Below are 141304 nucleotides of genomic sequence, written 5' to 3'. Positions count from 1 at the left end.
AATGGTGAATGGACTGGCCCACATGGCTTGCAGCTTGTTTTTCCGTACCGGTTCTAGTACTAGGACCTTTTGTCCACAGGCAAATTCTCGGGGTCGTGCAGTGCAGTCGTAACATCGTTTTTGCCTTTCCTGAGCCACTTCTAAATTCCCGTGGGCTAACGCCATGAGGTGCCTCATCCTTTACCTAAGCTTTTGAACATAGTCCAGTATGGGAACCTCTTCTGTGTTGAAGGTGCCCTTCCAACTCTCTCGTACCAGCTCTAGGGGCCCTCATACCTTTCGGCCGTACAGCAATTCGAAGGGGGAGAACCCCTTGCGGCACCTCCCAGTAAGAGCAAAAAGGAGCTGCTGTAGGTTTTTCTCCCAGCCCCCCCCCTCAGACTGCACATAACGGCTAATGAGCTGCTTGAGCATTCCGTTGAAGCGCTCACACAATCTATTTGTTTCAGGATGGTAGGGGGTGGTACGCATGGGGCGGACTCCTTGTTTCTCCCACAGGGTCTGAATCAGTTCACTCTGGAACTGTGCCCCCTGGTCAGTCAATACTTCCTGTGGGAACCCTACCCGGCTAAAGATGTCCAGTAGAGCTTGAGCCATGTGCTCTGCATCTCTGGAGGATAAGGCAACGACTTCTGGGTAGCGGGTGGCAAAGTCTACCAGGGTGAGGATGAATCTTTTTCCACTGCGGCTGGGGATGGCTAAGGGGCCTACTACATCAATGGCAACTCTCTGGAACGATTCTCCTATCAAGGGCATGGGTTGGAGTGGGGCACGACATGGGGCTTCCCCCATACGTTGACACACTGGGCAAGAGGCTCTGTATTTTTGCATTTCTTGAGTGACCTTTGGTCAGAAAAAATTGTGCAACAGGCGGGCCCGGGTCTTTTTGGCCCCCATGTGCCCAGCCGCAGGAACATCATAAGCTAATCACAATAGTTGGGGTCGGTATTGCTGGGGTACCACAAGCTGATGTACACGGGTCCAGGGTTTTTCTGGGCAGGATGCAGGCTTTTCCCGATATAAGAGGTCCTTTTCCCATCTATATACTTCCCCCTTATTTCCTCCCCCAGGTTGTACGGCCGCACTATGGATAAGCTCTAGGGTGGGGTCTGTCAGCTGGGCTTCCCTGAATTCCTTAGTATCTATCTCCCCCCAGTCAATGGCCACAGTTGGGTCTGAGGTACTTACATTCATTGGCTCTGAGGAGGCTGAAGATTGAGGAGGAGGGTTCCCCTTGGATGGGTTGGTAGAAACACCTGCACCAGGATGGTGTTTGGCTTGGCTGCGGGTGATGGCGGTAACAAACTTGCTGGATAGTCCTTGTCCTAGGCCATTTCCCAAAATAACAGGGGTGGAGAGGCCGTCCATAAGCCTCACTTCAACCTCTCCTTGGTCAGTTCCCCAGTCCAACTGCACTCATGCCAGAGGGATGTTCGAGAGCTGGCCCCCAGCAAGGGAGATGGTCACTTGGCGGCCAGGTAAATGATGTTCTGTGGGAACGATATCTAGGCTGACCAGGGTGATGGAAGATCCAGTGTCTCGAAGTCCCTGAGCCTGTATATCACCGACCTTGACCGTCTGGATGTGGCAATAGAGGTTGGCTGTTGTACGGTGTCCGGCTTGCCGTAGGGTGTTGACTGGGTAAACCACTTCCTCAGCTATTGGTGTTTCTCGGGAGTAGCATTCCTAAGGTCTCGTTGGTTCATCTCAGCATATGTTGACTGGTTGGACTGGCAGACGGGCTCCAGGCATGGGGCCCTGACTTTGAAGACACTCTTTGGCCATGTGTCCAAGGCGCCCACACGTATAACAGTGCCGTGGGTTAGACAAGTCACCGGCCCTGTTGGTAAACCTTTGTCTGGTTGAGGCTTCTGTGGTGTAATGAGTTAGCCCAGCACGGGAGTCTGGAGGTCACTGGGATCCATGGTTGACGGACCTCCTGGGATCGGTGGGCCTAGCGAGCCTCCAGCTGGGTCAGTTGGCTGTAAATTCGTCAGCCAATCGCGCTGCTTGCTCTGGGGTATCGGGCTTCCTGTCAGCTACCCATTCTTGAATTTCTGGGTCCATCTTCTCCAGTAGCTGTTCGAGAACCATCACATCCCGGAGGGCAGTAGCGGAGTGGGCAGCCCGACCATCGAGCCAGCGATTACAGCGTCGTCGGAGTTCACTGCCAAATTCAACGTACGAGACACCATGGCAAGACATAGTCCGGAACTTAGTGTGATGTCTCTCGGAGGTTATGGTAAAAAGGGCCAACAAAGTGTCTTTAATAATTCCGTAGTTCAGGCAGTCCTGAGGCCCAAGTGATCGGACAGCCTCCTGGGCCCAGACAGGCAAGCTTGTCCACAGGTATTTGGACCACTCAGCTGTGGGCACCTGGTGCATACGCATTAGCACCTCAAAGTTATGTAAGTGTTCATCTATCTCAGTGCTGGAATCATTAAACACTTGCACGTCCCTGTAATGAAGATGACTTCCTTGGTGGTGGTCTATCTTGGAGGTAGGTGCTGGTGGTAAGGAAATTGGAAATTCCAACACGAATTGCAGAACACTAGCCTTCTCTTCCCTTGAAGCTTCAGGCCCCAATGCAGTCAACAATTCCTTGACTCGGTCTGCTTGGGCTTGGTTTGTTTCCAGACTGTCACTGGATCTAGGATGAGATACAGGGTTTACCTCCTCTGATACCACATCGGCGGTTTCCTCATCATCCTCTGTATCATTCTGGGCATCCCAATGGACCAATTTCCAGATCAAGTCTGACCGAGTGTCAGTGTTCCTGTATTCAATCTTTCACACCTGGCACAGATCCTGTAGCATCCATTTACTGCTGCGGTCATAACTCCTCTCTGGTCCGTGTCTCATGGCTGAGCTAGTGTCCTGAGAATACCAGCCTTCAATCGTATGGCTTTACCCTGGCTGGTATCCAAATTGGGGGGACCGCACGTTCTTTTTTTTCTAATTTTTTTTACTGCATGATATAGACACGCCCACCGGCAGCTGTGATTGGTTGCAGTGAGACAGCTGTCACTAAGCGTGGGGGCGTGTCTGACTGCAACCAATCACAGGTGCTGGTGGGCAGGGGAAGCAGGGATTACGAGATGGAATAATGAGCTGCCGGCATTTTCAAAAGAGAAGCCACCACAGTGTGAATGCCGTGCAGCGCCGCGCCGGTGATCGTGGATCGGTGAGTATGAGAGAGGGGGTGGGAGGGAGAGACCGACATCGACAGAGAGAGAGACCGAAAGACCTGCGCTTGTTATGTCAAAAAAACATGCGGATCGCAACAAAAATGCAGTGCAAACGCACTGCTTAGCATTTTGGTAGCATTTTTCTACAACTCATTGAATTCAATGGGTGTAGAACGCTGCCAAAACGGACAAAACAATTGACATGCTGCTTTTTAAATGCAGAAATTTTGTCAAATTTTTGACAATCAAAATGCTGCGTTTAAAAAAGCATCGTGAGAACGGATTTTGCATGATTCTCATAGACTTTGCTGGGGAAGCACAACGCATGCATTTTGACAATGTGACGCTGCAGCTTAAAACGCTGCAAAAACGCAAAAAAAAAAATGCAACGTGCGCACAAGTCCTTAGGCCTCTTTCAAACGTCAGTGATTCTGGCACGTATGTGACAGTTTTTATATGTACCAGCATCACGGACATACACAGACCCATTAAAATCAATGGGTCTGCTCACACATCAGTGATTTTTCACTGATTGTCTCTCCGTGCAGTCTACACGTGTGTCTGTGTGCTTCACATGGAGACATGTCTGTTTTTTTCTGGCATCACTGATGTCCCACGGACCACGCTATGGTGTGGGCCGTGAAACACCAAAAAAACACCAGAAAAACACGGACATTGAAAATAAAAAGCTTTTTAAACCCGGGCCAATTACTGTTATGCATATTCATTTATGCAGACACAGCCGACCCGGAAGCAACCTCAGAGTGACACAGCTGTGGCAGGATGCTGCATCGCGGGACTCTTCAGCACCACGGACAGCAGGTGCGGGGACAGGTGAGTTTATCTCCATGTGCAATTACGGAGTACGTATCACGGATTTCACATGGGTAACTCACGGCACACGGAGGGACATATGCGTTTTTAACACATCAGTGAAAAACGTCTGTGTTTTTCACTGACGTGTGAAACAGGCCTTAGGCTCTGTGCGCACTAGGCCGTTTTGCCCGCGGATTTACCCGCGGATTTGCTGCAGAAATTTCTTGAGAAATGTCTGCAATCTTTGTGCAGACATTTCCCAGCAAATCCTATGAGAAAAAAAATAGCTGTGCGCACTGTGCGGATTTTTCTCAAGAAATTTCCTTGAGAAAACTTTCTCGAGAAACTTTCTTGAGAAAATGAGCATGTCCATTATTTTCCGCAGGTACCTGCGGTATACCCCCGGAATTTCACTCCATTCACTGTAATGTAATCGCGAAATTCCGGGGGTATACCGCAGGTAGCAAATTATGTGCGGCATACCCCCCGGTATAGCCACGATTTACCTGTGGTAATGCTCATCGCTGCCTGCGGTTTTGCAGGAAGCGATGTCATTATGGCAGGAAGAGGAAGCGGAGCAGAGTAAACACAGAAGTCAAACTCCCTGGACGCCGCACAGAAGCACTTCCGTGTGACCTCCAGGTGCCCGTGCAGTCTGTGTCCTGCTCCGGTCTCGCGGCTGCCTGCACTGCAGGGTGTCAGTGTCTGCCCGCAGTGTCAGCAGCTTGTCACGCTGCAGCGCAGGCAGACACTGACACAGGCAGACACTGACACTGCACTGCAGGGTGTCAGTGTCTGCCCGCAGTGTCAGCAGCCTGTCACGCGGCAGCGCAGGCAGACACTGACACCCTGCAGTGCTGGGAGCCGCGGGGATGCCGAGCGCTGCGGTCAGGAGGTGAGATCATTACCTGCTGTGACGATCTCCTGCCTCCTGACGTCAGCGCTGTCACTGCTGTCTATGCCCATTCTCAACGCTGGCAGGAGACTGCCCTTCCCGTGGTTGTTCCTTCCCGGTGAAAGACCTGGCTAGTTTCCTGCCAGCGTTGAGAAACACGTGATGGTGTCTCCGCGGCTTTCTTATTTGCATACTTCCCAGGGGGCAATGCTCTAGAATCACTGCGTTGAGAAACACGTGATGGTGTCTCCGCAGTGGATATGTTGATCTCCCTAAGGTCAACAATGCTTGCTTAAGTAGTCTTATACTAGGCATTGCCCCCACTAGCCAGATTCCTACTCCACACTGATGAGGGGCAAATACCCCGAAACGGCTGTCTGTGGATGGATACCATGTTTGGTATAGGTGGTCTCCTTGACTGGAGACTGCCCTTCCCGTGGTTGTTCCTTCCCGGTGAAAGACCTGGCTAGTTTCCTGCCAGCGTTGAGAAACACGTGATGGTGTCTCCGCGGCTTTCTTATTTGCATACTTCCCAGGGGGCAATGCTCTAGAATCACTGCGTTGAGAAACACGTGATGGTGTCTCCGCAGTGGATATGTTGATCTCCCTAAGGTCAACAATGCTTGCTTAAGTAGTCTTATACTAGGCATTGCCCCCACTAGCCAGATTCCTACTCCACACTGATGAGGGGCAAATACCCCGAAACGGCTGTCTGTGGATGGATACCATGTTTGGTATAGGTGGTCTCCTTGACTGGAGACTGCCCTTCCCGTGGTTGTTCCTTCCCGGTGAAAGACCTGGCTAGTTTCCTGCCAGCGTTGAGAAACACATGATGGTGTCTCCGCGGCTTTCTTATTTGCATACTTCCCAGGGGGCAATGCTCTAGAATCACTGCGTTGAGAAACACGTGATGGTGTCTCCGCAGTGGATATGTTGATCTCCCTAAGGTCAACAATGCTTGCTTAAGTAGTCTTATACTAGGCATTGCCCCCACTAGCCAGATTCCTACTCCACACTGATGAGGGGCAAATACCCCGAAACGGCTGTCTGTGGATGGATACCATGTTTGGTATAGGTGGTCTCCTTGACTGGAGACTGCCCTTCCCGTGGTTGTTCCTTCCCGGTGAAAGACCTGGCTAGTTTCCTGCCAGCGTTGAGAAACACGTGATGGTGTCTCCGCGGCTTTCTTATTTGCATACTTCCCAGGGGGCAATGCTCTAGAATCACTGCGTTGAGAAACACATGATGGTGTCTCCGCAGTGGATATGTTGATCTCCCTAAGGTCAACAATGCTTGCTTAAGTAGTCTTATACTAGGCATTGCCCCCACTAGCCAGATTCCTACTCCACACTGATGAGGGGCAAATACCCCAAAACGGCTGTCTGTGGATGGATACCATGTTTGGTATAGGTGGTCTCCTTGACTGGAGACTGCCCTTCCCGTGGCTCAGAAGCAGCAGGCTGCACGGGCTGCAGAGAGCGCCGCTGAAGCCGGGTGAGTAAAAATGTTTTTTATTTTAAAAGCACGTTTTTTTCTGGCATGTGTTTCACGGACCACGACATCAGTGATGCCAGAAAAAAATGGACATGTCTCCGTGCGGCAATCACGCACACGCACGTACGCCGCACGGAGACACGTGCAGTGAAAAATCACTGACGTGTGAGCAGACCCATTCATTATAATGGGTCTGCGTATGTCAGGGATTCTGGTACGTTTAAAAAAAAGCACAAACGTACCAGAATCACTGACGTGTGAAACAGGCCTATCTATCTATTCATCTATCCATCTTTCACTCTATCCATTAGGCTGCTTTCACACCTCCGGTTTCTGCAATGCGGCACACTCCGGCACTTTGCAGGAAAATCGCAACCGTTTTTTTTTTGCTGCCGGTTGCGTTTTTTCTCCATAGACTTTAATTAGTGCCGCATTGTGCCGCAAGGCCTTGCGTTCCATCCGTTTTTTGCCGCATGCGGCAGATTTAGCCAATGCGGCGGCCGTATGGAACGTTGCCTAGCACGTTTTTTCGTGCGGCAAAAAACACCGCATCGCGCCGCATTCGGCCGATGCGGCACATTTTTCAATGCATGCCTATGGCGGCCGGATGCGGCGCGATGCGGCAAAAAACGCATCCGGCCGCCGCATGCGGTTTTTGCCAGTGCGCATGCTCAGTAGCATGCCGCAAGCGGCAAAAACCGGACGGGCCGCATGGGAAAAACGTATGCAAAGGATGCGGTGTTTTCACCGCATCCGTTGCATAGCTTGCACAGCCGGATTGAGCCGCAGAGCTCAAGCCAGATGTGTGAAAGCAGCCTTATCTGTCTATCGATTATCTATATTATTTATTGCAAAACCGCAGGGAGCAACCTGCGGTAAATCCGCGGTAAATCCGTGGCAAATCCGCATGCGTTTTTCCCACGGATTTTTCCGCAGGTGCGGAAATCTTCAACTCCCAGAAGTTTCTCAAGAAATTTTCTTGAGAAAAATCACTTTTCTAGTGCGCACATAGACTTAGGCTCAGACCGCACTTTGCGTTCACCTACTTGCATTTCTAAACGCACGTTTTTGGCTTAATTGATTTGACCAAAGTTGCCTTTTTCAGAACTTTAGCGCTGAAAACGGATGCGTATTTACCGCTTTTTTGATGCGTTTTCAGCGCTTTTTGCATGCTTTTTTACCTGCGTTTTGAAAGATGCGTTTTGAACATCAAGACACTACTAAATAAAGTTTAAACAGTCAAACATAATGAAAAAAGAGAAAAAAAAGGATCATATCTATATTAATGGGAAAAATAATGAAAATAGATATATTTCATTAAATTATAGCGGTAATATACATTTTATCGCTAAAATAGCAATAAATGCATATTTTTTTTAAATTTAATTGTCGGATTATGTGTGTGTGTAAAGGGACATATCAAATCATTATTTTGATGTCCAAAAAGCATGTTTTCTGCACTGGAAAAGCAGGTAAAACGCAGGAATTTAAAGGAATCTTGTTTTTTGCCATTTCTCATTGACTGCAATGTTAGCAAAACGCACCCAAAATGGCAAAAACAACTGACCTGCTGCTTCTTTGAACACATGGTTTTTGCCACAAAATATGCAAATTTAACGCAGCGTTTAGAAACGCAAAGTGGGGTCTAGAAATCCCCATTTTCCATAGACTTTGCTGTGAAATCAAAATGCATGCCTTTTGGCATGAAAAAGGCGCTTCTCAAAACGGACCTAAAAAGCACCTAAAACGCAGGTGGAAACGCAAAGTGCGGTCTCAGCCTTAAGCCAGCTTTACACCTTACAATTAGGTATGCGATCTCGTATGCGATGTGACACGCCCAGGTTGCATATGCGATCTAATGAGATTGCACGTAGGTCGTTCATTTGCTGTCACACGTGCGTTAGTAGTCTATGTTAAATTGATCAATTTTGTGTGCGATCCTTTAGATCATGTGTTCTGTGACGTATGCATTGGGCACCCTTTTTTTTTTTATTTATTGACTTGACAAGCGTGTGTAATGTGTAGGGATGCGTTTTTACTATGTCATCTGCCATTCAGCTCTGCTACATGGCCGCTGACAGCAGACACAGACAGCCATGTAGCAGAGCTGAATGGTAGTTCACAGCAGACACAGACAGAGCTGCACTGTCAGAATGAACTCGGGTGAACCTCACCCGACTTCATTGTCATGCTGCGGCTCTGTCTGTGTCGCGTCCTGATTAGCGGTCACCCGTGAAGGATTCACCGGTGACCGCTAAACTCCTGAGTAAATGAATTGAGCAGCCCTCTCTCATACTCACCGATCCCCGGCGCTGCACGGCATTCACACTGCTCCGGCGGCTTTTACTGTTTTGAAAAAGCCGGCCGCCCATTAAACAATCTCGTATTCCCTGCTTATCCCGCCCACCGGCGCCTATGATTGGTTACAGTGAGACACGCCCCCCACGCTGTGTGACAGGTGTCACACTGCACCCAATCACAGCAGCCGGTGGGCGTGTCTATACTGTGTAGTGAAATAAATAAATAATTAAAAAAAACGGCGTGCGGTCCCCCCCAATTTTAAAACCAGCCAGATAAAGCCATACGGCTGAAGGCTGGTATTCTCAGGATGGGGAGCTCCACGTTATGGGGAGCCCCCCAGCCTAACAATATCAGCCAACAGCCGCCCAGAATTGCCACATACATTATATGCGACAATTCTGGGACAGTACCCGGCTCTTCCCGATTTACCCTGGTGCGTTGGCAAATCGGGGTAATAAGGAGTTATTGGCAGCCTATAGCTGCCAATAAGTCCTAGATTAATCATGTCAGGCGTCTATGAGACACCTTCCATGATTAATCTGTAAATAACAGTAAATAAACACACGCCCGAAAAAATCCTTTATTGGAAATAAAAAACACACACACATTCCCTGGTTCACCACTTTAATCACCCCCAAAAAGCCCTCCATGTCCGGCGGAATCCAGGATGGTCCAGCGTCGCATCCAGCGCTGCTGCATGGAGGTGACCGGAGCTGCAGCAGACACAGCAGCTCCGGTCACCTCCACGCAGCTAATGAAGACAGCCGCGCGATCAGCTGATCTGTCACTGAGGTTACCCGCTGTCACTGGTGTGACGGGGGTGTACAAGAGAGCAAAGGATGGACGAGGCCGAGGAACGATCCAACAGGTTTATTAACAGGAATACAGGAACAGCACACGATTAGTCCACAGAAAACAGATTCGGGGGCCCTTCCCGACAATCCTCGGACCGGATAACAAAGCAATCGTCCTTACAGTAGTCCAAAGAGTTCCACACAATCCCACGGGCCGCCACACAGGCCTAGCTCCGTCCGTGTCCACAGCCACCCAGGCTGGGGCTCCTGCTCTCTTCAAGTTTCAGCTCACTCTGAAGTTACAAAAAGGGAAATGCATTGTCTGTGCTGCTTGACCAGCCCACCATGTTTGTTCAGGGGGTAGGGGTCACACATCCTATCATCAATGGTTTGGTCCATCACAGGGCTCCAATATGTCTGCCAGCCACAGTAGATGAAGGGATCCCCTGCTGTAAAGAACAATGACTATTCCTTCACTGGCCAATGCAATTACAGATTAGATACACAACTCTGGAAAGAAGAGGACAGGCTATTTACATAATCACATTAGATGCCAAGACTACAATTGTATGAGAGAGACACATTGAGACCAGTAGCTCCCCCAAGAAAATACATGAATTACAACTAATACAACCAGGGAAATATACATATCATGACATAGTATCACAGCATATACAGTGAGAGGGTAAATTACATCTTCACAATCCCTCCCCCTCCCAACTTGTGTACGTACTAGGGACCTCTACAGGTCACTGGTTAAGTACACACAGGCAGAGCGTTACTTACATGTGGCTTCATGCAGCCACGAATTGGCATCGTAGCTCTCCCACATCATTGCCCAGGAGAACAGCTGCAGGCAGACCACCCATCACCCCAACCACACATCGCCTGACCCCAAAACCAAAGTTCAGATCCACAGTGGCTGTGGGAATAGTCCTCCATTGTCCACCAGCCAGTTCAATAACAATCCCAGGTCCTCTATGGATTGCCTCAGGCCGAACCACTCGGGGATCAGCCAGTGTGAGGAAAGCACCCGAGTCACAAAATCCAACAAGTCTCTGTCCATCCAGCACAACCTCCTGCAAGTGCTTACCTCGATGAGCAGAAGTCGTCATAACTGCGGGTCGCACCCCGTAAACTCCTGGTGGTGCAACATGGGGGGCTGAGTCACTAGGCCAGTCCTCACATACCGGTGCCACATCTTCCTCCATGGCACTGGGCTGTAAATAATTAACAATCCGATTGGGTGCAGGATCAGTCCTCATTTGAACAGCTGGGCAGGAGACTTGCCGATGCCCTGGCTGTCCACATTGATAGCATCTGAGCTGGGTCTCCCTCCATCCAAGGCGTCCTCTTGGGTAAGGGGTAGGGGAACTTGGAGGCCGGCTCCCACCTGAAGGTGCTGTAGGGGTTTGAGGATGATTCCTCCATGGCCTGGCTGGGCATGAGGCCTGCAAATGCCCGGGATGCCTACAAACATAACACCTGCGCTCTGTTACTTCCTCTCCCCGGCGTATTCCAGAAAGTGCAGTAGAAGCAACTGGAGGCACATTAACACGGGTATCAACATGTGGTGGCTTAGAGGAACGGGGAACAATGGGGACAGAATAACTGGGGGCATCCGGTGTTGTGGAGCTGTTAGGCGTCTCTCCATCCTCCAACAGAACCCTCCACTGAGGCTTGATGGTGAGAGCCTCATCAGCGAGAGCAGCAGCTTCCTCCACTGTCGCTGGTTTTCTCTCACGCACCCATTCCCGGATCTCAGCGGGGCACTGGGCAAAGAATTGTTCTTTTAGGATGACCTGCAGGAAGGTCTCCCAAGATAAGGCCTCCTCTGCCTCCAGCCAGCGATTACATATTTGTTTGAGTCTATGAGCATATATCTTAAAAGACACTTCCCCATCACAGGCTAAAGCACGGAACTGAGTCCTGTAAGTGTCTGGGGTCACAGCATAATGTTCTAGAATAGTCTGTTTAATATCCGCATACTCACAGTTCCACCGAGGGTCCATAGCTCTATAGGCTTCAGCAGCTCCCCCCTCTAGGAGCCCAACCAGATGCCGGACACGCTCCCTGTCCGGGACTTCCATTAATCGACACTGATGCTCAAAGTCCTGGAAGAAGCCCTCAATGTTGCCTGCAGCCTCATTAAACGGCTTAAAGTTTTTGCGGGACACCCTGGGAAGTTCCCTCATGATGGGTGCTGGGGTTACAGTCTGTCTGGAACCTCTCGCGGCTTCCACAGCGAGCTCCTTATCCAGCAGTGCCATCTCCTCCATCCTGCGCTCCTTCTCTTTAGCTCCACGCATGGCCTCCCTCTTATCTTCTATGGTGGCCTCATCTCCAAGCAGTGCCGTCTCCTCCTTGTACCACACAACCCATTGACTTTTTTGGGTATTCACCTCCGGCTGCCGTCTTTCTTCCGTTTGCTGTGAGGATCCTTCCTCCACGTCATTTTGCGAACAGACTCCTTCTAGCGCCTCAATCAGCTGCTCCTTGGAGAGTCCTTTGAAACGAACTCCTACTTCACGGGCCTTTGATTGCAGGCTCCCCAAAGTCCAGGTCTTGTACTCTGCAGTGCTGGTTCCTGATGTTGAGCCATTGTCCTCCATTCCTTCTGCTCTGATCCCAGCGCTGCCAACCAGTTTGTGACGGGGGTGTACAAGAGAGCAAAGGATGGACGAGGCCGAGGAACGATCCAACAGGTTTATTAACAGGAATACAGGAACAGCACACGATTAGTCCACATAAAACAGATTCGGGGGCCCTTCCCGACAATCCTCGGACCGGATAACAAAGCAATCGTCCTTACAGTAGTCCAAAGAGTTCCACACAATCCCACGGGCCGCCACACAGGCCTAGCTCCGTCCATGTCCACAGCCACCCAGGCTGGGGCTCCTGCTCTCTTCAAGTTTCAGCTCACTCTGAAGTTACAAAAAGGGAAATGCATTGTCTGTGCTGCTTGACCAGCCCACCATGTTTGTTCAGGGGGTAGGGGTCACACATCCTATCATCAATGGTTTGGTCCATCACAGGGCTCCAATATGTCTGCCAGCCACAGTAGATGAAGGGATCCCCTGCTGTAAAGAACAATGACTATTCCTTCACTGGCCAATGCAATTACAGATTAGATACACAACTCTGGAAAGAAGAGGACAGGCTATTTACATAATCACATTAGATGCCAAGACTACAATTGTATGAGAGAGACACATTGAGACCAGTAGCTCCCCCAAGAAAATACATGAATTACAACTAATACAACCAGGGAAATATACATATCATGACATAGTATCACAGCATATACAGTGAGAGGGTAAATTACATCTTCACAACTGGATCCAGCGGTGGCCGCGGGTAACCTCAGTGACAGATCAGCTGATCGCACGGCTGTCTTCATTAGCTGTGTGGAGGTGACCGGAGCGGCGGTGTCTGCTGCAGCTCCGGTCACCTCCATGCAGCAGCGCTGGATTCGACGCTGGAGCATCCTGGAGTACGCCGGACATGGAGGGCTTTTTGGGGCTGATTAAAGTGGTGAACCAGGGAATGTGTGTGTGTTTTTTATTTCCAATAAAGGATTTTTTCGGGCGTGTGTGTTTATTTACTGTTATTTACAGATTAATCATGGAAGGTATCTTGGGGATACGCCTGACATGATTAATCTAGGACTTATTGGCAGCTATGGGCTGCCAATAACTCCTTATTACCCCGATTTGCCAACGCACCAGGGTAAATCGGGAAGAGCCGGGTACTGTCCCAGAACTGTCGCATATAATGTATGCGGCAATTCTGGGCGGCTGTTGGCTGATATTGTTAGGCTGGGGGGCTCCCCATAACGTGGAGCTCCCCATCCTGAGAATACCAGCCTTCAGCCGTATGGCTTTATCTGGCTGGTTTTAAAATTGGGGGGGACCGCACGCCGTTTTTTTAAATTATTTAATTATTTATTTCACTACACAGTATAGACACGCCCACCGGCTGCTGTGATTGGGTGCAGTGTGACACCTGTCACTCAGCGTGGGGGGCGTGTCTCACTGTAACCAATCATAGGCGCCTGTGGGCGGGGATAGCAGGGAATACGAGATTGTTAAATGGGCGGCCGGCTTTTTCAAAACAGTAAAAGCCGCCGGATCAGTGTGAATGCCGTGCAGCGCCGGGGATCGGGGATCGGTGAGTATATGAGAGAGGGGGATAGACTGACATGGACAGAGAGTGAGGGACAGAGATAGTGACGGACTGACAGAGATTAGTGCATGACAGACATTGTGAGGCGCTTCAGAACGCAGCTTTTCAGCTGCGCTCTGAAGCAGACCTTTTTTAAGCTGCGGTGCAGAGCGCACACCTGCGCACATAGCCTCAGACATCAAAATCGTATGATGGATGTCACACGTTACAATTGACTAGTTTCGTACTACCAAACGTCCAATGTATGAGGAATAAACGACGTGTATGCGATCACCGTATTTTCGTTCAATATCGATCGCATGTAGGTTTCACACGCAAATACATCACGTACGATGCCGGATGTGCGTCACTTACAACTTGACCCCGACGACGGATTGAAAGATCTATTGAAGTGTGTAAAGCAGGCTTTAGGCAAATTTGTGAGCTATACTTGTGAGAAAAAGGCCTTTTGTGTACATAGAAAAAGTCTTAGATCTTTGCGTCCGGCTTATTAAAAATAGGAGCAAAAACAAAACTGTTGCTGTTTTATTTTTGTTCAGTATATCAGTGTTATTGTCCAGCAATAATAATGTAGGCCTGATTTAAAAACAATACTGTACAACTATTAACCACCAGATGGCTCCAAAGTCCATACATACTGTCTGAATAACGTTACTTTCCTCTAACACTATGATACATCCTATAATGTTTCCGTCCTATTTATCTAAAAACTTTTGATAGAATGGTTCACTTAAGCCCTTTGTATTCTTTCTAGAGCTGATCGAACAGCCAATAATCCGGGGCCGGCGGATCACTAACAGATTTAAAAAAGAATCCGATCCGCTCCGGAATCCGGTGCCCATATAAGTCAATGGGGACCGGAATCCGGAGGGTAAAAACGTTTGTGGAGGGGCTAGGGGGCTGGGAGCGAGCGCGGCATACTCACCGAGGCGCTGTCATGGCGGCACACTCCTTCCGGGTCACGCTGTTACCTTCCGGAGCCGACAATTCAATATTCATGGTTTTCCCCGCGCGTGTTGGTTGCAGCTAGACACGCCCCCTCCTGAGTGGCAGCGTGGCAGCTAACTGCAACCAGTCACAGGACGGCCGTTGGGCGGGGAAAGCAGTACAGTCTGTCGGTCAGTTCACAGTAGTAAGCAGTCGGCAGCACAGTTATAGCGCTCGGCTGCAGCCTCAACCATCGCGCAGTATCTGTGCTGTGTATACAGTGCTGGAGTCACACGTGCGAGGCTGCCGGGTGCTGTCATGGCAGACTCGCGTGAGCCCCTCGCACGTGTGACTCCGGTGAAAGTAAAAAAAAAAAAAATGACGTGCGGTTCCCCCTAATCTTCACATCCAGCCATAACGCCGGCACTGGTACATCCTCAGCCCACAGCCGTCCGGTATGTCGCATCTGTTAGATGTGACCGTACCGGTGTGCGCTACTGGCTCTTCCCGCTGGCGTGATGCGGTGCCAGTCGGGGTAATAGCAGGATTAGCAGCGGCGCACGGCTGCTGCTAAACCCTAGGTTTGTGTGATGGCACAGGCGTCTATCAGATACCTGCATCACACAAACCTGTAAATGACAATAAATAAGCACAGACACAGAGAACAATCCTTTATTTGGAATAAAATACAAAATACTCCTCCTTCACCACTTTATTAACCCCCAAATACCCTGCAGCTCTGACGTAATCCACAGGAGAAGTCCCACGCCGCTTCAGCTCTGCTACATCTGAATATCACAGAGAGCAGCACGACCGACCGCTCTCTGTGAGCTCCAGAGAATGAATGAGCTGAGCATTAAGCGGTGACGTCACTCAGGTCATTTGCGATCACAGCTGAAGGTTCCCACGGTCCTTCATCTGCAATCGCAGGTAACCTGACCTCAGGTGGAGGTCACTGAGTTCACAGACCTGCACCTCCTAGCAGAAAAAGCGCAGTTTTTTTGGCTAAGAGATGCAGATTTTGTGCTGAAATTTTTATACCATATTCCTGCACCCAATCTAGACCTCTTGGCAAAAAATCGCGGTGTTTTGACGAAAGTTTTATGCCGCGGTTTTTGCCGCGGTTAATTTTCCGCGATTTTTGCCGCGTTTTTTTGCCAGGAGGTGTACATTTGGTGCTGAAATCACCTGCACCAGCTTACAGCACCAAATTTCCACCTGTGGCAAATTTTATTTATTTTTTTTTATTTTTGGTGGCCAAGGGATGCAAATTTGATGCTGTGATTTTTACACCATATTTCTGCATCGAATCTACACCTCCTGGCAAAAAATTGCGGTGTTTTGACGCCTGTCTGAACATGAGCATGCATGTACCTAGAAACACATGCACGCTCCTGTCAGATGTGTGTGCGGCTGTGCTGCGATGTCACACTTGTGGGAGTCCCACGCTGTGGCTGCTGCCTAAGATAAACCGCATGCGTTTTTTTTTTTGTTTTTTAATTTAAATAATTAAAAAAAAAATGACGTGCGGTCCCCCCAATTTTCATTCCCGGCCATGATAACGTCGGCCAGGGGCTGGTAAATCCTCAGCCCGCAGCCGCTCGGTATAGCCACATCTGTTAGATGTGGCCATTCCGGTGCGATATCGGCTCATCTTGATTGCCCTGGTGCGGTGGCAATCAAGGTAATAGCAGGGGTTAATAACAGCGCATGGCTGTTATTAAACCCCAGGTTTGTGATCGCACGGGCGTCTGTGAGATACTTGCATCACAAACCTGTAAATTACAGGAAATAAACAAGACACACAGAAATCCTTTATTTGGAATAAAGTAGAAACGCAGCCTCCTCCTTCACCACTTTATTATCCCACCACAGCCCTCCGACGTAATCCACACGACATCCAGCGGCGACACATCCAGCTCTGCTACATGTCAGAGTGAGCAGGTATAGAGCACGGCTGCCCACCTAGCAGCCTATTACTGAGCTGCGATGACTGCACGGCAGAGCTGTCACAGGCTGGGGGCGCGTCAGCCAGGAACTAATCACAGCTGAGAGGACAGCCGGTGGGCGGGGAAAGCACGGAAAGCTGTGTGATTGCGTGCACAGCACAGGAAGTGAAAGCGCGACCCGGAAGCAAGTGTGCCGCCATGACAGAGTCTGGTAAGTATGAAACGCTCATTTATTTATTGTTTTTTAACTTTTTTATTAATTGCCGATTCCGGATCGTGCAGCCGGAATCCCGCGCCCGGGTCCGGCCCGGGGATAGCACTGAAACCGCGCGGATCCGGACGTTTACAGTCCAGGTCTGCTCAGCACTAATTCTTTCCCCTTTTCTTTCCCACTTTCAATATTGTGATTCTTGCTTCCTGTGGGCATTTGATCCATAATGTCATCTACCTCCTTGCCCAGCGTCCAATCGGATTACTCAAAGTGCATACACACATGCGCACTCTAATTTCCGGGAAGCCGGGCAATGTGTTGATGAGAGGCCCACATGCGCAAATATAACACGTGAGAAATGGACAAAATTGCTATAAAAGATAGCCACCAGTACCTCCTTACAAAGCTATAGGCAAAACATGTTGGGATACTGGGCAGTGTGGTCTGAATAGAGGCACATATATGATGGCATCTCCTTGTGGGTAAAAGCCCCTGGTTACATTTGGAGGTTTTTTCTCTGATGGGGATCAGGGATTTTTTAATGCGTTAAGTAGAATTGATGTTTCCCCTTGAAAAAACTTTTCAGAAACATTTCTACCTGGCTCTGCTCCATCCATCGGTGCCCCCTGTGCCGTAACAACTGGTTCTGATGAAGCCCCAAAATGACATCTTAAAGATTCAAGAAGGAAGTGATGTGAATGGTGGAAGAGACCATCTTGAATTCCAGCCCAGCTAAGGAAGCCATGCACACATTAAAATTACATTACTATGAAGATGTAAAAAAAAATCCCCTTTATGTTCCTGCTGTTTAGTTTACCATCAGCTTTGGTCGCATCTCTCCAAACAAGAAGGGCTATGAACAGCGACATCCCAAAAACACCAGATGGTAAGTCATCTCTCATTCCCTCCTCTCTCGCCCATGATATATTTATTACATGTAGAATAGAAATAATTGTTTTCTCCATTTTGTACAAGGAAGGTCCAAGTCTGGAGAACATGGAGGAATTGGATCAGAACAACTTGCACTTTGTGTAAGTAGATATTAGAATTTGCTTTCTTTTACTCTCCAGCTCATTTATATTTACTTTCTATTAGGAATCTACTGATGTGATGTAATTGTGACGCCCATGTTTTGGACACTGAGCCTCGGGGAATCCACCCCTACCCACGGAGGGGTTAACATCCAGCTGCCACTCCATTGCCCCTGGGTGCTTTCTAACAGCAGCGGTGGTACTCCAGATTACCACACACCGTGGGTGGCGTCACAAAGTATCCACAGCAATCCCCGTACATATACGCCCATTTTATTTGAGTGTCCGCGCGACCCCCGGGTCCGGAGATCCCTCGAGCCACTGCGGATCCGAATCCGAGCAGCCCGACTGCTGCTGACGTGGGGGCGGCACATAATATCTTGTCGTCTCTTTACAGAAATCAGCAGAAGTTGCAGGTCATTTTCATCATGATCCTCATCTGCTTCATAGAGACACTGACTCCATCATCTGCAGAGATCCTGACATCAGCTGCAGCTCCATACTATGATGATGTCATATATTGCATTAATTGCAAAATATGACTAAAAAATAAATAATTTTTTACCATCTCTATGTCTGGCTGTGACTTTACTGTATAAAATTGTGTTAAATATCTTTAGAAGCACATAATAAGTAATGGAAGGATTTATTATCAGTTGTCAGACAGGTAGCAAAAATAGTTAATGGGGATGTCTCGTATTCTTATATTGATGCCTATCCCTAGGATAGCTCATCAATATCAAACTACCGTAATAGGAGTGAGTGCGACACCCGGCACCCCCTATCCAACTCCCTGATCAGCTGTTCTTGGTGCCATTCAGATGTGATCATTTCCAGAATGGAACAACACAGCTCTGTCAACTGCATAGTGTTACAGGGGGACTGGCAGATCAGGATAAGGTGCTAAATATCCCAATCGCCAGTTGGGGCCCACCGTGCTGCAGATGACAAAGGAGCTGCTGGCAACCCTAAGGTTAGGCGGAGAATACAGAGCTGGGTGGCTCTGAAATAATAGGGGCCTGATCCAAGTTAAGTAACACTTAGATCAGGAGACTGTGAATCCTGATAGTGTCACAGGTTCCACTCACTCAGCCCAGAAATTCCCTGTCGACTGGGAACCGGTCACGTGTGTAGGGACACATCAGACCGGACGACAACCCAGTTAGCGTTTCGGTGTAACTTTGGCGCTACACCGACCACGTGTGTAGGAAACATGTCAGGCCGGGTGGTGACCAGGTAGCGTTGACCAGAAGACCGCCGCGAAAGCGCCGTCGGCCACGTGTGTACGACACATCAGACCGAGCAGTCCCCCGATTAGCGTTTCTGGCCACCAGGGCTCTCAACTGGCCACGTGTGTACAGGACACGTCAGGCCAGGTGGTCACACCGGTTGCTTTGACTGGGAAGCCAATATGAGAACAGGTGGTGCAGCAGCCGCAGCCCAGTTGACTCCACTGGGCTGCACTAGCAGGACTGGATGGAAGGAGGTGGAAGCCCGGTGCCTGACCCTAACGTGCTGGCCATGGTGTCTTGGCGTGACAAGCACCGGACGCCTAACCCTGCCTACCGCTTCCAATCTATGGCTTGTGCTCTGTCTGAGCAAATGTGAAGACTGCACACCTCCATGTAATCTCCAGCCCCTTTTATAACCTGGGTTCACCCCAAACCCAGGGTGGACCACAATGGCACCTCCAGGGTCTAATAACGGAGTGCCACGTCATCAGCGACATCACAAGCGGTCTATCCAAAACCGCCATGTCACTGATGACCTCATGGCTGCCACGCCCCAAACACCTCACCAGTCATCGTCTGACGACCAATGGTGAGGTGCCGTGTCATAGGGGCGGGCCTCCGCGAGCCTGTCCGGAGTGCCCACATCATCAGGACACCTGATGTGTGTCGGCCTATCAGAGCCTGCCACGTCACTGACATGCCCAGTGAGGTCCTTACCGGACCTAGCATCTGATGCACGCTCAGTAGCCTGAACAACAGTCTCAGAAATCAGATTATCTGCCCAAGCATGCTCAGCAGGCACAACACAGGACTTAGACATGACATGATGTCCCAGTACCTGTGCAAAGAGGCTTTTTGCACTAAGTGTAGGAGCATGGTCAGTAGCCTGAAATGAGGACTCAGCCTCAGGAATGGCACAGTCAAGCTGAGCATGCTCACTAGGCGAAATACTGGACTGGTTGGGGTAAATCGGCACGCACATGGGCACTAGCCGCATCTCCACACTTAGATGTGGAGGAGGAAGAAGCCAGCGACCCAAGGCACGGCCAAAAATGGCAGCCGACGCCTGGGCGCAACTAGAACCGCAGCAGGCTGCTTGCGGCTATGACAGCGCCGAGTCATAACACATAGTGGTCACAGCAGGGTACTGCAGATTTGCTCTATTCATTTGAATACCCGGATTCAGCAACTATTTGATAGAGCTGTGCTGTTCCGGAGATGACAACTCGGACTTGGCTTCCTAATTGACCATCGTGTAGCTCCTGAGGAACCAGGGGAGAGGTTGCTAAGCACGATGAAACAGAGCAAGCATGCAGAGAAAGACAAAACCCCAAAAGTAAGGTAACATAAAACACATGCACAGGTGTAGAGGATAAATAATAAATGCTTAGCAAGGGTTACCTCATAAAACCTAACAAATAAACAGAAGATAGGTGTAGAAAAGACAAAAGAAAGCACTGAGTAAATTCAACCCTGATCTCTGTGCAAACAGGTCATTACTCAAGTAGCGAGGCTGGAGCTCCTTAGAAGAAATCTATATAGGAAATTAATATAAACAGCTACAATATGCTGAAAAAGGAGAGCATAAATAGCAATACCCAAAATGTGATTGGACAGTGAGAATGAGCAATAGAAAACAGGTGCTAACCGCAAAGCAATGAAGAAAATAAAGTAAAGGTAAATAGACCATCAGCACATGGACAGGGACAGACCAAGCTGTAGCTCCGCAGTGAGTGAAACAGACCATGGAACAAAATGCTGCCAGATCAAACCCCTTTAAACTCTAATGTCTAAAAAGGTCCAAATATCCCAACATACAGTATAAAACCAAAAAGATAAAAAATAGTATGTGGGGTCTGAATTATTAGGAGAGTACTTTTTTATCTGCTGGGCACCATTTTAGGAGACAAGTCATGTTCCTAGGGCCAGTAAGAAGAAAAATCAGTCCACATGCTTAAAGTGGTTTTCAGGGCTATTAAGAAAACTACTGATTTAGTGAAACATCAGGTATCCTGATAGTGTGTAGTGTAGCCACTGTTCGGATTCTCAATCTTGCAATACATGGGTAGTTTATTGCATGGCCTGGAAAAACCATTTAGAAGGAAACTGTCAGGTGCAATATGCACCGAGAACCACGAGCAGTTCTGGGTGCATATTGCTAATCCCTGCCTAACCATCCCTGTATACACTACCATAGATAAAGAGGTCTTTAGAAAAAGTATTTCTAAAGCTCTTTTATCTTATGCTAATGAGCGTGGGGACTAGTCCCAATGGTGTTATATCCCCCGACTAGCTGCCCACAGGGGTGTACTAACATGCTATTCAATGCAGCATCATGAGCGGTGCTGCGTATACATGTGTTTGCTGTGACCGCGCTTCTGAATGCCGGACACTTTCAGTCATGCGCAGTAGACCTCTCTGAAGCCGGGACTCATACACCTGGCTTCATACTGTGCATGACTGGAAGTGCCCGGCATTCAGAAGCGCGATCACAGCGAACAAAGGTACTCATCGTGACGCTGCATTGAATAGCATGTTAGTACACTTCTGTGAGAGACAGAAATTGTGCATGTTTTTAGATGACTAAATACTTATTTCCACCATAATTTGCAAAAAAAATCTTGCCAACTCAGAAGCGGTGATTTTCCGGATTTGTTTTCTCATTTTGTCTCTCATAGTTGTGGTCTACCTATGATGTCAATTACAGGCCTCTAATCTTTTTAAGTGGGAGAACTTACACAATTGGTAGTTGACTAAATACTTTTTCCCCCACTGTATATACAGTAGGTTAATCTTCATTGATTAATTGCAAACTGTTGAAAATTTGTACATTTAGGTAATAAACATTATTTACAACAGTGGTTGAACAATTTCGATGACAGTTGTGTATCTCCCGCATCTGTCCCTCTGAATTGAAGTCTATGGAAGTTATGACTTTGAAAGTTTCAGTTTATATGCTTTCAATATAGGAGGCTTTGGACAATTCTCAATTTACTCCTAAGGTCGGGTATGTCCTATCTAAATTGGCTAATGGGGAAGGAGGAGCGATAAGAGACCTGCAGTGATCTAGCATATTATGAGATCTCTTTGGTGGATATGCCATTAATGTGCTTAGAATGAGAACAGCCCCTCTCCCTAACCTATGGGGATCTAGTCACTTGGTCTAACAACGTCATTAAATCAATTTCTCCAATTTGGTTATTTAAGGCACATTTGTGAAATGTGTCACCACATGGGTCCAATAACTAGAATTGTTCACAGTATGTCTTAAAAAATGGTAACAGTGATTCATTATTGAACATAATTACTAGCATTTCAATATTCTTATTGAGGCTGTTGGTCTCCAGATTGCATTTTTCATGTGACCGTAATGAGCGGAGCTCAGCAGAGAAGTGCTGGTGAAGGACCTGTGGCGTTATCAATTACAATGAAGGGGGCGTGACTAAGTTAAAAAAAAGAATCATGTCTGAACTTGAGTGACCGTGACTGATCCCAGCAAAGCTCCACCTCTATGACTGAAACCTAAGGAATATATTGCATCCACATAAGCATATAAAACCTTTTTTTAAGATAAATACATGTTTGTTTTTTTGTTGTTTTTTTTTAAACCATGTGAGTGATGCATATTGCATAAGTTAAAACATATTGGGGGTGATTTAGTATCAAAAAACGACATGACAGGTTCCCTTTAAAATGTAGTATTTGCTCATTGAAGGCAAAGATCACAACACTAAAGGTGCAGATTTTAAAGGGGCTTACTTCATGTTGTCAGGTTGGGCTGACAGACTCAATTCAATGTCTCTTTTAGAAACCTTTAAATTTAGATAAAAAGTGTGAAACTTTTTTCAGTTATCTTGAGTTATGCTGATATATAAGGCCAAAACTGAATTAGACTATTGGCAATGACACATCCGATTTTGCCCAAAGAAAACTGCTGATAATCACCGATCAAAAAATAAGTGATCACCGACAAACAAATGAATTATTGATTGCTGATAGATCACTGGACATATACACACTGGGAAATGATCAGGGATAAATGTTCATACTCAATCATTCTGTTCTAAGGACAGTGGTAATATTCTACATACAATTTCCAGAAATAAAAACAGAAGAAACGTGTTTCTAAATAAAGATGTTCCACAATTATTATTTTAAACAGTACTATTCCCTAAAACAATTATTAGGAATGTCATGAAAGCTAAAAGGGAACAGATTTTACAAAGTGAGGAAAAGCAAACTCGACTTCTAAATAATAATTTACAACATATAACAGGATCAAATGTAGTCACTCTGCTAATACTTTGCTTTACCTAAAGTGGTTGTCCGGCCTCAACAAAAGCCTTACAGGTGGCATAAAAGTGTTAAAAATACTGAAATCATAACCAGCATAATGACCTATGAACAAATAAATGCCATTGGTGTAGACTGGTCGGAGCTCTTTCTGAAAATGTGGCAGACCTAGGTGGATTGTATGGCTATCCTGGTCTCCGTACTCGTCTGCTACATGCATCCCTGGGCCTCACCACTTTACCTACCTCCTAATTACTCCCCCTTCTCCCTTGTTTAGTTGTATTTGGTTATATTACACTCTGTTTTGTTAAAAATGCTTTATATATATACTGTATATATACTATTATTTTGTGAAAGAAAGAAAAATCACTGCGGACTGAAGACCCTCTGTGTGGGGAACTTGTTTCTTCTCTATATTTGTTTTGTAAGTATATATATATATATATATATATATATATATATATATATAAAAATTATTATTTTTTTTTTTTTAATCTTTTAGTAAGAAAAAAACCCATTAAAATCATGTAGACTCACCCCCTGTCCATCCAATGATGTGCCACTGCGGTCACTTGACCACTGCAGCCAATCACAGGCCTGGGCAATCTGAAAGTGACATCAATGCTTCCAGTTTTGAGAACCACAAGAGCATCCTGGCATGATCCATGGGGTGACAGGAGGACAGTATGCCTTCATTTATTATTTTTAACAAGATTTTGTTGAGGCAGACAACCTCTTTAGGCTAGGTGCACACACTGCGTCTTTTTGACGCTGCATTTTTGTGCGTTTTTGGCCGCTAAAAACGCACAAAAACGCACCTGCGTCGAAAAAACGCATCAAAAACGCATGCGTTTTTGACGCGATTTGGTGCGTTTTTGGCTGCGTTTTGCTGCGTTTTTGATCTCTGCGTTTTGCTGCGTTTTTCCAATGCATTGCATGGGGGAAAACGCAGAAAAACGCAGGAAAGAACTGACATGTCCATTTTTTTTTTAACTCAAAAACGCAGGTAAAAAAAACAGATGTGTGTGGACAGCAAAAATGAAAACTCATAGACTTTGCTGGGGAAGCAAAGTCCTGCAGTTTTAAGGCCAAAAACGCACCCGAAAAACGCGCAAAAACGCTGCGAAAAACGCACTGTGCGCACATAGCCTTATACTCTGATACAACCCCTTTTGATACAAAGTTATATACCTCATCATCAGAGGGGGGCATCGTGGAGGTTTAGAAACAGTTAGCCTGAATTCAGACTGGAAACATGGTTCCATGTATGGCCCATCATGTACAGACTGGCCACGGGTCTCCCGACACGAAATCATCAGCCTCCCATATGCCTATGAGACAGCTGAGTTTGGGCTTGTAGATCGTCAGCCAGTCTGTTCATGGACCATGTTTAATGACCATCTGAATTTAATCTTACACAAATCTGTAAAGTCACATGCCTGACAACAATGTAAAGATAGTCTACTGTCTTTCTCCAAGTGCAGCCAACAGGATGTCAAAAGAAGCTTTACCTATATATGTGAACAGAGGAGAAGACACAGCATAGCTCAAAGACAATACAAAATAAATAAAACAAACTACTCGTCATTAGATTTACACTATAAAAGCAGAATTACGCTTTACATGATTTTCACTTTGTGCTTCTCTATTTGATACAGTAGAAGTTGCAATCCGTCTATGAAATTACTGTCAGATATAGCATCCACTTATATTTCAGCTTCACAGTAACGGTTAACGAGTAAAGTGAGGCAATATCTTAAAATAAAAACGCGTCCATTATCATATAAAAATATGTTTTGCAAACATCAATTCTCTGCATTACACAATGAATCACCCAGACACATACTGATCAGAAATCCCCACACTTGTCCTTCCACCCTGTAATCGCTCTTGGAACAGTTTTTGGATATTTGGCTTAGACTGTGAATATGCATAATAGTAAGTGTTTTCTTAATGAGTAGCCACAGTTTATAAGTGCACTGAACATTATATATTTGTTATGTCCTCAGAAGGTACAAGGTGTCCAAGCAGAAAGACGTATTATGGCAATTTGTGGCTTTAAAGCCCTTCCAGAACTGCAGGTATGATGGGTATAAGGAGAGTTGGTCTTGTAATGGTCCTGCTTGACTTGGTGTGGTATTACTGGCAATGATGTCTGTATGACTTGGTGTAAAGTTTTTGGCAATGATACAGGTTGTCTTGACGTTCAGACTTCATGGTTCTCAACAGGTTTTTCGCAAATTTTCTCCTTTGGCTGTAGGCAAGGCTCCAACAATAAACAGATAATTCCCAACATATAGAGCAAGCCACACACATAGAAAGAGTAGTCGTATTTCTGTGTGATGTCAAAAATCCATCCTAAAGGAGACAAAGTAGACGGTAAATTTATAAAATAAGTTACTTCATAGCGATTCCAAATTACATCTCAATGAAAAAGATTTAAAATCAATTTTAATAAAAAATTCACGAGTCAGACAATTTTGGAATTTTTATTGTACTGCAGTGGCACAGTGCCATACATTGTGCAGTGGATGTGCATGGTACTGCATCTCCCTCAGGGGTGAAACATCTACAAACTATTTGAGAGGGGTAAAAGTTTCTCCTTGAAGACAGAACAAAGTTGGTTTATGTAGACTTAGGGGTGCTTCACACACAGCGAGCTCGCTGCCGAGATCGCTGCTGAGTCACGCTTTTTGTGACGCAGCAGTGACCTCATTAGCGATCTCGCTGTGTGTGACAATGAGCAGCGATCTGGCCCCTGCTGCGAGATCGCTGCTCGTTACACACAGCCCTGGTTCGTTTTCTTCAAAGCCGCTCTCCTGCTGTGACACACAGATCGCTGTGTGTGACAGCAAGAGAGCGACAAATGAAGCGAGCAGGGAGCAGGAGCCGGCGTCTGACAGCTGAGGTAAGCTGTATCCAAGATAAACATCGGGTAACCAAGGTGGTTACCCGATATTTACCTTAGTTACCAGCCTCCGCAGCTCTCACGCTGCCTGTGCTGCCGGCCCCGGCTCTCTGCACATGTAGCTGCTGTACACATCGGGTTAATTAACCCGATGTGTACAGCAGCTAGGAGAGCAAGGAGCCAGCGCTCAGTGTGCGCGGCTCCCTGCTCTCTGCACATGTAGCTGCATTACACATCGGGTTAATTAACCCGATGTGTAATGCAGCTAGGAGAGCAAGGAGCCAGCGCTCAGTGTGCGCGGCTCCCTGCTCCCTGCTCACACTGGTAACTAATGTAAACATCGGGTAACCATACCCGATGTTTACCTTAGTTACCAGTCTCCGCAGCTTCCAGACGGCGGCTCCGTGCAAGCGCAGCGTCGCTTGCACGTCGCTGCTGGCTGGGGGCTGTTCACTGGTCGCTGGTGAGATCTGCCTGTTTGACAGCTCACCAGCGACCATGTAGCGATGCAGCAGCGATCCTGACCAGGTCAGATCGCTGGTCGGATCGCTGCTGCATCGCTAAAGTGTGAAGGTACCCTTAGAGGAAAGGCAATGCTCCCTGAGAAGAGGGTGTGTACATAGCCTATTCAAACAGTAAGAGAAAAGGGTCTCAATTGCCATCTAATGAAGGTAGCAAAAAACCTTGCACTTGAACTATTATATAAAGCCAAAAAAGAATCTTCTCCAAAATGAGAAGTAGCTACATTTGGAGACAGTGATTTCAGGATTCTTGCAAAGTAGGGGACTAGTTGACTGAGTGAGAGGCCTCTGATGAAGGTAAGGAGATGAATGTTTCTCCTTGAGTAAAGTGGCAAGTCAGTATCGGGAGACTTACTGGTCAGGCAATAGTCCTTTGGAAAAAAGAAGTGCAAACAGTCTCTTCCAACAGGGAAAAAAACCTGGTTTATAGTGCCATCTATTGTAACTCACCCATTCTCAAGGGGTAAGAACTCTTAACAGCTGTCTTAAAATTGAGTACTTTTTCTTTTGGAGAAAATACTGGTTTGGCTTTTATCCTATGTAATGCAGCAAAGGTTTTTAAAGGTCAATACACTGACAAGATTACTACCTCTCATAGGGGGGTTAATAGAAACCCTGTCCTCCTCTTTGAAGAGTCTATTTTCAAATCTTCCCCATCAACCATTGTGTGACCTATAATTCTGCCATCGCTGCCTTACCTTCAATAGATTGCACTAGAGACCGTCTCCTACCTTTAACAGATGGCACTAGAGACCTCCTCCTTCTACTTCAATAGATAGCACTAGAGACTTCCTCTTTCTACCTTCAACAGATGGCACTAGATACCTCCTCCTACCTTCAATAGATGGCACTAGAGACCTCCTCATACCTTCAATAGATCACATTAGAGACCTTCTTATTCAGACTTCAATAGATGGAACTAGAGACCCCTTCCTCTTACCTTCAATAGATAGAGCTGGATACCTCCTTCTCCTCCTACCTTCCATAGATGGAACTAGAGACCTCCGCCTCCTACCTTCAATACATGGACCTGGAGACATCCTCCTACCTTCAATAGATGGCACTGTAGACCTCCCCCTACCTTCAATAGATGTCACTGGAGTTCTCCTCCTCTTCCCATCAATAAATGGAGCTAGAGATCTCCTCCTCCTACCTTCAATAGATGGAGCTAGAGACCTCCTCCTCCTACCTCCAATAGATGGCACTAAAGACCTCCCAGTCCTACCTTCAATAGATCCCATTAGAGACCTCCTCCTACCTTCAATAGCTGGCACTAGAGACCTACTCCTCCTACCTTCAATAGATGGCACTAGAGACCTTCTCCTACTTTCAATAGATGGAGCTAGAGACCTCCTCCTCCTACCTTCAATAGCTTGCACTAGAAACCTCCTCCTCCTACCTTCAATAAATGGAGCTAGAGACTTCCTCCTTTTTGATAATGTTATTTGCATATCTGAAAACCATCATATGACCACCCATATGGTTGATAACTGGTGTAAGCAGTGTGAAAGTGGAAACCTTTATTTACTGCATATTACAGACAGCTAATTTACCCTATTTCTTTGCATGTTGCTTTAAAAACTAAGTTTATTGGAAGAGTCAGGTTTTTACTGTACATTTTTCTGATGTGCATCCATATGTATATATGTCCTGATGTTCTATACAGGCTTGGACTGACCCACTGGGGAACAGGTGAATCCCCCAGGGGGCCCTTGTGTGGGATTTGGCTCCCCATCCATATGTATGAGCAGTAGTTGGCGCGATAGCCTTGATTCCCTGTACAGACAAGGCAGCAACCTAATCAGTCATTGAACAAACTAACCTTTCTATTATTATATAGAAGAAAGATACATTTGTGAATGAGGTAATGTAATATTTTCTTGTAGGTGATTAGTGGGCCCCCAGAGTTAATGTTACTGGTGGGCCCTTGGCACTTCAGTCCGAGACTAGCTCTGTACATATGTTTTATTTTGGAGGAAACGGCTGGAGGTACCATGTAGCACTATTGTGTGCAAGTGTTGCTGTGATTCGACAAAAGAATGAGTCTTTTGGAGAGGTGTAGACCATTACAGCTGCCAAGGCTCAGTTTACATGTGTCGGCGGGTCCATAGGTGTCTGTTGTGTTGCAAATCCATCAATAAATTGTGGTTTCAATTTCTCAACAACAACTATGATGTACAAATGAACAAACCATAAGTTATTTTGGAGTGCTGAACAGTGATTATTTACATCAGCCCGTTTCCGTAATACAGTTCAGAATATCCGAGTCTAAGATACACTCACTAGTAACAAAGAGCGGACCTGAACTTTATACAATTCAGTGTTTGTATCGAAAACGGACATTACAAAAAAAAAAATTAGTGCTCGAGCTCGGAATTCGGGTGCTTTACGTATAAACACCACTCAAGCAAGCATTGCTGTGCTCGGGTACGCTCAGTGCTCAGCCCAGTGCGAGCCGCTTACAGTATCTGAATGGCTCTCATTGGGGATAAAATCAGCATTATCAGATGTAGTGTGTACAAAAAAAGAGAAAAAAGAAAAACCCCGCTCTCCATCCACCAGTAGTACACTGTTTATGGCTATCCATATGAGGGTGGAGAGTCAAACTGCCAATAAGTTACTTCCAATGAGGTTCAGGTGAAATCCGAGTCCAGAACTGAACTTTATCTAAGGTCCGTCTGAACCCACCCAACCCAAACTTCCACGGGTCTGCTCATTTCTACTTACTAGTAAACTTCATTAAGGCCCTGTGCACACACTGCATTTTTTGCCGCGGATTTACCATGGATTTTGCTGCAGAAAAGGCGCCGTTTTTGTTCGTAAGCTTGCTGCAGTCTTTCCCCAGCAAAATCTATGGGAAATCCAAAATGCTGTGCACACACTGCATTTTTTCCCCCCTATAGGTTTTGCTGCAGAATTTCTGCAGATTTTCTGCAGCAAAAAGAAGTAGCATGTCACTTCTTTTCCGCAGGTACCTGCGTTTTTGCCATAGATAATGGTAAAAAACCAAAGGGAACAACCCGCGGAAAAAACACACCAAATCCGCAACAAAACTGCAACAAAAATGCAACAAACTGAGGCAAAACCACATGCGGATTTTGGTGTGTTTTTGGTGCATTTTTTGCCGCAGGTGCAGAATTCTGCCAGAAGGTGCGGAATTTTCTTAAGAAACATGCATTTCCCAGTGCGCACAGACCCTAAAAGTCATATGTTAGACGAAAGCAAAGCAGCCAGATGAAACCCCTGCAAACATAGGGATGATGATCTTGGTTGGATTTATACCCAGGACCAAAGGCCCCATTACACGCAATGATGTATCTAACGATATATCACTGGGGTCACGGATTCCGTGACACACATCCGGCGTCGTTAGCGACGTCGTTGTGTGTAACGCTCTGTTAGCGATCAAAAATACTCACTTTATCATTGATTGTTGACACGTCGTTCATTTTCATAAAGTCGTTGCTGTTGCAGGATGCTGGTTGTTCGTCGTTCCTGCGGCAGCAGACATTGCTACGTTTGACACCGAAGGAATGAGAAACAACCTCGTACCTGCGGCTGCCGGCAATGAGGAAGGAAAGAGGTGGGCGGGATGTTCGGCCCGCTCATCTCCGCTCCTCCGCTTCTATTGGGCGGCCGCTTAGTGGCGTCGCTGTGACGCTGAACGAACCGCCCCCTTAGAAAGGAGGCGGTTCGCCGGCAACAGCAACCTCGCTAGGCAGGTAAGTCCCGTGTGACGGGTCCTAACGATGTGCGCCACGGGTAGCGATTTGCCCGTGATGCACAACCGACGGGGGTGGGTGCTTTCACCAGCGTCATCGATAGCGATGTCACTGTGTGTAAAGCCCCCTTAAGGCAACAGTGTAAAACACTGAGCCACCATTCTGCCACAAGTATTAAATAGGGTTTGTCACCAGGTCAAAAGTGGACAGTTTCTGCTCTCAATTTATTCCCGATGCTCTCCCTGAGTAGTGTTTTTTCTGTTTTGTTTTGTTTTTTAAATCCGCCATACATACTTTTTGTTTTGTGACAAAGAGGTGTGGTTCACAGAAGTCTCAAGGGCATGCTTTTGTCTGCTCTGCATTATTACCCTTTAAGCAATGCACTAGATAAAAAAGGCCCATATCTCTGGAACAGTATGACTATGTGCGCACAGTGCGTTTTTCGCGGCTTTTTTGCGCGTTTTTCGTGTGCGTTTTTGGCCTCAAAACTGCATGACTTTGCTTCCCCAGCAAAGTCTATGAGTTTTCATATTTGCTGTCCACACACAACTGTTTTTTTAAGCTGCGTTTTTGAGCTTGAAAAAAAAAATGGACATGTCAATTCTTTCCTGCGTTTTTCTGCGTTTTCCGCCCATGCAATGCATTGGAAAAACACAGCAAAACGCAGAGATCAAAAACGCAGCAAAACGCAGCCAAAAACGCACCAAATCGCTGTAAAACCACATGCGTTTTTTATGCGTTTTTTCGACGCAGGTGCGTTTTTGTGCGTTTTTAGCGGCCAAAAACGCACAAAAACGCAGCGTCAAAAAAACGCAGCGTGCGCACATAGCCTAAGGGTGCGTTCCGACAATCAATGTTCACAGTGTTTTGGACACATCATGTTTCAGCTGTATCCAAACCACTGCGATGTGCAATACAAGCACAGTGGATGGGATTTTTGGAAATCTCATGCCCACTGGGTGTGTACTGCCCGCAGCATAAACTGACATGAGGTGCGGCTTCCTGAGCCGCAGCATGGCAATTGTTTGTTGCGGACACACAAGCGTCCTCTGCAGGGAGAACAGAAGAGCGAGACCGCAGCGGCCCGAACCCTGATCAAGGGCATGAGCAGCTGCAGTCTCCTGTGTTCACCTGTGGAGGAGACTCGCGGCCCCACAGGTCAGGACCCGCCCCTTCCAGGACACAGCGGGTCCTGATCGTGAGCACGTACCATAAGGAAGGTGGATTTAAGAGAAAACAAAACAAAAAACATACTGTAAAAACCCTGAATACTCAGGAGAGCAGCAGGAACAAAATAAGAGCAAAAACTGGCCATTTTTGATCTAGTGATAAGCTTAAGACAATGGCAAATTTATCAACTCTGTGTGCACTCTTTTGCTAAATTTGAAGCATTTTACACTAGGGCTAAGACTGACATATCACTAGATCTACCATAAAATGTTTATCAGTAAAAACGAAGTAAATGGCATCTTATCTCCGCAGAGTGTAGTTGACCCTGATCTACTATAACACATTCTTTTCTTCTGGCTTCAATTTTCTAAAGCTTCTAATTAAAGGCCGTACCGGAAGCTCTATTGCTGACTGGTTTATAGTTTTACAAAATAATATCTTAATAGGGTTAGTAGCTCAATCCCTTGCAAAATGTCTTTCAACATGTCACACTAATCAGCTGACCTCTCACATACACAGGGAGATTTTACAGCATGTTCAAGTTGTAGGTATTTTCTTGCTAATTTCAATAGGTGGCTTTAAAGGGGACAACCCTAAGACTGCTTGATTCTGGGACAAAATGTCAAACATTTTAAACAAGTTTGTCTAAAAGCAAAAATATTGCATGAATATACAGTACAGACCAAACATTTGGACACACCTTCTCATCTCTAGAACAACTGTTAAGAGGAGACTTTGTGCAGCAGGCCTTCATGGTAAAATAGCTGCTAGGAAACCACTTCTAAGGATAAGCAACAAGCAGAAGAGACTTGTTTGGGATAAAGAACACAAGGAGTGGACATTAGACCAGTGGAAATCTGTGCTTTGGTCTGATGAGTCCAAATTTGAGATCTTTGGATCCAACCACCGTGTCTTTGTAGAAAAGGTGAACGGATGCTTTGCTGGTGACACTGTTGAGGATTTATTCAAAATTGAAGGCATACAGAACCAGCATGGCTACCACAGCATCTTGCAGCGGCGTGCTATTCCATATGGTTTGCGTTTAGTTGGACCATCATTTATTTTTCAACAGGACAATGACCCCAAACACACCTCCAGGCTGTGTAAGGGCTATTTGACTAAGAAGGAGAGTGATGGGGTGCTACGCCAGATGACCTGGTCTCCACAGTCACCAGGCCTGAACCCAATCGAGATGGTTTGGGGTGAGCTGGACCGCAGAGTGAAGGCAAAAGGGCCAACAAGTGCTAAGCATCTCTGGGAACTACTTCAAGACTGTTGGAAAACCATTTCCGGTGACTATCTCTTGAAGCTCATCAAGAGAATGCCAAGAGTGTGCAACGCAGTAATCAAAGCAAAAGGTGGCTACTTTGAAGAACCTAGAATATAAGACATATTTTCAGTTGTTTCACACTTTTTTAAGTATTTCATTCCAACATGTTTTAATTCATAGTTTTGATGCCTTCAATGTGAATCCACAATTTTCCTGAAAATAAAGAAAACTCTTTGAATGAGGTTTGTCCAAACTTTTGGTCTGTACTGTGTGTATATATATACAAAATTAGGCACAAGTCTTGGAGGCCTAAGCCCTGACTGCTTGTGCCTCCCATCCTTAAGATTGGTAGCTTATGATATATGAAAAGGCAGCTGCATCCAGCACATTCCCCATTTACGTTAATTGATTCTGTGATGTTAATTGGGCACTAAATGGCTGTAGAATCACAGCACTATATGAGATGGTGGTGCATAGACGTCACTGTGCGAAACATCAACCTGCTTATAACCAGCCCTCAACAAGTCGCAAATGCTGAAAAACCTTTGGACAGTTATAATTCAGTCATCAGCATCTGTCAATGAGTTTGGAAGAAGTCGAAGGAAATGTGAATATCCCTACAACATAACGTAAATTCCTGGATAACGCTGCTATTTGAAAGACAATTTAAGTTCTCATATTCCACCCTATAAATGCTCATTAATGGAGTATTCCCATCTTTGGAACTTATCCAAAGAACAGGTTATAACTTGTAGTTCAGTTGAAGTCCGACCGATCCTGAAAACGGGGCTCTGACATTCCCCATCTGCATGGAGTGTGCTGGACATGTGCACCAATGCTCCACCCATTCTCTATGGGACTAACAGAGATAACCAGTTACAGGGCTCAGCTGTGATCAGCAAGTTATCACCTGTGCATAAGATAGATGATAACTTCTAATGATTGGAATAACCCTTAACTAGGTTATCCAGTACTTTTACATTGATGGCCTATTCATTGGATAGGCCATCAATGTATGATCGGCCGGGGTCCGACACCCTGCACCCTCAACGATCAACTGTTTTCGGTGCCGGCAGCGGCAGCAGGTAGCTGGAAATTCTCAGTTCCGGAGCTGCCTCATCTTCTGAAAGCAGCGTTGTCTGGGTACTGCACATCTACCTCCTATTGATTTGGGTACTCGGCCGCTATCAGAAGACAAAGCAGCTGCGGAACTGAACATTTCTGGCTGCCTGCTGCCACTCACGACACCGAAAAAAGCTGATCAGTAAGGGTGCCGGGTTTTGGACCCCAGACAGTCAGATACTGATGATCTATTCTAAGGATAGGCCATCAATGTAAAAGTATTGGAAAACCTCTTTAATAATTACTTCTTGTAAAATGAAGTTCTGCACTTTACGAGCTTCCACCCTCACAGACCCAATAAACCATGCTGCACCCTTTGATCAAGGCCAGCAGAATTACAGATCTGCACACATTGCATCCAAGCCTCTCATCTGTATTATACATCAGGAAGATTTCACAATGTTTACCTCTGATGAAATACTCAGATGCATTCCATCGACAATAAGTGCAAAAATCTCCAATACGGTCTAATTAAAATAGTGATAATTTATATGGCACCAACATGTTTATTGGTGGCCATTGCAGACCACCCTGATTATTCTTTTGGACTTGATTGGATGTACTCACAGGGAACTTTTCCTGGTATATTTCCTAAAGTAGAGCCTCAACGCAGTGTGAATCGAGCCCTTGAACATGTACGAAATTTTAGGCCAAATTTAAGCAAAAATATGGATATTTTTAAAGGGTTCACAAACTTTCAAGCCCAACCATACATATAAAAATAAATATCTTCTTATTACCTGCAAATGGAGGTCCCAACAGTGCTGATATCCCATTGGCACAAATGATGATCCCATAGGCATTTGCCAGTTGCTTGATGCCCACTAAATCTTCAGTCACAACAGGCATGAGTGAGAAGTAGCCACTTGAGAATCCTATCAGTGCACAGACCACAGACAGGGCAGCATATGTTTGCATAAGAGGGAGAATAAGGATGCAGATACCAAGGGTAAAATTAGAAGCAATAAAGACATTCCAGGCACTGACACAGGACAGGTCTCCAAGAAAACCTAAGATGATCTTTCCAAATATATGCACAATAGCAATAATTGAGGTCAGAGGAAAGATATTGTTCTGTTCTGACATACCATATAACTCTACAATCTCGGGGAGGTGAATAAAAGGAATGACAAAGCTGCAGTAGGCCAGCAGGGCCCATAAGACAAATGCTACAAACACCTTGTTAGTGAAAAGAGAGGCTGCTCCAAAGTAACTAGAGTACCAGGTCCAGAATCCGGACCTCACAGTCACGGTCATTCGCGTCAAGGATTTCAGGATTCCAAGTCTGCTTTTGTCTTTTATGACAATCTCGTTACTTGTGTCCTCCTTGCTCCATGACCCTGCAGTGTCTGTTCTGACCTCCCCATCCTCTTCAACGTGCAGGGCATTATTGGGTTTCACAGCACTAGCATCTAGCAGCGAGGCTTCTTTCTTATCTTGATTTTTATTCTCCGCGTTGCGTTGCACTCCAGACTCCAATGGCCTCATAAGTGCTCCACATACACACAGATTAAGGGTGACTGCTCCCTGAATTATCATGGCATTTCTCCAGCCAAACTCTGCACACAAGTACTTCAAGAGCACAGTGACAAGAAACGTCCCAAACCCAGTACCCGTGGTACTAAGTCCTTGTGCCAGAGCACGGCGCTTTTGGAAATACTGACCCACCATCACCACTGCAGGTAGATAAACCATTCCACTGCCAATACCTAAAAGGGGGTAAAAATATATATCAACATCTTTTAACTTATGTAGCTAACTGGGGAATATCACAACTTAATTGTAGTACTTTATTATCTTTATCTCTATTATAATCTCCTTCAGCTGAAAAGCCCCCTTTAACACAGGCAGTGCCTCGTACAGCAGCTTGGCCCCATTCACTAGACTACCACACACAATCCTATAATTAAAACACATTGGGGCAAATATTAAGCAAGGATGCCAACTTGACTTTATTTTTTCTAGACAGCTTATCAGAAAATCATGGACAAACACATTGGAAACCCATAATAAATCATTATCATAATAACTGATACTTATCTACAGCCCATGATACTGATATAAAGACATCAGCTGCATTAACTGTAAACTGTAAAATAATGATAATTACAGTCAAAATAATATGTATCAGATTCTTCCACTTCATAAAAATCATGGATGATTGGCAACCCAGATATTAAGACAGATATTTTATATGTAACAGGAGAACAAGAGTATATGTGCAAAACTAGTATTCTTTATTGAGACATACACAACAAGACAAGAGATTAAAAAAGGGGGTTTACTACCATATCAAAATAGGGATAAGTATACAATAAGTTGAGGTTTGGTAAAAATAACAACCCTCATATATAGACTAGAATAATTAAGAAATACGAGAGTAATTACTGTCAGAGGGATGGTTAATAGCACCCAAGACAAATGTATACATAATATAATGGGGACTGTGGTTAGGTTATCAAATCATCATGGTCCCTCCGACCGAAGGTAAGGAGAAGCCATAATGATAATAATCCCAAATTCTAGCATAAATGACCACAAAAATAAGGGGTCATATAGTGATTAAGTATCCACATCAGGCATACATTATTTGTAAGAGAGGAGGAAAATTCATTTTCTTACCTAAAGTGCAAATGCTTAACAGGTAATTCCTAAAGTATGCTCCTGGTGTAAATAACCCAATCCACAGTCCCAGGATCAGTGTGAAGTCCCTAGAGAGCGCCCAGGATCACCGCTGACGCTCGTCTCGCGAGAGGTATTGCTTTATCAAGGTGGAGAGCCTAAGTGATAAAGACAGTACCGGTCGCCTTTTTAAACAACCCTCCATAAAGGAATAATAGAACGCAGGTGCGATCCGACGGCCGCCGAAACCGGAAATTACGTGTAGTGTATGAGGGGTGGGTGGATCTAACCGACTGATACCGTTAGTATGGGTGTCAGGGATGCGCTTCCTTAGTGACCGCTGGACCGGAAGTGGTTACAGATCCATGCGGTCCTGCCTCCCGATTTTATTGGTCAAATTCAGTGGTGGAAGTATGTCCCCCCCAAAAAGACCGCTGACATAATTCCCGTTAGACTCCACCACCCCACTTAACCAGAGGGCTCCACGTGGTTCCGGGGACGCGTCACCCCGGTAACCACGCTCCACCACTCACAGTCAAGCCAAGCGGGAGGCGTGCACCAAGTACACACCCCCAACTCGAGTGACACGTGACGCCGGTGCGCTCACATGCTCCAGGAGACGCGTCACCCTGGAAACAAAGCAAACACACAAGGCGGCACAGTCACCGGCACGGGGGAAGTGATGGAAGTGGAAAATGGAAGCGGAGACAAAAGGAGACACACCGTACCACCTCAGGTTTCCTTACATGAGTGCAGGCGGAGGAATAAGAATTGCATCATTATGGACCAGGTTAGGACAAAGTCAAATAATATTATACATATAAGTTTAAAACTATATCCACCAGACCATTATCCATATGTGTGCATATATTATCAGCAAATTCACAGTAAGGAAATAATCAAATGCCATATATAGAGTACAAATTGGTAAAGAATCCTATAAATGAGCATAAACATTATTTTATATACAATTTCATTATATAAATAAATTCGGGAAAAGGGGAAGAATTCGTCCATTGCTTCTTCTTGGTTCCAAATATAGGGAGGACCACACTCCGTGTAATGTAGGACGGTATTCAAGCGAACCACAAAAAATGCACGAATATGAACTATTTCAAAAAAGGAGAAGGGAGAAATTAGATATACAGCAATATTAAAAACAATCAGTCTGTGATTACCACCAGTGAGTAACTAATTATTCATGGTAGAACCTATGAGGGAGGATGCAATTAAAATAAAAACAAAAATAATAAAAATTATGTAATAAAATATGCCAAGAAAGAAAAGAGAAAATCCAGGAACCCATATGTCGCTCAAAAAAATGACACAAAACTGATGTCCTAATTGAGTCCCTTGGGGACTAAGTATCCAAAGTTGTGATCCAGCGGGCCTCAACCTGGGCCAGCTGTTTTTTAAGGTCACCGCCCCTAGAGCCGCCATGAACAACATCAATCCCTCGCACTTTCAGACCCGACGGATTACTACCGTGGAATTTTTTGAAGTGCCGAGGGAGAGTTTTGAGAAGTGTTATATCAGTGACGTCCCTGGTGGCACTTATGTCCTGTACATGCTCCCTTGTACGCACCCGCAACTCACGCGAAGCGAGGCCGATGTATACAAGGGAGCACGGGCAGGTGGCATAATAGATCACAAATGTTGTAGCACATGTGATATGGCAACGGATATTCATAGTCCTTGTTTCATCGGACGAGGTAAAGGTGGTTGCACGAAGGATATTGGGGCAAGCCAAACATCGGCCGCATGGGAAACATCCCTCCAAGGGACCGCGAGTGCTGAATGGGTTAGAAATAGGAGGTACATAGTGACTTCTTACCAGGATGTCACGGAGATTCTTTGAGCGATGGGCTGTCATGAGAGGACCGGGAGGGAGTATGTCGGCTAGGAAGGAATCTGATCGAAGAACAGGCCAGTGCTTCTTCAGAATATCTCGCATGGTCTGCCAGTGGCCATTATAAGTGCCTATAAAGCGAACAGGAGGGTCAGATTGCCGTGGTTTTGGAATATAGTTAAGCAATTGTTGGCGTGGAGTCCGCTTAGCACGTAAGTATCCTCTCTTGATACATCGATTGCTATAACCATGGTCTCTGAAGCGGCACCTGAGATCAGCCGATTGTTGTTCAAATGAATCGTCAGAGGAGCAAATCCGCCTAGTCCTCAAGAACTGGCCGGTCGGGATGGCGCGTATTGTAGCTGATGTATGGGCTGATGAGGCATGCAGCAGGGCATTGACTGAGGTGGATTTGCGATGAACACTAGTTTGTATAGTTGACAGCCGATCCACTAATCCACTTCGATGTTAATATCTAGAAAGTCAATGCACCTGCTGCTATGCTTATAGGTCAATTTGATATTTAAATTATTGGTGTTTAAATGCCCCATAAATTCGTCAAGCTGCTCCACTGTGCCCTGCCAAAAGAAAAGAACGTCGTCAATATATCTGAGCCACCACTGCACATGGGGGCTAAGCCCGATGCACCCCTCGCCGAAGATCAACCTCTTCCACAAACCAAGGAAGAGGTTGGCATATCAGGGGGCAGAGGCCGCCCCCATGGCAGTGCTGCGTTGCTGCAGATAAAATTGATCCTTAAAAATAAAAAAATTATGAGTAAGGGCAAAGTGGAGCAGCTCAACGATAAATCCATTTAACGCGCCATCACGACCGCCCATCTCGAGGAAGAGGCGGACAGCCTCCAACCCATCAGAATGAGAAATACAATTGTACAGGCTCTCCACATCAGCTGTAACAATCAGCATATCATGATCCATAAAGATGCCATCAATCCGCCGGAGCACATCAGTCGTGTCACGGACATAGGAGGGCAGGGTTTCCACTAGAGGTTTTAAATGATGGTCAATAAATTTATAAATTGCGTCACGCAAGCCCCCTATGTCGGACACGATGGGGCGCCCCAGGGGACTAAGAGCATCTTTATGGATCTTCTGTAGTAAATAAAAGGTAGGTACCTTAGGATATTTTGTGGAGAGCCCTTCCACCATCTTTTTATTGATCAAGCCGTTCTCAGATGCCGCTTCTAAAATTCAAGACAGCTCACGCGAGAAAGACTGTATAGGACTATAAGACAGTTTAGAATAGGTGTTCCTATCATGGAGCTGCCTGAAGGCCTCCTTCTCATAGTTTTCCACTGCCCAGATCACAATATTGCCCCCCATGTCTGCCAGTGTTATTACAATATTTTGGAGATCGCTTAGCTCACTCAAAGCCTGTCTTTGTCTGTGAGTCAATTTGTCTCTTTGTCTTCTGGCTGGAATCTGCTTAAGATCATCAGACACCAGCCGAGTAAAGACTTCAATTGCAGGGCAAATAGACAGGGGGGGGGATCTCGTGGATCTGGGCACTAGTGACTTGGGAAACACACCTGTTGTATCATCGGCCTGTTACAAAAGCAGGTCCTCCAAGGCCTGCAACGCCTCCCTCTCGGCTGGACTGTCCAATCCCCTGGTGTCAAGTCTATAGTGTAGCCGCTTCTAAATTAATTTTCGTGCGAATAAATGGGTATCTTTTAGGGCTGAAAAGAAATCAAAGTTATTGGTTGGGGAGAAAGTTAGGCCTCTTGATAGTACGTCCAACTGGGCGTCAGAAAGTATATGTGTGGAAAGATTGAGTACCTGAAGCCTATTCCTTCCACCCTGTTTGGTAGCCGCTTGTTTACTCCGGGCAGATTTTACACGAGCTTCAACACTTAATTCAGCCTCATTTCCTCCCCCAGATGCCTCAGAGGAGTCCCCGAAGGAGGTCAGAGAGGTCATAGAGGTGGATTGTCCACGAGAAAAGGTCCTTCCACGAGAGCCCATTCTGGATCTGGTTTGCCATCTATAAACTGTAGAATTAGTATAGTCCAATAGATCCCTATTAAACTTTTTTAATTTTTGGCTACAGATCTCTTTCTCTAATTTGGACAGCTCTCTCTCTTTCTCCGCTTCCATCCTAGTAACACTGTCAACTGGACAGTTGTTTTTGATTGTTTTTTCTAATTCCTCCAATTCAGCCTCCATGGTGGTAAGGGATGCCGTGTTGTGGTCCTTTAACAGAGACAAAAATTCCATGGAGCACGTTTGGGCCAGACAGTCCCACCTCTCACGGAAGGAGGTGTCCTCCACCAGAAGGATGGGAATATCTGGACCCGCAGTCCACGAGGGACCATGTCTCTGTCAAGGTATTTTGCGAGCAGCGCGCGGTTCCAACATATTCTCAGTCTCTTTTTCAACAATTCTTTATACTTAAAAATGAGTGTTTCACAGTTAGAAGAATTGACTTCACTGGTGACATTCTTGTTGTGGTCATTCAAAACGTTGTCAAAATGTGCAGACCACGCCCGGTCTCGAGCGCAGAAGTCCATACTCAAATGAGAAAAATCTGTGAGACGCACAGAAAACGATTTGATTATTTCCTTACTGTGAATTTGCTGATAATATATGCACACATATGGATAATGGTCTGGTGGATATAGTGGTGGAAGGGCTCTCCACAAAATATCATAAGGTACCTACCTTTTATTTACTACCGAAGATCCATAAAGATGCTCTTAGTCCCCCAGGGCGCCCCATCATGTCCGGCATAGGGGGCTTGTGTGACCCAATTTGTAAATTTATTGACCATCATTTAAAACCTCTAGTGGAAACCCTGTTCTCCTATGTCCATGACACGACTGATGTGCTCCGGCGAATTGATGGCATCTTTATGGATCATGATATGCTGATTGTTACAGCTGATGTGGAGAGCCTGTACAATTGAATTTCTCATTCTGATGGGTTGGAGGCTGTCCGCCTCTTCCTCGAGATGGGCGGTCATGATGGCGAGTTAAATAGATTTATCCTTGAGCTGCTCCACTTTGCCCTTACTCATCATTTTTTTATTTTTAAGGATCAATTTTATCTGCAGCAACGCGGCTCTGCCATGGGGGTGGCCTGTGCCCCCTCGTATGCCAACCTCTTCCTCGGTATGTGGGAGAGGTTGACCTTCGGCGAGGGGGGCATCGGACTTAGCCCGCATGTGCAGTGCTGGCTCAGATATATTGACAACGTTCTTTTCTTTTGGCAGGGCACAGTGGAGCAGCTTGACGAATTTATGGGGCATTTAAACAGATGTCCTACTCCTGCACATATAATATCTATCTAACATTTCTAGTATATAGACGAGAGTCTAAATTGACTTCTTCCCCAGTCGTTCTAGGACATCTAGAACAGACCTGGGCAAGGGGCGGCCCGCGGGCCACATCCGGCCCGCCTACTCTCTGTGACCGGCCCGCCCGTCTTCAGCCGGTGCAGTGGAGCCGGGCTGCAGCGTGCCGAGCAGGGAGAGATCCTGTGCAGGTCCGCACAGTCAGTGCAGGCAGCGGAACGCAGGAGTCTTTCCTCTGTTCCCTGCCGGCACTAATTGTCAGTGACACACGCGCGCTCTGACGTTGTCAGTACTGCGCTGCGTGTGTCATTTCAAAAGTTCCCGCCGGGCAGGAGAAAGAAGCAGCACAGCAGACGGAATATTTCATCTTGCAGGACCTGCGATGATGTCACGCCCATGTGACTGTGTGGGAGGAGACACAGGATGCCGGGCAGAAAGCAAGACATGCTGAATGCTGAAGGAGATGTGGACACATGATGACTGGTAATGAGAAAAGAGGGGACAGGAGGGGGAGGGGGGCTGCAGGGTGAGTGCATATGAGGGAAGATGGAGTTGCAGGGTGAGTGGCATATGTGGAAAGATGGAGTTGCAGGGTGAGTGGCATATGAGGGCTGCAGACTGACAGAAGGATGTGAAGGGGTGCAGAGTGTTTGAGAGGGGTAAGTTGGGGTACAGGCAGGGTGAGATATGTGGGCATGGTGTGTGACATATGGGGGTGTAGTGTGTGTGATATGGGGGTGCAGGCTGTATGGGGTGTAGTGTGTGTGATGTGGGGGTGCAGGCTAGTGGTGTAGTATATGGGGGTATAGTGGTGTAGTATATTACAGGTGTGCTATATGGAGGTGTAGTATATTACAGGTGTGCTATATGGAGGTGTAGTATATTACAGGTGTGCTATATGGAGGTGTAGTATATTACAGGTGTGCTATATGGAGGTGTAGTATATTACAAGTGTACTATATGGAGGTGTACTATATTACAGGTGTAGTATATGGGGTGTAGTGATGTAGTATATTACAGGTGTACTATATAGAGGTGTAGTATATTACAGGTGTGCTATATGGAGGTGTAGTATATTACAGGTGTGCTATATGGAGGTGTAGTATATTACAGGTGTGCTATATGGAGGTGTAGTATATTACAGGTGTACTATATGGAGGCGTAGTATATTACAGGTGTGCTATATGGAGGCGTAGTATATTACAGGTGTGCTATATGGAGGCGTAGTATATTACAGGTGTGCTATATGGAGGTGTAGTATATTACAGGTGTGCTATATAGGGGTGTAGTGATGTAGTATATTACAGGTGTGCTATATGGAGGTGTAGTATATTACAGGTGTGCTATATAGTGGTGTAGTGATGTAGTATATTACAGGTGTGCTATATGGAGGTGTAGTATATTACAGGTGTAGTATATGGGGTGTAGTGATGTAGTATATTACAGGTGTATATAGGGGTGTAGTGATGTAGTATATTACAGGTGTACTATATGGAGTTGTAGTATATTACAGGTGTGCTATATAGTGGTGTAGTGATGTAGTATATTACAGGTGTGCTATATGGAGGTGTACTATATTACAGGTGTAGTATATAGGGGTGTAATGATGTAGTATATCGGAGGTGTATTATATAGTGGTGTAGTATAATACAGGTGTATATGGGGGTGTAGTATATTACAGGTATATGGAGGGAGTGTAGTATAATACAGGTGTAGTATATAGGGGTGTAGTGGTGTAGTTTATTACAGGTGTAGTATATGGAGGGGGTGTAGTGATGTAGTATATTGGGTAGAACTGAGGTAATTATATTAGTCCGGCCCTCTAAACCAATCCCAATTTCTCATGCGGCCCCATGGGAAAATTAATTGCCCACCCCTGATCTAGAACATCATTATACTAGCCTACAAATATATTTAATAGGCGATAGTGAACTGATAATCTATAGTTTGGGGTGTTTATGGTTCTCCCTATACTAAAGGGACAGGCTTTGAAGTCTTGTGGCCTTATTGAGTTGCAGTAGCATATATGAGTCTGCATGAGCATAATTATTGTTCAGGCCTGGACATATTTTATAGAGTTAATTGTAGCAGCTTTGACTGAGATAACAACTACCAGCCTACCTGCTATTCTTGTATCTGAACCCCGTTATTTTTAACTGTGTGTTTCAGATAGGCTTCAAAATTGTGTGGAATTGTTATAAAAATTTTTTTAATAGTATTTAATAATAAAGGTTATATTTTATTGTACTGTCCACACAGCCAGTGAATTTTTAATATTAGTGGATGATTTGTAGGTCGATACAGTGACTGGCATTTAAACACCAATAATTTAAATATCAAATTGACCTATAGGCATAGCAGCGGGTGCATTGGCTTTCTAGATATTAACATCGAAGTGGATCGGCTGTCAACTATACAAACTAGTGTTCATCGCAAATGCACCTCAGTCAATGCCGTGCTGCATGCCTCATCAGCCCATACATCAGCTACAATACGCGACTGGCCAGTTCTTGAGGACTAGGCGGATTTGCTCCTCTGACGATTCATTTGAACAACAATCAGCTGATCTCAGGTGCCGCTTCAGAGACCGTGGTTATAGCAATCGATGTATCAAGAAAGGATACTTATGTGCTAAGCGGACTCTGCACCAACAATTGCTTAACTACATTCCAAAACCATGGCAATCTGACCCTCCTGTTCGCTTTATAGGCACTTATAATGGCCACTTGCAGACCATGCGAGATATTCTGAAGAAGCACTGGCCTGTTCTTCAATCAGATTCCATCATAGCCGACATACTCCCTCCCGGTCCTCTCATGACAGCCCGTCGCTCAAAGAATCTCCGTGACATCCTGGTAAGAAGTCACTATGTACCTCCTATTTCTAACCCATTCAGCACTTGCGGTCCCTTGGAGGGATGTTTCCCATGTGGCTGATGTTTTGCTTGCCCCAATATCCTTCGTGCAACCACCTTTACCTCGTCCGATGGAACAAGGACTATGAATATCCGTTACCATATCACATGTGCTACAACATTTGTGATCTATTATGCCACCTGCCCGTGCTCCCTTGTATACATTGGCCTCACTTCGCGTGAGTTGCGGGTGCGTACAAGGGAGCATGTACGGGACATAAGTGCCGCCAGGGATGTCACTGATATAACACTTCTCAAAACTCTCCCTCGGCACTTAAAAAAATTCCACCGTAGTAATCCGTCGGGTCTGAAAGTGCGAGGGATTGATGTTGTTCGTGGTGGCTCTAGGGGCGGTGACCTTAAAAAACGGCTGGCCCAGGTTAAGGACCGCTGGATCACAACTTTGGATACCTTAATCCCCAAGGGACTCAATGAGAACATCAGTTTTGTGTCATTTTTGTGAGCGACATACGGGTTCCTGCATTTTCTCTTTTCTTTCTTGGCATATTTTATTACATAATTTTTATTATTTTTGTTTTTATTTTAATTGCATCCTCCCTCGTAGGTTCTACCATGAATAATTAGTTACTCACTGGTGGTAATCACAGACCGGTTGTTTTTAATATTGCTGTATATCTAATTTCTCCCTTCTTTTTTGTAATAGTTTATATTGGTGCATTTTTTGTGGTTGCTTGAATACCGTGCTACATTACACGGAGTGTCGTCCTCCCTATGTTTGGAACCAAGAAGAGGCAATGGACAAATTCTTCCCCTTTTCCCAAATTTATTTATATAATGAAATTGTATATAAAATAATGTTCATGCTCATTTATAGGATTCTTTACCAATTTGTACTCTATATAGGGCATTTGATTATTTCCTTACTGTGAATTTGCTGATAATATATGCACACATATGGATAATGGTCTGGTGGATATAGTTTTAAACTTATATGTATAATATTATTTGACTTTGTCCTAACCTGGTCCATAATGATGCAATTCTTATTCCTCCGCCTGCACTCATGTAAGGAAACCTGAGGTAGTATGGTGTGTCTCCTTTTGTGTACGCTTCCATTTTCCACTTCCATCACTTCCCCCGTGCCGGTGACTGTGCCGCCTTGTGTGTTTGCTTTGTTTATAGGGTGACGCGTCTCCTGGAGCATGTGAGCGCACCGGCGTCACGTGTCACTTGAGTTGGGGGTGTGTACTTGGTGCACGCCTCCCGCTTGGCTTGACTGTGAGTGGTGGAGCGTGGTTACTGGGGTGACGCGTCCCCGGAACCACGTGGAGCCCTCTGGTTAAGTGGGGTGGTGGAGTCTAACGGGAATTATGTCAGCGGTCTTTTTTTGGGGGGGGGGCATACTTCCACCACTGAATTTGACCAATAAAATCGGGAGGCGGGACCGCATGGATCTGTGACCACTTCCGGTCCAGCGGTCACTAAGGAAGCGCATCCCTGACACCCATACTAACGGTATCAGTGGGTTAGAGCCCCCCACCCCTCATACACTACACATAATTTCCAGTTTCGGCGGCCGTCGGATCGCACCTGCGTTCTATTATTCCTTTGTGGAGGGTTGTTTAAAAAGGCGACCGATACTGTCTTTATCACTTAGGCTCTCCACCTTGATAAAGCAATACCTCTCACGAAACGCGCGTCGGCGGTGATCCTGGGCACTCTCTAGGGACTTCACACTGATCCTGGGATTGTGGATTGGGTTATTTACACCAGGAGCATACTTTAGGAATTACCTGTTAAGCATTTGCACTTTAGGTAAGAAAATTAATTTTCCTCCTCTCTTACAAATAATGTATGCCTGATGTGGATACTTAATCACTATATGACCCCTCATTTTTGTGGTCATTTATGCTATAATTTGTGATTATTATTATCATGGCTTCTCCTTACCTTCGGTCGGAGGGACCATGATGATTGGATAACCTAACCACAGTCCCCATTATATTATTACTGTATACATTTGTCTTGGGTGCTATTAACCATCCCTCTGACAGTAATTACTCTCATATTTCTTAATTATTCTAGTCTATATATGAGGGTTGTTATTTTTACCAAACCTCAACTTATTGTATACTTGTCCCTATTTTGATATGGTAGTAAACCCCCTTTTTTTAATCTCTAGTCTTGTGTATGTCTCAATAAAGAATACTAGTTTTGCACATATACTCTTGTTCTCCTGTTATTTATGATTATGAGTAGTGCTGGCACCAATTCCGCCTCACCTTGGTTGATTTGGTGCTTTACTTGATGGCTCTGTTTATGAGAAGTGTGTTGTAGATATTTTATATGGCAATATTGATCAAAAGAATAAGATATGTCATATTCATTGGGAGGCTCACCTAAAAACGGCGCATCTTTTGGGCCACCCATGTGCCATAGTACAGTTGCGTAATATGCCAAAAGACACAATTTATTGTGTGTAACTATGTATATGTTAAACAAAAATGTGCAACTTTAAGCCAATGTTTGATTAATTCAACTCCTTTATTTTCCATTTTCTAGTAAATGTGACAAATTTGTCCACCATTATACCTGCTTCAAAGGCTGCTCAGCCTCCCTGTGATTTTTTGTATTCCCAGTGGACCTGCCCTAGATTCGAGCACCTTTAAATCACAGATCTGTTCACTAAGTACACTATGGTGATTATGACCTTAGAAGAAACCCGTGAGAACCTCTTAGGAAGCGCCTAACTGGCTTTGCTTGCACTGCCTAAAACTTGTCTCAACTTTACTTCTAGACACTACTGGTTATAGCAAAACTGTGGGTAACAACAGTTTCTTAAGCTAACACAAGACGAGTATCAGTGAATAAGCATCTTCCAACTGCTCAGAAAATTCAAGGGAATACTTAAATCAAACATCAGATCTTCATGACTGGAAGATTCAAGATTAGTCTGCGTAGAACAAAATGAAGTAATAATAGTTAATAAAAAAGCTGAAATCCCAGGGGGATTCAATGTGTGTGAAATTCCTAATAGCTCCTCATGTGACTCAATAGTCAGTATGGCCCTCATGTGTCTCTATGAACTCCCAACAATGTCTGGGCATGTTCCTGATGAATCAGAGGATGTTGTTCTTGGGACTCTCCTACTAGACAGTCTGTGGCTCTACTTGGTGGCATTGGATGCGCTAATACACAAATATCCAGAGGTCCTCTATTGAAATTAGGTCTGGGGAACATGAGGGCCAGTCAGTGGCATCAATGTTTTCATTTTGCAAGAACTGCCTACACACTTTCTCCACATGAGGTTGGTCATTGTGCTGCACCAGGAGGAATCCTAGGCAAACTGCACCAGTGTAAAGTTTGACAATGGCTTGAGGATTTCATACCGAAACCTATCTGCAGTCAGGGTAACGATTGCTACATTTGGAAGTTTGTGGGACAAACAGACACACTTTCAAATCAGTGATGCAGGATGATTTTGCAGGCATCATAATGTTTACTTGGTCTTTCCAGATTCTTTCTCACATCTGTCATATGCTCAATGTGAACCTGCCCTAATCTTCTAAGAAAAAGGGGTGCCAATGGAGAAACCTGCCAATTTGGGAATTAGAATGCAAACTGAATTGTATTGTATTGAGCAGTAAGTACTGGTTCCACTACATGACGGCAGACCCTTAGGCCACAGTTATAAGCACTGCTCTGGGTGTCATTTTGTAGGGCTCTGGCAGTGCTCCTCCTCTTCTTCCTAATGGTCCTGCTATAGGTTTGAAACCTTTCTATGATCCTGTCTGACTCTCCTCATGTAACAGTCTATGTACTGCTATCTGCTCTATGCGCTGGAGACTGTGGTTGGAATACAGCAAACCTTCAGCACAAAATGGATTGAGTAGGTGGACTACCTGTGCAAGCTGAATGAGCTACAGGTGGTACCTCGTGATGCCAGAAGTGAAAAGGACACTAGCAAAATGCAAAACTAGAGATAAATCAGTAAGGAAAGATAAGTAGAGAGGGATTGTCCCTTTTTTTGGGAGGTTTATACCCATTGCCTCTCCAGTGCACCTGCTGTCACTTTTATTTCCATCAAATCAGGTAAAATGGATTCACAATCACTTATACTAGAACTGGACTGTTTGATATCCCATTCATTTAACAGACTGGAGCTTATACTATGATGTGCAAGTGTTCCCTTAATTTCTATGAGCAGTGTATAAAATCCCTATAACCAGTGATACCACACAAATCTTTTTCTTACCAGCTGTCACTCCAAATGTAAAGAATAGAAAGTGCACATTGGTGGCAAATGCGCTTAGCACCCAACCAAGAGAAGTGAGGAACCCGCCAATCATTGCAGTTTTCCGACATCCGCATGTGTTGATAAACAAGCCGATGAAGGGACCTTGAATAGGAAATCATAATTAAAAACAGATTTGTAGCTGTAAACTCACAGATTTTGGTGAGATAAACCAACTATTTCATGAGTAAACTGTCACCCAAGGCTGGAAGTCCCGACAAGGAGGGATCGGGTATGTTTGCCTTCGATAAACAATAAGCTGCTGTCAGGAGTCTGGCAGCAATGTATTCCCCTCTCCACATTACAAACAATGTGCACACTGGGCTGGAGGAGCTAAAAGGAAACAGCTGTCAGATGAGCAAGAATTCCCATGAGTGTTACGAGCTTATATGGGTTGTGCAGTACTTTTCTTTTTGTAATAAAAAAAATACCCCAGCATGGCCATAGAAAGAAAAAGAAAAATTCTCACCTGTCGATTACTCTCCATAACACTGCTAAGTTCCCCACTATTCCCCCAGGATTCTGATGGGAGCATCATCTGACAGCTGCAACCAATCAGTGAACGATCTGTGAGCAATGATTGGTTGTAGCTGTCACATGACTGCACAACAGGAATCAGATATATATTTATAGTAGCCAGTGATTGGCTGCAGCAGTCATATGCTTATATGATTGCAAATGAATTAGATCCAATTTTAATTACACCTTTTGTTAACTGATGCAGCCCTGATTGGCCTCAAATGATTCCTCTTATTGAGGACCGATGGGTGGCAGGAATAGAATGAAGGATAGGCAGGTGAGTATAAAAGTAGTTGTCAATCTCTATAAGCCAGTGTATACTAAAATGCATGTAGAACCGGATTGTATAACCATTAAGGGGATGTTCCCAGCTTGTACGTTTCTGGCATATTCACAAGATATAGCTTATATGTATATTGCTGGATTGCACTAATAGGACCTGCATCAATCTTGAGATTAGGGCCCTGTGGAGTACGCTGGTGTGGTGGAGTGGTGGTCGTAATTATCATTCATTTGTATGGAAATTCTGCCCAACTTTCTGCTGAAAACAGCTCCTGATGTTCTCAAGGTAGATGTGCGGGCCATTCGTGCACCCCACATTTACTTAACATTTATCACATAACCTTTTGAGCCCTAAAAATTTGCTGGATATCGCAGGTTTGTAATTTTCACCATCTCAGGGACAGGGAATATCTAGGTCTCACAATCTCAAAGTCCAAACAGCTGAAGGAAAAGAGGAGTGCAGCTCTGTCACTTCTGGTCTTGTGGAAATAGATGTTCTAATCGACTTGGAGTTGTTCTCCTACAAATTCCTACAGACCAGCAAAGCTATCTTTGCACCCATCACAGTGTAAGCAAGTCAAGATTTCAAGCTCATTATTATTTAAGACGGCTCTCCAGTCCACTAGCTCACCACCTGTTAGCTTGGGTTGGACATTAGGAATTCTAGACTTGTTACTGAACGCAATATCTTCTGTAATGATCAGCCTACTAACACAATAAAATAAGTTAGTCTTCTATAGAAATATGTTATGGATATACCATAAATATATGTGCCAGGTATACCTCTATAAAGGGAATCTGTCTTCAGTTTCATGCAACCTAGAACATAGGCAGTATAAAACCCCAGCAGGGGTCATAACATGGCCCTCATTACAGAGCTATATACTTGACTCTCAAACACTGTAATTTATAAAATGAAACAGGTACACAGAGGAGTCCGGACATGGAGAGAAGAGCCTTCTGGACAGCTTCTCACCACCCAACTAGAATTGATTGACAGTTATCCTTATTTGCATATAGGGAAAGACCTACTAAATACACTGACAAGCAATAGGGTTAGAAAGTTTTGAACGATTGACTTTCAGGCTCCATATCTCACCGTCCACTACAGCTTTGAGCGTGAGACGACCTTCATTTTATAGACAATCATCTTAGCTATCTCATACATAAATTTGGCTTACAAGTATTTAGTTTAGTATTTACTATGATTAGTTATGCAGATTCTTGTCATGTCACTGCACTGTTACTGTTTTGCTCCTGAAAATCTAAATTTTAATTTTTATTATCTTATAAGAATTTTGTAAATCTCCTTTGGCTTTCAACACTGCCTGGATCCTTCTGGGCGTGCTCTCGATTCAAGATTCAAGAATGTCTTGACCGAAATTTGATCCCAGGTCTGTCGTACACGGTCCCAATGTTGGTGCATACTGGTTGACTCACTTGGGTATGTATACAATTTTTTCTTCAACTATACTCACAAGCGTTCAATTGGGTTAAGGTCTGGGGACTATGGAGGCCAATCCAGCACCTCTCCTTCATTGTCATTGAACCATTTCTTTGCAATTTTGACGTATGCTTTGGGTCGTTGTCCTGCTGCAACACTATGTTGTACTTTACATACCAATAGTACTTGAGTGTACGAAGTAACTTGTTTTGTGGGATACTCACATATAACTCAGCATTAAGACCACCATCGATTCTGGTCAAAAAAATTATGCCTTTGGCTGTGAAACAACCCATATCATCAGGCTTCCTCCACCAAACTTGACAGTTTTTTCAGCTTCTTGATAAATTAGCCCTTTGTTCCCTTGTTTCTTCCCATTTGCACCCATCAGAGCCGTCTAATGACTTTTGTCTAATCGCTCCAAATAACTTGTTTTCACTCTTCTACTATCTACTTTTCGTACTTATTTGCAAGCTCGAGCAGACGCTTCTTATGACAATATTGAAGTTGAGGCTTCTTTATCTTTTTTTGGCCCACCATTCCAGACTGGTGTAACATGCGTTGCACGGTGCTTGCATGGACATTTGTGATTTCACTATTACAAAGCATACGAGCCACCTCCACTGGCGTGTTTGTCGCGCTAGAACTAATAGACCTTGTGATGGGCCAACTTGGTGACTTCGATATTTTGCCTGGGTTTGAATCTCTTGGCTTGTGAATGAATAAATGAATGGACTTCATTTCGTATTCTTATAACTTTCATGCCCTCACATGATGCAGTTTGGCAATTTCAATGGATGATGTGGTTTCTCTTTTCTTCGAAAATCTTCTTTAGGCTATGTGCGCATGTTGCGTAAATGCATGCAGTTACGCTGCGCTTTGTAGCGCAGCGTAACTGCATGCGTCCTGCGTCCCCTGCACAGTCTATGGAGATTGTGCAGGGGCCGTGCGCACGTGGCGTTTTAGAGCGCAGCGCTTCGGCTTCTGCCGAAGCGCTGCGTTCTAAGAAGTGACATGTCACTTCTTCCGTGCGCTTTGCCGGCAGCTCCTGCTCTGTCTATGGCAGGAGCTGCAGGCAGAGCGCATGGAATCGGCTTTTTTTTTTTCTCTACGGACATTTCTGCAGCGATTTAAAGCACACATGTGCTCTTCAGATCGCTGCAGAAATTTCTGCAGTGATTGTACACAACGTGCGCACATAGCCGTATGCCTGCTCCTTGACTTGAACCAGTGACCTTTCTCTTGGGAATCAACAAAATAAAATATTGAGCTATTAGGAAATGTGAGAACAGGTTGTAATTTGTAGTATACAGGAAGAATTTTATTTTTCACACCAGGAGCAAAACAGTAACAATGTACATCATATTCCTCCATATTATTAGACATATTCCTCTGTCGGAAGTATTATGAAGACTGTACTGGGCACCACATTTTAAAAAAGACATCAACAAACTGGAGCAAGTTCAGAGAAGAGTGACCAGAATGGTGACTGGTCTGCAAACCATGTCCTATGAGGAACGGTTAGAGGATTTAGGATTGTTTCGCTTGCAAAAGAGAAGACTGAGAGGAGACTTAATAGCTCTCTACAAATATCTTAAAGGCTGTCACACTGTAGAGGGATCAGTTTTATTCTCATTTTCACAAGGAAAGACTAGAAGCAATGGGATGAAACTGATGGGGAGGAGACACAGATTAGATATTAGAAAAAACTTTTTGACAGTGAGGGTGATCAATGAGTGGAACAGGCTGCCACGAGAGGTGGTGAGTTTTCCTTCAATGGAAGTCTTTAAAAAGAGGTTGGACGGACATCTGTCTGGGATGATTTAGTGAATCCTGCTTTGAGCAGGGGATTGGACTAGATGACCCAGGAGGTCCATTCCAACTCTAATATTCTATGATTCTATGAAAGTTAGCTATCCGGATCCATGAGCACTTTTACAATAATAAGAAAAGGATTAAGAACCATCCGCTTTCAAAACATTTCTTATTAAAACATAACAAATTGCTGATAGGAACCAGGTTTATACATTTGGAGAGAATTACCACTGACTGGCGTGGGGGGGCAATCTAATAGAGAAGATGTCCCGTGTGGAATCTAGATGGATATTTAGCCTAGATTCCTTAATACCGAATGGCCTGAATCAAGAATTTGAATTACACGCTTTAATTGAATATTTAGGTATCAGTTATCTTACCTATGATATATGTTTTTGATGCATTTTAATGTATTTTTTCATGAAGTATTTATTGTGTTGGCAGGACGTGTCCTATTGATGAAGCTGGCATTTAAAAATGCAATGCTTGAATTTTATGTTTTATAAAAATGTATTACTTAAACTATATTTTTGTGTTTTTAGCATAAGAATTTGCAAGCATCCCTCGTATTATTATTTGTACTTTCATTCTTCATAGATTTTTTCTTTCAATGAACTAGTTTATTACTGACAAGGCTGTTGTACTGTATATACGCATATCTATATTTTAATAATGCGAATATTCTGTCTTGAAAATTCTTATTTTTGAGGTATATGGGGAGATGTGCAATTGACCAGTGATGGTTATGGCACAATCTTGGAATAGTAATACTTAATACAGTATGTTTAAGTGATCGATCTGTTTCCAGCCATGGCAGGTATTTATTGCAGGAGCTGGAGAATCATGAGTGCATTCCTGAGGAGGGAACCCGCATTGTTCCGAAACACATAGGATGGAGGTCCCTGGCAGCCTCCGTACTCTTGAGTGACGTCACACGCACGAAACTCCTGACCCCGTGTTGCTTGGGGCACCATCGGCTGAGGTTTCCTACCTTGTTTCCCCGAAAATAAGACACTGTCTTACATTTCTTTTTGCCCTGAAAAAAGCACTAGGGCTTATTTTCAGGGGATGTCTTATTCTCGAGGAGAGATGGTTGGGGATAAGTTTACCCCCCACAAAAAGGAGACTCCCCCTTCCCAGGAACGTCATACTGACCTGCCCCGAGTTTCTGCGTGGCTCCCAGGTCCTCCTATGATCTCCGCTGTGCACTCCCAGCAACTATACTGCACGCCGTCCTCCCCTGCTTCTCGCCAACACACATACATCAGATTACACGCTCATACACATAAATAATGTATACACACGCTCATATATACTCACATACATCAGATCACACGCTCATACACATACAGTGCCTACAAGTAGCATTCAACCCCCTGCAGATTTAGCAGGTTTGATAAGATGCAAATAAGTTAGAGCCTGCAAACTTCAAACAAGAGCAGGATTTATTAACAGATGCATAAATCTTACAAACCAACAAGTTATGTTGCTCAGTTAAATTTTAATAAATTTTCAACATAAAAGTGTGGGTCAATTATTATTCAACCCCTAGGTTTAATATTTTGTGGAATAACCCTTGTTTGCAATTACAGCTAATAATCGTCTTTTATAAGACCTGATCAGGCCGCCACAGGTCTCTGTAGTTATCTTGGCCCACTCTTCCATGCAGATATTCTCCAAGTTATCTAGGTTCTTTGGGTGTCTCATGTGGACTTTAATCTTGAGCTCCTTCCACAAGTTTTCAATTGGGTTAAGGTCAGGAGACTGACTAGGCCACTGCAACACCTTGATTTTTTCCCTCTTGAACCAAGCCTTGGTTTTCTTGGCTGTGTGCTTTGGGTCGTTGTCTTGTTGGAAGATGAAATGACGACCCATCTTAAGATCTTTGATGGAGTAGCGGAGGTTCTTGGCCAAAATCTCCAGGTAGGCCGTGCTATCCATCTTCCCATGGATGCGGACCAGATGGCCAGGCCCCTTGGCTGAGAAACAGCCCCACAGCATGATGCTACCACCACCATGCTTGACTGTAGAGATGGTATTCTTGGGGTCGTATGCAGTGCCATCCAGTCTCCAAACGTCACGTGTGTGGTTGGCATCAAAGATCTTGATCTTGGTCTCATCAGACCAGAGAACCTTGAACCAGTCTGTCTCAGAGTCCTCCAAGTGATCATGAGCAAACTGTAGACGAGCCTTGACATGACGCTTTGAAAGTAAAGGTACCTTACGGGCTCGTCTGGAACGGAGACCATTGCGGTGGAGTACGTTACTTATGGTATTGACTGAAACCAATGTCCCCACTGCCATGAGATCTTCCCGGAGCTCCTTCCTTGTTGTCCTTGGGTTAGCCTTGACTCTTCGGACAAGCCTGGCCTCGGCACGGGTGGAAACTTTCAAAGGCTGTCCAGGCCGTGGAAGGCTAACAGTAGTTCCATAAGCCTTCCACTTCCGGATGATGCTCCCAACAGTGGAGACAGGTAGGCCCAACTCCTTGGAAAGGGTTTTGTACCCCTTGCCAGCCTTGTGACCCTCCACGATCTTGTCTCTGATGGCCTTGGAATGCTCCTTTGTCTTTCCCATGTTGACCAAGTATGAGTGCTGTTCACAAGTTTGGGGAGGGTTTTAATTAGTCAGAAAAGGCTGGAAAAAGAGATAATTAATCCAAACATGTGAAGCTCATTGTTCTTTGTGCCTGAAATACTTCTTAATACTTTAGGGGAACCAAACAGAATTCTTGTGGTTTGAGGGGTTGAATAATAAATGACCCTCTGAATAAACTTTTCACAATTTAAAAAAAAAATAAAAAAAGAAATAACATTCTTTTTTGCTGCAGTGCATTTCACACTTCCAGGCTGATCTACAGTCCAAATGTCACAATGCCAATTTAATTCCTAATGTGTAAACCTGCTAAATCTGCAGGGGGTTGAATACTACTTGTAGGCACTGTACATATAAACACATCAAAAATAGCAACAAAAAGAGGAGATAAAAACTCCCCAAAAATTTAATATACTCACAGCAGAAAAGAGGGCAACTAGTCCAGTCAGCCCAGGCCAACACATCTAATGCACCAACAGGATATAGACAAACCTCTCAACATGATGGACACTCCACAGGTGCAAGGTAAATTGCACACTAGTGGCGCGCATAGGGCGCTGTTCACACTTGTATGCACATGGTGTCCAGCCAGCAACCTATTCCACGCCCTTACTATTAGATTAGGCGGGTTACCCGGACACTACTCAACTGCAGCACACAAGGGACAGAGACTCCACTATGCACAGCCTGTATTAAGAGGCCTGGCTGTATCCTGTATAACAATGTGCAAAAAAATGTGCAAAACAATGTGCAAAAAAAATATATCAAATATGGCCCTATGCGCGCCACTAGTGTGCAATTTACCTTGCACCTGTGAAGTGTCCATCATGTTGAGAGGTTTGTCTGCATCCTGTTGGTGCATTAGATGTGTTGGCCTGGGCTAACTGGAATAGTTGCCCTCTTTTTTGCTGTGAGTACATATACACACACTCATATATACTGACATACATTAGATCACACGCTCATACATATACACACACTCATATAGACACACACATTAGATTCCACATCATTCCTCCCTGTGATCACCAGCGGGCGCTCCCGGCAGGTATGCTTAACGCGACCTCTCCTGCTTCTCGCCGACACACATACATGAGATCACACGCTCATACACATACATATACACACGCTCATATATACTCATATACATCAGATCACATGCTCATACACATACCTATACAGAATATGTGGCGCCATAGAAATAAAAATTATTATTATTATTATATACACACACTCATATAGACACACACACATTAGATTCCACATCATTCCTCCCTGTGATTGCCAGCGGGCGCTCCCGGCAGGTATGCTGCACGTCGTCCTCCCCTGTGTCTGGCAGAGACTCACATACATCAGAACACACACTCACACATGAGATAGCATACACTTACACACACTCACAAAATCGCACATACCGGTACAATTGTGCGCACACACTCACCACATCCAGTGATAGCACTTGCTTTCAGCCATGTGATGCATTCCTCCTGCAGGTTCTGGAAGCCCTACTGCACAGTGCACAGCATCACAGGTCCTTACGCCACCGATAAGCAAGAGATATCGCTGGATGTGGTGAGTGTGTGTATGCGATCTGTAGTGTCATTGTGTGTGTGTGTGCATTCTCATGTGTGTGTGTGTGTATGTATGTGATTTGATGTGGGTGTGTCCGTTACGCCGCAGGACCTTGATGCATTCCACTGCTCCTGGTCGGCACCTGGTGAGTATGATCGCGGGGTCTTCTCTCGTCTTTCTTTAGTGGGTGTCTGCTGTCTATAATGAAGTGTCCTGCAATATTCCTTCACTGTTTTACTGCTGCATGGACACTTCATTATTAAACTGCAACTAGGTCTTATTATCGGGGATGTCTTATATTTAAGCCTCCCTGAAAACTTCTGCTAGGTCTTATTTTCAGGGAAGGTCTTATTTTCAAGGAAACACGGTAGCTACAGCAATGCACAATATCCATCTAGCAGGGACTTCTCCATTTGTGTAGGGATAGACCTGCACAATACCCTGCTACCACCAATACCGTTTTTCGATCTGGTTGTCCTGAACACTACAGTTGCTATTTGTCTGGTGGAAGTGCTGACTGAGGAGACTTAATTGCCTCCGTGATTTGGAATAGATATGTTTTGAATTCCTATTCTGCTTGACGTCTAATTACGATAAAGATCGTGACTGTGACAGTGCTGCACTTGTTAATTGGCAAGCACTGATCTTTTTGTCTCAGCACTTCTGGCACTTTTTGGTAAAGTTCCAGCACCTATTTTCTAACTGAGAGCTCTTTTGTACTATTAATGGAGCCCATAAAGCATTATATGATCCTTTGGCTCCTTTGTGACCACTTTTACTTGCCTAGCTGTTTTTTGTGGTACATACAGTTTATTGAGGGGGTATCAGCGCAGTAAATTTTGTTTTTATCTTTCTCTATATTTATTTGTACTACCGACAGCAGTGCTGTTATTTTACTAGCGGCTACTACCATACCTCTGGATAAAGGTTATTAAAGGGAACCAACCAGCAGGATTTTTATATATAAAGTAAAGCCAGTGCTATATACTGGCCCTAGGATGCTGAATGTAAGCATAGCTTTTTTTCTGAGGTTTGCTGTTGTATTTCAGAAACATATGAAAATAAAGTTACAGAAATGTACTGCTATTTGATTGAAATCAGCTACAGAATATCTAATAGGTGAGTTGGGTTTTCCTATCTATTATTGTCCCTGTCTGCTGCTTGGCCTTGGTAGATGCTAGACTGTATGAGCTCCTTACAGGTATGAGTCATTTCTGTCACGTGATTGAGGTGTGTTTGAAACAGCCCATATCTACCAAGACCAGACAGCAGACAGGGGCGGGAATAGATAGCAAAACCCAACCCACCTATTAGATGAGATTAGGTTCTCTTTAAGGGCATAGATGTTAATTTATTTTTAATACAAGAATTCGCAAAATTAATCATATGCTATATAGTAAACACTAAATTAAATAGTTGTAAGTCAAATTTATGTATGAAACAGCCAAGATGATTGTCTCTAGAATGAATTTAGTCTTACGTTTGAAGCTGTAGTAGATGGTGAGATAAGGAGCCTGAAAGTCAAAGATTCAAAACATTGTTACCCTTTTGCTTGTCACTGTAAGCTGAGCCAGGTGGCCAGAGAACACTTCATCCTGTGCCCAACGTGGCACCAACTTACTTACATTTGTTAAAGATTTAACACAATGCAAAGCTTATATCGAAATGTAAAAGTACAATAATAACAAATTACCATATATTTTGGGCTATAAAATTACTTGTTTAACAAGAAAAATGATTGATTAAGATTGTGTGCGTCTTATACGGTAGTCTGAAGGCAGCATCCTACAATTGAAGAGAATGCTGACACAGCGTCCTTCCTGATCACTGAGAGAACTGGTCTTTTTCCTCCTGCCCCATCTATCTGATCGGTACAACAAAGGGGAAAAAATTGACAGGGCCAGCATGGATGCTACTGCATGTCCTGTGTAGCTGAAAAACCTTTCACCAGGCTAGCCAAAGAACCTTGCAGGTTATGTGATCAGTCACATGCCTGGAAGAAACTTCAAAATGTGATAGTGTATGTGAGTGTGTGTATGTATGTTAGTTTGTATGTAGGGAAGCTGTGTGTGTGTATGCAGGAGAATTGTGTACGTAGTAGAGCTGTGTGTATGTAGCAAAGCTGTCTGTGTGTATGTAACAGAGCCGTATGTGTGTATGTAAGAGAGCCGTATGTGTGTATGTAAGAGAGCAGTGTGTATTTAGTGTAGCAGTGTGTTTATGTAGAAAAACTGGGTGTATGAGACAGAGCTGTGTGTGTATGTAACAGAGTGTAAGTGTATATGTAATGATGCTGTGTGTGTAAACATAGTGGAGTTTTGTATGTATATGCAGCGATGCTGTGTGTGCATATGCACGGAGCTGTGTGTGTGTGTGTATAGATACACGGTATATATATATATATATATATATATATATATGTAGTGGAGCTGTGTGTGTATATGTAGCGATGCTGTGCGTGTATATGCAGTGGAGCTGTGTGTGTGTATGTAGCAGAGCTGTATGTATATGTAGCAGAGCTGTGTGTATATGTAACACAGCTGTATGTGTGTATATACATATATATATATATATACTAGCTGTAGTACCCGGGCGTTGCCCGGGATAGTAACTGTCTCTCTGTCTCTCTCCCAGTCTCTGTCTGTGTGTCGCTCTCTGTCTGTCTCTTTCCTTGTCTGTCTGTGTCTATGTCTCTGTCTGACTATTTCTATCTATGTCTGTATTTTTATCAGTCTATCGGTCTCCAGCTCGGTCTGTCTGTTTCTCTATATCTCTGTCTCTATGTGTGTGTCTGTCTCTTTCCCCGTCTGCCTTTGTCTGTCTCTTTCCAGGTCTGTCTCTTTCCAGGTCTGTCTCTTTCCCCGGCTGTCTCTTTCCCCGGCTGTCTCTTTCCCCGGCTGTCTCTTTCCTTGGCTGTCTCTTTCACCGGCTGTATCTTTCCAGGTCTGTCTCTTTCCAGGTCTGTCTCTTTCCCCGTCTGTCTCTTTCCCCGTCTGTCTCTTTCCCTGTCTGTCTCTTTCCAGGTCTGTCTCTTTGCCCGGCTGTCTCTTTGCCCGGCTGTCTCTTTCCCCGGGTGTCTCTTTCGCCGGGTGTCTCTTTCCCCGGCTGTCTCTTTGCCCGGCTGTCTCTTTGCCTGTCTGTCACTTTGCCTGTCTGTCTCTTTGCCCGTCTGTCTCTTTCCAGGGCTGTCTCTTTCCCCGTCTGTCTGTCTGTCTCTCTCTTTTCCCATCTGTCACTGTCTGTGTCTCTGTCTGTCTGTCTTTTTCTGTCTCTCTATCCATCTCTCCACTGACATCATATAACCTCACGCATAAGCATCAACTAACAGTTTATTTTGTTCCTATAGCAACCACTGACAGTTGCTATTAATAACCTATAGCTCCCACCTCTATTCAGTTTAATGGCGGCAGGATTTTATAGACTAACTGTAAAGCATGGAATTACATTTTTCTGTCAAAACATAGTCTACGACGCTCCCTGGGTCCATGAGGCGTCTGTGCGACGCTGCAGATTCCTTTAGCTGACATGCATACATACACACACACAAACACATACACTCACTCAGCTTTATATAATCTATATATATAATTGCCTTATTCTGTCTGTCTGTCTGTCTGTCATGCTTCAAAATTGTGTCCTTCCGGTGACATTGTGTCCTTACGGTGACACAAAGCTGATTGGCCGCTGGGCTCGCCATGGCCCCGCCCCCCCACACCGATTGGCCGCTCGCCCAGGCTGCGCCCCCACACGGATTGGCCAGCCGCTCGCCCAGGCTCCGCCCCCCCACAGATTGGCCTCTCGCCCCGGCACCCTGCAGGCATTGGCAACTCGGCCACGCCATGCCCCGCCCCCCTCACGCAATGGACGTTAGCTCTGCCCCCCCCCCGCGCATTCCCCGAACTGACACAGTCACGGCTCCCAGGTGAGTACTGTACAACCCCCCCCCCCCAACGGGAGCCCACATCAGCGTACGCCGCCAACCCAGCCGACACTTACCCTCGCATTGCTGGCCTTGCCGCCGTATGCTGGTGTGGGCTCCCGTGCGAGTGAGGGACGTGATGCGCTGGTAACCATGGTAGCATAGTTACCAGCACATCAAGGTCCTGCAGCGGCGGAAGATCCACACGCACACACATAACAGCACACACACACACATACACACACATCAGATCACACTCACTCTCACAAACACCTCACACACACATCGCATCCACACACTTACAGCATCCGGCGATATCGCTTGCTTCTCGGCCTCGATACTGTGCTGTTGTGACCTTCCAGGACCTGCCGGAGGATCACATGGCCAGAAGCATGTGGTATCGTGGTATCTCCGGATGTTGTGAGTATCAGCGCGTATGTGCAATATAGTCAATGTGTGTGTGTGTGAGTGTATGCGGTCGGTGTGTGTGAGTGTATGCGATCGGGTGTGTGTCGGTGTGTGTGAGTGTATGCGATCGGATCTGTGAGTGTCGGCAGAGGAGCATGGCGTGCTGGAGGAGGCTGGGAGGAGAGAGGCTGATCCTGGGGAAGGCTGGGATGGGGAGGCTGATGCTGGGGACAGAGAGGCTGATGCTGGGATGAGAGAGGCTGATGCTGGGATGAGAGAGGCTGATGCTGGGGACAGAGAGGCTGATGCTGGGGACAGAGAGGCTGATGCTGGGGACAGAGAGGCTGATGCTGGGGACAGAGGGGCTGATGCTGGGGACAGAGAGGCTGATACAGGGGACAGAGAGGCTTATGCTGGGGACAGAGAGGCTGATGCTGGGGACAGAGAGGCTGATGCTGGGGACAGAGAGGCTGATGCTGGGATGAGAGAGGCTGATGCTGGGGACAGAGAGGCTGATGCTGGGGACAGAGAGGCTGATGCTGGGATGAGAGAGGCTGATGCTGGGGACAGAGAGGCTGATGCTGGGATGAGAGAGGCTGATGCTGGGGACAGAGAGGCTGATGCTGGGGACAGAGAGGCTGATGCTGGGGACAGAGAGGCTGATGCTGGGATGAGAGAGGCTGATCCTGGGGAAGGCTGAGATGGAGAGGCTGATGCTGGGGACAGAGAGGCTGATGCTGGGGACAGAGAGGCTGATGCTGGGGACAGAGAGGCTGATGCTGGGGACAGAGAGGCTGATGCTGGGATGAGAGAGGCTGATCCAGGGGAAGGCTGGGATGGAGAGGCTGATGCTGGGGACAGAGAGGCTGATGCTGGGGACAGAGAAGCTGATGCTGGGGACAGAGAGGCTGATGCTGGGGGCAGAGAGGCTGATGCTGGGGACAGAGAGGCTGATGCTGGGGACAGAAAGGCTGATGCTAGGGACAGAGAGGCTGATGCTGGGGACAGAGAGGCTGATGCTGGGGACAGAGAGGCTGATGCTGAGGACAGAGAGGCTGATGCTGGGGACAGAGAGGCTGATGCTGGGGACAGAGAGGCTGATGCTGGGGACAGAGAGGCTGATGCTGGGGACAGAGAGGCTGATGCTCGGGACAGAGAGGCTGATGCGCGGGACAGAGAGGCTGATGCTGGGGACAGAGTGGCTGATGCTGCGGGGAGAGAGGCTGATGCTGGGAGGAGAGTGGCTGATGCTGCGGGTAGAGAGGCTGATGCTGGCGCAGCATGGCGGATGGAGCACGTTTGGGAGTGCGCAGCATGGCGGATGGAGCACGTTTGGGAGTGCGCAGCATGGCGGATGGAGCACGTTTGGGAGTGCGCAGCATGGCGGATGGAGCACGTTTGGGAGTGCGCAGCATGGCGGATGGAGCACGTTTGGGAGTGCGCAGCATGGCGGATGGAGCACGTTTGGGAGTGCGCAGCATGGCGGATGGAGCACGTTTGGGAGTGCGCAGCATAGCGGATGGACCACGTTTGGGAGTGCGCAGGATGGGAGATGGAGCACGATCGGGGGTGCACAGCATAGGGGATGGAGCACGTTTGGGAGTGCGCAGCATGGCGGATGGAGCACGTTTGGGAGTGCGCAGCATGGGGGATGCAGCACGATGGGGAGTGCGGAGTATGGCGGATGTAGCACGTTTGGGAGTGCGCAGCATGGCGGATGGACCACGTTTGGGAGTGCGCAGCATGGCGGATGCAGCACGTTTGGGAGTGCGCAGCATAGGAGATGGAGCACGATGGGGAGTGCGCTGCATGGGGGATGGAGCACGATAGGGAGTGCGGAGTATGGCGGATGGAGCACGTTTGAGAGTGCGCAGCATGGCGGATGGAGCACGTTTGGGAGTGCGCAGCATGGGAGATGGAGCACGATAGGGAGTGCGCAGCATGGCGGATGGAGCACGTTTGGGAGTGCGCAGCATGGGGGATGGAGCACGATGGGGAGTGCGCTGCATGGCGGATGGAGCACGATGGGGAGTGCGGAGTATGGCGGATGGAGCACGTTTGGGAGTGCGCAGCATGGCGGATGGAGCACGTTTGGGAGTGCGCAGCATGGCGGATGGAGCACGTTTGGGAGTGCGCAGCATGGGGGATGGAGCACGATGGGGAGTGCGCAGCATGGCGGATGGAGCACGTTTGGGAGTGCGCAGCATGGGGGATGGAACACGATGGGGAGTGCGCTGCATGGCGGATGGAGCACGTTTACGAGTGCGCAGAATGGGAGATGGAGCACGATGGGGGGTGCGCAGCATAGGGGATGGAGCACGATGGTGAGTGCGTTGCATGGGGGATGGAGCACGATGGGAAGTGCACACCTCCCCCCAACACACACACGCGCGCGCACTGCACAACACACCACACACACACACTGGGAACCACAAACAACTGCCCTACACAGACACCCACACACAGACAACGCTGCACACACAAATATACGCACATACCGCACAACACACACATTGCACAAAACATACCTCCCCCCAAAACACACCACACACACACAAACCGCGCAACACACACACAACGCTACAGACACACAGCGCTCCACAAACAACGCAACACACAAACAACACCGCTCTCACCCCCCGCCACACCCAGACAACACCCAGAACATGTACAGCGCCCTACACAAACACTTGGTAACTACACACAACAACATCTATATATATATATATATATATATATATATATATATACTAGAAGGTGGCCCGATTCTACGCATCGGGTATTCTAGAATTTACGTATTGTGTAGTTCATGTATGATTTTTGTTATATATATATATGTTGTGTGTAGTTACCAAGTGTTTGTGTAGGCGCTGTACATGTTCTGGGTGTTGTCTGGGTGTGACGGGGGTGAGAGCGGTGTTGTATGTGTGTTGCGTTGTTTGTGGAGCGCTGTGTGTCTGTAGCGTTGTGTGTTGCGCGGTTTGTGTGTGTGTGGTGTGTTTTGGGGGGAGGTATGTTTTGTTCAATGTGTGTGTTGTGCGGTATGTGCGTATATTTGTGTGTGCCGCGGTGTTTGTGTGTTGGGTGTTGTGTGTGTGCAGCGTTGTCTGTGTGTGTAGGTGTCTGTGTAGGGCAGTTGTTTGTGGTTCCCAGTGTGTGTGTGTGTGTGTGTGTGTGGTGTGTTGTGCACTTCCCATCGTGCGCCATCCGCCATGCTGCGCACTCCCAAACGTGCACCATCCGCCATGCTGCGCACTCCCAAACGTGCACCATCCGCCATGCTGCGCACTCCCAAACGTGCTCCATCCGCCAGGCTGCGCACTCCCAAACGTGCTCCATCCGCCATGCTTCGCACTCCCAAACGTGCTCCATCCGCCATGCTGCGCACTCCCAAACGTGCTCCATCCGCCATGCTGCGCACTCCCAAACGTGCTCCATCCGCCATGCTGCGCACTCCCAAACGTGCTCCATCCGCCATGCTGCGCACTCCCAAACGTGCTCCATCCGCCATGCTGCGCACTCCCAAACGTGCTCCATCCGCCATGCTGCGCACTCCCAAACGTGCTCCATCCGCCATGCTGCGCACTCCCAAACGTGCTCCATCCGCCATGCTGCGCACTCCCAAACGTGCTCCATCCGCCATGCTGCGCACTCCCAAACGTGCTCCATCCGCCATGCTGCGCACTCCCAAACGTGCTCCATCCGCCATGCTGCGCACTCCCAAACGTGCTCCATCCGCCATGCTGCGCACTCCCAAACGTGCTCCATCCGCCATGCTGCGCACTCCCAAACGTGCTCCATCCGCCATGCTGCGCACTCCCAAACGTGCTCCATCCGCCATGCTGCGCACTCCCAAACGTGCTCCATCCGCCATGCTGCGCACTGCCAAACGTGCTCCATCCGCCATGCTGCGCACTCCCAAACGTGCTCCATTCCCCATGCTGCGCACTCCCAAACGTGCTCCATCCCCCATGCTGCGCACCCCCCATTGTAATCCATCCCCCATGCTGCACCAGCATCAGCCTCTCTACCCGCAGCATCAGCCTTCTGTCCCCAGCATCAGCCCCTCTCTGTCCCCAGCCTCAGCCCCTCTCTGTCCCCAGCCTCAGCCCCTCTCTGTCCCCAGCCTCAGCCCCTCTCTGTCCCCTCCTCTGGCGACACTCACACACACGATCGCATCCACTCACACACACGATCGCATACACTCACACACACCCGATCCCGACACTCACACACACGATCGCATCCACTCACACACACGATCGCATCCACTCACACACACGATCGCATCCACTCACACACACCCGATCCCGACACACACACACCCGATCGCATACACTCACACACACAGACACTGACGATATCGCACATACGCGCTCACAGTCACAACATCCGGAGATACCACATGCTTCTGGCCATGTGATCCTCCGTCAGGTGCTGGAAGGTCACAACAGCACAGTATCGAGGCCGAGAAGCAAGGGATATCGCCGGATGCTGTGAGTGTGTGGATGCGATGTGATGTGTGTGTGAGGTGTGTGTGAGAGTGAGTGTGAGAGTGAGTGTGAGCTGATGTGTGTGTGTGTGTGTGTGTGGATCTTCCGCCGCTACAGGACCTCGATGCGCTTGTAACCATGCCAACGTATCCCGTCCCCCGCTCGCACGGGAGCCCACACCACTCCCGTGCGAGCGGGGGATGGGGGATGGGGGGGGGAGTACAGTACTCACCCCCCTTAACAGCCGTGTCAGTTCGGGGAATGCGCGGGGGGGGAGAGGGGGGGTGGGAGTACAGTACTCACCTCCGTGACAGCCCTGTCAGTTCGGGGAATGCGCGGGGGGAGGTGGGCGGGGCCAGAGCTAACGTGCGTTGCGTGAGGGGGCGGGGCGTGGCGTGGCCGAATTGCCAATGCCTGCAGGGTGCCGGGGCGAGAGGCCAATCTGTGGGGGGGGCGGAGGCTGGGCGAGCGGCTGGCCAATCCGTGTGGGGGCGCAGCCTGGGCGAGCGGCCAATCGGTGTGGGGGGGCGGGGCCATGGCGAGCCCAGCGGCCAATCAGCTTTGTGTCACCGTAAGGACATGTCACGGTGACACTGTCACGGTGACACAATTTTGGAGCATGACAGACAGACAGACAGACAGAATAAGGCAATTATATATATAGATATATATATTTATAACAAAAATCATACATAAACTACACAATACGTAAATTCTAGAATACCCGATGCGTAGAATCGGGCCACCTTCTAGTACATATATATATATATATATAAATGTAGTGGAGCTGTGTGTGTATGTAGCAGAGCTGTATGTGTATATTAAGAAGGGATGTGTATATACGTAGTAGAGCTATATGTTTATGTAGCAGAGCTTTATCTATGTAGGAGAGCTGTATGTGTAAGTCTGTGTAACATAGCTGTCTGTGTATATGTAGGAGAGCAGTCTGTGTTTAGAAGATGTATATATATATATATATATATATATATATATATATGTATATGTATATATATATATATACAGTATATATATGTAGCAGCGCTGTGTGTGTGTGTATGTAGCAGGACTGTATGCATGTAGGAGAGGAGTGTGTGCATGTAGAGGTGCATGCAGCAGTGCTGTATATATGTGTATACTGCAGAGAGTGTACATAATGTACGTGCTGTAAAGCTATATGTGTGTAATAAACATGCTGCTGAGAAACACTAACAATAGATCTATTTCCTTCCTATTCTATCCCTAGTGCATTGATATTGACCCTCCCGTACATACAATTCTTAAAACCATAAGGAAAGTTATCGTTAGTAGGTAAAATGTTTTTCCTATTTTCTGCAGAATATACCTGGAGTGCGTATTATGATAAGGTGAGACGTATAATCTAAAAAATCCAGTACATATTGCAAGCAGCACCATCCCTTACAGCAGAAGTCCCCAACCTGTGGCTCACGGGCCTGTGATGTGTGGCTCACGACTGTCTAGTGAATTAGCACCAGGTCTAGCAAACAACTCTGAAGAGAAGGTCTCCAGACGGTGACTTTTGTGAGTAACCCCATACAGAAGGGCAGATCTGGATGCACAAATAGTGGCTTTATGGGTTTGGTAATTAAAGGGAATTTGTCACCAGATTTTTGTTACCTCATCTGAGAGCATCAAAACGTAGAGACAGAGACCCTGATTCCAGCGATGTGTCACTTCCTGAGCTGTTTGCTACCATTTTGATAAAATCAATGTTTTCTCTGCTGCAGATCTAGCAGTTGTACAGAGGTCATGAATTTGGTGGACTATCTGGCAACAGGCCAAGTAGTCCGGTAATGATAATTCATTGCTGATTAAACAGTGAGTATATAAAAATCACCGTAAGCAGCCCAGTAAGTGACACATTACTGGAATCAGGATCCCTGCCCCTACGTTATGCTTCTCTTAGATTAGGTGTCAAAAACCTGGTGACAGATTCCCTTTAAGTATAGTGAGTTGGAGACAGGACGATACTATCTCTCAGAGTGTGGCAGAAGCACTTGATGCGAGAATACTGAATGGGGGTATAGTGGGAACCCCTGGATCTTGGTATACTGCCACAGTGTAATTTCTATAGAAATGTTTTGTTTGGATGTCACTACTGAGTTGGATGTAGCTCGCGACTCTCAGAGTTGAAGGTTGCACTCAGGGTCACAAAGCTTGGGGAGCACTAGCTTACATATTTTGCAAATATCATCTCTTTAAGTACACTGTAATCTAAAAAACGCAAAACAAAAAAGAGCTTGGCACAACTGTCCTCCTTCCATACAAGCTGTCGTAACAATAAGCAGTGCTCTGTCATGGAAAAAAAAGTCACTAAAAGTCCTAAGTAGAAGAGGGGAAGATGACGGCACTCACCACATCGTGGAAAAATCTTCCTTTATTTTTCCACCCTCCTGAAGAAGCCAGGGTGAAACGCAAGTCGAGGTTCAGTGTATGCAGACCCTTATGATCTTTCTGCCTAACAGCTCAATAAAGATAATGCTAACAATATACATCCTGCACCTTGGATTGTTATCTCACTAAATACCGTATGGATGCTTGATGCTTGACATTAGCACAATATTGTTTTCAGAGAAGCATGTTTATTATTCTTTGATCTTTGCACTTGCACCTTATACGTCTCTATGTGATATTGTACTTCCCATTAGATGGGCACATAATCAACTGATTTGAAGGATTTTACTGTGATATCTATCTTTATTATTTTCTTAGCCTTTGTGCTACAATTGTACTCCTAGTGTCTTTATTTATTTCCTATAATTTCATTGTTGGGGCTGGGTTCCCTTTTTTCAGGAAGCACCATTGCTCTTTAATAGTTTTTGATATTTCTTATTTTTAATGCTAAGAGAAATAAAAGCATTTTTTTTATTATATTTATTGTGTCGCCTCAATACTTCCATTCACATCATTGTTTGGATTTTTGAGATTTGATTTTATTATGAAGTGAAGGCATACATTTAGACATATTGTTATTTGATTTATTGTTTCATAGTAAGTAATAAAAATCAGGTGGGAAGAAAGCAGGCAGACAACAGAAGGCTACGGCCGTTTTGTGTTTCCGCACCTAGGCGTAGCCGACTGTTGTTTGCCTGCATTGTTCCCTCCTGACTTTATTGCTTACTATAGAACAACAAAGAGTTTTCCATGATGTGGCGAGCGCCGTCATCTTCTCCTCTACTACTTTGGTCTCTTAATACATTATTTATTCATACATGTAAGGCTGGAAATCTAAAGCAATGTTCTTACAATGCAGAGAAAAACATTTCAGTGACCTTAACAACCTCTGTATAATGTACAAGGAATTACCCCTCTTACTCCTTAAAGGGAACCTGTCACCAGGTTTTTCCCCTATAAGCTGCGGCCATCACCAGTGAGTCCTTATATACAGCATTCTAGAATTCTATATATAAGTGCCCAGGACGCTATATACAACCCCTGGCAAAAATTATGGACTCACCTGGTTCTGAGGATGTTCATTCAGTTGTTTACTTTTGTTTAAAAAAAGCAGATCACAGACATGGCACAAAACTAAAGTCATTTCAAATGGCAACTTTCTGGCTTTTAGAAACACTAAAAAAAATCATGAAAACATAATGTGCTAGCCAGTAACGGTTACTATTCATGAGCAAACAGGGGAAAAAATTATGGAATCACTCAATTATGAGGAAAAAATTCTGCAATCATGAAAAACAAACAAACAAACAAAAGAAGACTCCAATACATCACTAGCATTTTGTTGCACCACCTCTGGCTTTTATAACAGCTTGTAGTCTCTGAGGCATGGACTTAATGAGTGACAAATAGTACTCTTCATCAATCTGGCTCCAACTGTCTCTGATTGCTGTTGCCAGATCAGCTTTGCAGGTTGGAGCCTTGTCATGGACCACTTTCTTCAACTTCCACCAAAGATTTTCAATTGGATTGAGAACCGGACTATTTGCAGGCCATGACATTGACCTTATGTCTCTTCTTTCAAGGAATGTTTTCACAGTTTTTGCTCTATGGCAGGATGCATTATCATCTTGATAAATGATTTCTTCATCCCCAAACATCCTTTCAATTGATGAGATAAGAAAAGTGTCCAAAATTTCAATGTAAACATAGGCATTTCTTGAAGATGTAATGACAGCCATCTCCCCAGTGCATTTACCGGACATGCAGCCCCATATCATCAATAACTGTGGAAATTTACATGTTCTCTTCAGGCAGTCATCTTTATAAATCTTATTGGTACAACACCAAACAAAAGTTCCAGCATCATCACCTTGCCGAATGCAGATCCACGATTCATCACTGAATATGACTTTCATCTAATCATCCACAGTCCACGATTGCCTTTCCTTAGCCCATTGTAACCTTGTTTTTTTCTGTTTAGGTGTTAATGATGGCTTTTGTTTAGCTTTTCTGTATGTAAATCCCATTTCCTTTAGGCGGTTTCTTACAGTTCGGTCACAGACATTGACTCCAGTTTTCTCCCATCCATTCCTCATTTGTTTTGTTGTGCATTTCCTGTTTTGGAGACATATTGCTTTAAGTTTCCTGTCTTGACGCTTTGATGTCTTCCTTGGTCTACCAGTATGTTTGCCTTTAACAACCTTCCCATGTTGTTTCCATATGGTTCAGATTTTAGACACAGCTGACTGTGAACAACCAACATCTTTTGCAACATTGCGTGATTTACCCTCTTTTAAGAGTTTGATAATCCTCTCCTTTGTTTCAATTGACATCTCTCGTGTTGGAGCCATGAATCATGTCAGTCCACTTCGTGCAACAGCACTCCAAGGTGTGATCACTCCTTTTTAGATGCAGACTAAGGCTGGGGCCACACGGGGATTACTGCGATCCCCTTGCATGACACTCGGATCACGCTGGCAGTACAGCAGAGCCGAGTGTCATGCTAGTGTCCCTGCGACTGAGGTCCGACTGTGCGAGCGGACCTCAGCTGTGGGGGGCGGGCCGGCTCTGAGGAGGGGCGGGCCAGTGCTGTGGAGGGGAGGGAGGGATTTCTCTCCTTCTATCCTCCGTAGCCGGCTATTGCCATTCTCGCACTGCACTCGCGGTACACCGGTGTAATGCCAGTGCAGTGCGATTTTTCTCTCGCCCCATACACTTGAATGGGTGCGAGAGAAAGAGTCTCGCATTACAATTGCATCATGCTGCGATTGTTTTCTCGGTCCGATTAGGGCTGAGAAAATAATCGCTCATGTGCGCTGACACACAGGCTAATATTGGTCCGAGTGGAATGCGATGTTTTATCGCACTCCACTCGCACCGTTTTTCTCGACATGTGTCTTAGGCCTTACGAGCAGATCGTATTTGATAAAGGTGTTAGTTTTGGGAATGAAAATATACAGGGTGTTTCCATAATTTTGTTCTCATAATTGAATGATTTCATAATTTGGTCTTGAAAAGTAATGTTACTGGCTAGTACATTAAGTTTTCATAATTTTTCTAGTGTTTCTTAAAGCCAGAAAGTTGACATTTGAAATTACTTTAGTTTGGTGCCATGTCTGTGATCTGCTTTTTTTTAAACAAAAGTAAACAACTGAATAAACATGCTCAGAACCAGGTGAGTCCATAATTTTTGCCAGGGGTTGTATAACATAAAAATCATCTTTTTTATACTCACCTGTAGGGTGGTCAGGTCTGATGAGCGTTGCTGCTCTCGGGTCCGGCACCTCCTCGCTTCCTTTCATCACCGTATGCTCCTGCTCATGCACACTTTGATCTGCCCTGCTGAAGGAAAGCAAAGTATTGTAATGCACAGGCATGGGGAAAGGTCAAAGACCACCCGCGCATGTACCCTACAATACTTTGCTCTGCCCTCAGCGGGGCAGAGAGAAATGCACATGCGTAGGTGCTAAATGGAGGCCTCTGTGTGAATGACGTATGACGCGTCATCCACTTGGAGCAGGGAAGAAGGACGGCGATCGCAAGAAGATATGAGGCGCCGGACCAAGACCAGCGACGACAATCGGACCCGACCACAGGTGAGTATAATAAAACCTGTTTTTAACATTATACAGAGTGGCCTGGGCTCTTATATACAGTATTCTAGAATGCTCTATATAAGGGCTCACTGGTGCTGGCCGCAGCTTATAGGGTACAAACCAGGTGGCAGGTTTCCTTTAATGTGTACCTACCACTGCCCTTTTTATGTAAGAAAAAGCCAGCTAGACCTAATTACAATATACATTGTCTAACCCTAACTGATTAAAACAAAATAAGAAAACTCACCTTATGCATTATTGTGTCATGTGTTTTCTGCAGTCAATCAATGGCCACTGATTGGCTGCAGCAGTCATGTGACACAACAATGTCACGTCACAGAACATAGGTATTTATGTTCTCAATTGATTAAGAAGGGGCTAGTCCAGTAATGGTCAACCCCTCTAAAAACCCTTCCATTGGTTTTTTTTTTGTTGCCATAGTAATAGACTACAAACGGGTACTCTGTTTCTATATCCACCCTATCTTTGATTTGCTACAGTACCTTATCTTTACTAACATATATTTGGTAGGTTAAGAAGTAATGGACAAATAAGTGCCAATATGGTTGCAGGATGAGTATAAAAGGCATGGCATTATAGCAAAGACAAAGCAATACGGGACTTTTTATCAAAGCTGCTTGAAAACTGTAATTATAATCAGATTAATTTTCCCATAAAAATAATGTTTTACAATCAAAGTATCAATAATTTCGGTCAGGCTTTGCATCCACAGCCAGTTGTGCAGTTCCATACCTACAATCAGGGTAATGCCCATTGTCAGGGAGCTGACCCATGCCGTCAGACCTCGGCTTTGATCAAACTCTTCAAGCCACTCCATGTTAAGTATCCCAAGCGCCATCTGAGATCCCATTACCAAAAGGTGGACAAGAAATGAGGACAGCACAACCATCCATGCCCATCCCCCATCAATATTTGGGTCCAATTTTGGCTTGTCTGTTTTGCTTTTCATCTTCCCATCCAGTTTTTTTTCCATTTGTGCTCCTTCACTGCACATCTTGACCTATGTCAAAGCACATAAAATCAGACGATCATCACATGAGCAGAAAATCATGCAAGCAGAATCAGTAGAAATGGCAAACTAACAAAAATAGTAAAAAAAGAAACAAAACAAGTGGAAATACTTGATTGCCGATGTCCGCATTTATGAAGACCGATATACTACATATTTCATAGTATTACCTGCTCACAATCAGTATTTTATTTGGGGGAAGTTGCAAGTTTTAAGCCTTTTTTAACTTGTGCATGAAAAAAAACACAAAATAATGAGAGAACAGGATTCAACTGGAAACCTATATAACTGGATCTTGCTGTATGTACTATATATATCTGGATACTGTTTTTTGAGAGGTCTATTGTATTTTATGATCCTGTCAACAAAAAGTATACAGACGTTTATGCTGATTTTTTGTTTTCTTTATAGGCATCGTGTTGGAGCAGTATACAGTTTTTGCAGTATTTTGTATATGTGAATAGCTATACAAAAGAGAGGTATAAGGGAGGGGAAGTGTTAAAGACAGAGCACAGTTTTGGAATGACTGGATCAGACTAAGCCATGTCCTCATACAAAAAGCTGGATCACATCGAACCCAAGTTCATAGAATGGTAGAGTTGGAAGGGACCTCAAGGGCCATCAGGTCCAACTCTCTGCGAGTGAAGGTTTTCCTAAATCATCCCAGCTATATCTGTATCCAGCTTCCTCTTGAAGATTTCCATTGATGGAGAGCTCACTACCTCCTGTGGTAGCCTGTTCCATTCTCTGACTGCTCTCACTGTCAAAAAGTTTTACTATTATCTAATCTGAATCTCCTTCCTTTTAGTTTCAACTCATTGCTTCTTGAACTTCCTTGTGCTAAAAAAGAATGGCGTAGTTCCCTCTGTCCTGTAACTACCTTTCAGATATTTGTAGACCACTATGAAGTCTCCTCTTAGTCTTTTATTTTGTTGGATGTGACAATTTTGGGCGGCAGCAGGCTGCTATTTTTAGGCTGGGGGGCCCAATAACTATGGGTCTCCCCTGTCTGAGAATACCAGCCCCCATCTGTCGGGCTTTATCATGGCTGGGTATCAAAAGTTGCGGGACCACATGCCATTTTTAAAAATTATTTATTTAAATACTTTAAAAGAAAAAAAAAAGCTGCATGCGGTTCCTCTTATTTTGATACACAGCCAAGATTATGCTTTATTTGTGTTGGGTATCATAGTATAGTGGGACCCTATGCCAAATATTTTATGTATTCATTTTTATACCACAATAGAAGCACATATCGCCTGTGATTGGAAGCAGTCAGCTGACACGCTGCCTGTCAGGGAGGGGGCACGTCTGACTGCAATCAACCATGGATGCTGGTAGGTGGGGAAAGTAGAGAATATGCAATAAAGGTAATGAGCATCCCCAGAAGTGAATGAGTGGCCAGGAAGCAGTTACAGCTGTGCCGGAGTCTCGGTAAGTACAACCCACTTGCTCTTATCCCCTTATCCCTTCTACCACCATTTTTAATCGCTGGATTCTGGTACCCATAGCCTTGTTGCATCTGGCCAGATATGCAAGAACAATTCTGGGCCAGAAACTGATTTTTTTTTTTAATCTGGTGAGGCCCGCGGGTGGTGGTTATCTGCGAGTCCGCCCATCACTAGTTAAAAGAAATGGATTTTTGGAACATGACGATCGCTTTAACCCCTTCTCCCCGGGTGATTTTCCATTTTTCGTTTTTTGCTCCCCTTCTTCCGAGAACCATAACTTTTTATTTTTCTGACAATCTTGCCATATGAGGGCTTTTTTTCTGCGGGACCAGTTGTACTTTTGAATGAAACCATAAGTGTACTGGAAACCTGGAAAAAAAATGTATTCACTGTGTTCACTATATGGTAAAACTGATGTGTCGGTGTGAAGCCTCAGGTCGGTACGATTTAGTAGAAACCAAACATGTGCACCTTTTCTTTTATCCAAGGCGTTAAAATTCAGATGTTCTCATTTTTGGGGATTTGGGGCTCAGTGATGGCTTATTTTTTGCATCTTAAAATGGCATTTTTGATTATACCATTTTGTGCTGATGCTACGTTTTGATTGCCTGTTATTGCATTTTAAAAAAAAATTTGCAGCGAACAAAAAACGTAATTTTGGCATTTGGAATTTTTGTTCTCGCCACGCCGTGTACCGATCAGATTATTTGATTTTACATTTTGACAGATCGAGCATTTCTGAACGTTTTGATACCAAATATTTGATACCAAATATGTGTATATTTTTTTAACCGATTTATTTTCAATGGGGCGACTGGGGGGTGATTTGAACTTCTAGGTTTTACTTATTTCATATTTTTAAAAACTTGTTTTTCATTTATTTTCCAAGTCCCCCTAGGGGACTATAAGGATCAGCAATTTGATTGCTTGTTCATTTCTGTTGATCAGAGCTGCACATTTCTGCTGACTGAAATACGTCATGAAAGCGACAGGAGTCATCACATGAACCGTCGCTACCATGGCGACCATCGGCTCCCTGTGATCGCATTACGTGGCCTCCAATGGTGGCGGGGAACGGCGTGTTTCCCACTGCGGCCATTTAAATCGCGGTGTCACATTTACCAATTGGTGCGATCTAAGGGGTTAACAGGCGCAGGTGAATCGCAGATCCACCTGTGCCTTTTAGCTACACATGTCTGCTGTTCAAATCAGCAAACATGTGCGAGGATCACCGCCGGCTCACTGCAGCAGCCGGCGGTGATTACCCCGACATGACCAAGGATGTACAGTTACATCCTTGGTCATAAAGGGGTTAAAGGGAACCAATCATCAGGATTTTCGTATATAAGGTAAAGCCAGTGCAGTACTGGCATTATCAGACAGAATATCTACATACTATTAGTGGTCAGCTTGGATGTTTAGGCTTTCAAATCCAAGAAATTGAAGTTTAAAAATTCATCAGGTTTTTGATTGACAATTGCACCGCAGCAGATAATAACCGGGCGGGTATTCATCTGGATTCCCGACCCCCCACCGCCTGTCCCTCCCTCTCTCTGCCTCTATGCTAATTTTTCTTTTCAGTAAGATGGCGTCAGAGTTGACGCCTGCGCATAGCGCTTATCTCCGGTGCCATCTTTCTGAAGCCCGCGTTACCCCCTGTTGTTCTGTTCTTCCGACTGAGAGGGCGGCGCATGCGCCCTTGCATCTTCTGCTCTCGTGACTGCAGCAATGTGCACAGTCACAACAGAAGAAAGAACAGCTGATCAGCTGATCGGAGGACACCGTGCAGCCCCAAGACACAATGCCAGTGCCAGGTTGAAGAAGACAGAAGACCAGGATCGTGGAGGGGTGAGATGGAGTAATAAACATGGAGTCTCCAAGTGTGTCTGTGTATTTATTTCTAATAAAGTATTTTTTTCCCTGTGTGGTGTCTTTTTTTAAACCTTTTATTGGAGATTCTTAATGGCCGGGTCAAATTTGGCATGACATTAAGAATCTCTGGCTTAATAGCAGCTGATAAAACAAAGCTGGTGTTAACCCCTTATTACCCAGCATGTCACCTGGCACCAGGGCCGCTGGTAGAATTGGTTACAGCGACAGAAAATGGTGCTTCTGTGAAAGCGCCATTTTCTGGGGCAGCTGCGGACAACAATTCGCAGCGGGGGGGCCCAGAAAGCTTGAGCCACCCTGCCCAGCGGATTCAAGTCCCCAGCTGCCTAGTTGTACCTGGCTGGATACAAAAATTGGGTGAAGCCCACGTCGGTTTTTTTTAATTATTTCATGAAATTCATGAAATAATTAAAAAAGGGCTTCCCTACATTTTTTGTTCCCAGCCTGGTACAAATAGGCAGCTGGCGGTTTGGGGGTAGCCCGTACCTGCCTGCTGTACCTGGCTAGCATACAAAAATATGCAAAGCCCACGTCTTTTTTTTTTTTTTTTTTTTTAGTTTTTGGGCAAAAAAATTTAAAAAAGGGGGGGCTTCCCTGGATTTTCCATTGTCAGTGAAGGTAACACCAAGCAGTGGGGGTTATCAGCCAGTAGCTACTACAGTTACCCTTAGCTAGCAATAGAAAATGCAGTGGAAACCCACGCATTTTTTTATGAATTTTTTAAAAAAAAAAAAAACGACATGAGCTTTGCCCAATTTTTGGATCCAGCCAGGTACAACTAGGCAGCTGGGGACTGGAATCCAGAGCGCAGGGTGGCCCAAGATTTCTGGGGCCCCCTGCTGCGAATTGCAGTCCGCAGCTGCCCCAGAAAATGGCGCTTTCATAGAAGTGCCATATTTTGAAGCTGTAGCCAACTCCTCCAGCGGCCCTGGTGCCGGGTGGCCCGCTGGGTAATAAGGGGTTAATACCAGCTTTGTTTTACCAGCTGCTGTTAAGCCAGACATTCTTAATGTCAGGCCAAGTTTGACCCGGCCATTAAGAATCTCCAATAAAGGGTTAAAAAAAAGACACCACACAGAGAAAAAATACTTGATTAGAAATAAATACACAGACAAACTTAGAGACTCCATCTTTATTACTCCCTCTCACCCCTCCACGATTCTGGTCTTCTGTCTTCTTCAACCTGGAACTGGCACGGTTTCTTGGGGCTGCACGGTGTCCTTTGATCAGCTGTTCTCTTCTGCTGTTGTGACCGCGCGCGCTGCCGCGGTCACGAGAGCAGAAGATGCGAGGGCGCATGCGCCGGCCTCTCATTTGGAAGAATAAAACTGCAGGGGATAACACGGGCTTCACAAAGATGGCGCCAGAGATAAGCGCTATGCGCAGGCGCCAACTACAACGCCATCTTACTGAATAGAAAAATTAGCATAGAGCCAGAGAGAGGGAGGAACAGGTGGCAGGGGGGTAGGGAATCCAGATGACTACCCGGACGGTTATTATCTGCTCCGGTGAAACTGTCAATCAAAAACCTGACGAATTTTTAAACTTCACTTTCTTGGATTTGAAAGCCTAAACATCTGAGATGACCACTAATGGTATGTAGATAATCTGCCTGATAGTGCCAGTACTGCACTGGCTTTACCTTATATACGAAAATCCTGATGATTAGTTCCCTTTAAAGGGAACCTGTCCCAAGGTTTTTACTACCCCATCTGAGAGCAGCATAATGTAGAGACAGATGTGGTATAATCAGACCAGGTCCCTGTACGGTGAGACACGGTCATTACACAGCACATAACAGGGACACAAATATAAGTTTATCTCAGCACAGGAACATGTTTTAAACACATTTAATTGTGGAAATTGTTATTATTTCAAGATCAATTGTTTAAAATGTACTTTGTTTGTGGGACAAACCCCTTTTAGCTGCATTTACACTGAAAGTTTATTCTGAATGAGTATTTTTAAGAATGTTTGCTTCACAAAAATCTTCAGTGTAAACAGGCTGGTATTCACCTTATGAATGAGCAAAATTCTCCTCGGGTGAAATGATATTTGGCCACTAGAATTGATCATAATTTTCGGCCGTTCATCGCCCTGTGTAAACAGGACACACACAGCTGAGAGCCGTGGCAGCTTATCTCCACTGAGCCATTTATTACAGATTGCTTAGTGCACATCATTTACTGTAAGGCTAGGTTCACACTTCCGTTAAATTGTATCAGTCACAATCCGCGGCTCTGGTAAACAACGGAATCCGTTTGGCGGATTCCGTTGTTCCCATAGACTTGTATGAGCGGCGGATTGTGACTGATGATGCTGCGTTGCACCCTCCGCATGACTGATCAGTCGTGGAACGACTGACCGCGGGGCGGGAGGAACGCAGCATGTAACGTTTTTTGAGCAGCGCGATCCTTAGGATTTTGCTGCGCATGCTCTCTCTGGCTCCCTGCACCCATAACCAGGATACACATCAGGTTATTAAGCAATGCGCTTTGGTTAGTTACCCGATATTTACACTGGTTACGTGTGCAGGGAGCCAGCTAAGCGGTGTATGCTGGTAACCAAGATAAATATCGGGTAACCAAGCAAAAAGTGCTTTGCTTATACCCGATATTTACCCTGGCTGTGCAGGGAGGAAGACACTTCCCCGCTCGGCCCCGCCCCCTCCCGCACTCAGCATGTACTCACACACACACTCACACACTCACCTGTCCCCAGCCCTGCAGTCCCCGCGGCACTGACATCCTCAGTGCCACGGGCCCGCTCGGTTCCACCCACCCCGAACTCCGCCCCCTCGCGCTCCGCCTCCCGCACACAACGGAGTCCAACACAGAATTCTGTTCTTTGTCATCCGTTGTACAGCGCATCAGTCACATGCGTCATATGCCCATGTAAACAAGACATTAAGCGACCACCAATTGGTAAATGATTACACATCGGAGTCCTTTTTGTGCCGCCGATTGGTCTGTGTAAATGGGGCCATCAACACTACTGACATTCATAAACCAGAACAATAGCTACTATGTGTGTTTGTACTGTATATGCCATGTTGGGCATTGAGCCGTGTACATCTTCTTAGAGTAAATATAGTGTGTGTGTATGTGTGTGTGTGTGTGTGTAATAAAATGAACACTACTAATGTAATTAATTCGTATTTCGGATCTGTCTTCTCCCAAAAAACTAATGCAAGCATCAACAATAATCATGATAGAAATGATGGTCAGGAGAAATGCAAGTTGACAATAAGCAAAGGATTGACATTAAAACACTTTCCAAGTTAAAGGAAACCAAGTCCCCAGGTCCAGATGATTTACACCCTAGAGTCTTGAAAGAGATAGCTGAGGAAATAATAGTACCGCTTGCCATAATTTTGAATAAGTCATGGGAAACAGGAGTAGTCCCACTAGATTGGAAAAGGGCATGTAGCGCTGGCGTCCCTGCACCCCGGCTCTCTCCACGCTACCCAGCGTCTCTGCTGTGCTCCACATAGGTGCCTCCTGCTTTCCCCTCCCGGGGCCTGTGCAAGTGGCACAAGTCCTCCGGGAGTGCTCCTATGTGGTGAAAGAGGGTGTTTTTTTTGTATTTTATTTAATTTTCGATGTTTGTGTTTATTTATTTTCACTTACAGATTAGAAATTAGCAATCTAGGTCTTAGTGTCAGCTGTGAGCTGCGATTAACCCCTCTTTACCCCAATTGCCACTGCACAAGGGCGATTCGGGGAGACTCGGGTAAAGTGATGGGACTGTCGCATCTAATGGATGCGACAATTTTGGGCAGCTACAGGCTGCTATTTTTCTGTTGGGGGTGCTCAATAACCATGAGTCTCCTCAGCCTGGGAATAACAGCCCCCAGCTGTTGGGCTTTATCATGGCTGGGTGTCAAAATTGGGGGGATTGCACGCCATGTTTTAAATTATTTATTTAAATATTTTTTTTACACAACCAAGATAAGCGCACAGCTGGGGGCTGCAGCCTGTAGCTGTATGCTTTATCTGTGCTGGGTTTCATAATACTGTATGGGGGGACCCTATGCCAAATACTTTATTAAATGATATATTTATTTTTATCCCACGATAGACACACATAGCGTCTGTGATTGGAAGTAGTCTGTTGACAAGCTGCCACTCGTGGTGGCACATCTGACTGCAACCAATTACACATGCCGGTGGATAGGGAAAGCACTGCATATGCAACAAAGGTAATGAGTGGTCCCGGAAGTGATTCAGTGGCTAGGAAGCAGTTACAGTTGCGCCAGAGCCTCGGTAAGTAAGAAGTGCTTGGTTTATTATTTTTTTCTTGATTTTTTTTTCTATTACCTGAGTGTCGGATTATTAGCCGGAGTTCCTTGTGAATTTCAGGCCCGACACTTGGTTACATTTTACTTTTACTTTTACTTTTATAGCCGGGTCCGCCTATCACTTCTTGTAACCTATTGGGGGACTCTAAGGGGTACTTTGCACACTACGACATCGTAAGCCGATGCTTGCAATGCCGAACGCGATAGTCCCCACCCCAGTCGCACATACGATATTGTGTTATAGCTGCCGTAGCGAACATTATCGCTACGGCAGCTTCACATGGACTTACCTGCCCTGCGACGTCGCTCTGGCCAGCGAACAGCCTCCATACTAAGGAGGCGTGTCGTGCGGCGTCACAGCGACGTCACACGGCAGGCAGCCAATAGAAGCGGGGGGGCGGAGATGAGCAGGACGTAATCATCCCACCCACATCCTTCCTTCCGCATAGCCGGCCTGAGCCACAGGAAGCAGGTAGGAGATGTTCCTCGCTCCTGCGGCTTCACACACAACGATGTGTGTTGCCGCAGGAACGAGGAACAACATCGTAACATCGGTCCTTCCAAAATTTTTTAAATTACCGACGCTACACCGATGATACGATTTTGACGCTTTTGCGCTTGTTAATCGTATCAAAAACGATTTACACACTCCGATATCGACAGCGACGCCAGATGTGCATCACTTTCGATTTGACCCCACCGACATCGCAGCTGCGATGTCGTAGTGTGCAAAGTACCCCTAAGGATCTGAGTTAAAAGCATAGATAAAAGAGTCTCTGTTCCGCATTCTCATCTCTTGGCCAGAGTGTAGAGTGACTACAAACACTTTCTTTCTTTCTACAAGTTTTCCCCGCAGTTTGCTGGGGGTTCCAGAAGGGGGCATGCTTTGTGATCAGCATATTGTCAACAGTCACTTTGTAATAAGCAGGTATCATCCATAATGAAAAACTCCTGATTAAGTTGCCCAAATTTTAAAAGATGTATTATGATTAGAGATGGGCGAGTGGTGAAATATTTGGGTTCGAAATATGCTATTCGAATACTGACTACTATTCCATTAGTCGTCACGAATAACATAACAAATCTAATGCAAGTGAAAGGGGAACCTGAGCATTTTTCTTGAAAATTTCCTAGAAAAATGCTCGGGTTCCCCATTGACTTGCATTAGGTTCATTACTCGTGACGAATGCTGGAAAACTACTCAGTATTCGGATAGCATAATCTGAACCTGAATATTTCACTATTCGCCCATCTCTAATTATGATATATATTTTTGGTTTAGTAAATAACTAAGTAAAACTTCAAAGCTGATAGAATTTTCTACATAATCACTCACATACCTGTGATCTGAAAAATGGATAAAGACATCTTACCGTTTGTCTCTGTGCCACTCATGTGACTCACAGGTTCACAGGTTAAAACACTCCAGTTGCTTTAGGGATCATTGTACATACTTGGAATCTAAAGGAAATAAAAAGGAATCAAAAATATTTTTAATAAACTCAAAGAAAGAATGAAGAAATACAGCTTGAAAGATAAGGGCATTTTTATTTTCAGCTATTTATTTTGGTTTTTACAAGGGGGTGTAACTCGCAGGATTTTCTGGGGGCGTCTTTAAGCTCTACTGAATAACTATCGTGTGAGGAACGCCATACAAATTAGCACTGAACACAGAGGCCGGTATCTCTGGATCCATGTGGAGGATTTAAAAAACTGAGGCCCTGTGTGCACTGGGAAATAACTTTGTCTTAAGAAAAATCTGTACCCTCTGGCAGAATACTGCACCCGCGGCAAAAACCGTGGCAATAACGCACCCACGGTTTTGCCGTGGTATTGCTGTGGTTTTGCTGTGGTTTTTCCACGGGTTGGCCCCTGCGTTTTTTTACCATTAGCAATGGCAAAAACCGCAGGTACCTGCAGAAAAGAAGTGACATCCTCATTCTTTTTGCTGCAGAAATTCTGCAGCAAAACCTAGAGGTAAAAAAAAAACGCATTGTGTGCACAGCATTTTTTTTTTCCCATAGGTTTTGCTGGGGAATGACTGCAGAAAGATTAGGAACAAAAACCGCACCTTTTCTGCCGCAAAAACCGCAGTAAGGCTATGTTCGCACGTTGCATTTTTTCCCGCGTTTCTGCAGCGTTTTTAGTGGCAGCGTTTTTGCGCTAAAACGCATGCGTTTTTGTTTTCCAGCAAAGTCTATGGGAAAAGCAGAAATCCTGTCTGCACTTTGCTTTTTTTTCTGCAGCGTTTAATTTGCATATTTTGGGTCAAAAACCATGCAGAAAAAGAAGCAGCATGTCAGTTGTTTTTGCCATTTCTGCAGCGTTTCCTTAACATTGGAGTCAATGAGAAATGGCAAAACGCAACCAAAAGCAACTTTCCTGCGTTTTTCATGCTTTTTACCTGCTTTTCCACTGCGTTTTTGGCTTCAAAAACGCATGCTTTTCTGGCATAAAATTAAAGCGTTATAATGTTCCTTTACACACGCACAATAACCGAAAATTTAAATGCTAAAAACTAATGAACTTTACCTATTTTTCTGTTAAAATGTGCATAACCGCTATTATGTCATTAAAAATGATATTTTCCATATAGTTTTATTAAAAGTTAATTTTATCCTTTTTTTTCTCTTTTTTCATTCTTTTTGACTATTCCAACTTTATTTCTCAGTGTCTTGATCTACAAAACGCATCTGCAGAAACGCACGTGAAAACGCAGGTAAAAAGCGCTGAAAACGCACTAAAAATGCGGTAAATACGCATGCGTTTTTAGCGCTGAAAAATGGTCAAAAGCCATTTGGTCAAAAGCCAAGGGAAGGAAAACGTGCAGAATAAACTGCAGGTACTCCGACGCAACGTGCGCACATAGCCTAAATCCAAAAAACGGCAAAAACGCTGTGTGCGCACAGGGCCCAAGGAAGGAATACTCAAGGGGGCAAACACTGGCCTCTTCTAACCTGGTGACAGTTCTACAGGGCATCTTTTGTTATGTGCGTTTTGAGTGCATCTTGAGAGTGCATCTCCTTTTTTTGAGAAGGCACCCGTGTCAAAAACGCAATGCTTTTTTACCGCGTTTTTGACGAGTTTTTACTGCGTTTTGCCCAATGCTTTTTTTTAAGTCATATCTATTGACTGGAAGGGCTCAAAAACGCAAAAAGAATTGACATGCTGCATCTTGGGTGCATCTTCAGAAACGCAGACAAGATGCAGCCAACAAAAGATGCCCGGTGTGGACAGCAAAATGGAAATCTCATAGACTTTGCTGGGAGAAGGAAATGCATGCATCTTGGTGCATCTTTGTGACCTCAAAAACGCAGCAAAAGATGCCCTGTGTGAACATAGCCTAAGTCTGCTCTCACTTCATAGCTACTAAAAAAAAAAACAAATTACCGTAGCTTGGGAGATTGTTGTTTTGGCAAGACTCATACTGGGAGAAGGTGCATATCAGCCCAATTTAGAACAAGTTTGGATTGGTTTCGTTTAGTACAAATTTATATCTAAGATATTTCACACAAGTCATCTTTGGCAACAGCTCACTGCCCCTACAGCTACTTTAGGCAATTTTTTTTACGGAAAGTAATGTGTCACAATACAACCTCCTATGCATAAAGTGCCTGTGGTTTCGCGAGAAAGGTTAAAGCCACAATTTCCAGTTCGATAATATTCCAAGACCATAAATTCAATTTCTAAAAATTTGGGAAATGCAGTTGTAGATCATAAGGGAGCGGAGTCACACTGTTTGCAGTTGTTTTCAGCTCCAACACTTTGGTCCAGGGTGGCATGATCACCAGTAAGCAGCCGGTGTCAGTCCCGCACCAGACCCAGCCATCCTCTTCAGTCACACTCCACACAGAAAAAAATGATATCAGACCACTTTGCTCAGACAGTGCAGGTCTGTATACAATTCTTGTGGAATCCACAACTGCGCACTGTGTTTGGAAAAAAAAAGTATTAATACAGAAAATCTGTTTGATTCTACAGTTTTAGGCTATGTGCGCACATTGCTTTTATTAGACGCTGCGTTTTTGTGCGTTTTTTGCAGCTAAAACGCACAAAAACGCACTCACGGCAAAAACGCATTTGCATTTCGGTGCGTTTTTGGCTGCGCTTTGCTGCGTTTTTGATTACTGCATTTGCATTGGAAAAATGCAGTAAAACGCAGAAAAGAATTGACATGACCATTTTTTTTTTCAGCTCAAAAACGCAGGCAAAAAAAAAAACTGTGTGCGGACAGCAAAAATAAAAACTCATAGACTTTGCTGGGGAAGCAAAGTCATGCAGGTTTGAGTCCAAAAACGCACAAAAATGCACTCGAAAAAAGCACAAAAAAGCAGAGAAAAACGCAGCGTGCGCACATAGCCTTAAAGTGGAATAAGGGTTATGGCACACTTGGAAATATGGGTGTTCAAGAAGGGTTCAAACACATCATTAGATACAAGAGAACCTGGCACACCAAAATTGAATATAAGGACTTTAGTGTACAAAAACTATAAAATGTAAGGTTTCCCCCTATATATTTGGGTCTTCATCCGACACACGTGTAAGACGCTCAGCTATACCGCGCCATCACATCTATACAGGCCAGCAATCTGATTTATCTATAAGTCTCATCGTGATTTTCACCAAAGACATATGCTTACACAAGACTCTATTGAGTCTGATGAAGACCCAGATATAGGGGTTGAAACGTTACATTTTTTGGGATTGCCTATACAATAAAGTCCTTATATTCATTTTTGATGTGCCAATTTCTTATATCTGCTTCTATTAAAGACACCATAGATACATTTCAGAAAACTTACTGGACCAGCTGTGCTCTTCTAAGGCACAGTGGTTCGCAGCTGTTTTATTGACCCTAACCTACCCAAATTGTCACTGAATGTATGACCACCACCCCTCCCCTTTACTCAATTATTTCTTTTCCTTTTCGAGGTTTTTCCCTAACTGTAAATAGAAAATGTCATGGAGCACATTGTCACTGACTTTGTCTTTTTGGTATATGCTCATGCTTCTGTGCATCTATTTTTCGTCAATCTTTGTGGTGCCATTGAATATGTACGGTCGCCTTCTCAGTTGGGTTAAAGAAATTAGAAATGATGGAGTCTACTTCTTTAAACATTTATAAAAATCGGAGAAAAAAGTGGATATAACGCAAAAATTAATATTTTTTTTTTTTTAAATAATTTTTTTTAAAGTTTATTAATGCTTAATACATATACACAGTGACAAAAAATACATCAGTAAAAGGTGATGGAAAACGGCAGAAGCACTATTGGCATAAATGTACAATGTAACAATGAGCATATAACCAAAGAGCATATATGGGGACAAGATAACATATAACACCATAATAATGTGTCCCACTGTTCTCATTTGGTATGGTGCATATTACAAAAAAGGGTACACAGAGTCCATCTGGCACTTGCCTGTTATATGTTTTGCACTTGTAGTACCACAGACTGTCTACATAGACGGACTCTGAGTACCTTTGGGAGTGTGGCTAAGAGTAGACAACAAATTTATCATATTTTCTGACACTAAAGTTCATAACTGAAGTAAATTTCTGTTGGTGGTGCATGGCGGCTAAATCATGAGCTAAATTCATTTAGAAGTGCAGTCTGTACACTGCCGTGACCAGGTTCATCCATGCAATGAGAGCTTCTTCCCTGTCTCTCAAATGGAATCTATCAGCATGTTTTTGCTACCTCATCTGAGAGCAGCATGATGAAGGCAAAGAGAGTCTGAATCTAGTGATGTGTCACTTAGATTACTGGCTGCGGCCGTTCTGACACAATCAGAAGTTTTAGATTTAGCCATGTAGCAGAGCTGAGAGAGCTGTCCCGCCCACACCAGGCTCTCTATAGAGATTGTACATTGGCAGTGAGGTGTCAGTCAGAGGAGGGGGTGTGTCGGACTGCCGTGCGCGTGACATTATAGTCTGAACAATAAGTCTTGCTTGTGTCCTGCTGCTTAAACAAACATTCCAGGAAAATAACAAATTGGACCTTGAGGAGTCAGGCATCCCTGAATTCTCTGTTTTAACACTTGCAGCATGCTGTCTTCAGCTTATTTAGCAAAAACCTGCTGACAAATTCCATGTGATTCCCGGTAGGGGTCTCAGGACCCCCAACTCTACTGTGCCATGTACCTGCAGATATAGTGTTAATCAGCAAGTAAATAGTGTTATAATGCTGCCTGACCGCTTTACTGAAAGTGCCAATACTGACAGAAAATGAACACACTTCCTCCTGGGAGCTCCAGCTTTCAGTCAGAATAGTGTGCACAGAGCAGCTACAGTCCTGGCTCATAGCACCGCCCACTATACTCTGATTGACAGCCTGAGGTGCTTCGCATCCATGCACAGCCAGCTGTCAACCAAAGTGCCAGGGTGTGTTTACAGCTGCTACTCACAGTATAGTGAGCGATGACTGTACCCGCTCCGTGAATGTCTCTATGACTGAAAGCCAAGGGCTCCAAGAAGGAAATAAGTTCATTTTCTCCTGGTAGCCTCAATTTCAGATAGGGTGTCAAACAGCATTGTAATAATATTTATCTGCAGATTAACCCCATACCTACAGCTAAATGGCATTTTCCAAAGTGACAAGTTAATTTGGAGCATCTCACCCCAGCGCTCTATTAATCAAGACTGGCATGGAAAACAGAGGCCAAAATGTTTTGTACTAAGACACTGTTTCTCGAAAATATCAAGATCAATAAAATCTGGAGCAGACACCCAACACCATACAAAGTGTAATGTACAAATCTATATACAATAATACACATATATGTGAAAATTATATTGTGAAAATTCATAAGGGGCGGCTGCAATAAATCACATATTGTATCTGCTAATCCCAGACAGAAATACAGCACACAGATGGGCACGCTCCACTGTATATACCTACACGATAGTCATTGCAATCATTGCAATCTCCTTCATATGTAAATGCTGAGTACAAGGAGAAGAGGTAAAATAAAATAACAAAAAGTATCAAACAAAAGAAGAAGAATGGTGAAAGCTACAATAATGGATGCTTTGCTGGATTCGTTCATAGATGAAGGCGATAGTGATACATATATCATATACAATAGTGTCATATTAAAATATAGCATATCTCATAAGCACTCAGGATCGAGTATTGAAAAATCAAAAAGTCTCTTAAGAAAATGTCTCAGTCATCAAAAATAAAAAATAAATAAAAAAGCATATTTCATAAATAGGGTGTATCTAAAATTTGTGCACAATAGTTGATTAATATGACTGAAAATGATCAACAGGGCTTAAAGCTGTTTTTGGAGCAAACTGCATTTAAGCACAAGCATAGATCAAAAATGTTCTCCAACTCTTATTGGTCCATCTCCTTCTGAATACATGGGATGGATTGCAGATGATGGACCCCATGTCTGTATAGTATCATAAAGTCTTCTTACCTGATGATAATATAGGTACTGGTCCAATGTCCGGAGTGATCACCTTACACCTAATGGTTTTATAAGTGCAGAGCAGAGTGTAGGAGACACCGTATCCTCCCAGAATTGGGGTGGGTGCAGACTGTGGATCATAGTGTTACAGAATGCACATGTGTGAGGGGTGAATGCCGGGGTGTAAGGATGAGCACTGACAGCACAACATCATCAGCAGGATACAAAGTCCGCACTCAGCTATTTAATGTAGGTATTTTAATGGTCAAACCCGTTGCAAAGTGAAACGTTAAAATATGACCAGCACTCAACATATGGAACAGACACGGGGCGCTGTATGTATAATGATTTTCTAGGCTTTTACAGTCTCGTCCTTATTCCTGGTGATAAGGAATTCTCTGGGACCTTGTACCAAAGGCAAAAAGGACAATCTGCTTCCAAAGTGATGTCATTAGGGTCATTAAGAGTAAGAAAAATCACTGAATTTAATCAAACCAAGGTGTGAACCATAGAGATTAGAACATTTATCGGCTTATAACAGCAGAACTGAATTACTTCTAGGGTGTAAATCTGTTTTAGGGCTCGTGCGCGCGTTGCGTAACATCATGCATTTACGCTGCGTTTAGCACTGCAGCGTAAATGTATGCGTCCTGCGTCCCCTGCACAGTCTATGTAGATTGTGCATGATACGTGCGCACGTTGCTTTTTTGAACGCAGCGATTTGGATGCTAAAATTTTGACCAAAATCCGTGCGTTCATAAAAGCAGCATGTCAATTATTCCGTGCGCTATGGATGCAGCTCCCACTCTGTCTATGGGAGAGGCAGCATCCACAGCGCATGAATTTGGCATCTAATCTGCTGAAACATTGCATCCATTACGCAGTGTTTCTGCAGCGATTTGAAGCACACATGTGCTGTCAAATCGCTGCAGAAATGTCAGCATTTACGTGCGAACAAGCCCTTATGTTGATTTGTTGTGTATTTTGATGCAGATTTGCTACAGGATCTATCCTGTGCATTGCAGAGGGTAAAATAATTGGAGCAAATTGAAGTATAAATTGGCCTGCGGTGGATTTACAGTATTTGCACACTGGTTGTATTGGCAGAAAAAATGCTGAGTATTTACATGTGAAGACTTGCAAAATGTCATCCAGAAAGCTGATAAAGTAATGTGCAGCAGATTTTATGTCTGGAAAATACGAATGGAAAAATCCTGTGCACCTACACCCCATGTGCACTCACCCTGTGGGCTCCTGCAGACATCTGTACATCTGAATCTCATGTCAGACCACAATGTACGGAGTGGCCACGCGTCTCCCGAAAGGAGCATTACAACTTGATATATATCTATGAAGCTGTTACGTTCAGGTCACAAGACGCACTGCAGGCTGAGATGAGACTCAGATCCACGGGAATCTGTCAGTAGACTCAACCCTCATAATCCATCTATATGGACATATGGGTCATAGGAAGCTGAAGAAAATGATACCTTGAGCTCTGCTATCCCATGTCTTATTCCAGAGAAATCTACGTATTTCTTAATATTTACATGAGCTGGTAAGATCTAGGGGCCAGACATAGATCTCCCTGAGAATCGGCCTCCAGAGCTTCTAAAAAATAAAAGGGGACATTACCAGTGTGACACATGTAGATTAGGAGAGCAGACTATCAGTCATTACATGTCTCACAAAGGAAACGCTTCCTTTCACTTATAATAAGAACGGGTGCAGATTCTTATGCAGATTTGTACTTGACCTACAGATCTTAAAAGCTCATTTATATATATAAGAAAAATGTGTATTTCTCTGAAATAAGACATAGGATTGCAGATATCAAGGTATTGTATTCAGCTTCCTATGACCTGCATGTCCATGTAGACGGCTTAGAAGGGGTGATACCACTGACAGATTCCCTTTTACCCCTTACCGACAGCGGGCAGTAATATTACGTCCCTGCGGTTATAGTGTTAATCCCCACCTGCTGGTGCGGGCTGCAGGTGGAGATCCACACACATGTCAGCTGATTTGTACAGCTGACATGTGTGCCTCGCAGGTACGAGTAGAATTGCTATCCACCCATACCTGTTAACCCCTTAAATGGCGCTGTCAAAATGTCAGTGACAGTGCCATTTTAACGGCGATCGTGGTAGAAGTTTACTCATCACCCAATACCTGAAGTCACGTGACCACGTCACGTGGATCTGGTGGTTGTCATGGTAGCACAGGGTCATGTGATGACTCCTGTAGCTAAAGTGACTAAGGATCTGTAAGAAGCAGCCGAGTACTGCAGCTTACAAGAGATGATCATTTCTCCCGATCTGAGCGGTGCTGCTCTGACCGGGAGAAATGAATGAGCGATCAGACTGCTGATCCTTAATAGTCCCCCAGGGGGACTAGTAAAATAAAAAAAAAGTTTTAAAAAAGTTTGGAAAAGTTAAAAAAATAAATAAAACCTAAAAGTTCAAATCAACCCCCATTCGCCCCATTGAAAATTAAAGTGTTAAAAAAATAAAACATATACGGTACACACATTTGGTAACGCCGCGTACAGAAATGCCTGATCTATCAAAATATAAAAGCAATTAATCTGATCGGTAAACGGCGTAGCGGCAAAACATTTCAAACGCCAAAATTGTGTTGTTTGGTCGCCGCAGATTTTGCGCAAGATGCAATAATAGGCGATCAAAACTTAGTGTCAGCGCAAAAATTGTACCATTAAAAATGTCAGCTCGAGATGCAAAAAATAAGCCGTCACTGAGCCATAGATCCCGAAAAATGAGAACGCTACCGGTCGTGGAAAATGGTGCAAAATGTACGCCACTTTTTTGGACAAATATCTGATTTTTTTTTAACCCCTTAGATAAAAGTAAACCTCTTGATGTTTGGTGTCTACGAACTCACACCAACCTGAAGCATCTCACTAACCCATCAGTTTTACTATATACTGTAGTGAACACACTGAATAAAATATCTCAAAAACAATAGTGCAATCACAGTTTTTTGCAATTTTTCCGCTGTGTGCACATGTTACGTTTTTATTGCGTTTTCTGCTGCGTTTCTGAGTCCACACTTGTCACAAAACCTGAATGGAATCCTGATACCAGCACAGTCAATGAGAACCCTGAAGTCTCATGCACATGTTGACTATTTTTCCCTTGCAGATTTAAAGGGAACCTGTCAGGTCCAATATGCACCCAGAACCATGAGCAGTTCTGTGTGTATATTGCTAATCCCTGCCTAACCGTCCCTCCATCTAGTAGCACACATAAAGAGATCTTTAGAAAAAGTATTTCTAAAGATCCTTTATGATATGCTAATGAGCGCAGGGACTAGAAGCAAGGGTGTTAGTTCCTGCACTTATTCCCATTACTTAGCATGTTATCATGCCCGCATATTGCACCTCACAGCTTCATTTCAAATTTGCAGCATGTCAATTCTTGCAACGCCTTTACTGCAGATTTCATCAATTCTAAGGAATGGGAAAATCTGCCCCAAAAACATGGCAAAAATGCATTGAAAATATGGCAAAAACACGTATTTTTACCTCTGCGTTTTTCCTGCCTATATGTGTGCACATACTCTAAAACCCCCGAAGCTGATATGATTTCTGCAGCATGTGGATGAGATTTACTTTGTTGCTACTAAAACACACTGTGAATTTTTCATCAACAGATTCACACAGAATACCTGCAGTGTATCGTCCTTTGGTAAACATACCTTACAATAACATTTTTCATCATGTGACTTGCTAAGCTGTGGATAAAGTGCCTGCAGAAACATTGTCCTGTTTTGGAGATCCAGCCATGTTGTTTCCATGCTCCTGCAGCCAGTAAGAGATATGTGGCCAAAGCCCAGGGATAGTTGTTTCTTTAAGTATGTATTAATATTGTAAATATCCACGTGGAACATGGGAAAAAGTTTCGGTCATGAGCACTACTTCAGTTTGAAGCCAGGACACGTACACCCAGCTTCATAGTGCGCATGACAAAACTCCGGGATCATGAGCATTGAGCCGAAACCCCCGTCGGACGCGATGGCAGCGGAGAGGTGAGTGAGATCATCCTGTGACATCCTGTGCGTATTCATTAGCATGTTAGCACGCCTACAGGGGTGTACTAACATGCTAATGGGGGCGAATGGCTGGGGAACTAACGCCCAGGGGACTAGTCCCTACGCTCATTAGCATACGATAAAAGATCTTTAGAAATACTTTTTCTAAAGATCTCTTTATCTATGCTAGTGTATACAGGGACAGTTAGGCAGGGATTCGCAATATGTACCCAGAACTGCTCGTGGTTCTGGGTGCATATGGGACCTGACAGGTTCCCTTTAAACATATATTTATTTTATTAGTACTTCAACAAAACTGGTGTTAAAACATTAAAAGCCGCTGTAGAGCTTGTGGCATGGAGAACAGTTGAAGATGGAATCTTATCTGGCCATTAGTTAAGATAAAAATTTCTTATTTTTCATGCTATATTTTGCTAGTATTAAGGGTGAAGGAGGCAGCACACTATTGTTACCGGTATGAAAAATGCTCAGTTAACCCCTTCACCCGTGGGTGATTTTTCATTTTTAAACCCAAGGGGAAATACAGATGATTAGAAACTGAAGGAAAGAGGAGCTCTGCTCAGTCCTAAAGGGAAAAGGAGGAAAACTCAGCAGTGGAGATATCTAGTACTCTAAATACTAACAGAAGGAATAATAAAAAGTTAGGGAGCATTTTGCGCAGCCAAACGCTGTGATCTCCTATTGCTGGACACCACAGGACAGTCTGTCACCCGTGACACACCTGTGACAGGTACCTCATATGGAGTGGCCTGCACTTTCTCCAGACCTGAATCCCATAGAAAACCTATGGGATCGGTTGAGTTGCCAACCATGTAGAGGCTCGTAACTCTGCTCCCCAGAACCTCAATGACCTGTGTGCCGACCTTCAGGAAGAGTGGGATGCCATGCCATAGCAGACAATAAAGGCGGCGTTACATGCTACGATTTATCTGACGATATGTCGTCGGGGTCACGGTTTCTGTGACGCACATCCGGCATCGTTAGCGACGTCGTTGCGTGTGACACCTACGTGCGACTCCGAACAATCGTAAATAGGTTGAAAATCGTTGATCGTTGACACGTCTTACAGTTTCAAAATATTGTTCGTCGTTTGGATCACAGCAGACATATTGGTACATTTGACACCCTGCCAACGACAAACAACATCCAAATGACCGCCTTGGTCAAACAATATATCGCTGATCGCTGCTGCGTCGTTAGTGAGATGTGTACGTGTGACCGCTAATAAACGACCTATGTGCAATCTCGGCAAATCGTAAGAACGATCTGGGAGTGTCACATCGTTTAAGAGATCGTCAAATAAATCGTAGCGTGTAAAGCAGCCTTAACTACACTTGTGAACAGCAGACAATGTTGTTAAGCTGTAATTGATGCTCAAGGCCACATGACAAGTTATTAAGACATTGACATTTTTTGGGGGGCATACTCACCATTGTTGTTGGCTGTTTTTAATAAATTGCTTGAGATGAGGAAATCTACATAGTATGCTTCTACTTAAAGGGAACCTGTCAGGTGCAATATGCACCCAGAACCACGAGCAGTTCTGGGTGTATATTGCTAATCCCTGCCTAACCGTCCCAGCCTATAGCATAGATAAAGAAATCTTGACAAAAAGTATTTCTAAAGATCTTTTATCATATGCTAATGAGGCCAGCGACTACTCGTGAGGGCTCCTTAGCATGTTAGTACGTCCCTGTGGGCATGCTACCATGCGAATGCATGCGCAGCGTCACAGGATGGTCATGCTCACCTTTCTGCTGCCATAGTGTCTGAGTCCTGTATATCAGCTTAGTGTGCATGATCCCGCACTACATGTGTTTGAAGCCAGGACTCGTACACCCAGCGGTCATGCGCACTATGAAGCCGAGTGTATGAGTCCTGGCTTCAAACCCACGTAGTGTGCATGCCTGGAAGTCCAGGATCATGCACATCGAGCCCAAATCAGGACTCGGACATGCTGGCAGCGGAGAGTTGAGCGCAACCATCCTCTGACGCTGCGCATTCATTAGCATGTTAGCTCGCCCACAGGGGCATACTATCATGCTAAGGGGGCCGACTAGCCAGGGGAAGAAACGCACTCATGACTAGTCGCTGGCCTCATTAGCATATCATAGAGGATCTTTAGAAATACTTTTTCTAAAGATCCCTTTATCTATGCTAGTGTATACAGGGACGGTTAGGCAGGGATTAGCCATATGCACCCAGAACTGCTTGTGGTTCTGGGTGCATATTGCACCTGACAGGTTCCCTTTAAGACATTGACATTTTGGGGGGGGTTATACCCACCACTGTTGTTGGCTTATTTCAATAAATTGCTTGAGATGAGGAAATCACCGTTGCATGCTTCTACTTTAATGTCCTACTTTCATGATAAAATATCACTGGAGTGTAAACTTTTTACGGTTCCCATAAATTTCACCTTATAGCAAAGTATCCCGGTATTATTGTGGCATGTATCCACCTCCACAAAAGATTCCAGTATGTATCCACTAACTACTCTGACATGCTCCATTATGTATCCACTAACCTAAGAGCAGTCAGTTTTGATCCAAATATTGTGGCATGTATCCACCTCCAAGGTTGCTACTTGGAAATCGCGCCCCTCCAGCTCGCCAGAATTTTGGAAACCGCATCGTTGGTCCATGGATCTTCGGCATGGTGTAGAAGCATGCAAATGGCGAGCAAGAATTACGCATGTTTCACGTCATTCGCCGTAACGAAGCAACGTTGAGACCTATTATTCAGCGTCACATTGCCCCTGGTTCTAGGATCATCTCTGATCAGTGGGCCGCTTATCGAAATATAAATAACTGGCCCATGTTCAATTATGCGCATCAAACCGTCAATCATGAGCAGAATTTCGTTGATCCGATAACTGGTGCTAATACTCAGCGCATTGAAGCGCATTGGGGTCATGTGAAGACGGAAATACTGAGAAAGATGCGTGGCATGTCCCAAAATTTGTTGTCAGGACATTTGGCCGAGTACTGGTGGAAGAAGCTTCATTTAAACGCGCCATTTTGTGAAATTGCAGAAATTTCTCGACAGTTTCCATTGGTGTAAGGTAGTGTTCAGAGTTTGCTCCTGTGTTTTTCCTGACAAATGTAAAAAATAAATAGAATGTGAAAACATATGTCGGACCATCTTTTGTGAAGGTGGATACATACCGCAATAATACCAAGTATCCCTAACCTTTTGTGAGCTGTGTGTAGAGTATATAGCCCCTCTGCTATAAAGGACAGCGCTGTGGGGGCCGCCAGCCCGGGGTCACGGATGATCCACGATATAGAGATGTTCTGCATAATCTATATATATAGTTGCCTTATTCTGTCTGTCTGTCTGTCTTGCTCCAAAATTGTGTCCTTACAGTGACAACCGTCGGATTGGCTGCTGGGCTCGGCCTGGCCCCGCCCCTGCACACGGATTGGCCGCCACCCCCCGCATGGATTAACCGTTTGGCCAGGCCTGCCCCCCGCACGCGATGCCCGCTAGGCCACGTCCCCCGCACGCGATGCCCGCTAGGCCACGCCCCCCGCACGTGATGCCCGCTAGGCCACGCCCCCGCACACGATGCCCGCTAGGCCATGCCCCCCGCACACGTTGGGCACCTGTACACCACCCCCCAGGACTACTCCTCCCATTATACTCCTCTTTCCCCAGGACTACTCCTCCTATTATACTCCTCCTATTATACTCCTCCTATTATACTCCTCTCTGAGGGGTTCGCAGCATGGGGGATGGAGCACGATGGGGAGTGCAGCATGAGGGATGGAGCACGATGGGGGGTGCAGCATGGGGGGTGGACCACTATGGGGGGGTGTAGCATGGGGGGTGGACCACGATGGGGGGTGCCCAGAATGGGGGGATGAAACACGATGGGGGGTGTGCAGCATGGGGGATGGAGCACGATGGGGGGTACAGCATGGGGGTTGGACCACGATGGGGGGTGCCCAGAATGGGGGGATGAAACACGATGGGGGGTGCACAGCATGGGGGATGGAGCACGATGGGGGGTGCAGCATGGGGGATAGAGCACGATAGGTGGTGCGCAGAATGGGGGATGGAGCACGATGGGGGGTGCGTAGCATGGGGGATGGAGCACGATGGGGGGGAGCGTAGCATGGAGGATGGCGCACGATGGGGGGCGCATAGCATAGGGGATGGAGCACGATGGGGAGTGCAGCATGGGGGATGGAGCACGATGGGGGTGAGCAACATGGGGGATGGAGCACGATGGGGGTGCGCAGCATGGGGGATGGAGCACGATGGGGGGTGCGCAGCATGGGGGATGGAGCACGATGGGGGGTACAGCATGGGGGTTGGACCACGATGGGGGGTGCCCAGAATGGGGGGATGAAACACGATGGGGGGTGCACAGCATGGGAGATGGAGCACGATGGGGGGTGCAGCATGGGGGATAGAGCACGATAGGTGGTGCGAGGAATGGGGGATGGAGCACGATGGGGGGTGCGTAGCATGGGGGATGGAGCACGATGGGGGGCGCATAGCATGGGGGATGGAGCACGATGGGGAGTGCAGCATGGGGGATGGAGCACGATGGGGGGTGCGCAACATGGGGGATGGAGCACGATGGGGGTGCGCAGCATGGGGGATGGAGCACGATGGGGGGTGCGCAGCATGGGGGATGGAGCACGATGGAGGGTGCGCAGCATGGGGGATGGAGCACGATGGGGGGTGCACACCTCCCCCCAAAACACACACACACCGCCACGCACGCACCGCACAACACACCACACACACAATGGGAACCACAAACACCGCCCTACACAGACACCCACACCCACACAGACAACGCCGCACACACACAACACCCAACACACAAACACCGCGGCACACACAAATATACGCACATACGGCACAACACACACACTGCACAAAACATACCTCCCCCCAAAACACACACACGCACTCCACACCCACACAAACTGCGCAACACACACAGCACCACACACAGACAACACTGCAGACACACTGCGCTCCACAAACAACGCAACACACACACCCCCACACCCAGACAACACCCAGAACATTTACAGCGCACTACACAAACACTTGGCAACTACACAGAACAACAGCTATATATATAACAAAAATCATACATTAACTACACAATACGTAAATTCTAGAATACCCGATGCGTAGAATCGGGCCACCTTCTAGTAAACACATAACTGGAGACCGGTATTATTAGTGAAATATTAGAAATGAAAGTGCTGTTCTGTAACCCCGTGAGCTATGTACATGGAGACCGAGCACAAAAACAACTGCGTTCTGTGCTAGAACCGGCTCCGTCTAGTACATCTCAGCCTCGCCTTTGTCTGCGGTGTTTGGATTAGGTGCCCTCATGTGTTGTTATCACACAGTACATCATTTGTGTTAGTCTTATACAGAGGATCACTAGGTTCTTCTCTGTCCTCTTACTTCACAGTTTTGGATGTATACACTTGTATGAAATTTCTTACAAAATCTATCTGCCACACGGGCACGCAGGGTACAATGTTCAGCGCTCCAATCCTTGCTTGCAAATGTCTCCGTCAGAATCATTTATTAATTTTTACAGCACGATGTAAAGAAGAAAAACAGGGCTGACCTTTCCCCCACTTCCCTGTGACATGGCCCTGCGCTGAGACGGCCCTGCTGTGACACTTGGAGTCAGCTAAAATGCAAGAATGTAGGTGACCCATTATATCCCACCGATCGTTTACATCCGCGGCTTCACACCTTACCTCTCAGAATAACCCAAGCCCCAATACTCAAAGTATAAGGGGAAATAAGTGAGAACAGGTGCACATTCCCGAGATACATGGTCACAGACCCTGCTCGGTACGTGGGCTGCCAGAAAATGTAAGAATGTTACCAATAATGCCAAAAATCAGATTAGGACAATCTGCTTACAGAGGTCTGAGCTTTTCTTTCTGCTAAAACACGGTTCCTTTAGTGCCTCTGTGAGGATCCCATCTGAGCATCTGCCCCATATAAAGCGGATCCAGACCACTAACGTCGCCCACAAAGGGCCGATATGGGCCAGAAGAATAGTGGTTTCCACGGCTTATTTGGTGGCTGTAGATCACAATTATTTTTGGTGTAAATTCTGCAACTAAACTTCATTACAAAGTATAATGTAAGAACGGGGGGTTTACATTATACAGTAGAGTAAAAATTGATTTCAAAGGGAACCTGTCACTCGATTCCCGCTGCCTCGTCCACAGACTGCACAAATCAGAGTCCGGCTACATTTAAGGCCTCCTTAACACGTCCGTGTCTCCGGTACGTGTTTGGTTCATTTCCTTACGTGCCAGAGACACGGGAACACCTAGACCCATTAAAATTAATGGGTCTGGGCTCCCGTGCGTGTTCTGCCATGGACCGTGTGTCTGTGTGGAAATAAAATGAATTTCTATACTCACCTTCTCCATTGCTGTTGTCTCTGCCTCTGCTTCCGACCCTCGCTCATTATGCTCATTGCATATTCACTGCACTGCGGGCCGGAAGCAGCAGCAGCGGGGAGTCGGCAGGACCGGAGACAGTAGATCAGCACCACTGACAGCAACGCCAGGGAAAAGTGAGCAGAAAGGTCCTGTTCTCCGTGTGTTATCACGGAGAACACACGTGTGCCATAAACACGGCACACGGAGGACAATATGCACCTTTGACACAGCCGTGAAAAACGTGCGTGATTTTCATGGACGTGTGAAAGAGGCCTAAGAAAGCAAAGAGACGACCGAGGACCATAGAGAGTGATGTGACTAGCCCCTGCCAACTCCAGGTCTCCCCCATGTGTCAGCGTATTGTTGGGCATCAAGTATCCAGTGATAGGTTCCCTGTACGCCCGGCTGCAATTTACCCTTGAGCTTTTGTTCAGATACTTTGACTTGTCTAAAGCCACATTCACATGTGCAGAAGAATCACTTTTTTTTTTCTTTGCATGTTTTCTGGAGGTGTCTGCATCAATAAAGGCAATACTATTTACTGTTTTTGTAGCCTTCTTTTCTTTTCCCTTTTTTATTTATTTATTTTTTAAGAGTTTTGAATTTCACACAGCAGTTTAAGGCTATGTGCCCACGGGGAAAGTGTCCTGCGGTTATATCCGCAGGACATTCTGCAGGAGCTCCCAGAGAACCGCAGCACAACTTTGTCTGTTTCCATGCTGCGGTTTTATTGCGGAATGTCCTGAGGATATGGTGCGATCATTCTGCATTGAGGATACAGTACCATGGCTTCTGCACTGCATCCTCAATGCAGAACAAGTGCTGAGTGATCGGGGCGTTCATACCTCCATCACGCAGCACTTCTCTCAGTCTCAGCCGTGTTTACACTGTGAAGGAGAAGGTGGGCGGGCCTGAACTAGCTCCGGCTGTCACATGACCGGAGCTTGTGCAGGCCCCGCCCCCCTCCTTCTTACTGCTTCTGTGCACCGAGGGAAAATGACCGGGTGTCTGCTATCAAGGCAGGTAAGTATGGGACCAAGGCAGGGGATTTCCGCAGGTAATGCTGCAGGAATAATTGACATGCAGTTATGTGCGGCTGCGGGATATTTGCAGTATATTCCGCAACCGCACATTCCGCAATGTGGACACAGCACTCCCCATGTCCCATAGGATAACATTGGGGAGTGTCTGTATATGCTGAAACCTGCGGATTTATCTGGAAAATCCAGATAAATCCGCAGGTTTTCCGCGGCAAAATCCGCAAAAGCAAGCTCCCGTGGGCACAGGGCCTAAGGCTATGTGCGCACTTGAGCGCTCTGCACCGCACCTAAAAGGTGCGCTTCAGAGCACAGCTGAAAAGCTCCGTTCTGAAGCGCAGGGTGCCGGCAGAGAACGTGCGCTCTGCATGCTGCCTCTCCCTATAGACAGCATGCAGAACGCACGAAAGAAGTGACATGTCACTTCTTAGAACGCAGCGATTCGGGCAGCAGCCGAATCGCTGCGTTCTAATAGGCCACGTGCGCACGGCTCCTGCACAATCTCCATAGATTGTGCAGGGGACGCAGGACGCATGCAGTTACGCTGCGGTGCAGAACGCAGCGTAACTGCATGCAATACGCACACGTGCGCACATCCCCTAAGGCTACATGCGCACGCTGCATCTTTTTGTGTTCACAAACTGCAGCCAAAACTGCACCTTGTCAGATAGAGCCTGGAAATGTCACAAAAAATGCTTGTAATTGTAGCTGCGGTTTTGCTGCGTTTTCGGTGCGTTTTTGGTGCGTTTTTCACCACATGCGTTTTTGCTGCGTTTTTGTGACAAATGTTGACAAAAACGCAGGAAGAATGAACATGCTGCATTTTTTTTGTCACAAACATTTGACAAATAAAACGCTGACAAATAAACTGCAATGTGCGCATGACAAATCTGACTTCTTATAGACTTTGCTGGGAAGTCAGATGTCAGAAAGTTCTGACAACAACACTGCAGCCAAAAACGCAGCAAAAATGCAGCAAAAAACACAGCATGCGCATGTTGCCTTATTGCATTTTTTAGTGCAAGAAGGCTGAAATTCTGAATTTAAAAACGAAATTGCGGTTTTCAAATTTCATATAGACGTGTATGGGAAAAAGCACTCCTAAAAACACACAGTTCAACAGCGTCTTTAAAGACGCATCGCATCGCATCCCGCCCTGGCAGCTTTCAATCACATATTTTCTCTGAAATACCGCAGCGCTTTAGAGCAAATATACACAGTTACAATAAAGCAGCCAGTGACTGATGAATATTGCCCGCAGTACTGACACCATGAATCTCCTACCCTAAAATGTCTCAGTATGCCCACACCCAGGGACTATGGGGTTACCAGTGACATTAGAGACCAAGATCCCCTCGAGCTCTGGCCATCAGAATGGTTAATGAAAGGAGCGATGCAGTAAGATGCCCAAAATGTATTAAGAGGTGTGCGCAGGGCCGTCTTAACAGCATTATGGGCCCCTGGGCAAATCACTGTGCTCGGGAGCCTACAACAACCACTCACAGGAATAAAAAGTAAATGGACGATAATATTAAACATACATTTATTTTAGTACTTCAACCAAAGTGGTGTTAAAACATTGAAAGCCACTGTACAGCTTGTGGGACGGAGGACGGTTGAAGCTGGAACCTTATCTGGCCTCTGTTAGGCTATGTGTCCACGGTAGAATGTACCTGCGGATTTTTCTGCATGAAAATCCGTGACTTTCGCGGCAAATCCGCACCTTATTTTTGCCGCGGATTTACCGCGGATTTTGATGCGGATTTTTTTTTTCCCCATTCTATACCCAAAATCCGCACCAAAATCCGCAACAATAATTGACATGCTGCAGATTTTTCCGGATCAAAATCCGCGGCAAATCCACTGTGGAAAAATCCGCAGCATGGACACAGCATTTCCAAAATGCCATTGAAATGGCTTGGAAGTGCCGCTGCTGCAGATTTTCGTAAAATCCGCGGTAAATCCGCGGCAAAATCCGCGCAAAATCCGCAGCGTGGGCACATAGCCTTAAGATAAAAATCTCCTCTTTTTCAGGCTTATATTTTGCTAGTACTAAAGGGGTTGTCCACTACTTTTACATTTATGTCCAATCCTTAGGATAGGTCATCAATGTCTGATCGGCTGGGGTATGACACACGGCACACCCAACGATCAACTGCTCTTGATCCCGGTGGTGGCAGCAGGCTTCCAGAAATGCTTCATCTTCTGATAGAGGCCGCGGCCGGGACCGAGAACAGCTGATCGGCAAGGGGTGCGAGTGTCAGACCCCAACCGATAGGTCATCAATTTAAAATTAGTGGACAGCCCCTTTAAGGGTGAAGGAGGCAGCGCACTACTAGGTCACCAGCATGAAAAATGCTCAGTTAAGGCCCTTCACCAACTGGGCGATTTTCCGTTTCTGTGAGTTAAGTCATACTTTTTAACTACACCTTTCATTCTGCCCCATATTGTATTGGAAAACAGGAAAAGAAATTCCAATTGCGGTGAAATTAAAAAAAAATGTGCAATTTGACGATTGTTTTTTGTTTGTTTTTTATTTACTGTGTTCACTATTTTGAAAAACTGACCTGGCATTATGATTCTCCAGGTCAGTAGGAGTTTGTAGATAACAAACATGTATAGTTTTACTTTTATCTGAATGCTAAAAAACCCCTGAATTTTCTTATAAAAAAAAAGAACTGCGCTTTAGTCGCCATTTTCTGAGAGCTTCTAATTTTTCGGGATCTGGGGCTCAGTGATGACTTATTTTTTTGCATCTTGAACTGCCATTTTTAACTATATATTTTTGGGTAGATACGCTGTTTTGATCGCCTGTTATTGCATTTTAATGCAACATTGCAGCAACTAAAAAAATGTAATATTGAAGTATCAGATTAATTGATTTTATATTTGATAGATCGGGCATTTCTGAATTAGGCAACAGGGAGGTGATTTGAACTTTTGGGGTTTTTTTTTACTTTTTTAATTGATTTTACTAGTCCCTCTAGGAAACTTTATGATTACACTGTCTGATCGCTTCTGTTTATCAGTGATCCTTCACGTGGGACTCGGGCTTCAAAGAGGTGTAGTGCGCATGACCAGAAGTGTGGTGACTTCTGATCATGATCGCTGAGGCTACACCCGGCATTGGACACACGCAATACTGAGAGGTACACGCGGCCATGTAGTGACGCTGGGCATTGAATAGCAGATTATCACGCCAACAGGGGTGTGCTAACATGCTATGTGGGCAGACTGGTCGGGGGGAACGAACACCCCTGTGACTAGTCACTGCCCTCATTAGCATATAATAAACTATCTTTAGAAATACTTTTTGTAAATATCTCTTTATCTATGCTAGTGTATACAGGGACAGTTAAAAAGGAATTATAACCAACTGCTTGTGGTACTGGGTGCACAAGGAACCTGACAGGTTACCCTTATACATGGCCATTCTTTTATTGTAAAGTTATCCGAAACTTTAGTTATGCTTTAACACACAAATATTAGCAGGGATCCCTATGTTCGTGGGGACCCCGGGCAAGTGGCCATCAAGCCCATGCACTAAGATGGTTCTAGGTGTGTGCCTTCTAATGAATTTTGGGCATTTTTAAACTCCTGGGCTCCTCCACCTCAAATATCCGCCAGTTTGGGGCTGACGTGCATCTCTGTAGTAATTTGTGTCATGTTTGTGGTGGAAATTATAATAAATTTGTCGGTTGTGCTTGGCCGGGCCCTGCCTACCTTTCCAAATATTGTCAGAGGACTGGCACAAAAACGCCTAACGTTTTGCAATATTTCAAGCAGTTTTACAAAAAGATGCTTCACAAATCAATGCTAAAGACTAGAAGATTGTCCCTGCTGTGCTAAGTTAACGCCTTGACACAAGTGAGAAGTGGGTTGGGGATTACAGGGGTCCAAAGAACGAGCAATACTGCATGTCAATGAACAGAGCTGTTAAAAAGTAAAGATGTGTGTAAGTATCAGGTAAATTCCCGAGAGAGACAACCCTGTAAAAGGTCTAAGTACAGCGAAACCACAACTATCCTACAACTGCAAACAATCAGCGGGTATGTATTACATTAGACAACAGTGGTGGGGGCGGATGTGCTGCTGTGGTTCTGGTATTAGAGGGGTTTCCAGAACTAGATACTAATGGTCTGTCCTTTAGACAGGTAATTCAAATCAGATTGGTGGGCTGGACACCAGGCGCTCAATGACAGCTGTTAGCAGCATCAACTGAAGCTCTATTTATATGGTGCACAGAGCTGGAACACCACAGCACTATACACTTGTTACTGGCCACTCTTGGTACTGCAGCTCAGATCACCTTCACTTCATTGGGAACTGAGCAACAGCTTTTGAGAACAGCACGGTACATCAGTGGTTAGTGTTACTCTGCAGCGCTGGGGTCCTAGGTTTAAATCCCACAAAGGAAATCATCTGCAAAGATGTTCTCCCCATGTTTGCATTGGATAGGGAATTTAGATTGTGAGCCCCAATAGGGTCAAAAACAATTTTTGTGAAGTGCTGTGGAAAATAAGCTAAATAAAACTGAATGGGCAATAGAGTGTATGTGGCTGTGCTGTTCCAGCCTGTACAGTGTATGTGGCTGTGCCTGTTCCAGCCTGTACAGTGTATGTGGCTGTGCTGTTCCAGCCTGTACAGTGTATGTGGCTGTGCTGTTCCAGCCTGTACAGTGTATGTGGCTGTGCTGTTCCAGCCTGTACAGTGTATGTGGCTGTGCTGTTCCAGCCTGTACAGTGTATGTGGCTGTGCTGTTCCAGCCTGTACAGTGTATGTGGCTGTGCTGTTCCAGCCTGTACAGTGTATGTGGCTGTGCTGTTCCAGCCTGTACAGTGTATGTGGATGTGCTGCTTCAGCCTGTACAGTGTATGTGGCTGTGCTGTTCCAGCCTGTACAGTGTATGTGGCTGTGCTGCTTCAGCCTGTACAGTGTATGTGGCTGTGCTGTTCCAGCCTGTACAGTGTATGTGGCTGTGCTGTTCCAGCCTGTACAGTGTATGTGGCTGTGCTGTTCCAGCCTGTACAGTGTATGTGGCTGTGCTGTTCCAGCCTGTACAGTGTATGTGGCTGTGCTGTTCCAGCCTGTACAGTGTATGTGGCTGTGCTGTTCCAGCCTGTACAGTGTATGTGGCTGTGCTCTTCCAGCCTGTACAGTGTATGTGGCTGTGCTGCTTCAGCCTGTACAGTGTATGTGGCTGTGCTGTTCCAGCCTGTACAGTGTATGTGGCTGTGCTGCTTCAGCCTGTACAGTGTATGTGGCTGTGCTGTTCCAGCCTGTACAGTGTATGTGGCTGTGCTGTTCCAGCCTGTACAGTGTATGTGGCTGTGCTGTTCCAGCCTGTACAGTGTATGTGGCTGTGCTGTTCCAGCCTGTACAGTGTATGTGGCTGTGCTGTTCCAGCCTGTACAGTGTATGTGGCTGTGCTGTTCCAGCCTGTACAGTGTATGTGGCTGTGCTCTTCCAGCCTGTACAGTGTATGTGGCTGTGCTGCTTCAGCCTGTACAGTGTATGTGGCTGTGCTGTTCCAGCCTGTACAGTGTATGTGGCTGTGCTGCTTCAGCCTGTACTGTGTACAAGTGCATGTCAATAAATTAAAATATCATCAAAAAGTTAATTTATTTCAGTAATTCAATACAAAAATGAAAACACACATGTTATATATATAGAGCCATTACACACAGAGGGATCTATTTCAAGTGTTTATTTCTGTTAATGTTGATGATTATGACTTACAGCCAATAAAAACCCAAAAGTCATTATCTCAGAAAATTAGAATATTATAGAAGACCAACTGAAAAAATTATTTTAAACTCAGAAATGTTGGCGCCTACTGAAAGGTCTGTACAGTAAATGCCTCAATATTTGGTCGGGGCTCCTTTTCCATGAATTTCTGCATCAATTCGGCGTGTCATGGAGCGATCAGCCTGTGGCATAGCTGAGGTGTTATAGAAGCCCAGGTTGCTTTGATAGCAGACTTCAGCTCATCTGCATTGCTGGGTCTCGTGTCTCTCATCTTCCTCTTGACAATACCCTATAGATTCTCTATGGGGTTTAGGTCAGGTGAGTTTGCTAGTCAATCAAGCACAGTGATACTGTGGTTAGTAAACCAGGTATTGGTACTTTTGGCAGTGTGGACAGGGGCCAAGTCCTGCTGGAAAACAAAATTTCCATCTCCAAAAAGATTGTCAGCAGAGGAAAGCATGAAGAGCTCTAAAATTTCCTGGTAGACGGCTGCGCTGACTCTGGTCTTGATAAAACACAGTGGACCTACACCAGCAGATGACATGGCTCCCCAAACCATCACTGATTGTGAAAACGTCACACTAGACCTCAAGCAGCTTGGATTATGGCCTCTCCACTCTTCCTCCAGACTCTGGGACCACGATTTTCAAATGAAATGCAAAATTTACTTTCATCTGAAAACAACACCTTGGATCACTGAGCATCATTCCAGTTCTATTTCTCCTTGGCCCAGGTAAGACGCTTCTGGCATTGTCTATTGGTCATGAGTAGCTTGTTATAAGGAATGCGACAGTTGTAGCCCATGTCCTGGATACATCTGTGTGTGGTGGCTCTTGAAGCACTGACTCCAGCAGCAGTCCACTCCTTGTGAAACTCCCCCAAATTTTTGAATGGCTTTTTCCTAACAATCCTATGAAGTCTGTGATTATCCCAGTTGCTTGTGCACCTTTCTCTACCACACTTTTTCCTTCTACTCAACTTTCCATTAATATGCTTGGATACAGCACTCTGTGAACAGCCAACTTCTTTAGCACTGACCTTTTGTGGCTTATCCTCCTTGTGGAGTGTGTCAATGACTGCCTTCTGGACATCTGTCAAGTCAGCAGTCTTCTCCATTATTGTGTAGCCTACTGAACCAGACTAAGGGACCATTTTAAATGCTTACGAAGCCTTTGCAGGTGTTTAATGGTAATTATTCTAATTTTCTGAGATAACGACTTTTGGATTTTCATTGGCTGTAGCCATAATTATCAACATTAACACAAATAAACACTTGAATTAGATCACTCTGTAATGTATCTATATATTATATATCCGTTTCCCTTTTTGTATTGAATTACTGAAATAAATTAACGTTTTGATGATAGAATAATTTATTGAGATGCACTTGTATGTGGCTGAGTAGTTTTAGCACTGTGTACAGGGGGGCAATAAAGTTATCTTCCTCCCGGCAGCGGGGTTTAATGTACAGGGGCCAGGCAGGTTCCAAACGCCATATCTTAATTGTGCTTTTTTCATGTAACAGTTTCCGTTATAAGCCTTACTAACAATTAGGGCTAAGCCACACGGCGAGAAAAACAGTGCGAGTGGAGTGCGATAAAACATCGCATTCCCCTCGGACCAATTCTAGCCTGTGTGTCAGCACACATGGGCGATTATTTTCTCAGCCCTAATCGGACTGAGAAAACAATCGCAGCATGCTGCGATTGTAAGCTGAGTCTCTTTCTCTCGCACCCATTCAAGTGAATGGGGCGAGAGAAAAATCGCACTGCACTTGCGGTACACCGGTGTACTGCTAATGCAGTGCGAGAATGGCTATAGCCGGCTATGCAGGAGAGAGGGGGAGAAATCCCTCCCTCCCCTCCTGAGTGCCGGCCCGCCCCCCGCAGCTGAGGTCTGCTCGCACAAACGGACCTCAGTTGCAAGGACACAGGCATGACACTCGGCTCTGCTGTACTGCCAGCACGAGCCGAGTGTCATGCAAGTGGATCGCAGTAGTGCCCGTGTGGCCCCAGCCTTAGCATCAATATTGTTGTTATAGATTACAAGTTCCGGATACATGGTCATCGTCACACAGTGTATACATACACATGTGCTTACTTCTATATGACTGTTTATCTACACATATGTCACAACACACATCGTATACTGCATTGGATGCTACATAATCAGAGTATTCTCCCCATAAAAAAACTGAGCTCAATATTTGTTTCTGCAATATGGGAAAAATACAACAAAGAATTGACAGAGCATAAAGAGCAAACACTTCTACGAATGTCAATTTTATATATTTAGCTAATTTCAATTTATAAGTATAGTGAGGCCAGATCCCTGTCCAGGTCCGTCTGCACAGTGGGCATGGGGTCTACTGAAGTGATCAGGGGTAAAAACTCCATACACAACAAACCCTGCACTATACTGGAGCAAGTCCTGTGCCTCCAAGTTGTTTTGTTTCATTGATTTTAATAAGGAAAAACCTGCAGAAAACAAGATTGTATGTAAAAGTGAGAACATTGCGAGAGATCTGCAATGCAGTTTTCTATAGCAGCGCTTCTACTTCCTTCAATAGTTATTCTAATCACTGCAATATGACACCTGTACCCCAAAATTACTGCAATAGCCGATAGATAGATAGATAGATAGATAGATAGATAGATAGATAGATAGATAGATAGATAGATAGATAGATAGAGGGATAGATAGATAGAGGGATAGATAGAGGGATAGATAGAGGGATAGATAGAGGGATCGATAGATACATAGGTAGATACATAGATAGACAGACAGACAGACAATGACTGGAGGACCGACATCAACACCTCACAGAAACTGACCACGTACCAGAGACTACAGAGAGACTACAGACTGGCCCCATATCTGGAAAAACTCCCGGACCCCAGAGACCGCAGGACCCTGAGCCGATATAGACTCAGTGCCCACAGTCTAGCCATCGAATCCGGCCGACACAAGCAGAGCTACAAGCCCAGGGAGGACAGACTGTGCCAACACTGTGACCTGGAGGCCCTGGAGGATGAAACCCACCTCCTGCTACACTGCACCAAGTACTCAGCAGTGAGGGACACTCACTTCAGGAGACTATCACATCTCTTCCAGGATTTCAGCTCCATGAAGGAGGAAGAGAAAATATATATCCTGCTGGGGGAAGAAGAGAGCGCAGTGGAGATAGCAGCGCAGTATGTGAGCGAATGTCATAGACTTCCAGAAAGAGAACTATGATAAGTCATGGACTTCCATAGCCCCCCATCCCAGATGTGGCCCCTCAGACCCCACCCTGGATATGCCCCATCCACCGTTACCACAGTCCCCACAGTGGATATGCCCCATCATAAGCCATGGACTTCCATAGCCCCATCCTAGAAGAGCCCCCACAGTCCCCACCCTGGATGTGCCCCATCCATCCTTCCTACAATCCCGACCCACCATCCCCACAGCCCCAGCCCCTAATGTACACCTGTTTTGGCAAAACTAATTTGTATTTGGTCCTGCCAATAAAGCTTATTTGATTTGATTTGATTTGATTTGATAGATAGATAGATAGATAGATGATAGATAGATAGATAGATAGATAGATAGATAGATAGATAGAGGGATAGATAGAGAGATAGATAGAGGGATAGATAGAGGGATAGATAATACATAGATAGATAGATAATAGATAGATAGATACATAGATAGAGGGATAGAGAGATAGATAGCTAGAGGAATAGATAGATAATGCATAGATAGATAGATACATAGATAGATAGAGGGATAGATAGAGAGATAGATAGAGGGATAGATAGAGGGATAGATAATGCATAGATAGATAGATAATAGATAGATAGATACATAGATAGAGGGATAGAGAGATAGATAGCTAGAGGAATAGATAGATAGATAATGCATAGATATATAGATACATAGATAGATAGATAGAGGGATAGATAGATAGATAGATAGATAATGGATAGATAGAGGGATAGATAAATAGATAGAGGGATAGATAGATAGATAGATAGTGGGATAGATAGATAGATAGACAGATAGATAGATAAATAGATAGATAGATAGATAGAGGGATAGATAGATAGATAGATAGAGGGATAGATAGATAGATAGATAGATACATAGATAGAGGGATAGAGAGATAGATAGATAGAGGAATAGATAGATAGAGGAATAGATAGATAGATAATGCATAGATAGATAGATAGATAGATAGATAGATAATAGATAGATACATAGATAGATACATAGATAGAGGGATAGAGAGATAGATAGATAGATAGATAGATAGATAGATAGATAGATAGATAGATAGATAGATAGATAGATAGATAGAGGAATAGATAGATAGATAGATAGATAGATAGAGGAATAGATAGATAGAGGAATAGATAGATAGATAATGCATAGATAGAAAGATAGAAAGGGTAAAAAAAAAATCCACTGTGCAACTATTGAGCAGGTGACAGCAGTCATCAATAACCCACGGTTCACAAGCCCAAATCATATTTTTATACACACAGGAACAAACAATCTGCCAGCCCAACACCAGCAGATCGCAGGACAACTGACCCAACTAGCAAAGACGGCAAAACTAAAATTCCCGGACAGCAAAATAATTCTATCATCTCTGCTCCCAAGAAATGATGTATCCAGCCAAACTACCCAGAGCATCAACACGGACCTGACCACAAGAATCAAGGCTGTGCCCGACGTGATCCTGGCACAACACCCCTCCATAAAACACCAACACCTCTATGACGACAAGCACCTAAACAAACAAGGGGTCAGCCTACTGGCCAAAGAGCTGAAGGACATTATACCAAACAGAGACCCCATGCCTGGACTCAACAACAACCAAAATCCCATGGAAAGACCCCCAACAATAAAAAGACAGGAAACCCCAATTTCATCACAGCAGGCCAGAAACAAAGCCCTTCACCCAACATCGGGCCATCAGAGGAGGAGACCACCATGGAGTGGACCATCAGCCCCACACAGAGACATGCAGGGCAGAGATATGGAAGAGATTAGAACCCTGCTCAGCACATTGTGCAGGAAACTAACACACCTATAAACCAGTCGTAAATCCAGAGTGTCTTACACAGCCGCACTCATTACAAGGTATATACACATGAGGTATATAGAAAAAAAAAAAAAAAATGACCTCATTCACAATCAGCAGCTGGAACATCCAAGGCCTGAGCACCTCGGCCTTTGGATGTAAAACAAATGACCCCGACTTTATTCAAAGACTGAAGAATATAGACATTCAGATCCTCCTGGAAACATGGACCAGAGCTGAAAACGAATCTCTGGTGCCAATCGGATACAGGGAAATCTCTGTCCCTGCCCTTAAAAATAAAAACACCAAACAGGGCCGCTGCTCAGGAGGAATATTGATCTGGTATAAAGAAGAGCTCCACCAGTACATCAAACCAGTGAAGAGAGGAGGCAGCCACATATGGATCAGAATCAGCAGCTCGATCCTCACCTCTCAGTCCGATGTCTACCTCTGCACCACCTATATACCACCGCCAGAGTCCCCCTACTTCAATCCAGACAGCTTTGAGATCTTACAAGAAGAAGCTACCCATTATCAGGTCCTGGGCAAAGTTCTCATCTTTGGAGACCTCAATGCAAGAACAGGGAGAGAAAAAGACTTTCTGACCACAGATGGAAACATCTACATATTTGGGGCAGAGAACGACAGTCACGTCTCAGAACACTCAGAGAGAAACAGCTATGACAGTACAGTCAACAAAAGTGGCAAAAAGCTCCTGAACCTATGTAAAAGTTTAGGTCTTCATATTCTTAATGGACGTACAAAGGGAGACTCACTGGGAAGATATACACTAAATGCCCATGTAGGAAGGAGTGTAGTAGACTACGCCATTACAGATATGGACCCGGCAAATATTAGTGCCTTCATAGTCACCCCACAAACGCACCTGTCAGACCACAGCCAACTTCTCCTGTACATAAAATCTACAGAGAAACCATCCACACAAAAGCCACAGCAGAGCAGCCTCTACAAGCGACCTCCATCCTATAACTGGTCCAAGACGTCAGAAATAAAATATAAAGAGGCTCCCAACAGACCGGAATTACAGGAGATGCTCCACAACTTCTACAAGTACAAGTCAAACCCAGAAGGAGTGAATCAAGCTGCAAAAGACCTCAACAAAATATTCCACACCATGGCCAAATTGTCCGACCTCAAACAAGTCAACTACAAGAGGCCAAAAGAAAAGCAGATCAATGGTTGGTTTGACAAAGAGTGTAAATCCGTTCGAAAGACCCTGAGAACAGCCTCAAACAATAAACACAGAGACCCCAACAACCCAGACCTGAGGGAAGCCTATGACACCATACAAAAGCAGTACAAAACCATCCTCAGGAGGAAGAAGCAGAGCTACATCTCTACCAAACTTAGCCAACTCCAAGACGCCCTCCAAGACAACTCCTTCTGGGAAATATGGAGCCACATGGACACAAAGAGCAAGAAAAAGAATGACACCCATATCCAAAATGGCAACATCTGGCTCCAGTACTTCAGAGACCTCTACAAAGACATCCCAAAAGAAGGACTAAGCCAAGAGCAGGAAAACATAACATCAAAACTAAAGGCAATGGAAGAGAAAATCAAAAACTTCCAAAACCCACTGGACACACCAATTACTTACAGGAAGTTGCAGAGAAAATCACTTCCATAAAGTGTAAAAAATCTAATGGTCTGGATGGAATCCCCCCAGAGATGCTGAAGTACAGCCCACCAGAAATTCAAGCTGCAATGGTTAAACTGTTCAACATTGTGCTGAGTGGTGGCTACTTCCCTCGTACCTGGAACCAAGGACTCATTACACCGATCCACAAGAGTGGGGACAGGTATGACCCTGCCAACTACAGAGGCATATGTGTCAGCAGTAACTTGGGAAAACTGTTCAACAGCATCCTAAACAAAAGGATCATCAGTTTCCTTACCGAGCACAATGTCCTGAGCAAAAGCCAAGCAGGGTTCGTGCCAAATCACCGCACCACGGACCACATCTACACCCTGCACAGTCTCATTCAGAGCCAAGTCCACAATACAAAGCATGGGAAGATATACGGAATGGTTTCTTCAGCTCACCTGCTGCCCGGACTGTTCAGCCTTGCGGGTGCCCGGGATCCTTCGGTCTATCCCGACCGGTAACAAGGAACGTGGGAAGAAAAAAGAGAGAGAGAGGGCGATCCGGCACAAATCCTCCTTAAGTTAAAATATTCAAGTCTTTATTTGGACATATTTAAAAAACACATCGTGAAGACCAAAAAATTCATTCAGATGATGTCAGTACAGATCATGAAGGCTTAACGCGTTTCGGACTAATAATATAAAAACAAAACAAGTCCTTAATCATAAGTGCTTCATGAAGCCAAAAGAGCTACTGAAATAGACTAAGCATTTAGGTGGGGAGCTTAGTCTATTTCAGTAGCTCTTTTGGCTTCATGAAGCACTTATGATTAAGGACTTGTTTTGTTTTTATATTATTAGTCCGAAACGCGTTAAGCCTTCATGATCTGTACTGACATCATCTGAATGAATTTTTTGGTCTTCACGATGTGTTTTTTAAATATGTCCAAATAAAGACTTGAATATTTTAACTTAAGGAGGATTTGTGCCGGATCGCCCTCTCTCTCTCTTTTTTCTTCCCACGTTCCATGGGAAGATATACGCCTGCTTTGTAGACTTTAAAAAGGCCTTTGACTCAGTGTGGCACCCGGGCTTGTTCATAAAAATGCTGAAAAGCGGAATAGGAGGAAAGACCTACGATGTCATCAAAAGCTCCTACACCGAGAACCTCTGCAGTGTGAGTGTGAACGGTAGAAGAACGGCTTATTTCCAGCAGAGCCGAGGAGTCAGACAGGGCTGCAGCCTAAGTCCAACGCTCTTCAATATTTACATCAATGAGCTGGCTACTGCTCTAGAATCTTCAACTGCTCCAGGTCTCACACTCCATGACGCCCAGGTGAAATTCTTGCTCTATGCAGATGACCTACTGCTGGTGTCACCAACCGAGAAAGGTCTCCAAGACAACCTACAAATTTTGGAGAAATTCAGCTCCACATGGAAACTACCGATCAATCTAAAGAAAACCAACATCATGGTGTTCCAGAAGAGAAAAAGAAGATTTGACCAGCATCCTTCATTTGTCCTAAACGGCTGCACTCTAACAGGAACAGACAAATACACCTACTTGGGCCTGGAAATTCACCAGTCAGGGAGCTTCAAACAAGCCATAGAGACCCTGAAAAACAAGGCCTGCAAAACCTTTTATGCCATCCGAAGGAAATTGTATCATCTGAAGCCACCAGTGAGGGTCTGGCTAAAAATCTTCGATTCCATCATTGCCCCAATCCTCCTGTACGGCAGCGAAGTCTGGGGCCCTCACACTTACCCAGATTGGTCAAGGTGGGATTCCAGCCCAACAGAAATATTCCACCTGGAATTCTGTAAGCGCCTTCTCCAGGTCCATCGAAGCACCTCCAACAGTGCCTGTCGAGCTGAGCTGGGCAGATTCCCTCTACACCTAGCAGCTCTGAAGAGGTCACTATCATTTCAGGCTCACCTACAGAGTAGCAATCCAAGCTCCCATCACCACAAAGCTCTGATATATATACGTGGGCCAGATGAACCAGGACCCCTGGCACAGCTCTCCCAAACCCAACTGGACAAAATAACCAATCACAGCAGCCTGACAAGAACCAGAATCAGGAAGATGGTAGACGAGGGCCAGGAGAGGTATGTCAGTGACTGGAGGACCGACATCAACACCTCACAGAAACTGACCACGTACCAGAGACTACAGAGAGGCTACAGACTGGCCCCATATCTGGAGACACTCCCGGATCCCAGAGACCGCAGGACCCTGAGCCGATATAGACTCAGTGCCCACAGTCTAGCCATCGAATCCGGCCGACACAAGCAGAGCTACAAGCCCAGGGAGGACAGACTGTGCCAACACTGTGACCTAGAGGCCCTGGAGGATGAAACCCACTTCCTGCTACACTGCACCAAGTACTCAGCAGTGAGGGACACTCACTTCAGGAGACTCTCCCATCTCTTCCCGGATTTCAGCTCCATGAAGGAGGAAGAGAAAATATATATCCTGCTGGGGGAAGAAGAGAGCGCAGTGGAGATAGCAGCGCGGTATGTGAGCGAATGTCATAGACTTCGAGAAAGAGAACTATGATAAGTCATGGACTTCCATAGCCCTCCATCCCAGATGTGGCCCCCCCAATCCCCACCCTGGATATGCCCCAACCACCGTTACTACAGTCCCCACCCTGGATATGCCCCATCATAAACCATGGACTTCCATAGCCCCCATCCTAGAAGTGCCCCCACAGTCCCCACCCTGGATGTGCCCCATCCATCCTTCCTACAGTCCCCACCCACCATCCCCACAGCCCCAGTCCCTAATGTACACTTGCTTTGGCAAAACTAATTTGTATTTGGTCCTGCCAATAAAGCTTATTTGATTTGATTTGATTTGATAGATAGATAGATAATAGATAGATAGATAGATAGATAGATAGAGGGATAGATAGATAGATAGATAGATAGATAGATAGATAGATAAATAGATATAGGGATAGATAGATAGATAGATAGATAGATAGATAGATAGATAGATAGATAGATAGTGGGATAGATAGATAGATAGATAGATAGATAGATAGATAGATAGATAGATAGATAGATAGATAGATAGAGGGATAGATAGATAGATAGATAGATAGATAGATAGATAGATAGATAGATAGATAGAGGGATAGATAGATAGATAGATAGATAGATAGATAGATAGATAGATAGATAGATAGATAGATAGATAGATAGATAGATAGATAGATAGAGGGATAGATTGATAGATAGATAGATAGATATAGTTATGCTTGGCACCCTTCAAATTGTTCCAGAAAATGAAGTATTTGCAATTCCACGTTTTGTAATACACACGTGTTGTTGTACAACACAAAAAAAGACACACAAAAGAGGCAAATTGGATATAAGGTCACACAAAACTCCAAAAATGGAGCGGACAAAATTATTGCTACCTTTAACTTAATCCTTGATGGCACATCCTTTGGAATAAACTGGGATCAAGCACTTACTATAACCATCAACAAGCATCTTACTCCTCTCACCTTGAATTCTTCTTTTATAAACGGCTCCAGGTCCCTCATATTTGAAGGCGTCTTCTCCCAACAGCTATTGTAAGATCTCTCCACAGGTGTTCAATGGGATTTAGATCCGGACTCATTGCTGACACTTCAGAACTCTCGAGCGCTTTATTTTTATTTCTGGGGGCTTCTTGAAGTATGTTTAGGGTCATTGTCCTGCTGGAAGACTCATGGCCTAGGACGCAAACTCAGTTTTCTGACACTGATCTATAACGCAATCTATAATGCAACCCAAACTCCTTTGGTAATCTTCAGATTTCATTATGCCTTGAACATAGTCAAGGAACCCAGTGCCAGTGGCAGCAAAACTACCCCTTAGACATCTGTGAAACTCCACCATATTTGACTGTAGGTTCTATGTTAATTTCTTTATAGGCCTCATTCAGTTTTCGCTAAACAGTAGAATGATGTGCTTTACCACAAAGCTCTATCTTGGTCTCATCTTTCCACAAGATGCTTTCCCAAAAAGATTTTGGTTTACTCACGAACATTTTGAAAAACTGTTCTCTACCTTCTTCATGTCTCTGTATCATCAGTGGGGTTCTTCCATAGCATTTAATTTCATTCAGATGTTACTGGATAGTTCGCACTAACACTGATGCACCCTGAGCCATTTCTTTGGAACATGATTGGAGCTGCTTATCCAACATCCGGACTATCCTGCACACTTTCAGCAATTTTTCTCTGCTGTCTACGTCCAAGGAGATTAGCTACAGTTAATAATAGATTGTAAACATCTTCATTGTATTGTGCACCGTGGACAAAGACACATCAAGATCTCTGGAGATGGACTTGTAACCTTGAGATTGTTGACATTGATATTTTTTAACAAGTTTGGTTCTCAAGTCCTCACAGTTCTCCATGATTAGTGTGGCACTCTCAGACACACAATGCAAAGACTGGGTCAACTTCTCCCTTTTTTCTCTGATTGCAGGTGTGATTTTCATATTTCACACATCTATTACTTGCCACAGGTGAGTTTGAGCGAGCATCACAGCTAGAAACAAAGTTTTGTGTGAAATTCTCAGTTTTTTTGTTGTGTTGTTTCAATACATAAAAATGAAATAGATGTGTGTATAACAAAACGTGTAATTTCAATAATTTTCCGGAAGAAACACTTCTCTTTCTGGAACAATATCAAGGGTGCAAACACTTTTGAGCATGACTGTAGATACGTAAAAAGACAGACAGACAGATAGCTAGTAGAGATGAACGAAAGGTACACATGGCTCTGGTCCTGGATCTATGTTGATATGCCGTCCTGCGACACTCCATGTCATGTTGGGTGCCTTTGGTATTTACAAAAGCCCTGGATAGCATGACATTGTGTGTGAGGGCTTTGTAAACACTAGAGGAGCCCAAGATGCCAGCATTCAAGTGCCAGACTAGGTAGGTGGATAGATAGATAGATAGATAGATGGATTCCAGAAGAGAAAAAGAAGATTTGACCAGCATCCTTCATTTGTCGTAAACGGCTGCACTCTAACAGGAACAGACAAATACACCTACTTGGGCCTGGAAATTCACCAGTCAGGGAGCTTCAAACAAGCCATAGAGACCCTGAAAAACAAGGCCTGCAAAACCTTTTATGCCATCCGAAGGAAATTGTATCATCTGAAGCCACCAGTGAGGGTCTGGCTAAAAATCTTCGATTCCATCATTGCCCCAATCCTCCTGTACGGCAGCGAAGTCTGGGGCCCTCACACTTACCCAGATTGGTCAAGGTGGGATTCCAGCCCAACAGAAATATTCCACCTGGAATTCTGTAAGCGCCTTCTCCAGGTCCATCGAAGCACCTCCAACAGTGCCTGTCGAGCTGAGCTGGGCAGATTCCCCCTACACCTAGCAGCTCTGAAGAGGTCACTATCATTTCAGGCTCACCTACAGAGTAGCAATCCAAGCTCCCATCACCACAAAGCTCTGATATATATACGTGGGCCAGATGAACCAGGACCCCTGGCACAGCTCTCCCAAACCCAACTGGACAAAATAACCAATCACCCCAGCCTGACAAGAACCAGAATCAGGAAGATGGTAGATGAGGGCCAGGAGAGGTATGTCAGTGACTGGAGGACCGACATCAACACCTCACAGAAACTGACCACGTACCAGAGACTACAGAGAGACTACAGACTGGCCCCATATCTGGAGAAACTCCCGGATCCCAGAGACCGCAGGACCCTGAGCCGATATAGACTCAGTGCCCACAGTCTAGCCATCGAATCCGGCCGACACAAGCAGAGCTACAAGCCCAGGGAGGACAGACTGTGCCAACACTGTGACCTGGAGGCCCTGGAGGATGAAACCCACTTCCTGCTACACTGCACCAAGTACTCAGCAGTGAGGGACACACACTTCAGGAGACTCTCCCATCTCTTCCCGGATTTCAGCTCCATGAAGGAGGAAGAGAAAATATATATCCTGCTGGGGGAAGAAGAGAGCGCAGTGGAGATAGCAGCGCGGTATGTGAGCGAGTGTCATAGACTTCGAGAAAGAGAACTATGATAAGTCATGGACTTCCATAGCCCCCCATCCCAGATGTGGCCCCCCAATCCCCATCCTGGATATGCCCCAACCACCGTTACTACAGTCCCCACCCTGGATATGCCCCATCATAAGCCATGGACTTCCATAGCCCCCATCCTAGAAGTGCCCCCACAGTCCCCACCTTGGATGTGCCCCATCCATCCTTCCTACAGTCCCCACCCACCATCCACACAGCCCCAGTCCCTAATGTACACTTGCTTTGGCAAAACTAATTTGTATTTGGTCCTGCCAATAAAGCTTATTTGATTTGATTTGATTTGATAGATAGATAATAGATAGATAGATAGATAGATAGAGGGATAGATAGATAGATAGATAGATAGATAGAGGGATAGATAGATAATGGATAGATTGAGGCATATATAGCTAGATAGAGGGATAGATAGAGGGATAGATAGATCAATAGATAGATAGATCAATAGATAGATCAATAGATAGATTGATAGATAGATAGATAGATAGATAGATAGATAGATAGATAGATAGATAGATAGATAGATAAAGGGATAGATAGATAATGGACAGATAGATAGATAGGTAGATAGATAGAGGGATAGATAGATAGATAGATAGATAGATAGATAGATAGATAGATAAATAGATGGATAGATAGAGGGATAGATAGATACATAGATAGATAGATAGAGGGATAGATAGATAGATAGATAGATAGAGGGATAGATAGATAGATAGATAGATAGATAGAGGGATAGATAGATAGATAGATAGATAGATAGATAGATAGATAGAGGGATAGATAGATAGATAGATAGATAGATAGATAGATAGATAGATAGATAGATAGATAGATAGATAGATAGAGGGATAGAGGGATAGATAGAGGGATAGATAGATAGAGGGATAGATAGAGGGATAGATAGATAGATAGATAGAGGGATAGATAGATAGATAGATAGATAGATAGATAGATAGATAGATAGATAGATAGATAGATAGATAGATGGATAGAGGGATAGATAGATAGATAAATAGATGGATAGATAGAGGGATAGATAGATACATAGATAGATAGATAGAGGGATAGATAGATAGATAGATAGATAGATAGAGGGATAGATAGATAGATAGATAGATAGATAGATAGATAGATAGATAGATAGATAGATAGAGGGATAGATAGATAGATAGATAGATAGATAGATAGATAGATAGATAGATAGATAGATAGATAGATAGAGGGATAGAGGGATAGATAGAGGGATAGATAGATAGAGGGATAGATAGAGGGATAGATAGATAGATAGAGGGATAGATATAGATAGATAGATAGATAGATAGATGGATAGAGGGATAGATAGATAGATAGATAGATAGATAGATAGATAGAGGGATAGATAGATAGATAGATAGATAGATAGATAGATAGATAGATAGATAGATAGAGGGATAGATAGATAGATAGAGGGATAGATAGAGGGATAGATAGATAGAGGGATAGATAGAGGGATAGATAGATAGATAGAGGGATAGATAGATAGATAGATAGATAGATAGATAGATAGATAGATAGAGGGATAGATAGATAGATAGATAGAGGGATAGATAATAGATGGATAGAGGGATAGATAGATAGATAGATAGAGGGATAGATAGATAGATAGAGGGATAGATAGATAGAGGGATAGATAGACAGATAGATAGATAGATAGATAGATAGAGGGATAGATAGATAGATAGAGGGATAGATAGATAGATAGATAGATAGAGGGATAGATAGACAGATAGATAGATAGATAGATAGATAGATAGATAGATAGATAGATAGATAGATAGAGGGATAGATAGACAGATAGATAGATAGATAGATAGATAGATAGATAGATAGATAGATAGATAGATAGAGGGATAGATAATAGATGGATAGAGGGATAGATAGATAGATAGATAGATAGATAGATAGATAATAGATAGATAGATAGATGGATAGATAGGTGATTGTGGAATTTTCCTGAGAGCACAGCAGCGGATGCACATGTTCGGGGGGTCTTATCCGTCCTGTACACAGTGCCCTGGAGACCTGTCCTTCAGTGCAGCACATGTCAGTGACTCCGAGTGGCCAGGAGACTCGGGCCATACATCCCCATCCCACACAGCACATAATGGGAAGCTGTGACATCTCTGCGCCGCTCCTTACCCTACAGTAACCTCACTGTGCCCCCCATGGCAGGAGGGGTGAGTGCAGAGGATGAGCCCCTGTGCTATAGAAAGCCCAAATATATGTGTGCTATATATACTGCGTGTGAATTAGAAATGCTATATACTTGCTGTGCATTGCATTACTGATTGCATATAGCTATACCGTTACATTAGCGATGTTATATGTTCCTATACTGTGTATCTCACCAGAGATCAGCCGTATATAGAAAAGTACATGTGTATATAAATCCATACACACGCATATATACACACACATAGATTCTGATATTTGTATATTCTGCTTGATAGTGAGCGATTATATTTCTATATTCTCCACGTTGCTATATACAGACACATTTCTTATATATTTTATTAATCATATTTATGAGTAAATCAATCCCCTGTAATGAGATGTGTATGCAGAATGGCCTCACCGTGTGCCGCACACAGCTGATGGGGCAGAGCTCAGCACAGACATCACTGTGTGCCACCACCGGCGGGCACGGGGCAGTATGGGGCAGTACCTGGTGCCAGCTGCTCGGTTGCCCCCTCTGGACCCTCCTTGGCCATACACACGCTGCTGGCCCCATGGTCCCCGGAGCCGCCCCGGCCGGCCTGCGGAGGGAGCAGCAGCCTCAGGTCCTCCTCGTCCGGCCTCATCCCCGGCTCCCGGTGATTTCCGCCCGGCTCGGGGCTCAGCGCCCTCATATACCGGCTAATTCTGGTTTACTGAGGAGAGAGAAAAATACATGATGGCGGCTGGAGCGGCCCACACGCGCCCTCTGCCGGTCACACCGCGCACTGACACCCAGACAACTGCTGGACGGAGAGGACACAGGACGGCAACAAACACATCCATGGGCAGAGCACGGCGCTTTTTGGCTATTGCCCCTCACTGCCACCATGCCCCTCTGTAGGGGGCCTAATTATAATTGGTGCAGGGGTTACATTGACGCTCACCATCTTGGTTCATTCATCAAACGTTTGGAAAACCTCATAGATGTCAGACAACCATGTCCACCAGTCGCGTAACCTGACTTTGATGGGCCATCGCATATTGGTCAGTTGTATGAGTGTTCTAAATCCCATATACACATACGAGTTGCCCCTCCTCCAGTATCTAGTAATGTACCCCATCCTGGGCTCCTTCCTGGTAAATATGTCCCCCATCCTGGTATACATGTCCCCCATCCTGTGTACCGCCCCTGCAGCGGTCGATCCGCTCAGATCCGAGGGGTGGTTACTCGTGGCTCGAGGGTCTCCGGACCCGGGGGCTCAGGGTCACTCTTAAATGTAAAAGGGGCTATTTACAGGGGATAGTACTTCGTGATGCCACCCATGGTGTGCGGTAACGGGGAGTACCGCCGCTGCCGTTGGGAGTACCTGGGGTGGTGGAATGGGGCAGCCAGATGACGTTACCCTTCACGGGTAGGGAAGGCCCCAGGACTATGGATGATGGGGTGCAGGGGGAGCGCAGGCTAGCTGGTAGCGGGGACTAATCAGGTACTCAGGAAGAAAGCTAACATGGACAACGTGGTAAACCAAGTCTCTGGATGCCGCTGCCCTCTTAGGGAGCTCGTCCGGGTTCTGTCCCCTGCAGTACTGCTTAATAGTGTAGGTCCTGCCTCCGGGCACAGTTAATTTTGTAGTGTCTAAATAACCCTTAAGCCTAGAGCTGTCCAGGCCCCGCTCCCTGCTAGGAGTAGCAAGAGGAGCTTGCTCTCAGGGGCTCACGCTTGGGATTTTATTGGGCCACTTTGCATGGAAAGCCCTATCCCCCTCGTTGCGCTAGTGCCCCCGATCTCTGAGCTTCATGGGGACAGGGCATAAAGATCCTGTTCACCGCAGGTTAATTGCCGGGTTGCTTGAAGCATCTCCCCGATCTAGGGTCCAGTACCCCAACGTTCCTTCGAACCCAGCCCGGCTATTGTACTGCATCTGCCGACCGTCCTCTTAGACTCAGCCTGGCATCCAGTCCCAATATCCCGCTACCGGGTCTCCGACTCCTCCGGTCCCAGACCACCGTCTGCAACCTAGTACTCCTCCCCTCGGGTGCTCCAACTCCCAGCTTCCTCTATCTCCTCACACCTCGAGGACTACCAATAAACTCTACTGTCACCTCCCTGACTGACCCCTAGGTGGGCGACCTTATTCCAGCTTAGCAGCCCACTGGTGTGCCTGACAGGGTTTGGTGCAAGGTGTAACTAAGATTTGTGTATGCTGATGGAAGCAGTGCTGCAAGCTGTAAACCCAGAACCATGGGGGGTTGAGTCCTGCATTGGGAGATAAAGAGCGTGCAGTACCCTGTGACAACCTGACTAGTCCAGGGGCGTCACACCTGCTATATATGTCCCCCATCCTGGTAAATATGTCTGTCATCCTGGGCCGAAGAATAAGGCTGTCCTTACTTTTATGACACGGTGAACGGTGTAGAAAAAAACCTATTCCTGAATTGCTGTTTCTTCTTGATTCTGCCTCACAAATAGTGGAATAAAAAGCGATCAAAAAATATTATGTGGTCCAAAATGGTACCAATAAAAACTCCAACGCATCCTGCAAAAACAACCACTCCCATGACTCTGAAAATAAGAAAAATTCAGTGATGCACAAAACCTTTATTTTGTAAAATAAAATCACTTTAGTGTGATAGCAGACAAACCTATAAATCTGGTATCAATCTAATTTGTAAATCCGCCTATCATTTATACTGCACTGTGAACAGGATAAAAAAGAAAGACAATTCTTCAACCGCTGTTGATTTGTTTATTCTGTCTCCCAAAGATCACAGTACGGTGCAACTCATATCTCTGAAAAACGTGATTCGGACAAAATTTCCAACGTAAAATTCACAATATTAAGGCAGAGAGAGTCACTTTGAACTCCCGACTGACCTGCGACCCGGCAGTGTCCATCTTTTTATGCCTCTTTTGGCATGCACAAAAGTGCAGTCATCAACACTTTTGTGCACCTTTGAAAAAACGGACACTACTGAACAGAGGCCAAACAGAGTCCGGAGTAACTCTGCTGCCCCATTAGTGAATGTGATGCGCCCACAGGGTCGGGGCTTACTCATCACTGGGCCGCGGTGCTTCTCCTGGGACAACGCGGTGGCCTTGCCTGGTTCCGTGACCCCGGGTGTCAATAAAAGGCTGGGGATGGGGATGATGGGGGTAGTTGTTCGTGACGCCACCTGTGGTGCGTGGCCAGTATTAGCCGCCACTGTGGGATTTCTCTGTTGGGGTGCATGACAACGCAGCTCAAATGGTTTAGCTCTCCACAGGCAGACCTATTGCCCCAGGGAGGATGGTGGTGGTAGTAGTCTCTCAGGAGCTGATGGCGCAACGGGGAGGGCGTCGGCAGTAACAGGGTGACACAGGTGGAACAGTTCAAGGTCTTTTACTCACTGGTCACACACTGCTTTTGGAGCACCGGGCTATGCTGTGATGGGCCTCAGCCAATCCCGGACACTTCGGAGTTTGTGGCCGGTGATTCCTTCTGTGCGTCTCCCTTCAGTGGTTTCCCTCCACCCCAGCTCCTAGGCCGTGGAACGGGTCACGGGTGCCTTCTGCACTACCCGCGAACCCTGGGATTTCCCTTCATTACTCAGAACCTGGGTCGAACCGCCGGCTCCAAACCACGGGCCCCGAACTTTCCATGTCTTTCCTTACTTGTCTGTTCCGGAGTCCGACCTGACTCGGACACCGTCTGCTGCTAACTGCCTGTGGTATGTCAGATGGTTCCTCACTTCCCCTCTGGGTGCCCCGCCTCCCGGGTTCCTGAACTAGGCCGTGGAACGGGTCACGGGTGCCTTCTGCACTACCCGCGAACCCTGGGATTTCCCTTCATTACTCAGAACCTGGGTCGAACCGCCGGCTCCAAACCACGGGCCCCGAACTTTCCATGTCTTTCCTTACTTGTCTGTTCCGGAGTCCGACCTGACTCGGACACCGTCTGCTGCTAACTGCCTGTGGTATGTCAGATGGTTCCTCACTTCCCCTCTGGGTGCCCCGCCTCCCGGGTCCCTGAACTAGGCCGTGGAACGGGTCACGGGTGCCTTCTGCACTACCCGCGAACCCTGGGATTTCCCTTCATTACTCAGAACCTGGGTCGAACCGCCGGCTCTAAACCACGGGCCCCGAACTTTCCATGTCTTTCCTTACTTGTCTGTTCCGGAGTCCGACCTGACTCGGACACCGTCTGCTGCTAACTGCCTGTGGTATGTCAGATGGCTCCTCACTTCCCCTCTGGGTGCCCCGCCTCTCGGGTCCCTGAACTAGTAGCCATGAGGTCCCAAAGCTCGTGATGGCCACCCCAGCAGCTACCCTAGCCCGGTCCCAGTGAAAGAACCACCGTGTTATGTGTTGGTTGAATGTGGTTGTGATTGTTACCGGCGATGACCTCCTCCATATCCGCGATGAATGCTGCACCTCGGGTGAGGTGCAGTACCCTGTGGCGCCTGTATACATTTATTGAATAATACAGCAAAAGTGCAATTGTGGATAACAAGAGGAAAGAAACGGCTAAAAATCCAAAAAATTGTCCTGAAAAAGTGCATGTGCAATAAATAGCAATGAAGGCTAATATATGTCCAAGTCACCAAGTCCAATTACCTTAAGTAAAAACAAGGCCCAGGGTCCAAGGTGGTGTGCCCCAACGCACGTTTCATGGCCGATGGGGTCATCTGCTGCTTAATCAGGGGGACGAGAAGGAGTCACCCAGGGTCCAAGGTGGGCACACCACCTTGCACCCTGGGCTTTGTTCTTACTTAAGGTAATTGGCAATATTCTTTAGTCCTTTTGACCTGTATGTAGTTTACCTTGTGTACATTCCATATTTATGGCTGCTTATTATCTTGATACATATGACCCTGTTTTCAACCAGCCTTACAATTGGCCCAGGGTTTCTTGGCGATGGTGTCCATTTTTCTTGCATATATTTATTTACGAGCTATTATTATTGTACATGCATTTGCAGGACATTTTTCAGCACGCTGCCAAGTATTCAATGCAGTGGTGTTTTTCTTTGTCCTGCATATATATTAGCCTTCATTGCTATTTATTGCACATGGACTTTTGCAGGACAATTTTTGGGATAGTTAGCCATTTCTTTCCCCTTGTTATGCACAATTGCACTTTTGCTGTATTATTCAACAAATTTATACTCATTTTTCAGCAATAACTCCTTGTCCTCCTGTTCCTATTGTATTTTTAGTTGCTGGTAGTCTGGTTTGGGGGGTTTTCCCCCTCCTGACTGTAATTTTGTTGTTTGGATGGAAGCTAGGTATTTAAGTATTTCACAGATGTAGATGGAGACCCCGATGTAAGTGTTCAGCATAGAGCACTGGATAAATGTGAACTGATTCAAAATGTTCTGTACACAAATTGCCACCAAATAGCATTCAGACTCTAAAAACACATGTCCTCAGTCAGGTCCATCATCTGTTAACGGAAATATAGAGGGCTTCTACGTTACTGGTAGCACAAAGGCTCTGGAGAAATGCTAAGGCTCCCCCTGTCAAAAAAGATATCCAGCAAAATCTGCACTACCAAATTTAAATGACCCCTTTCCTTCTGAGCCCCACAATGTGCCTAAACCACAGTTAGCGTCCACATGTTTGGCATTGTTGTAGTGAGGAGAACCAACTTAATTTACAGAGTGCAGGTGTCCAGAAGCATGAGCTGGGCATAATGTATGGGCTTCTTATTTGCAGTTATTAATTCTACAACATTCATTGTGTTTGACTTCATGGGTGTTTTCCAAAGACTAAAGGCCGCTTTACACGGGACGATTTATCGTGCGTTCGAATGTGCGATCGCACCCGCCCCCATTGTTTATGCGTTACGGGCAATTTGTTGCCCGTGTCGCACAAAGTCGGTAACCCGCGTCACATGTACTTACCTCCCGAACGACCTCGCTGTGGGCGGCGAACATCCTCTTCCTTAAGGGGGAGGGCCATTCGGCGTCACAGCGACGTCACACAGCGTCCGGCCAATAGAAGTGGAGGGGCAGAGATGAGCGGGACATAACATCCCGCCCACCTCCTTCTTTCCGCATTGCCGGCGGGACGCAGGTAAGCTGCAGTTCATTGTTCCCAGGGTGTCTCACCGAGCGATGTGTGCTGCCTTGGGAACGATGAACAACCGGAGCACAGAAGGACGATCGATTTTTTGAAAATTAGCGACGTGTCAACGAGCAACGATAAGGTGAGTATTATTGCTCGTTCACAGTCGCTCGTAGCTGTCACACGCTACGATATGTCAAACGATGCCGGATGTGCGTCACTAACGACGTGACCCCGACGACATAATATTAGATATATCGTAGCATGTAACGGGCCCTTTAATCGTTACTACAGCCATAGATGAATTCCCAAAGGGGCGTAATTTCCAAAATGTGGTTACTTGCGGGAGTATCTTCTGTTCTGGCACTTAGAGGCTTTGCAAATGCAATCTGCAAACTATTCTAAGAAAATCTGTGCTCCAAAAATCAAATGGCACTCCTTCCCTCCCAACCCCTGTGATGCAGCCAAACAGAACTGTACAGTAACATGTGGAGTATTGCCACGTTCAGCAGAAATTGTTTAACACATTATGGGAATTTTTAGGCTATTCCCCTTTGTAAAAATTGGAAATCTTGGGTTAAAACAACATTTTAGTGATAAAAAATATAATTTTTTTTTGGTCCCTACACAATAGTATAAAATTTTGTGACACATCCATAGTGTCAATATGCTTACTGCACCCCTGTATGAATTCATTGAGTGGTGCAGTTTGTAAAATGGAGTCACTTGTGGGTGGTTTCTGCTATTCTGGCACCTCAGGGGCTCTGCCAATGTGACATGCACCCGCAAACCATTCCAACTAAATCTGAACTCAAATAGGGGGCTTCTTCCTTCCTCACTTGACACTGTGCCTCAAAAGTAGTTTTTGACCACATATGGGATATTGGTGTCGCGGGCGGAGGAGGGGACGCTGCGCTCACCCCACTGCTCGGGTCCGGCTGCTGCTGCTGCTGTTGCTCGGTGGTGGCTCGAGCGGTGGGCCGGATCCCGGGGACTCGAGCGACGTTCCTCGCCCGTGAGTGAAAGGGGGTGGTTTGGGTTTAGGGATATTGTCCGTGACGCCACCCACGGTTGTGGTGAGATTGGTGACACCACCGCTGCTCTGAACGGGGATCCCGGGAGCAATGACAGGGAGCAGCTTGGATGATGGTTCTCCCCTCCGTGGGTAGGGGGTTGGTTATCCCGGGGCCCGGTGAGGGGAGGTAGGGATGTATGGCAGGCGGGTTACGGGGCCTGGTGAGGTGCAGGGTCGCGGGGACAGCGCTGTGCCGCACGGCACGGTGGTACTCACTCAGCCAACGATGAACGCAAAGTCTCCGGTAAAACAAACGACTGGATGGACAGGTCCCACAGACGGCCGCGGTGTTTCTCCTCCCGGCAGGTTGATGGTGACTGCCTTTCCCTGCACCTGTGTTGTGTTACGGTTCCAATGGCTTCCCACCGGTAACCCGCTCCCCAGCTTGGATGGATGCTGAGGGAGCCCCTTTTGCCCGCAGGCTCTGGCCCTGGGAACTGTAGCCTTCGCGGTGACTGTGTTTCCCTTTACGGTTTGAGCGGTTGCCTTCAATTGGGACTTGAGTGCTGGGAAACCCCGGAGGTTCTCTTCACTAACGGATTTGACAAATTCAACGGCGACTACTAGCCTTGTCGGGGTCCATAAGCCCTGCCGGATGGTGCTGGCTTCTCTTTGCTCGCCGGGCCACCGCCCGTCCACGGTCCTTACGGTTTGCTCCAATAAGCCTCTCCTGCAGACGGTCACCACCGTCTGCCAAACTTGCTGTTCCGTCCGGGCCACACACCCGGACCACCTTCAGACTGCTCCTCTACCACTTTACGTCCTCTCACTTTCACTTCAAACTCTGTCTGCCCGACTCCTTTTCCCGCCTCCAGGACTGTGAACTCCTCGGTGGGCGGGACCAACCGCCTGGCCCACCCCCTGGTGTGGACATCAGCCCCTGGAGGAAGGCAACAAGGATTTTGTGTTTGGCTTTGGTGTGCCTAACCGGGGTGTGGGGTGTGTTGGTGTAGTTGTGTGACGACCTGGCTTGTTCAGGGCGCCACATTGGCGTACTTAGGAGAAATTGCACAACAAATTTTATTGTTTATTATCTCCCGTTACCCTTGTGAATTTGAAAAATTTGAGGTTAAAAAAACATGTTTGTGGTTAAAAATTTATTTTTTTCATTTTCACGGTTCAATGTTTTAAAATTCTGTGAAGCATCTGGGGGTTCAAGGTGCTCACCAACCATCAAGATAAATTCCTTGACGTGTCTAGTCAGGGCCGGCTCCAGGTTTTGTGGGCCCCAGACAAAATATTCATAGTGGGCCCCATGCACACAGACACGCAGATATGTACACATACAGGCATACTGTACATACACATACATATTTGAAGATAAACTCACACAAATACATATAAACAGACATAAATATATACACAGTCAAATACACTGAGATACACAAATATACATGTTATAAATACGCACAGACACATTAAAGAGATTTTTCATATGGGGTTACTGGCAGCAGCTTCACTCACCTCCTCCATTTGTCTCTGTCCATCTCCTCCCGAGCATGTGGCTTTACCGTGCTGCATGATGGCTGCCACTAACAGATATAGCCGTACAGTGCACTGTGAGACAGCTGTATATACATCACAAGTGAGGTGGGGGCAAATACATCACAGGGGGCATAGACAGCACTTGGTGGGGCATACAGGTTACTAGGGTCACTAGGGGGTGTACACAATACGGGGGGTGCATAGATAGCACTAGGGGCAACACTACTTGAAGGGCATACACATTACTGGGGTCACCAGGGGGCATACACATTACTAATCTGCATAGACATCACTAGGGGAGCATGTGTAGCACCCAGAGATATGGGGCACTCGGTCCCAGGCAGTGTCACTGTTGGGAATGTCACAGTGGTGGCTGTTGCCTGGTTCTGTGCCCTGGGCCCTTTTTGTAATAGGGATATTTACAGGGGATTGTTGAATAAAGTCTATATGTGACGCCACTTGCGGAGTTGCAGCTAAGTGTGGGGGGCCGTCGCTGCAGAATGTCTCGACTGGGGACGGTGGTATTGGCAGCTAGTATGGTGGTCCCTCCACAAGTAGGGATTTGCCCCACCGGGTGTATGGTGCAGTGGGCATCAGAAGAAGGGAGTCCACGCAGGTATTCAGTGCAACTGGTTTACTCACTTGTTTTGAGTTGGTAACTGGGAGCCCAAGGCCGGCTGGTTTTGCCTCCAGGTTCCCTTCGTCCCAGTGCCAGTCTGGTTTCTCTGGTACCTTCTTCCCCTGCTCCTGTCTCTGATAAGTTGGTCCCCGTGGTATGGAACACTGGGGGTCCCCGTTGTGTGGTTTGTCCACTTCTGTCCACCTGACGGTAGCGTGAACACTTGTGGTGTTGGAGTCTCTGGTCCTGTCCCTGGTTCTCCCTTTTCTACTGAGTGTTCGGATTCTTTAGGGTCAGCAAGGTCCTTGATAGTCCCCTTTGCTGTGCAGGTGTTAACAGGTCGGCTTGAAGCTCTTTCCTGTCCTAGGGTCCTGTACCCCATCGGTGTGTAGTTACGGGAGTACTCCACCAGCAACCACCTCTCCTGGGTGCCAGGTCACCGTTAACCCGAGTCAGGGTGTCACTTCACTTCCACCTTTACACCTCTACAGTCACTACTCAACTGACTACTCTCCACAGTCTGCCCCTCCCACCTGGTCAACTAGTGGACTGGAGTGGCTCCACCTATAGGCGGCCATCCATGGTCCCACCCTAGCTGGGTACCATTGTATGGGGGATTGTTGGGGAAAACTGGGATTACCTGGGGTTTTGGTGTTACCGGTACAGGGGTTCTGGGTGGGAATGCAGAACCTTGTAGCACCCTGATGGGTTCAGGGGCATTACACATGCACATTACTAGGTGGCATACAAGTTACTGGGGCCAATGGGGTATGCACATTACTGGAGCCAGTAGGTGGCATACACATTCCTGGGTCAGTGGGTGGCATACACATTACTGAGGTCAGTGGGTGGCTTACATATTACTGGGGTCAGTGGGTGGCATACACATTACTGGAACTGCTGAGGGGCATACAAAATACTGGGGCTGCTGAGGGGTATACACATTATTGGGGCCAGTGGGGGGCATACACATTACTAGGGCCAGTGGGGGCATACACATTACTGTGGGCATGCATACTGGCCCTGGAGATGCTAGGAGCCTGTGGGTTATACATACTGGCATTGTGGATGCTAGAGGCATGGGGATATATACAGGCAGCACTGGAGGATGCTGAGGGCACACACTGGCAGCATTGGAGAATACTGGGGTGCCGCAGCCGCTCTTCTTCATCTGTGGGACAAAAGTGCAATTCACTAGCTCTGCCCACAGATGAACCCTAGCCTGCAGTGCACACAGCGTTCAACAGTTAATGCCATGGGTATGTGCTCGACCGGTTTAAAGGGCCGGCAGCCAGCAAAGTGCGACTGCCTGCCGGAGCACTATCTGTAGTCCCCGGTAATCTGCCCGGGAGCTGCAGGAAAGCTAATTACGACGTGCTCCTGCTGCCCACGAGTGGGCCCCCCTAGTTGTCCAGGGCCCCGGCAGTTGCCCGGGTGCGTCGGGTGCTGACGCCGGCCATAGGTCTAGTTTCCAAAATGGGGTCACTTGTGGGATATCTCCACTGTTAGGCACATGAGTAGCTCTCCAAATTGTTTTGCGTTCAAAACGTCAAATGATGCTCCTTCCCTTCTGAGCCCTGCCTTGTGCCCAACAGTTGATTTCTACCACATATGAAGTATTGTCATACTTGGAAGAAATTGTACAACAAATTAAATGGTGCATTTTCTCCTGTTACCCTTGTGAAAATAAAAGATTTGGGTCTAAACCAACAGTTTCATGGTAAAAAATTTTCATATTCACAGCTCAACGTTATAAAATTCTGGGAAGCACCTGGGAGTTCAAGGTGCTCACCAAGCATCTAGATAATTCCTTCAGGAGTCTAGTTTCCGAAATGGGGTCACTTGTGGGAAGTTTCCACTGTTTAGGCACCTCAGGGGCTCTCCAAACGTGACATGGCGTCCAATATCTTTTCCAGACAATTTTGCGCTTTAAAATACAAATGACGCCTTTTCCCTTACGACCTCTGTCGTGTGCCCAAACAGGACATTTCCACCACATATGTAGTATCAGCGTACTTAGGAGAAATTGCACAATAAATTGTACTGTGGATTTTCTTTTGTTACCCTTGTGATAATGCAAAATTTGGGGTTAAAGTAACATTTTTATGGGAAAAAGTAACATTTTTAATTTTTTCCTTTGACATTCTTTAGTTCTTGAGAAACACCTTCAAGTTTAAATAGTGATGTCACCCAGCAATCCCTGCTGAAGGTACAAAGTCATTTGGTCTGTGGCCACTTTGGAGGAAGGTTCTGCTGAGGAAGTTTCTTTCTCTCTGACGTTATCCTTTTGTTCCTTTTCCCCTCTTTTTGTCTTACCTTACCTTGTGTCTGGTTAGTGCAGCGGTGGGGTCTAGTTTGCCTCATTTGACCTCCACTAGTCAGGGCACCTATAAGGTCTTTTCAGGGTCTCAGGTTCCTGTTCAGCGACAGTTGTGGAGACTGTATAGGACCTGGGTAGGAAAGTAGGGACAGCTGCAGGATAGGAGGTGTCCCACCATCCCTTCTCACTAGTTCCAGGGCCCCCTGCTGTTATCGTGTGCCTTTGTTAGTTGTGTTTTGTTGCGTGTCAGTCACACGTAGGACCCAGCTTAAATCACAAGTAATTTCTGCTAAGAAAGCTTTACAGTATGAGACTGAGTGCAGACAATGACATGCAGAAGTATATATTCTCAATGATGGAAGTGATATCACAGCTGAGATCAATTGGTGAAGATATTAAGGATACCCATATAACAGCAATATTATTGTGCAGTATTCATACACTGCTTTAATAAATGCACTAGAGACAAGACCTGAAGCAGACATTACATTAGAGTTTGTGAAGACCAGACTCATAGATGAATATCAAAGAAGGAAAGCGCAAACAAATGATTCTACTGAAAAAGATGGTGGAAATGCTCTTAAAGCTACAGAATCAAAGAGATCCTATAATAAAGAGACAAGAGAATGTTTCAGATGTAACAAAAAGCGACATTTAAAGAAAGACTGTACTATATGGAAAGCAGAACAACAGAAAATACACCATAAAGAGAATACACATAAGATAAAAAACACAATCTCTGATTCATGTGTAAATAATTGGAATGGCACACTTAAAGTAACTGATAAGAAATCATCAGGTTGGTTTATTGACTCAAGAGCAACAAGTCATATGACAAGTAAAGCTATGTGCCCACGTTGCGTTCTGTCCCTGCAGAAATTTCTGCAGCGATTTGAACAGCACACGTGCGCTTCAAATCTCTGCAGAAACACTGCGTAATGAAAAGCCGATTTCATGCGCTCTGGATGCAGCCTCTCCCATAGGCAGAGTGGGACCTGCATCCAAAGCGCATGAAAGAAGTGACATGTTGCTTTTTAGAACGCAGCGCTTCAGCAGCAGCCGTAGCGCTGCGTTCTAATATGCCACGTGGGTATGGATTAGGCACAATCTTCACAGATTGTGCTGGGGACACAGGACGCATGCAGTTACGCTGCGGTGCAGGATGCAGCGTAACTGCATGAAAATACGCTACGTGGGCACAGAGCCTAATGAGAGTTTCTTTACTGAACTTGATTTAAATAAGAAGGAAGCCATTTATCTTGCAGATGGGAGCAAAATAACTTTGGAAGGTATTGAACAAGGAATGCTAAACTGTTCTAATAAGTTTGGGCATGATTCAAAAATACTTGTACAGGATGTGTTATATGTTCGAGGATTGTTATCTGTAAAACGTCTAACAGCTAAAGGACTTAGGGTACCGTCACACTTTAGCGACACAGCAGCGATCCCACCAGCGATCTGACCTGGTCAGGATCGCAGCTACGTCGCTATATGGTCGCTGGTGAGCTGTCAAACAGGCAGATCTCACCAGCGACTACTGACCAGCCCCCAGCCAGCAGCGACGTGCAAGCGACGCTGCGCTTGCATGGAGCCGGCGTCTGAAAGCTGCGGACACTGGTAACTAAGGTAAACATCGGGTATGGTTACCAGATGTTTACCTTAGTTACCAGCGCACACCGCTTAGCTTAGCGTGTGCAGGGAGCAGGAGCTGGCACTGGCAGCGTGAGAGCTGTGGAGGCTGGAAACGAAGGTAAATATCGGGTAACCACCTTGGTTACCCGATGTTCACCTTGGTTACAGCTTACCGCAGGCTGTCAGACGCCGGCTCCTGCTCCCTGCACATTCAGGATTGTTGCTCTCTCACTGTCACACACAGCGATGTGTGCTTATCAGCGGGAGGGCAACAATAAAAAAACGAACCAGGGCTGTGTGTAACGAGCAGCGATCTCACAGCAGGGGCCAGATCGCTGCTCAGTGTCACACACAGCAAGATCGCTAATGAGGTCACTGCTGCGTCACAAAAAACGTGACTCAGTAGCGATCTCAGTAGCGATCTCGCTGTGTGTGTGAAGTACCCCTTACTGTAAAATTCAAAGATAATGAATATACAATCCTAGCGGGAAATAAGATAATAACCAATGTCAAGGCAGATGAACAATTATATCATCTAGACACATTAAAGGAACAGATGAAGCTGTGTACACATGATCACAAGAATTTTATTCACATGTGGCATAGATGTCTAGGAAACAGACATCCTGAAAGTATAATGGAGCTACAAAAGAATGAATTGACAAAGGATCTAAATGAAGACACTAAAATTTCACTGGAAACAAAAAGTGAGAAAAACAGCAGTGATATAGCTGAAAGAACATCTGGTGAAAAAGAAGTTGAAATTGATGAAAAACAGAATATTAAAAATGAAGAGATACAATTACAAACAGACACAGAACCAATAAGAGAAAACAAAGGAAAATCACCAATACATCTTTCACACAAGGCAAGTACAAGAAAAATTTATGAACCTACCTCTTGGGAAGACATATCTTGACTTCCTAAAGAAGAAGCTAATAAATGGATAAAGGTAACAGAAACAGAAATAAAATCCATGCATGACTCAAATACATGGACACTGACAGAATTACCAGAAGGAAGAAAATATATAGTATGTAAATGGGTTTTTTAAAGTAAAATACCAAACACATGGCACAGCTGAACGATACTGAGCAAGACTCGTAGCTAAAGGTTATTCTCAAAAATATGTAGAAGACTATGATGAAACATTTGCTCTAGTTGTCAAACATACTACAATAAGAATTTTGTTTGCAGTTGCAGCAATGAAACAAATGGAGTTGAAGCATCTGGACGTAAAAATGCGTTAAATTCTTCTTCTGTTAAATCTCCATTTTTCAATGGAGATTTAACAGAAGATATTTACATGGAACAACCTCCAGGATTCAAACATAAAAGTAACCCGAAAATGGTTTGTAAACTACAGAAAAGTATATACGGTTTAAAACAAGCTGCTAAAGCGTGGAATGATAAAATCACAGAATTGCTCACAAATGAAAAATGTAAAAGAAGCAAAGCTGATCCTTGCCTATACACAAAAATACTGATGGACAGATGGAGCTATGTACTCATAAATGTTGATGATATTTTAGTTTGTTTTGAAAAAGAAAGGGATAAAGAGGACATATTAAAAATTCTGAATCAACATTTCGAGATCAAAGACTTGGGAAATGTGAAACAGTACCTAGGAATACAGATAGAAAGAGAAGAAGATGGAAGTTTCCTACTTAATCAAAATCATATGATTCAAGACATAATCGAAACATTTGAATTGAAGGATGCAAAAACAGTAAAGTCTCCAATGGAAACCAGTTATCTTAAAGAGATGAATAGCAAGCAAAATGTGTTACCAAATAATGAAGAGTACAGAATGGCAATGTGAAAATTACTGTATCTAGCAACTGTTACAAGGCCAGACATTGCAGCAGCAGTAGGAATTCTGAGTAGATAAATGTCAAAGCCAAATAAAAAGGATTGGAATGCCATGAAGAGAGTAATATGTTATTTGAATGGAACTAGCAAAGTTAAACTGAAACTACCTACAGTCCCCGAAAGAAGTTCTGTCGCTTATCCATGTTATGTAAATATAAGCTTGTTTATCAAGAGGCTGAAGACCAGATCCACTGCAGAGTTGGCTGGCACCTTTAATGTTTCTCAACATCAAGTACAAAGAATTAAAAAAAGATTTGAAGAGACTAAAGATGTTTTTGACAAGCCCAGGTCCGGCAGACCCCGTAAGACAACTGCTCAGGAGAGACGTTTGTTGGTTAGAAAATCCAAAGCCAGCCCCTCTTCCACTGCAGCAGAGCTCCAACAGGCCTTGTCACTTCAAGTCCCTGTGCCAACTAGAACAGTTAACAGTTTGTAGGATTCTGTCTCGAAATGGCCTCCGTGGTCGATTTGACCAGAAGCCAGCACTAAACAAAAGGCAATTAAAAAACCTTGTGGTATTTGCCAAGTCCTACAGCCTGGTAAACAGATGGATGCTGGAAAAGTGGCAGAAGGTGGATTTCTCTGACGAATCTTCAGTTGAATTACATCACAGCTGCTGCAAATACTGCAGGAGACCTACTGAAACCTGTATGGATCCAGAAAACAGTTAAGTTTGGTGGTGGAAAGATCATGGTCTGGGGTTACATTCAGTATGGGGTTGTGCAAAACATTTACAAGGTGGAAGGAAATATCAATAGCCTAAAATATCAAGAAGTATTAGCTACCTCTTACATTCCCAATCATAAAAGGGGTCAAATTCTGCAGCAGGATGGCGCTCCATCTCATACATCTATCTCTACAACAAAGTTCCTCCTGACAAAGAAGATCAAGGTGCTCAAGGAATGGCCAGCCCAGTCACCAGACATGAACATCATTGAGCATGTTTGGGGTAGGATGAAAGAGTAAGTTTGGAAGACAAAACCAAAAAATCTAAATGAACTCTGAGAGGCATGTAAGACTGCATTCTTTGCTATTCCTGATGACTTAATCAATAAATTGTAAAATATTAAATATGGCTGTAATAGCACCACAACTTCATTCACCAATGTTATTCAACATATCTTTATATTAGAAGTTCATTATTTGTTTGAATTTCACATTACTTTCTGTGGGCAACAAACTTTTGTCTTGCCAAAATCTGACCTTTCTGTGTTCATTAAATGATCAATATTTCAGCTTTTCTACAACTTAATTTTCATAACCTAAACCAAATTTGGGAGGGTTTCAGCTTTCAAAAGAGTAATTTATGAAACCAATGGATGAATTTAAAGTCAGGTTATAAGCTTTTATTTACATAACATGGATAAGCGACAGAAATTTTGTCAGGGACTGTACAAGTGATTAATGCACTTTAACTGGATACGTTGATGCAGATTGGGCTGGAGATCCAACTGACAGGAGATCTACCAGTGGCTATCTTTTCTTTTTCTCAGGTGGACCAATTAGATGGACTAGTAAAAAGCAATCTATAGTAATGCTGTCATCAACAGAAGCAGAATATGTTGCAGCAGCACATACGAGTCAAGAAGTTCTATGGTTAAGACAATTGCTAACAGACCTAGGACAACCACATTTGGAACCAACAAAAATAAATGAGGACAATTAAGGATGTCTTGTTCTTGCTCAGATGGAAAGAGTTAACGCAAGAACCAAGCACATTGATGTGAAGTATCATTTCTTGAGGGATCACCAGGAACAAGGAATCCTGAAATTAGAATATTGTCCAACTGAAGATATGACAGCAGATATTTTCACAAAGGCATTGAATACTGAAAGACATCAGAGAATAATGAAGAAATTAGGCTTAGCTGAATAAGTCCTTACTGTTGAGAAAGGGTGTTGGTATATGCAACAGAAAAGGACTTCTTTGACTGTGTGAAGGAGGACTTTATGCTGATCTAAAAGTAGATGGCGATGTTGTGTAAAGTTTCCTTACTCACTGTTGTAAAAAGTCTTTTGTTTTTCTTTTTGGTTTTGCTTTCTCCTCCTGATGCAATGCTGTATGACTGCATATTTGAACCTCATGTTCTCTCAGAAGTAAAGAGTTTGTTATCCCATGTAGTCTGCTCTGTGAACTTTCTTCTGCAACTGGGAAGCTAGAAGCTGTGATGTACAACACTATCAAGCCCAGGCCCCATTTGGTCTGCTTTGCCTCTGGGAGGAGAATTAGTAAAGAGGAAGCAGAGAGCATTGTGGAATATTTGGCACATTGCTTGTCACAGCAGGATGATGTTACATCTGACAGCAACAGTCAAATCATCCATGCTGTGATTTTTTTTCCACACACAGATTCTGTCAGTGGAAAAAGTGCGGTCATCTGCACTGCATCATTGAAAAACAATGATTCAAGTGCGATGCGTTTTTTCCACAGATACTACTCTGCCCGGAAATACAGTCATCTGCATGAAGCCTTACAGAGAGATAAGTGTTAACCTAGCTTTACCATGTCGGTCCCTGGGTATAGGAATAAAGTATTAATTTTACCTAGTTAAAGGGAACCTGTCACCAGATTTGGCGACTATAAGCTATGGCCACCACCAGTGGGCTCTTATATGTAGCATTCTAACATGCTGTATATAAGAGCCCAGGCCGCTGTGTAGAACGTAAAAATCACTTTATAATACCTACGGGGCGTTGTAGTACAGACTGGTCGGATGGGTGTCTCCGTTCTCCGGTACCGGCGCCTCCCCTTTCGGCCATCTTTGTCCTACTTCTGAAGCCTGGGTGCATGACGCATCCTATGTCATGCACACAAGCCAGCATTGAGGTCCTGCGCAGGCGCAATACAATACTTTGATCTGCCCTGTCCAGGGCAGATCAAAGTGTGCCTGCACGTTCTACACAGCGGCCTGGGCTCTTATATACAGCATGTTAGAATGCTGTATTAAGAGCCCACTAGTGGTGGCCGAAGCTTTAAAAAGTGGCAAATAATATGAAATATTATGGTTTCAACACCTCATGCCCTATACCATGGATACAAGCAAATGGATGATAAATGGAATATTCCACCAAACTCACTTAGTAAAATATAGACTGTATTCCCATGAGAATTGAGACACAGTAGAACTAGAATAATAAACCAAATGGTTATTCAAATATTACATGAAACTTTATATCTTTGGAATGATTGGACTGGGCTGAATATTAGCAATATCCTTCTATTATAGTGAAAACAGCCAGGAGGGCGCATAAGTTCTAAAACACTGTAATTGGGAAAAATAAAAGATAATGTTGACAGTGTAATCATATGATCTTCTTTGTTTTCAGAAAAGACACCAAGTTTTACATAACGGCCGGGATCAATACCATGTTACCTTAAAATGCAGTTAATAATCCAAATCTCACAACCCTTATACATAATGGAGGTTACTGAAATCAATCAGCTAACTTAATAATATCAAAGGATCACATATTAGGCACTATGTAAGTAGGCATCAACCTGAGTGGAAATCTATGGTATGTATCTTTATATTGCATGTCGCTTGTATGTTGCAGGGCCTTACATGTACAACCCATGTCGCTGTCTAGTCCCAGCCTTGATCTGGCCTGGCAATCACCTGATTAGTGCAAGTCCAGATTCAAAATGCTCAGCAATCAACTGCTTTAACTGCGTTCCCTACAATTAAAATGGTTAGTTACAAATGTTGAAAGACCTAGGTCCATCTGGTTCAACCTTCCTCCACCAATTATACATTTTGACACTAAATTATTTATAATTGACAATGTTGTGTGTGCTGATGAAATCATCCAGCCCATTTTAAAACCTGTTATAGTTCTTGCCATTACTACCTCTTGTGGTAGGGCATTCCACAGTCTGACTGCTCTAACTGTAAAGAACCCTTTCCTATTTAGCTGCTGGAATCGCTTTTCTTCCACTCGCAGTGAGTGCCCCCTGGTCCTTAGTATTGTCTTTTGAAGAAATAAGTCATGTGCCAGTCCTTTATATTGACCATACACATATTTATACATATAAAGGAGATCTCCTGTGAGATGGTTTTTTTCTAAGCTAAATAAGCCCAACCTGTCATCATATGGGAGGCCTTCCATTCCTTGTAGTAGTCTAGTTGCCGCCTTTGAACTGACTCTAACTTCTGAATGTCCTTTTTAAAATGTGGAGTCCAAAACTGGTTCCCATATTCCAGATGTGGCCTTACAAGTGATTTATAGAGGGGTAACAATACGTTGGGATCACGGGATCTAATGTCTTTTTATACACCTTAAAATCTTGTTTGCTTTTGCAGCTGTTGCCTGACATTGAGTGCTGCTGCTCAGCTTACTTGTAACCAGAATACCCAGTCTTTCTTATGTTCTGTAGTCCCGAGTTTACTTCCATTTAATGTTTATGCAGCAACTATAGGAATACTCCGTCCTAGGTGCATTACTTTACATTTATCAACATTAAATCTCAATAGCCAAGTGTTTGCCCATTCTGACATCCAGATCGTTTTGTAATACTGTATTGTCAAGGTCAGTTTTTAATATCCTTCATAGTTTGGTGATGTCAACAAAGACTGACAATCTGCTATCAATCCCATCCACAAGGTCATTTATAGAGAGATTAAATAGAATTGGTACAAGCACAGATCCCTGTGGTACTCTACTGCTGACTGTAGCCCATTTACGACTATTCTTTGTTTCCTATATTTTAGACAATTCCTTACCCAATTGCATATAGTTTCCCCTAGACCCTGCTTCTGGAGTTTCAGTATAAGGCTCTTATTTAGTACATTATCAAATATTTTTGCAAAGTCCAGATAAATCACATCAGCTCCATTACCAACAACCAGATTTGCACTTACCGCCTCATAGAACCCCAACATGTTGGTTAGACACGACTTATCATTCATGAATCCATGCTAGTTGTCACTTAATGTATTACTCTCTGCAATATATTTTTGCATGTCATCACTTAAAATGGCATCAAAAACCTTGCACACCACTGATGCCAGACTTACCGGATGGTAGTTACCTTTCTTAAATATCGATAACAGGTCAGCCATCCTCTAATCCTAAGGCACCAACCCTGTTACAAGTGAGTCTAAGGCGGGCTTTGCACGTTGCGACATCGCAAGCCGATGCTGCGATGTCGCACGCGATAGTCCCTGCCCCCGTCGCAGGTACGATATCTTGTGATAGCTGGCGTAGCGAAAATTATCGCTATGCCAGCTTCACATGCACTCACCTGCCCTGCGACCGTCGCTCTGGCCGGCGACCCGCCTCCTTCCTAAGGGGGCGGGTCGTGAGGCGTCATAGCGACGTCACACGGCTGGCGGCCAATAGCGGCGGAGGGGCGGAGATGAGCAGGATGTAAACATCCCGCCCACCTCTTTCCTTCCGTAGAGCCGCCGGCGGCAGGTAGGAGATGTTCCTCGCTCCTGCGGCGTAACACACAGCGATGTGTGCTGCCACAGGAACGAGGAACAGCATCTTACCTGTCGCGGCAGCATAATTATAGAAAAGTCGGAGCCTGCACCAATGATACGATAACGACGCTTTTGCGCTCGTTAATCGTATCATCTAGAATTTACACACAACGATGTCGAAAGTGACGCCGGATGTGCGTCACTTTCGATTTGACCCCACCGACATCGCACGTGCGATGTTGCAACGTGCAAAGCCGCCCTAAGAAGATGAGATACAATGATCTGTCAATTACTGACCTCAATTCCCTCAATATCCATGGATAAATGCCATTGGGCCCAGGACATTTGTCAATGTTTTATTTGCTCAAATGCAGGCATACTTCTTGTTGTGTTGAATTAGTTAGCTCAAGTGGAGAACTTTGTTCCGGGGATCATTCAACAAGGCA

The 141304-nt window shown here is 45.2% G+C and overlaps 1 protein-coding gene across 2 annotated transcripts; it reads right to left on the bottom strand.

Annotated features, from left to right (window-relative positions):
* Positions 1-23145: 23145 nt before the first annotated feature.
* On the bottom strand, positions 23146-121132 carry SLC16A14 (solute carrier family 16 member 14). Of its 2 annotated transcripts, none has more exons than XM_075340979.1 (6): positions 120806-121132; positions 82081-82168; positions 72790-73057; positions 48943-49086; positions 34770-35738; positions 23146-25674 (listed from the first exon to the last, which is right to left on the bottom strand). In XM_075340979.1, the coding sequence occupies exons 3-6, from the start codon at positions 73049-73051 to the stop codon at positions 25523-25525; spliced, it is 1527 nt and encodes a 508-aa protein (XP_075197094.1). In that variant the 5' UTR covers positions 73052-73057; positions 82081-82168; positions 120806-121132; the 3' UTR covers positions 23146-25522. The 2 variants fall into 2 exon arrangements, with proteins under 2 accessions (XP_075197094.1, XP_075197093.1); XM_075340978.1 differs by having other exon boundaries at positions 120896-121132.
* Between the last annotated feature and the right edge of the window lie 20172 nt (positions 121133-141304).

Source organism: Anomaloglossus baeobatrachus, chromosome 3, assembly GCF_048569485.1.
Source record: "Anomaloglossus baeobatrachus isolate aAnoBae1 chromosome 3, aAnoBae1.hap1, whole genome shotgun sequence".
Taxonomy (NCBI): domain Eukaryota; kingdom Metazoa; phylum Chordata; class Amphibia; order Anura; family Aromobatidae; genus Anomaloglossus; species Anomaloglossus baeobatrachus.
Note: the sequence above shows the minus strand (reverse complement) of the source record. Positions and strands in the feature narration are given on the sequence as shown.

Bases quoted from the DNA above. Each gene is read 5' to 3' on its own strand.
- SLC16A14 (XM_075340979.1), bottom strand. From the start codon at position 73,051: ATGTGCAGTGAAGGAGCACAAATGGAAAAAAAACTGGATGGGAAGATG. The intron at 35,739-48,942 runs GTAAGAAAAAGA...ACCCCCTTTTAG, and splicing joins TACATTTGGAGTGACAGCTG to GTATTGGCAGTGGAATGGTT. The intron at 25,675-34,769 runs GTAATAAGAAGA...TGTCTCCTTTAG, and splicing joins GTTGGGACCTCCATTTGCAG to GATGGATTTTTGACATCACA.